A 142,925-nucleotide genomic window follows, 5' to 3' on the forward strand; every position below is an offset into this window, starting at 1 on the left:
TATGATTTACCTACCAAAAATTAAATATTGATAATGTATTTTCGTTTAATTACAATCAAAAATACTGTAGCAATACTAACACAAAATAACTATCATGGATGGATCGGATATTTGGATTTAAAATTGTATCTAGAAGCTATAGGATATCTGGATTAATGGATAGATATCCACCGCAACTATCAAGCTACCATAGTGTATATTACCTACATAATAATAAACATAAATTGAATAGGTATCCATTGTTAAGTATAAAGGAAAGTTAATTACTTTATAACTTCTCCGATATTAGTTAACTTGATTCAACTGTAAAATAGTCTTGAACAAAAACTATAATATTATAATGAGTTTATTGCTATAACTTTTTATGAAATCACTACTTGCATAGCTCATTTTCTTAGGCGCAAACCACGGGGCTGTTAATTGCTAAAACCTCGAATTTCTAGAACTTGCAGAGTGAACTCTATATTATGATAGTATACTGTATACACCTACCTAATCTACCATACTCAAGAGAGCTCGCAGAAATAAAGAACAAGGGGCCAACGTCAAAAATCTCTGATAACACAGCACATAGGTACTATTTTTTTTTGTTTTTACAAGTGATATAACAATTAATATTAACTAAAATACCGAAGGACAATGGCCTCTCCGGTACCCCACTACGGGCATTATTGGCTATTTTTAGACGTTAGGGATTTTCGTTTATCCCACAATATTGGTTTTTAGTTTTTCTCAATTATTTTGAGAAGCAAAGGGAGTTTCCTATTTTTAACCTTCTCCGAAGTAATAACTAAATTAATTTTACTACCAGAAATGTTGAAACATTTTTATTTCTCCAAAAGACAATGGCAGACATGAAAAAAATTAATTTTTTTAAAACGCACATTATCAAACCAATAGCAAGGTTAGAATATAGCTCCGCTAAAAATTTAATATGAACATTTTTATAACCTACCCTACTTTAAAATCGTCATAAACGTAAACACACAAATAATGTTGTTACCTTTAAGTTTATATTGATTATACAGGTTATTAGTACAGAATACTAACTACTCAATTGACTCTAACATCAAAGATCTGCAAGACACTACAAATTTGAAATGTAGTAGGTACGTTTGTAAGACGAATGATAATACACCATACACGAGTGTAGACGTGTGGTGAAACATTCAAAAACAGTATTTCGAAGTAAAATTAAAGCAGATAGGTATAACATTCAAAGTTCACCAATTACCAAGTGGAAGGTACTATTGGTATTTGGTTGTACAAAACAAATACAAATACCGGCTTATGCCTATCATTATTTTTTGAATAGTAAATAGTTGCGCAATAATATTAATATTATACCTAATATAAAAGTGAAAAAAAAATACAATTGGCATGTTTAATTGTGTCACTAAAATGAAACAAAAATCTAAACACTTAAAGTATTAACGACGAATGACGATTGTAAATTAGATACGAATATTGTTGAATCAGTTCGTTTTTCATCAGAAAATGAGTATTCGCATTTCACATTTTTTTAAATAATAACAATAACCGCACATCGGATGGTGAGCACTAGAGCGCACCACTGTGGCGTCTATTCGCTGTCTTGAACAATCGTGAACGATGCAACGGCCATCGATGCCGATAGATAGCGTTTATTGTCGATGGTATATCGACGGCTCTCGAGCGCGAAGCTTCAGCTTAAGTTCTGGAACTCTAATCGAAGCCATCCCCCTTACACTCACCACCGATACCACTTGGGATGTCTTGCCGATCCACCCAAGTCACCAGCCATCTTCTGTCAACCCGTTACGGCCATCAACGTGGCCACGACGTAAACGGAAGATTGGTGTGGACCTCTGGAATATTGTTGCTTAAGTGTCCTGGCGACGTTTTGTACAATCGCATCAGTAGTGGTTACAACTTAACCATTACATTTCATATGATGAAGTAACTTTATGATCTATAATGATTAATTATGTTACGCCCATGAGAGCTTCTCCAGAGGATCTCATGGGAATTCTGATGCCAAAACTACTGATGCCAGTTGTGTTTATTTATGCGACATTTTATTGAAAATATGAATATTAAAATTATAGTACCACCTTCCACTTTTTAGGATTATTATTTCCACCAAACTGGAACATTTCAGATATCGATAATATGTTCATATATTTGTTAAATACCTATGTTTAATATTTTCAAACGGATGCTCTAGAATTATTTAGTTTTGTGATTTCTACTAATTCAACTTAAAAAAAGGAAATAAAAAATATATACATCTATTTTATTATTACCAAGCACTAAATTGGGCAATTATTATAATCGACATGATATTTATTTGACAATTTAATTATACTAAAAATACCATTATAAGTATTCAAATGTTGTAACTTATAATAGTAATTTCAAGTAAACTATTGAGAACTTTTTTAAACTATTTATGAATTATAATTCCACCGAACATTGTCAGATGATGTATTTATTTGATGTCTGAGTTCTATAATATTGTGATCTAATATATAGACATGTAGTTCGTTTTTATGTAGGTACTTATTTTCAACTTTGTATGTTTCAAAATATTTGAATTTTTTACTTAAAAACAGTTTTTGAAAAATCGAGTATCTTATTTTGTTGTAATTCAAAAACTTAACTGTGAAATTTTCAAAACATTTATATTATTATTAATAGCTATTGCCTATCTACAATACGAACCTATCCACATCATTCTACTGTGAGTCACCATTGACTCAAAAGTTAAAAACAATAATATATTATGTAAATATAATTAAGTAGCTAACTTTACTATAATAATTAAATATTAATATTTGATACTAAAATAATTGAAAATGTTTTCGGGAAAAATAATTCAATATGCCTATCGTATTACTATACTAATTATTGTAAAATCAATTACTATATAATATACAAATACAAATATATCATTAAATATACTTCGATCGTTATATAGGCTGACACTAACATACCGCTTTCTCCGAGGATCGTGTTTCGTATCCGATAATCTATCATTGAATTTAAATTTAACATGGATACATTAGGTACCTACGGTGATTTACTCTAAGATGATGTACACTCGAGACCTATGTGTGAACACTCAGTTTATATTATACTGTACACTGTACAGCATAGCGGTTGTCTACCTCCCCTTTTTAATTTGTAAATGTCGAATATTGAACGAATAGGTAGTTTTTCATAAATAACTATTTAAATATATAATGAGTCTATGCTTTTTGTACATTATTCTGTTTGATGCTTCAGCTGCTCTCATAAATATTTTAAATAATAAGTATAGAGTATAGACGATTTATTCTCATACATAGTCATATATTCGTATGTTAATTTGGTGTATTAAAATAACAATCGATATTTTCATACATTTCATTTTAAAACCTAAAGTAATTAATTTATAAACCACAAATTAAAAAAACCATAATATATGTACATTTTTATTGGTGTTAATACTTGTATTTCTTATTAGTAATAATGTAATATACATTTTAGACGAATATGAATTGTGTTATTGGTCAATTGTGCACAGTTATAAATTAACTTTATATAGTTTTTAGTGACATTATATTTATCTAATAATAGTTATAAGATAGACAGTAGAGTTTTATCAAACTTGACCTATTATATACTTAAATGCAATACATAAATCATAAGATATCTTATCTGACTCTGCTAAACAAATGACTTTAGTACTTAATTTGCTCAAATTTTTAAATTTTAACAATATTAAGTTTATGATGACAGCTGTGTTTAATATGTACAAGTATTAAAGTATACAACATTCACTAAGACAGGGACGTATTTAGAAATAATAAATCGAGAAATGAGAATTTTTAAATCATTATATTTCACATACCTCCTCTGACACCAATATCTCAGTTAAAAATTTAAATACCGTAAAAAGTCGGCCATAAAAACAGATCATATTCTTACTTAAAAATTTGATGATAGGTCAATTATCCTAAGATTAGTTCTTCTGAACGCGTACATTTGCTGTACGTATGTAAGAATGAGACAATAATAACACATGTGGTCTGTTAGTGCAGTGTATAAATATAGCCAATCGGGGAGGATACGGGCCCCTTTTGCCCCCTTAAATACGCCCCTGCACTAAAACATAAATAACTTGTTTCCGTTGTCCATGTATTTACTAAGTGTTTTTAATTTCTTATAATTTATTACTCAGAAATAAATGTTAATATATGTTATACTGCATTACTTACTAGTTACTGGCCGAGCGTTAATATTTAATTCGGTTTAATAACAAAATCAATATTATAGTCTATGTGAAAAGTTGTAATACAAAAAAACTGTAATAAATATTAATAGCATTTTGGAAAAATCGAAGCAAAAAGGGCGTAGGTTGAGTTTCAATTCATTTTTTTTTCTTTAATCGCATAAGGCTTAAAAGGTACAATTAATGTTTATGTATTTGATAAACGTATATGATATATATTCATAGGGATTATATAATATTATAGTCTATAGATCATAGTCCCATCGTCAATGGGTAGGGGTACCTACTACATATATGATGTATATATATAGGTACGAGTATAAATATATAATTGTATTTTGTTAAGTTTATTGACAATGTGCATAGGTCTACACCGAACACATAGAATAAACATTTTAAGTTTCAACTCGTGCAAGTTATATATAGTTTAAAATAATTGAACTTGTTATAACTTTAAAGTATTTCAGACTTAAAAGTGAATTAAATGTTTGAAATAACTTTGTTAAGATAAATGTATTGCACATAATTTTACCTACTGGACAGCTGTGTCACTCAAGGTGACAAATTCTTCCAAAGTGTCAACACTAAACATTGTCAACATAAACAAGTACCACGGTCCACGATAGTTCGCTATTAAACTTAGCTGGAATTAAATTTAAAATCATTTTGTCTTGTATTAAAATTTAAAAGTTAATATATGTTCAATATTAACTCAAGTTAATAAAAGAACAAAAATAACTAGTAAGTAAAAAAATGTAATTAACTCGTTCATTCCCAGCCTGGGTACATTGTCAATTCTCGTGAAGGGCGTCGACCCATATATGCCACTTAATAATTGTGTAATAATATGTTCGCCGCATTAACAATGGCAATAATTCAAGTACAATAAAAATGTGTTTTTCAAACAAACATTTTATAAATTCCAAAATTGGAATTTAAATTGGGTGTAAAAAACGCAGGCTTAAAACATTTGAAGTTCATATACATACCTACCGACTTGTTCAAATTTTCGGTTCAAAAATATATTATATTATATACCAACTAGCTACCATACTATTATTATTATGAATTCACCTTGTACATAGTATTATTTTATTACTGCCATAACCATTCGTTTCCTTTCTGTTATATTAAACAATAAACATCCTAATCCCGAAAATCCTACCGGTATATAGATATTATACGCGTTTAATGTTTATATTATATAAATATTTAATACTCAGTAGTCAGTATACAATACTATAATACTACGCGTATATGCATGTACGATGTACCTATATATACATAATAATATAGTGCGGTGGCACTACGCCACTGCCGAGCATATAGGTTATATATATATATGGGTATGAAAATATATTATGAATATATGAAACAGCAACAAGCCAGTCTCCCATCAATGCAGCTATGTTGTGTAGGTATAACAGTATTATAATACATAATACGTATAATAATATAATAATTCCGATGATTATTCCACAACGTGCGCACACGCCGCAGCCGGTCACAGGCGTTTCACACTCCCTCGTCGTCATCCGCAGTTACAAAATAAGTAATAACGAAATACCATTATCATAACATTATATTGTTATAGCATGCATCGCACATCAAACATATAAATCGAATTTGGTTCTCTATTATTATGCATAAAAAATACGTTTTTTGTTCCACTTGTAGTAGGTGCCTCGTGCTACCTGGTGCCTACATCGTATATCGGTGTAGTAGCAGTGGTGGATCTGCGGGGTGAGGGGATATGAGGATCATCGTATAAAAAAATGGCACGCTCGTCAAGAAAATTAGGTTTTGATTTGTAAAAATAAACTAAAACCGTACACTCCTCTCCCTCTAAATGGGAAAATCCAAATCCATCACTGAGGTGTGTGATGTAACTATAATATTGCATACAATGAAACTTAAAAAATCCAGATAGCGGATATTTTCTTGAGAACCAATTACAAACTTTCTACAATCTGAACCCTCTAAAGAACGGACAAAATGTCCACGACCTAGAGTATGCGATATTTAGAGGTTATATATTATCATTTATAATATTATCTAATGTACAACCCCAAGACACACATTGTAAGTATTATTCGAGTATATGCAGTCATGCTATATTATTATTATTTATTATTGAAAAAAACGTCTCGCTAACTTGATTATCCGACTACTCAGTAGTCAGTATTCCGTACTCGTATTATAATAATATAGTGGGTATACAATTATATTATAATAATACACACACACACATCCGATCCGTATTCATGCAGTCTTGGGTAGTATTCCGAACATAGTATTTCCAAATACTTTAAAAATACTCTGTCTAAAAGTATTCTGAATAACTATTTAGAATATTTTTTCAGAGTAGGTATTTTATACCTATAAATTATAATAATACTTTTTATTCATAATAACAACTGTTTTTTGTTTTTCTAAAAATTGTAAAATATACCTAGACATTTTTACAAATTTAAATCAAGTACCTATCAACAACATAAATTATATTAAACTTAGAATCGTTAAATTATATATTATTGTGTTGGAGCTAATTTCACTTTTTTTCGTAAAAAAGTATCATACCATAAAATTGTGGTTAATATTTAAAAGAAAAACTAAGAAGTATTTTGAAAGTACATATTTGAATTTTGAAATACTTTATTTGAAACACTATTTTTACGAAGTATTCGATTAGGTACATAATATTCCAAATACTATTTTTCATAAGTATTCGAGTATTCAAGCATTTTACCAAAGTCTGGATCTATGAATGTCGAAGATGGTGCCGATGTGCATTCATTCATGAATATTATTATTGTTATTTGTTATTACCTACCGTCGCCGTCGTCTCAAGTCTTTGTCCGTTTGTCGTCGTTGACGACGGAAACCGTATGTGTGTGTGCGTGTGTGTGTGAGTGAGTGTGTGTAGAGTTCGGTTGTTACTTGTTATCCCCGACAATCCTGTCGCCGGTCGGTCAGGCAGTGAGGTGAGTCGAGTACTCGCTTTTCCCCACCCCCTTCCCATTCAACATGACGACGGCGACCCGCCCCTTATTAAAACACCGTCATCGCCGCCACTGTTCGGTCTTTCGGGATACGGGTAACGGTCAACGGACCGACGGCCGGGAAGCAAAACCCGACAAGGGACGGCGGCGGCGTCGTCGTTTTTGGAGTGGTGTGGTGCGGTGGTGATGCAACAGCAAAAGGCTTGGCGGCGGCGGCAGCGACGGTACGTAGGCGGTTGGACGTAGGCGGCGAGAGGAGAGAGGGTAGCGCTGCAGCCGACCGGCCGGGCCGCCGCCGCCCAAGATTAATAAAACGCTCACACTCGCGCTGGTTCGTGTGCGTGCGCCTGCTACCGCTGAGCCGCCGCCGCCGCCGCCGCCGCCGCTGTGTTGTTGATAACGCGAGAGTCGGTCCGTGTTTATTATGTGTGCGGCGTGATTAGCAGTTGGTCGCCCGTCGTTTCCTGCAGCCGTCCGGCACCACGCACAACAACAAATAATAATATCGTAGCTTTTCGTCTGTCGTTTGTTTTCGTCCACCTCTTTCGCGTCTGTCCTGTTCCGATATTTCGCTCTCGCAGTATTGGCGGCGTTTTTCCCATTCTCTTCGTCTGTTTTTCATTCAAAAACGTAGTCAGCGTTCCTCTTCTTTTCGTATTGTTTTGTTAACAATTTTTTCTACCTACCATCGCTGTCCATCCCCAGACCCTGATGTACCGCCACGACGTCTGCCGCCCGCTATAGGGAATCTCCTCGCACGTTTGCCGTGTTCATATGGTGCACCATACCGTCGTGTAGACAGCTACCAAGGACTGACATCCGACCAACAGTCGCTCAGACTTCTACCCATAGTTCGCCCTGACTATGGCCGAGAAATGTGTCAAGGCACCGGCTACCGGCCCTCGACCGGTACCGATGAAACTGTTTGCCACCTGGGAAGTTGATCGCACACCATCCAACTGTGTACCCAGGTAATAACACAAAACATTCTGTTTGAAATGCATTGTCCAGGTATATAATATATGTATGTGTATTTTTACATATTAATAATTTCATAGACCTACTTACACACTTTAAGGTTGTAAAAATGTCAGCTTTTTAACTATGAAATGTACAAATGTATTGTTTTACCTACTGTTTTTAAATTATTTTTGAGGTGACTTATTGTTTGTTATATTATGATGTGCTTTCTAAAATTAAATACAAGACAATATTATTGATTGCTAATTTATTGTTTGCACTATTAATGCAATCAAATTCTTTGATTCTATTTTACATAGCTCACTTTGTTAAAATTTCAATATTTTTAAGTATAATTTAAATAAATCATAAACATTTACTTATACTTACTTGTTTTTAGAAGAATACAAAATACCTCCTACATATTATAATACTAATTATGCACCTACCTAATACTTGTAAATTATTATTAGTGGGTTACTTAGTATTTATTTTTTGGATGTTAGTTAAATAACATATGATTTTTTTAATTTTAAGATCTCTTGTGGCTACCGGCTTGTGTATTATGGTAATTTAATAGGTATGAACAACTTGTTAATAGTTAGTTTGCTAACATTTTTAATTAATAATTTTCTGTGTTGGTCCATACTGATGCCAGTGGTTGCATAGACAATCAGTTTTCATTTAATGAAGCAATAGTGAGCAAATAGTCCATTAAACATGATTTAGTGGCTAATTATTAGTTCTTTAAATTTTAGTGGATCTATATGTGTATACATTTTTTTATAAGGGACGGCATATGTGATGGATTTAATTTTTACATTTATAAATAATGTAAATTATTAGCTGGCACCAAATTATTTAAAATAAATTCTGGGATAAATTCATTGCATAGGTATTATAGGAAGGTACTTTAGGTACTTAACAAGTATTAAATACCTAATGTGATACCTGTAATAAAAGAATCATTAAAATATTATGACACAATTGAGGTATTATGTGATTTAATTATATTAAGATTAAATTCCTGATTATTAATCATTATTTAATGATAATATTGTTTATTTTAATTTTAGCTTCATTCATTTCAAATTACTGTTAGACTTTAATGTTTAATCACAAAATTGTCTAGGTAGGTAGGTACTTAATAATATAAGATGAACTATTTAAGTACTTTATTTTTGACTGATTAATTAAGTTATTATTTTTAATAACAGATTAATAATTGTATAGGTAAACTGGCAATTTATTTTTAATGGGTACTAGTGTACTACCTACATTAAAAAAATGTATAATTCAAAATGATCCATAAAGTCTATATTTAAGTATTTATCTTAAATGGTTATGTTTTTTTCAATTTAAATTTTAAGAAATTAATCTCAAATATATCATAACATAGGTAGTATATTACATATGGGTAATAATTATTATTTATTTTGTCATGCTCAAAAATGTAAATACTTTCAAACAAATATACTACCTATTTTTGTTATTATCTACTTCATAGTTGTATTGATGCATTACTCAAAAAACTACAATATTTTACCGATTTGAACAGTATAAAAACAAAAATAAAATTTTGGAGATTTCAATTGAAGTGATAAAATTATCACATTCTATTTCATTTTATTGTAATTTAGATACCTAGTTAGGAATCTTTTTAATAAGTAACTTCTTAAAATTAATAGATTCAATTAATTTATAACAAAACTAATTGCTTTACAATTCTAAAAAAAATGAAAGAATCTATAGTCTCTGGAAGTAATAAGTAGTACCTACCTAATTACTAATAATGTTAGTATTATTGTTTTACTTAATTTTTGGCTTTAATTTTATAATTTAGTGCAATAGCCAATAATAAAATCAAATAAAGAGTTACTTACGTTATTGGTTTTACTCAATATTTAGTTTAGCTTAACTTTAAATTAATTAGGTACTTTATAAGTACTGTTATAACTTTTAATGATAAATTGTTATCTTAGTTAATAACATTTAAAAAATATGAATTACGATATTGGTAATTAATTGTGTGTTTAATAAAGTATTTTGTACACATTTTAATTAAAATATATTTCTTAATTTTTTAATTATAGTTGTACTAATAGATATGGTAAAGATATCTAAAACTATAAAAATAATAATTCCACTATCTATACCTATTAAAAATATGTTTTTTATTTATGTGAATTTATCATTGTTAGGGATGTGATAAATGATTATATTGTAAGTTATGCATATTATGTAGGTATGACCTTTTCAATGAATAATTATAGAAACTGCTATTGATATAAAATGATGTATGGTATTAAAAATAAAAGTTAATGCTATTATAGTATCATGACACATAACGAATTGCCTATAAACCAATAATAATTTATTGTAATGCTCTACTTTTATCAAATTCGACGTATATAAATAATATAAAAATATTATCACGAAACAGTTTAAATTGATATCTATAACTGGTACATATATATTTTATAGAATGATGTATGAATTGATTTTTAAGATTCTCAGACAATTACTCAGTATCTAAAAGCCATTTTTGATAAATATATTTAAAAAAAAATTATATACAGTTGTCAAAAATAAGTAAGAATTTTATGTTTTAAGAAAAGTGAAAAAATGTATTTATTGATTTTTAAATATTTTCAAATGTTAAAATATTCATTTTAGATATTATGTATGGACTTTTGAATCAAACTTGTATGTTAATAGAGCAGAAATATTTATTTAGTAGAATTAAAAAAAAAATTATTATTATTTTAATTTATAATTTTATTAGTTGGTATTATAAGGTGAGCAATGTGAGAAGTCCCTAACACTTGGTTACCAGTCTTACATTTTCCATGTGAACTTTCTTATGAAATTTGCATATTTGTTATTTTACAATTATAAACTATGATTAAAGTAATATTATTATTTTCTTTTTCTTGGTTAAATGAGTTAGTGAATATTATTGAAAAGTTAAAAAAATAACCTTGTTATACCGTTTTTCTTAGGATCATGATGTTATTATTAGATAACAATTAACCATTTGTTTCTCCGTTATTGTAGATCTGTGTTTATTGAAATGAGAAGAAATTATCTCATGTCTTAAGTTATACTTTTTAGTTGTTTTCTAAGCATTTGTGTTTATTGTATTGTATCTAAATTGAAAACTAAATTGACAAACTTATGAGTTGTCAGTACTTGTCACATGTTATAAGAATTGTATAAAATAGAATTAAAGGGGGTAATATAAAATAAATCTTGTTTATATAAAATATTATGTCGATGCCATACCATACATTTTACTGTAGGTAGAATATAATTGTAAATTTCTTTCAACCATGTAAAATCTTAAGCGAAGAAAAATGGCCGATTGCCAGAAGAGGCATGTTTTTGTTTTTGTTATTGTACATTTGTTTAATTTTGTTTTAATTTTATACACATTGTTTTTATTTTTAGCTTAGTAACTTTTGGCTAAGTTTTAGTAGAAAATCTAAAACTTTAATTTTTTTAAATAGTTATTGATATTATTCTAGCTTTTAACGATAATTTTAGAAATAATAAATATCAATTGTATGGTAGTAAAATGCATATTTTAAGGATTTATGAATTTATGATGCATATAAATCTTTTATAATTATATAAAAATAAAATAATTAAGTACCTAAAACCAAATTCCAATTCTATTGACACATTAAAGAATTAAGATATTTTTATATTGGACTAAAAATAATAGTTTTTTAATAGTTTGTATAAATAAACAGTACATTTTTGTTTATAACTGTATGTGCCTGTACAGTATACAAATCAATTTAAATATTTATTCATTTCTTCAAATATTTATAAAGGCATACATTTTATTCCTAAAATTTGAATAGCACTATAGTAGATGATGCTATCTCTTATTATTTCTCTTATTGCTACGGAAATCTGGACATTTTCCCCTTGTGATGAAAAAAAAAAATGGGTATGTTGCTGCAAGAGTAGATATTTTTAAGGTTAAAAGTAATTTACCATTTCCTACAAAAACCCATTCTAAATGGAGTTTGACTTAATCAAAAATTGTTAAGATATTATGTTGTTACAAATGATTATTTACATACTGTTATATTTTTATAAATAAATGTTTTTAAATATATAAATCTTTTAAATCCTAGAAAAAGGATTCATTTTTTGGTTTTATAATGATGTTTTGATTTTTAGTTACCGTTTTAAACTTTTAACTGAAAATATAGTTTTCTACAAGTTTCATCTTTCAAGTATTTAAGACAGCCTTAACTATAGAGTCTAATGGTACTTTTAAAATGTAATTTTTCGATAGTATCAGTATTTTCAAAGTGACAACTGTTTCAAGTAAATTAAGACATCTCAGAAATCATAGTTTAAACTTTAAATCAATTATTTCTGATGAAAATTGTATTTTTTACTTTAAATATGTATTATACTAATAATTACTAAACTGAGTTAGTAGTTACATGAAGTAAACTATATTGATTAAACCAGGTATCCTGTCTGGATATTTTTTGAATTTAATTTCTTAACTCCCAGTTGCGTTCTTATGAGTTTTTATAGGGGCAGCTGTATTTTAAAATGTATTGCAAAGTGAGGCTTGCAGAATACCTTCATAAATTGCAGATGATACATCTTCCTCCGTTAAACTATGTATGTTTTACATATTTCAAAACCTTTTATGTACATATGTACAGTTTCTTATCCCCTCCTTGCCCCACCCCGCGCCCCAAAGAATGTCCATGCTAACTCCTAAGTCTAGTATTAAAAACTAAGTATACAAAATTTTAAGCTACCGATAGAAATAATACTAAAAATGGATAATTTGACTTAACATATTGTTTGGTTACCTAACAGTTGTTTGAAAATCAACGTTTTCAAAAGGGGAATCTCAATTCAAGTGCCTAGTTTATTTTTCTTTTGTAATTAATGTAACTATTTAAACTTACATGTTATATATAAACTCGCATACCACCAATTGTCTCCTGATGTCAAAATGCTCGTTAATTTTTATACGAACTGCCTTGATATTAATTATATTAAATTTTAATATTTTGTTTACCTTGCAAAGTAGATACATATTCTTATACCTATACTTTTTTATATAAACTAATGTTTATTATTAAATATACATTAGTACATTACTGTACATAACCTTATTTTTTTATAATTATAAGTTTAGCAAAATATATTATGAATACATGTATTCATCTATTTACGTCGTATATGTTGTCAAGTTTATAAACCACTACCTACTTAATTCTAACTGGTGTATATTAATATTTTTATTTATTTTGGGAGGAACTACTTGTATAGTATACACCGTAAAATGTGTTGCCCATAAGTTTCAATTTATTCATAATCCATCATAGTTTTATGTTTACCGTATTTATCTACGTTAAAATTAAATCTAGTAATTAAAAAATTAAAAAATATTGTTTTTTATTTTTTACTTATCATTATAAACCTACTCATACACGAAATTATATATCATCATGTACCTACCTAACATTAATAAAATTAATATTCCTTACTAAGTAAATTATTACGTGATGTAATTTGTGTCAAATACAATGTTTCACAATTCGTTTTCCTTGTAACAAGCTTCCACAAAACAATTGAATTAGGAACGTGGTACTATAGGAGTCTGTTCGTGACATTTTCATAACATTTCCCGCGGGAAAACCATTTTAACTAAACAATTGTTTATATAATATGTAAGTACTTTAATAAATACAAACTAAGGGTTTAAGTTATAACCTCTATTGGTATAACCACTACGTATACCAATAATAATATGTTTTTAAAATTTGAAATTGTAACAAATAGTTGATACCAAAACGGGATGTACCAAATACAACACAAACGAAAATGTACTAAACAAATATTTACCTATAAGAAATATATCTTTTTTAACCATAAGCTAATAATTATATTTAAAGTTACTTTTTATTTTATGTTAGTTGAAAAATGATACTTTTCAACTTTTGTTTTTATATGGCTTAACATATTGTATGCATTAAATAAATTATTTTTAGGGTATCTCTTTATTATAAGTTTGATTCAAATGAATGAATTTTACGTATATTACGAACCCATAAAACGGCATTCTTGATCCGTAAATAAAACAAAAAATTGTACGGATTGATATCGCCGTAGTTATAGTCATTATACGTACCTACTAAAGTCTATAAATTCATCATAATATTGTCCTTGAACAATCAGTGTCGTCCAAGCTTTTTAATTTTATCACCTTGTATTATCATTAGTCAATGAATTAGCACCGTTAATAATAAAATTGTTTTATATTTGTATACTTTAAATTAACTGGCCTTGTATAAATTTACGATGATCTATCTTTATTAAACACGTATTTCAATATACATGTGGCATAGATACATATGCAGCGCATTTTTGTATCAAAATATTCTTAATTGTATATTAATCAAAATAATGATTTGATCCTAAACTTGAAATAATTTGGAACAAATTTTTGGTCATTGCTCAAATAGGCATATCAAATAATACAAATTAATCTTAAATTGACCTTATAATACAAATTCAATAGACGATTAATATAATATTTAGTACATTTTTAATTTAGTTGAATCAGCATAGCTTATGATTTAAAAATAGACTATTCGATTTATTTATATTTATATGTATATTAAACACCGTACTGCCGTAGTTAATAGGGTGCCACACCAGCATGTGTTTTCATTACCAAAGTACAACATAATATCAAATTTGCGTTCAGAAGATCTAATATTGTGTTGTTATTTTTTAATATTAGAGTGAATTAACTATTATCAACTTAAAGGTATGAACATTATCTGGTTTTTATATGGGTGCTATCGATATTTTAATGCAAGATATGATTATGTGAAATACTAATTTTTGCTTTATAATGAAGATATCTAATACTAAATTATACGATTTTTCTGCAGTATCAACACAGGTCGTGGTCATTGTACTGTTCCACTATCTGACTCTACGAGGAAAACATACCTATACCCTATTACCTTTACCTTAAGTTTGATAAACGGTCAACTCACTTTAATTAACAAAGCCTAACATCACAAAATCGGAACTACTGAACGTAAATTTGTTATGTTAATAAGACGTGTAGACAACACACGTGGTGTGACAAGAGGCGTCCGCTGAAAGCGGTACTAATAGGTATTTATTGAGTCTGTCTTATCAGTTATCATTGAACTCTTTGAATATTTTACTATAGTAAAAAGAATTAGGAATTAGTGTATAATAGTAATGTAAATGATAAAGTATAATGTATTACAAACCAAGTGCGGTAGTTGTTCTTTATATATAAAGGGTTAATATTAATGTAAATTTTTTACTTTCCCATAATATATTTAATTACTAATTTGAAATATCTATAAATAAACAAAATGTAGTTCGTTATGCTAGTCAAGTATTTTTTTTTAAGTAAATATTATATTAAATAAACGTTTTATGCGTTACAAAAATCAATATGCATTACAATTGTACGTGTTGAATTCTAAGTACCGACACACATATCGGTTTTTTAAACACAAAAAAATTTTAAATTTTCAAAAATTTCTCTCCAAGGAATTACTCTGGATTTTTCTAAAATATATTTTGTATGACCTTATCAAAAGACCGACCCCTGAAGTTCGATAAGTAAACTATTTTATTTTAACTAAAGGTAATTCTAACCTATATTATAAAAATGTTTTTTTTAATAAATCAACCATAAATTATAACTTATTAGTTTAAGTATACACAGTTTGTTATTAGATTTTAACTACCTACTAATTATTTTAAAATTAATAATTATAAGATATGTTTTATGTTTTATCATTCCATCATATTAATTATATTTAGTGTATATGTATCATAATATAATATACATGTTGTTTTTATATACCTACTCAGACATATACCTATACTATAATAATAATTATTATATTTTAATTTATATAGAGGGTAAGTCCCTAAAAGTTTAAATCATATACTATATCGCACTATCTATATTGATCACGCGTGTTACATTTACTACCGTAATTTATTGGAATTACTTTTTTTGAATATAGGTAATTAATAGCTTTTCAGTCTAATATGTTTTAACTGTTTGTTGGTATCCAACGTTTGTTCATTTTAATAATTTTGGGATTATTCCTTTTAATTGGCACTAGTGTACATTTAGTGTATCTGCACTAAAAGTAAATAAAGTGAGAAAAAAGGAAACATAACTTTTTTAGTTTATATTATAATACAGTGCAGTATGTTATATTATACTTCAGGTCTACCAATACATAATATATTTTTGTGTTTAATGTTTATATTTTAAACAGAACCTATATTATAATATTTATTACAAGTTACAAAAGTTTATACTTTTATTTATTTTTCTTACAGTTATTGAGTATTAATTTTTACTACTATAAAAATTTTTGGCGGCATACAATTATATTCCACCATTTTAACATGGAAATTATATACGAGCGCTTGTATTATAAGTGTATACCATATGTATATATATACTCCACACACACATATATATTATACATATATGTGTGTGTGTGGATTATATTTTATAAAAATAATAATATCGTTTATGGTTTTATCCTTCTATAATGTGATTAATTGTACATTTATATTTATACTTATTTTATAAAGGTTTTACATCCATCCATTTTGTCATAGGACGGTTTATCACTGTATTGTTAGTTTCTGACCACAATCTATCTCATATTAATCAATATCATCTGGTGGAAATTTGGCTACGAACGATTTGTCACAGTATCGTGATACGGTTTAACTTAATTTCCCAATAGAACACTTTCACTATATATTCAGTTTCTACCATTTCACACATAATATATATACATACTTCAACGACACTGTAATAGTATTGTATGGTTCCGGGTACGATTTTTACACGTTATTGAATGAAAGTGTGTTTAACTGTTTTTTTATTTTTTTTGTTGTGTCATTCAAATGGGTTCATATAAATTTAGAATTTCGGGAGTTCATTCAATGGTTACCATGGTACAATTTAATTCGTTTTAATAAATCTATGCATGCAACTATGTAATAGTTTTTAATTTATAAGATGCCTCATTTAAAAAGCTGGCCAATTTCTTTAATAAATGAACTAGTACTAGCGGTACTATAGTTACATTGAATACAAAAACGAGTGGTAAAAAATAATTATGTTGAGAAGTGTTAAACAATATTGAATAAAAACTTTTTATATTTTTTTAACGGATTTCCCAAATAAATAATTAGTTTGAAAAAATAATTTTATCCTTATTTAAATAAAGAAAAAAATACCATAAAAACTTGTATAAATGTTTATTATTGCTTAAATACAATTTTTACTACCTACTACGATTTAGTTGTACTTGGTTTTTAAAATATTCATCAAAGATAACACTTTATTATATTTTTTGAAGACGTATTACTAATGTATTGCATTAACTAATTTGAAAATAATGACAATATGTTTCTAGAAATAGCTTCTTTAAATAATTAGGTAAACAATGTATTCTCATTAGTCACTTGTCATTTGTCATGAAAAAAAACATAATCTGGTATTTAATTAAAGTTCTATTGAAGGATATGAAGATTGAGTAAAACTATCAGTTTGCTAAAAATCAATTTACAATCGGTTATTTTCATTAAAAACGAATATTAAAATTAAACCACTGTTCATTGTAGATACTACGGTAGGTACTAGGTTTCCCTACTAGCTGCTATTTTACCACTGGTATGCCTGTGTTAGACCTGGGTTTGTACCTAAACATTTGTCACATTAATGTAGTTTTTATTGACTCGCATAGCTTTTTGTGGCTATGGCAACCTTCTTGAAACACAGGACAACGGTTGATACATAACTTTACAAACACGTGTTTTTTTATTCTCGTCTTATTACGTAACCTCGCGTTATGAAAAAATAGGCAGACGACGTCAGTGTTAATCGATATTGATTTTAGGATCAACAGGCTAAATACGGACTAAATAGTAAACACGCACGTTCGGTGTTATGTGTGTACTGTACACACTACACGTAGTAAAATATATTTTTATTCCAGTTACTTTGTTCTCTATTATTGTGTCACACGATAAGTCCTTGGTTAGGCCGTGCACTCCTTAAATTATTACTCTGTCCATTTTAGTATACAGCAGCTGTATAATTGGAATCCACTAATGAACTTTTTGAACAATACATTTAAAAAACAACTATTGCTTCATATTAACTTATGATTAGTGATTACCGATCATTCACGGGTTTCAAATTGTAAGACTATTATAGTTTAGTTAGTAAGGCAATATTTCATTCTTGCGTATTAAAAAAAAAATGTTTATAATTTTAGTTTGAAGAGGTAACTAGCAGGGATGTAGTCCTAAAATTATTTGTGAGTATGCTTAATATGAGGCAGCTTTAGGGGGGCTTTTGTCATCAACCCCTACCCCCCCCCTCCTCAATCACCGTTCTATTACCTATATAAATTAATAATAATACATTTTATTAACTTCAACAGTGTAATAATTAATATTATTATAAAATTTATTTATTTACCAAATACATAATAACATAAACATAATATTAAAAACTTATAAATTAAGGTTATAGAATATTCCATAAATTTTACCTATACCAATAATACCAATAATATACCTACTACGATATAATTATTATTGATTGTTGACAAATCTTAAATACACTGTACAAACAAAATACGTCATAATATAATTTTATCATGTTATCGATAGCGCCGATAGCGGCTAATCTAAAAATAGACTGTTGTATACAAAAATCCATTTAAAATATTATATCATATTATCTATGAGCAATGGGCATTCCGTAACCCGCATTTCTCGACAGTTAGACATAATAATATTATGTTATAGAATTAAATGATTACTGCCTACTGACATAAGACAATTTTTGTGAAGTGACCAAGTGGCTAATGCTGGGTATACGCACGTTTTTCAGAGCATACTTGCGGTCTCTAGTTTTTTTCTTGAGTATGCTCTCTTTTTAAAATTTGGAAAGTGGGTATGCGGCGCATACCTGCGCATACCCTCCACTACATCCCTGGTAACTAGTAATTTTAATGGTGAAATTCGAACTTCTTAGTAAAATAAGTGTACTTCACCTACATGGCTACATTGGGTGTTTGTTAAAAACTTCTATATGAAATTTCTATTATAGCAATAATGATGGAACATTTGACATTTTACTGAATGACGATTGAACATTTAAAATTATTTTAATATTTCGTATTACAGGGACATTGTTCTTATAGGTACTTATTTTTGTATCAATAGTTGTAATGTAAAATATATTATAGAATTTTCTAATCAACAGTCTATTACAGTTAAGTTGGTTGGATCTTGGATGATATAAATTTATAGGTATAAGGTCATTGTTGAATATTTTTTGGATGAAAGCCAATGTTTTAACCTTAATGCTATAAGTATGACATCTTGTAATTCGGATATCAATAAACTAATAATTATACTTGAGGATAACTATCTTATTTTTCGTTTAAGAGCATTAATAAAGTATGCTCATAATTAGTTTAATTAGTAAAATATAATCAAAACTTATTCTGTAGAAAGATTCATATTCCAAGTAATTAAGTATCAATTGCTGTATCTTTCAAAATCTCAAAATAAATGTAGTTGGAACTATGAATCACTGTAAAATTTATAGAACTGAAAACCAAAAAGATAAAAAATTTAAAAAATAAATATCTAATTATAAATTAATCTATTTGTTAAATTAAATTTTGTTGTATATTAGGTATATGTAATAATACAATAGTATAATTACGGTATTTAAAACTGGTCCGTTTAGAATTTTTCATATGCAACGATTATTGTAATTATTGATTTATAATTGAAACCCATTTTCCTCGGATTACTATTCTTATACAACAACTACATTACATATTTTGAGCGGTTTTCTTATATTTTGATCGTAATTCACGTTTATAATATTGAAAGTACACTTATTGAATATCAACCAAACTATTTGTATTAAACATGTTGGCTATTCCTAAGTAAATTTAGGTGTATAAATTATAATAAATAAAAACATTTCACAACACTCCTACGTACCTACGTCGTACCTAAATTATTTAATGCACAAACAACTGACTCTGTTATCAAAACTACTTTTGTTGTTGTTTACTATTCTTGAGTAAGGTGTGGCTTGGAACCTGGTTTGGATATCGGATACTTACATCATCCACATTATCGTCAATACGTCGCTTGTAGACTTATAAACTTAATGAATAACAGAAAACTTACTAATCTTTTTTTTACAAGAGGGGAAAATAATTGTGTAATTTGATTATGATTATTTCCAAGATATTGACATACAATTATAAAATGATCCGTATAATTTTTTTTTCTTTTAGTATATATATTATATACATCGTCTTCTTATGAGATTGAAAATGGTATAGAATTATCCTATAATAAGGCGATAACTTAAGATTCTCTACAATGATAAAAATTAAATTTCCTGTATCTCAGTACCTACCTATCCTTATCTACATGTATTTCTTTTGTTGAATTTCTACTTGAATTAATTTCAGAAATAATTTACCATATTAATATAAATAATTTTCAGTCATTAGAATAAAAAGTTTCATTTGTATATCTTATTTTTATTTAATAATGTAATAATTAGTACCTATAATATTATACCTCCTCACTTAGAATAGATTATAACACTAATATATTTTTTCATTTTTTTATCAATATGATATTTTAAACATTTTCACTTACAAATTCCGATGTTTTTTAAAACAATATTTTACTAATGAATCTGGTTTTTACTGACTTAGGTACACAGCTTTCAAAATCAATTAGCTTACGTTACATTCGTTATATTTTTAATTATATAGGCATGCATTTTAAAATATTCATGGTAGTAAGGTTAACAAATTATAACGGATCATACAAATTGTCTATTGAACAAGAAACCTATACGGCTCTTGTTTTAAAGTTTTAATAATTATAACTATTCTAAATCGAGGTTTTAGTATTAAATAAATAATAAAATAATATTTTCAATAAATTTCTATCAGCTATGTGCTGTTAACAAAATGTACCGTTGCGCATATATACAGTACTAATATTATATTGACGTGTGAAATGGTTTCAAATTATTTCTGCTTGTCTACTAAAATTAAAATATTGTTGAATTATTTTTGTATTGTACACCATTCAACTATCAATATTAAAGGATACACTTTTATATCATATCATACTCTAAGAACTTTGTTATTTATTATATAATCACCATGATAAGTAATCCATTTGGTTAACTTAAAAAATGAAATATGGAAAAGTGTACTTATATATATTTTTTAAACATTATTTCAATTTATCCATAGTTATTTTTAGACATAGGTATAAACATTAATGTTGTAATCAACATATTGGGTCATGAAATAATATGCATACCATGATGTAATTCAATTAAGTGTATTTGTCTATCTGTTGTAATTATAGAAATTAAAATTTACCATTAGTCTTAATAATTGGTCTCCTGTACGAATTATACATTATAAATTTCCGAATATTTAAAATAGTTTTTACTTCAAAAATGTTCTATACATCTTAAAATTTACCTTGCCTTTGTATAATATGAATAATAATTATAAAGGTTATACCAACCTAAAAATGTACAGTTGGAAAAGGGTATCTAAATAAAATAAAAATTAGAATTCACGACTCAAGTGCTTCAAAATTTGATTTTTTGAAAAGTATATTTTAGTTTTCAGAAAAATTTTATCTTTACTATGGCATAAAAATTGAATATGTATGTCGTCATATAAAAAAGAAAAAGGTTTAAAAATGTATGATAATAAAAATAGTAAATATTTGATTTTAGATTCTGAGCAAAGTAATTTTGTGTTAGAAATTCAGAATTTTTTTTTTACACGAGACATTAATGCGACTGTTCAAGACCGGCTGTTGGCGTGGCGACGCGTCGGCACAAACACGCAATTCCTAAAGCGCCCCAATTGCAAGACATCTAATACGACTTTAAAACATTTTCTTAAAAAATCTGAATATTTTGTTTTTGATTATACCGTGTTAATTTTCTTTAATAAACCATCCTTTCAACTTCCATGCATATTTTCTATACAAAATCATTTTTTACGTCTGCCTGGCGTCCCGTGACAGCTCACTTAAATCTATGGTTTGAAAATGTAATAGAAGATTCAACATAAGTCATTCTCCCTTAAACAAAAAAAAGCTTACCAGAAGGTCAGATTATTTCAGTTCAAAGTTTTATGACATTTGATATTTGTCCAAGCTATTTCTCATCGAACTATTTTCTTATTTTGTTGCTGTAATTCAAAATTTTAAACCCTTAATTATAGATATTTACAATTTTTACCAAATGTTTATTTAATCACTTTATTTTCAATGTTTTTTATCTATATTTATCGATAAAAAATTTTTTAGCTTGGTCAAAAAACTTGAAAATTTAATATGTTTTAATAGCAAAAATATATTATTCATGATACATAGTTTTTTATAAGCATTCTAAGTTCAAATGTTGACAAAATTAAACATTTATAACATTTTTAATCTTTATAATTGAGGATTGGACATTTAAAACAAGAGTCTCTTAAGTATTTTATACTGTAACCTAAAATCTAAAAAATATTTAAACGAAGAATAATAATTTGAATTATTATGTTGGGATTTAAAAAATTAAATAATATTCATGGGTACTTCAAACTTAGTATATTATTATTAATCACAATGACTTTTTCGTATGAAATTTTTTAGTAAAAATTAATTCAACGTACTGTTTAACTAATGTCTAATTGTAAAATAAATTACTTTAATAGCAATAATATCATAAAATAAACTAAATATATAGGCTAACAGAGATCGTCTTTACTCAGAATCGTTTTTAGTATATAAACATTAATTTTATATCATTGAATTCAAATTTAACACATCATCCAGTTCAGTGACCCGCATGACCCCATGACAACTAATGAATGCCAGAGCGGTACCTATTTGCTTACCTTTTTTTGATAATTTGACTTAAATTTATGTAAAAAATATTTTAAAAAACGTTAATACTTTTCGAAAAATACTGTTTAACCTTAAAAGAATCCTAACTAATAATTTAAAAATTATAAATTTTTCTTGAAACAAATAATAATATTCATCATGAATGTTGAATTTCAAATCATACAGTTAAATAATACTGACTAACGCATTTTTAAAATGATAAATTTAGTTGATGCTGTACAGCCATTAAGAATTGCAGCTAATGTTGAATTTTAAAACATAATAATTACTATCAGTACGTAGTTAGTGAACAAAATATTAATGACTATCGATATGTATATGAGTAATTGATAAAAATGTTAAATGTTAAATAAATTGTACACGTGTTCAGCAATTGTTAATTTTATTTATTGAACTTTCATTGTAGGTACATTGCATTTTTATATTATTTTTTTGCTGTCTGTTGTTTCAATAGTTATTTTTTTCAATTTTTAATTCCAGACTTAAGAAATAAGTAATATTACTATTTGAATGGTTAGGGTTTAGCGCTCAAGTGTAAAAGTTTTGTTGAGGGTGGGATTTATCTCTACTTTAATTTTGATTCAATAATGTCGGGATTCGTGATCCAATTACTTGGTGGGGTTGAAATGTTTTTTTTTTCTCAACTTTTTAGCTATGATGATCGTTGACATTATTGCCCTACGTAAAAAATATCTTAGAGCTAAAAATACACTTTATATATTCAAGAATCCACTTTAATAGAATGCTCAATACGAGTACTATATCTAACACAGTCCATACGCTTAGTTAAGTTACTTAACAAATAACAATAACAAGCCTTAGATAATATTCAAAAAACAATTTATATACATCTAAAACAATAATAATTTTTTGAGCTTGTGATATTGAATGAACTTATTACCTAACTATCCTTATAATTGCTTTATTGTTTTGGTTTAAATGGGCTTTATTAGTTATGCTAACAGTTATGTTAATTTTATTTTTATTTTTACTCCTCACCATGTTAATATTATTATAATTACCATAAATTAAGATGATTAAAAATTATTTTGAATGTGCATAATAAATTTATTTATCATATTTTGAATCAAAATTACATTATTACAGTTAAAGAACATCTCGTTCCATTTCTGATCGTTTAATTAATTTGGTTGATGATACAACAAAATATGTTTATATTTAGTGTATTTATAGTTAGTATATTCACATAGTTAATGTTACAATCAAGAAAATATAATGGATTTTCGTGATGTTTAAAGATATTATTTTATGGCATTTACCCCCTCCCCTTACAGGAAAACCTGGCCTTCAATAATAATTAGTTCATTATTTTCTATTAAATCATTATTATTACCTACCTCTCACTTACTGGACAGACGCACTAATAATAATTGGTTTGGGAATAGTTTTATGTCTGCTTGAATTATACAAATTACTGACTACCTACTGTATGTCTGTGTAGGATCGCGGTTATGATCGGGTAAGAGAGACTGATTACAAAAGGTCAGCATACAATATATAATATTATCTATGTCTTCTCTTTCTTGCAAGTACTACCTAGCTATTACATAATACTTATACATCCACTTAATCCTCCTAATACGATAAGCTCAAATGGCCGATCCATTTATTTATTATCTATACAATAGCATAACATTCATACTGTGCACACTTCAAAAGATTACATTCGTATTTACTTATTAATTAACTTAAGAGGACGTCATACTCGCACGTGTTGTGTCCGTCTTATAAACACATAACATTGAACATGGCAATTTCCGATCAGAATTATCCATTTGTACTTTATTTGTAATATTAAAAACAACAGAGTTGAATAAATTATTCTAAACGTAAAATGTGATAAATTATGGGTAGAACACGATTGAGAACGGTCCTTATCGGCCGTACCTTTTATAATAGCACGATTGAGAACGTTCTTACCAGTTCACTTTTATACAACGTTGCCACATTAATTAAAAATAAAAATAATAAAAATACAATATACAATATATATATAAGATATCAATCACTATATTTTGGTTACAAAATAAACTTACATGGAATTTTGTTTTAAATTTTCAATCCTTAGCTATTAAAGTTAAACATTTAATTGTTAACAAAAAAAATCATATTTAAATTTTAAATTTGATAAAAAAACACACACACACACACATATCATTGTAAAATCAATACATTCTTCGCTTATTTTAAGCCATTTTTTTAAGATTAAAAGTGAAAAAATTATATTTTTATACAACATAATTGTCAGCTTAAGATTGAGACAGTGTGTCAAGTGTCTCTTGTTAATCTCATGAATTGTCGTACATTTTATAAACAAATTGTGAAAAATGCCCAAAAAATGGATTTTTTTTAAAAAAAATACAAAAAAAAAATCAGTTTACACATTTTATGCTTACAAAACATCGTTTCAAAACACCAAAAAAGATGCCTTTGCATCAAAATCCCAGCCCTAAAAATTATTACTAAAAGTTAAGATAAATGCCAACGTCGCTAGAAATATCGTTCTCAATCGTTTGATTTTAAGGTACAAAATATTGTTTCTTTGATCTGCCGACATCGTTCTCAATCGTGTTGCTAAAAAGATAAAACGTTCTCAATCGAACACACCGTAAATTATCACTGATAATAAAATAAATGTTTATTCGTTTAGGGTCCAAAGAGACAGGTATAGACGGCCGGATTTTGGATGTCTCTAAATGTTGTAAGTTTGTAACGGAGACAACCCATGCGAGTATCTCAAGTTAAAACTAATATTTTTAAAACAGTTAATTATTTAATGGACATACAATTTAATGTATAATGTGAGACTTATTTCAACCAATTATCATATGCAATTATATGAAACAATTTTTTTTTGTTAAAAATTAAAATAATATTATTTTTAAGAGTGAAACATTAAATTTCACTGATTTTTTTATCGATTTATTCTTACTAATAACACCCAATTCATTTTTTACGAAATTAGTCACTATTTCACATTTAGACGATATGATGTATTTCCATGTCTATAATTATTCATAATGACAGGTTGACTGGACTTCTATTTTAGTTTGTTTATTGACGATGAATGATGATTTTAATATTGCATAAATCCCAAGTATTTAATGCAATAAAACATTATTCACCTGTAATTTGAAGTATTGTTTTCTATTGTCTTGTGTTTTTTTACTACACTGTCAGATAACATTGTATTAATAATTTATTTATTTATTATAGACGCCTCTGGGGGTTATTGCGTAGTGTAGTATGACAATAATTGCACAGTATACTTTTACGGGAAAAAAATTCTAGTTTCAAAATTTATAACTTATAGCTAGGTATTGATAAAAAAATTTTAACTCTATATGTATTGATTATTGTGTTATAATCTAAATTATATGTCTTATTGCTCTTATTATGTTATATATTATCCACATCGAAATCTTATTCTAGTTTCTAATATTTCACATAAGTATCACATCGTCATTAGAAATAGATAATAATTGACTTTAAATTTGCTATTAAGAAATACAAGTAAGTATTTCGTTAGGTAATATGTAGTTAATTTTACAATTTATCAATAACAAATTCATGTGGTATTTATATATTATACTATGTATATAATAATACCTAATATATGGTATGTTAGCGAATGTGAATGACATATAAGACAGGTTATTTTAAAATTTTTTACAATATTATATAAGATAGTTATATGATTATATATTTTCAATTAACTCGTATTTTTGGAAGCAATTTATTATCTGTATAATGTATCTGATAGATTATTGTGTAGTACCTATCAGCTAATAAGTTAACCGCTGTAGTTTATATATTTCAATCCTACTCTAAAACTATTTATAAGCATAAATATTTGTTCAACCATTAATGTATAATAAATGTATTGAAATCGAAGGAAGTAATTCATATGTTAACGATTATTGTTTATATAATTATTTATTTATATCCAAATATAAATGCATTTCTCAGTAATGTGTATAATGTAATCACTAAACAACTTTTCGTTTTTGTTTAATTATTTATAGGTTACCTATAAATAATAAACTTATAGGTATTCAATGTATACAAAAATGTAAGGGTATACTAGAAACTATTCTGTATACAATTATTTTAATCAAACATTTACTCAACTATTTAATTATGTTTTAGGGTATGTTCAATGAATTTAACAAAACTGGTACTAACCAAACCCCTGGGATCAGATATGTCATCTTCGTTAACTATAGCTGTAAAAATGCAAGTGCGTATTATAAATTGAATCAACTATTTTAATTAAAGCAGCAAAACTCAATACATATTTGTTTATTGAATCTAATTGTATAAAATTAAGGGATCAAAGAGAACCTTACGAACAAATGAACTGCCCCTGACAGCAAACGGATCTCTCGAAATAGAATTGCAGTTAAACTTCTGTCTTCAGGTATGTAATTTAATTACTGTTCTAAAACAATAGGGAATCACTACGAGTCTTGAAATGTATTTGTTCCGCAGTATCCACACTTTTTGAAACGAGACGTTAACAAATTACACGTAATGCTTCAACGTCGAAAGAAGTACAAAAACCGTACTATACTTGGTTTCAAAACATTGGCCGAAGGAGTTATTAATATGTCACTTGTAATTATATCAACTAATAAAATATTAACTTTTATACATTTCAAACGTACTATTTTTATATAGGTACTACAAAGACCTCTTGATCTCGAACTAGAACTATTAAGTGATCCTAAAGACCCCAAGTCTCTTATCGGCCGTGTATATATCATGTGCTTAAATAGTCAACCTGTGGATCACGAAGAAGCTACAAAACCTGTTACTGGTAATTAATTTAAAAATAATTAACAAGCAAATTTATTCTGTTCCATAATATATTAAAATGTGTATGTATATTTAATGAATTATTTCAAATTGTGTAGGAAGGGGTCCAGATTATTCTGATGAAGATGAAGAGTTCAGCAGTGGGGAAGAAGCATCAGATTCTGAACCAACTTTGGAAGATAGACGGCGCAAGAAAAATATCGCAACTGGAAATGCAAGAGTAATTTAAACTATTATGTTATTTTTTTGAGATCATAATTTTAATAATAAATTATAGTATAACATTTTAATGCAAATTTGTTCTACTTTATTGACAGCAAAGAAATCTAAAACAAAAATTTATTGCACTTCTGAAAAGGTTCAGAGTTAATGAAGATTTGCATTCATTAGAAAATGATAGAGAGACCATAAGTCAAAAACTGTCAGGTATATTTGATAGATAAATTTAAAAAAATATTTATATTTTATTTGTGTTAGTTCAATGCATGTACATTACTGTTGTTATAGGCGGTGACATGGACCCAGCAGATATTGAAGATCTTTTTGAGGAGCTAGAAGATTTGAGTGACTCTGGGCCTGATTTGGATACATTATCTATTTTATCTACACCTAAACCATCACTACGTCCATTCTTTTCAAGCTCTCGTACAAATATGATACATGAAGGCATCTCAGGTTTGTAGTATAAATTATAACCAAGAGTATCTCAAAACACGGTGTATCCCTTGTTATATATATATATATTTCACAATAAAATATTTTTATTTTTAAAATAATAGTTAGCTAATTTATTTTTTAAATCAACAGTCATATTGTATTTTCAAGTATAAAAAAAGGATTTTATTTTTTTAATCAAGTCTTTTATTTTATTTGTCATATAAATCCATCAACTATTTATATGAGGATGGCCCAAAACAAATAATTGTAAAATTCAGAGTAGAGTGATTTATTTATTTACATAACATAATTTTATTTTGTATGTCTACATAATATAACTAAACTATTTAATATATACCACATTAAAGGTTTGTGTTTCTTGTTATAATATGTATAGACACTCAATGATATAAAATTTGTTATTTGAAGTTGTATGTAATAAAATAGTAAAACACAATTAAAAAGTAAATATTTTTGCAATTGATACAACACAAAAATATAAAACAGTTCAATTATCCTTATATGATAATATAAAGTATGTTTTTCAAATATTTAAATTATTATTTGATATTCATACATATTATCCAAATAACTTCCATTTCACTTCTAGTTTTTCTTACTTAAAGTCATATAACAACTTGCTTATAAAAAAAAAACATTAAATCTGCTGTTAAATAAAAACATTGAATACAAAATATCGAGTTTTGAGGTACTTAAGTCAAAAAGTGTTCCATCTAATATTTTCAACTAATGCCTTTTGGCTTCTTCTAAGATTTGAATAAAACATTATAAGATGACAGAATTCTAAGAATTAAACAATATTTTTAATGATACGGCTTGAAAATCGGTTTTTGTAGATAACCAATTTAATATTTTAACAAAACATGCCAATTTGGATCTGCCGAAATAACCATATGTTTATAATATTTAATTCTTACTCTGAAAAATTAGCATGTGAATGATTCTTCTATTTGTTCGCTATGAACTCGATGTATATTTGCATATATTACTAATGACAATGTGCTAATAAAGACAGCACTGTGTCATTGTATCTAATATTTTTATATATTGAATTAAGTGTGTTTATGTGTCGTATAATAAACCTATTCATTTAATTTATAATTAATAAAAATTTCATATGACCGCAACATTTTGACGAGAAGCTCTAGCGGTATGCTTTGCCAACAATTTGAATGATTTGCGCTTGTTTATCGTTAGCGACTACGAAAACAACTTATATTACAAATGTTGCCTTATATAACCAGCTTTCAGCTCTTTGTGCGCGCTAAGGTATAACAAAACACAAATTGTTGTAGTTTAGAAAAAACGTACTCTTTACACTATTTACGTTTTACACATTTTTAAACTTCACAAATTTAGGAAATACACTGGTATTACACTTTTTTTAAATCTTGATATTATATTTAGTATTTATAATATATATATATATTATATATATACATTTAATACTACGTAAAATACTTCATACTTGTATAGTTGTTGTTTTTGTTGTTATATTATTGATTGCTACTACTTGTATTTTTTTTATAAAATGTACATTAGACAGTGGCGGACGCAGGGAGGGTTTTGGGGGTTCAATCCCCTCCCCCCACCGAAATAAATGGATGGTTAATCTAAAACGTTATAGTTATTTTATCTTCCAATAAATAATTATTTCAAAATAATGGTAATTATTCTTATTTTTTCAACGACCCCCCCCCCTCCCCGAAATTTTTTCCTGTGTCCGCCCCTGACATTTGATTTAATATGTTAATACAGTTCCGTTGATGGGTTGATATTATATAATATATTATACTGTTTTTTATAAATATATAATAGTGGTGGACCAATCTTACTTTTCGTATTCATAGTTTTCTTTGAATTAGACATACATAGCTGGAATCATTTTGTAGCAGTAAAAATATATCTGACAATTTATTAGCTTGAGCGTGTTTTAATAACCCCAACATTTATACAAATATTTTTTATGAATATTAATTTTTATTACTGTGGAATTAATTGGAACATTTAAAACTAAAACAAATAACTTAGTTTAAAAATACAAAGTACCTGTAAACCCATAAAAATAAGTTAAAATAACACAAAATTATGCATTAGGTTGTGTCCATCACTAATAATTATTTTTATTTATTTATATTGTAACAATTGTAACATAATGCTTTTTATCCAAATATTGTTTAAAAAGTAATATTCACTTAAATTATTTTTATATTTTTTCACCCTGTCACTAGGACGGCATTCCCATAAGAAAAGTCACACCACAAGTTTTCCGCCTTACAACAGAACCAAAGGTTAGCACTATGAAAATTCCCGACCAAAATGCAGTTATAAGCACAAAGTATCTTCTTTTGTTGTATTTTCTTTATATCCAATGCACTTAATATTACTAACAATTTCTATATTCTCTTAAGACAACATTTTAACAATGAAATTCCCATTTTAAATACTTAGTAATTTACACATAACAATAATATTATTATATAATAAAATAAATATGTATTATTATTTTCATTTTTTAAACTTGTACATATTTATTATTAGTAGTAATTAGTATATTAAACTCTTTGCATGTGCATGATAAAGAAATGTATATTATAGTGATTATCAACATTCATAATCTCAGTCGATTATTGTGTTTTTTATGAAGTAAGTATATTTATGTTACTAGCCTAAATTTTTTTTTCTTGATGATTTTACCATTTTTTTCTAATCTATAACTCACTTTTAAAATCGAATATTTTTATCAATTTCTACTCTGGTAATATTAATTATGAATATACAATTTTGTTTATAAGTATTTCAAAGTTTTAATGATCATAATAATTGCCCATCAAAATGTTGTGAGATGTTTTCCCCTGTACTTTGCTTTGCTTATCAAACTTGAAATACTCATAAGTTATAAACTTATAAATAACTATTGGGTCATTAATAAATGACCATTCAAATATACTTATAGAAGAAAATGTTTGACTTCAAAAATGATTAAAAATCACAACAAAACAAATTGAAAACACGTATAATTTTCTTAAAAAACATAGTTTAATAATAATAATTTATTATTATTATTATTATTATTATTTATTATTTAGAATAATAAATTGTACATTAAAAAATTACATTATATTTTTAAATACTGTAGATAATACTATTTATAGCTTAACCATTTATTGTATTTTGTAAATATTAGTTTAACAGTTTTTAATTATTATTATTTCAATTTTCTTACAGTATAGATTTTGTGTCTGTGTTGTAATTTTTAATACGTTCATTTTTAATATCACTACAGTCCTTTCCACGAAAACTAGCCCCTAACACAGCCCGTTAGCCATGGGTTCTAAAACTAAACCGGTTATTGCAATCGGGCGCAACACGTATCAACAAACCGTACGTTAAGAAAACCACTGACTTGAAATGGTGGTTAGATTCGTGGCAAGGACTATTCATAATTCGTTTTCATTGTGAGTCCCACGGATAATATAAGAATGAATAGGCCATTCCTATACTAACTAAAACAGAAGTTGCATTCCAGTATGTGGATGAGAGACAAACTGATTTTGATATAGTGCTCTTACTCCAGCAAGGGATCTTATCATTAATTTGATTTGTTCTATAATTGATAAGATCCCTTGAAACCTTAAAATGTTCATTCTCACGTTGCAAATTCGGTGGCCCACCTATTCTTATATAATCTATGGTCCGGAGAGTCAGGCCGAGACCCATTATCCAATCTGGACTAATTTAAATTACAAGAACTACTTAATATATTTTTATTACATTTTCTTCATGAAATCCTGTTGCAAAAGAATATTTGGACCTTTATATTTATCAAACCATATTTTCATAAATCTTAAATATGATATTATATAAAAATATGTTTCTATGATATTTTACATTTGTAATAGTAAAATTGCACAAATTTATAAGTATATTAACATTAATTTTGTCAAAAATCAATAGTTTATCTTAAATCTACAAGAGAATCTACAATCTACAATATCTACTATAGTACATATTACATACATAAATCAACCAAGTCTGCAAGACTTCATACATCACTATTTTCCCTTAATGGCTATGCCCTTCCGGTCGGTCAACTTCTCTCGATGCTGAAATGCTAAATTTTCCCCCGTATGTACGCCCAAACCATCCCAATGATGTTTTTCTCTCTAATACTCCACTCAACATTCAGTTCCTTTTATCATTGCCACCTCACATGTTTGTAATAATGTATTTTATTCTTAAGATTATTTTCGTCACACAAATTCCTTAGCATTCTTCCTTTTTACCCGCCAAGACTTTACTCTACATTTCTACTCGTATCTTTCGATAATTTACTTACAACAGTGCCGGACTAATGACGCCATTTCTCAATCCAATTCACCACTTTTTGGCCAAGTCTACAGTCTACAGGCTGTTTCATTATTTGCGACACAGTCGGTTTGTGAAACTTGTCTTGTGGACGAGGGTATTTATAAGGTTTTTTCGCCACATGTTCATAATTTTAAAACTACCAATAAACTGTCATCTACCGTTAATAGTTTGTTTATTAATTTGATACGTTTAAAAAACATTAGAATCAGCATAGGCAGTATTAAATTGTTTAATCGATACCTACCTATAATTAATCCAAAACAGTTTTGAAACTTTTAATAGGTTCTTAAAACCATCGTCGTTGCACCTGTTAGTCGTTAGTGCCTTAATGTTATTTCGACTTTTCTGGGAACACAATTTTGATTTCACGACATTGAGAATCATAAACAAACGTGTTAATTTCATAATGAATGAATGCTATGTCGAACGCACACAAACAAAAACAATTACCCGGAGCTTGAAATGGCGCTGGATTCGGTCTATGGTGTTTTTTTCTTAGAACAGTTAGCCGGCGCGATAATAATAAATAATCATATAAGCTCTACGCACGAACAATAAATTCTAATTAAATCAAGCACATATAAATTGTAGTCGCGTAATAAGAGCGTTTATTTCACACTTCATCTGTATGGGTAAATTTGAATAGCACAATAAATTAACTCTACGTTATTGTGGAAACGAATTCCGATAATAAAAAATAAAAACATTTATTTTTAATTAACGCGGGAGTGTCGAACACACAATTGCGGCTGTTGCGGGAGACAAACTTTCGAGGCCATATAACAAAATCGCCCATAACTTAGAAGAGGGAAGGCATCAGAGCATCCCAGAGTTCAAAATTTAACACCCTCCGTAAATACGAGATTAGGTTTTTGAATTTTAACTGTCATACTGCAATTGGCCGTAATGTTTGTTGCTGAAGACATTTTTATTTCGTTTCGAAAATAATAATTGTATTGTTGTCTTGGAGTTGGCACAATAATATTTACATTATGTGTGCCTACATCATGTTTATTGTTAAAGCAAACAATTAACCTTTCTAAAAAAAAAAAAATAAAACCCATTTTCATATATTAAAAATTTAATTCGATAACATTGCTCACAATTTCGCCGTTCTTTTTATTTAAAACCGTGTACACTTATTTCGTATTTTTTAATTTTACTAAAATTAAATCTGAAAATGTTTATAGCAATTCAGTTGTCAATTTTTTAACACGATTTCATGTGATAGAACGTTACCGTTCTATATAGCACTATATAGGTATGTATTTGTGTTTGTTTTATTATACTTTTATATTTATTCAATAGTAAAAGTGTAAAATGACCGTTTACTGTGATAAAATTATCAAATGTATAACATGCAGAGCCGCAATTACCAGTGCTAGACGTGTGAGATGGGTTGAAAAATATGGTGAGGCCCTGCCAAACTAACATAACACATTATATTTAGCCATTTAGGAACTCAATTTGAAGCTTACTTGCCTTTCAGACTACAGTCTTAATTTATGAAATTCAGCCTGAGACAGCCCAGCAATTCTAGGTGACACTATTAACATGACCATCTGTTAAAATGTTACCATTTATCATAATTCTATACTGATACTGTAATATATCCAAATTCATTACGTTATATGTTTTATTCTTGTAATTAAAATACAACCCGGGGATTTTTACCTAAAGAACGATACCTATTCCTAGTCTTAAAAACTACTTAGTAATAAGAATTAAAATTAGATTTTAGTATTATTTAACTTAACATAGTTTTTAACAAACCCCATATTTTAATGTTATTGTTATAATAAATATTATTTGAAAATCTTTAACTGCTATAATTATTTTCAGTTAGCATGTTCAATATTTTCTTCACGCTTAATTAATTTGTATCATGATTTTGCTAACAATTTGCCAAATTAATAAAACAAATATTGGCTGGGGAAGATATATTGTATGCTTACAAAACCCAACAGATTCTCAAAAAAAATATATGTATATTATACTCATCAATATGTGTATATATTTATTTAATGACATAGGTGTGCCAACCGTAGAACGTAACATTGAAAGATTTAGTGACGAAAGTTCAAAAAAGGCTGATTCTGATTCGTATTTGGACACATGGACGGACAGTGACCCTACTCCGATGAATTCATCACCTCCGAAAATGGGCAACAATGACGATAAAAAGGTTTTATATATTGTATATTTTAGAACTGGCAATTGGTGCATTTTAATGCTAATGATGTACATTGTGTTATAAAGGAAACTCCTGGCACGGTAGAAAAGGAAAAAGAAAAAAAATCAAGAATTTTCACAAGGGACCGTACTTCATCGTCGAATAAGTATAAGAAGTCTCCAATGCCGAAGCAGATAAATGACAATGATCGTACAAATGCAGGGACTGGTACTGGAGGTTCAGGAGAAAATGTAGTCTCCATGGTTGAGGTATATCACTACCTAAATATATTTAATCAAATAGTTCAAGTTTAAATTTTAATAAAAATGTACCATTTGTCTAGACATTTAACTAAACAACCTAATTAGTCGTTTTAGTGGCTTACTAAATGTGAATTACCTTTACGAGTTCCAACTTCCAATCTTCTAACTATATGACAATAATAAATAACTAATTAGTATGTCTCAGAAAATATCTACTACATATAAAATTGTAATTATTATGTTTCAATTGAAAAAGAAAATTGCAGTTATAATATTACACTAGGTTCTAATCTTTATCAAACATTGGATACTTGAAAACAAAATTAGATATACTTAAACATTTATTTAAAATAATAGTTTAGAAAATACCATTATTGAATAAAATATATACATATTCAATTGTCAAGGTTCAATAAAACCTCAATATCAGGTAGGATATAATGTCATGGATGTTATAAAAAAAAAAAAAATGTTTATAAAAAAATGTCACCAACAATAACTTCCAGCAATAGCTGGAATACATAAATTAATTAATTATTACACATTTTATTCTCAGATTAAAATCTCTTATAATCCCAACCAAACATAATTATAGTAGTTATAGTTGATTCAAAATTAATATTAAATGAAACCTTTCTGTAATTTATATTGTATGTATGCTTAACTTACTAAATTTATGTTTTTATACATGCAGCCTAGAAAAGCATTGATGGAACAACTGTCCAAAGTGTTACCTCCCGAAGATAAAATGCCTGAAGTATTATGTTTAATACACTATGCAGATCCATTGGGTTGTCAGCTTGCATCCAAACTGCAGAATTACCAATTCAAAGTTATCACACCAGCTGGATTAGCCGACGTGCGTGCTACTTTTGTGTGCATTATTAATAAGATACAGAAATAGTAAGTCTAATACTCAAATATACAAAAATTAATTCCTAAGAACTGTAGCTAACAATTTGTTATGTATTACATATTTTGTGACACCTTGTTCAACTTCGTGTCTACCAAAAATAATAATAATAATATATATATTATTTTTTTTATTATTATTATTATTTTAGCTGTAATTCTAACCCCAAACCCCCGAGTCAAATGAAGATATTGCTTGCTGGTTCTGATAGCTTTGTAAACTATGTATTACGACAGTATGTAGAACAGTTATCATTCAAGCCACCTGACTGGATGAATTATATTAAATTTTATATTATACCATTAGGTAATACACATAAATAATAAAGTTTGTGTATGTATAAGTAATGTCAATACAATTATAATATGCAGGAATTAACACTCTCTCAAGATACTTGGGTACAGTCGACAGTTATTATGGTACAACATTTCTGTTCAAAGAAGATTACTGGAAAGAACAATTGGAATGTGGGGATGGAACAGATATAATAGTCAAAATCCAAAATTACATCATGGAAGCCTCTAATACAATCCAATTGCAGATTGCTGAAGCAATGCTATCATATAAAGAAAAAAGGTATATTAATTATATTATGAAAATTCGACACAAACTATACCTGTATGTTATATATATTTAATTTACTTTTACAGTTCTGATGATGAAGCCTTACAAACATTCATACCATTTGTCAATGTAAGTTAACATTAAATTTGTTTTTGAAAATTGGAGAGAAATCTAGAAGTTCTAGACTTAAAGTTGACGAATAATTTTTAAATAATATTTGAAGTACTTCATATAAATAAAAATAATAACTTAATTGTTTTTATTGTAATTAAAAAAAAAATTGTTATTATTAAACATATACTTACACTCTGTTCAATGAGAGAATGCGCTACTGGCCGACTAAAATCGGTTCTTCTGTGCATCCCCACAAGATACTCTGTTATAGGGAAACCGGTCTTGATAGTAGAGGACTCACAGATATGGTGCGTTCTCTCGTTGAGTAGAGTATATTTATTTATATATTTATATATTTTCTCTTAAATAAAAATAATTTTTGATTTTAACTTACTAAATTTGTATTTACCTTGTAAACTTATTACAACCGTATCATTTGATAGGATGTGAGAATTTGCTCTGGGGATGCGGCATCAGGTTCAAATGATACTGATGATCAATGTTCAATCATCATTGATCGTAAGTCCATTTTAGACAAGACTACACCGCCCAATTCACCCAATATTGGAATGCAATACTTGCCTCCACCCACAAAGCAAGTTAATTGGTAAAATACTTAAAATAATTATTAAAATACTTGATAACCTTAAATACTTTTGTTATCTAACAATTTTGTTACCAACAGGGAGTTATGTGAGCCCTTAGAATTACAACTCGACTATTGGTTGGTGCCAAATACTAACAAGGAAGTTACTACTAGAGGCAATGAACCAAGCAGTAAGAGAGTGGATACCAAATTCACATTAAAGACTGGTTTTAAGAGTTTACATATCTCAAGACTGTTTCTGACCAATGAAGAACCACTAGCATTTTTTACTGTGAGCTATATTAAGGAAAAAAAACAAAAAAGTAAGCAAATTATCTATACACACAGCTATAATAATTTGTATTCAATACTAATATTATTGACAAAATTATGTAGCTGTACCATTTAAGTCTTGAGGATTCATTAATTGTTTGATTTAGTAACTTTCTTTGTATCACACATTTTAAAATTTCACAGTTGTTTGGGCTGTCAGAAATTATTTTGGTCAACTAGACTTATATTCTTTATATTTTACTTCATCCATGATAAATAAAATGTTAAATCTTATATTATGTTTGCTGTACCTTTTCTACAACTGTTGTTTATGTAAATTTAGTTATGCGATTGGGAAAAAAGAAAGAAAAAGAAAAAGACTTAGATCCCAAGAATCAAGTAATTGACAGTGTTTTAAGATTAATCTGCTCACCGAAAACTCAACATTTCCCACTCACAAGTAACTCACTCTTACAAGTTGTATACTTGTTTGTGATATTTATCTTATGTTTAAACTTCTAGTAACTATTGATGGATATGAATGGAGTGGTGTGAAGTTTTTCCAATTATCATCACAGTGGCAAACACACATCAAACATTTTCCAGTTGCAGTTTACTCATTAGATTATCAACCGGCAAGTCTACCGCACTTAAACCATGGACTTTAAATTGCCGCAATGATCTAAAACTCCGGTAATTACATTACTGTTACACTCAATATCCAAACTTGTATGGCTTCACCAGTTGAGCCAGTTAAGGTTTGAGCGAAACAGCAGAAAATTAGCAAATAGTCTCTCCCCTAGTTTGCAATACCACATACACACACACTAAATAAAGAGTATAAGCTGTATTATTTATAGCAAGGTACTTAATAAATAATACAATAGCTCGTTGTAACTTGTAAATAATTGTTTTAACAATAAAAATATAAATTATTTACTTAAATTCCATTAATCAAATTGTAATTGATATTGCATGTATTGATTTAGTTAGCTCTTTTTAGTTATTTTAATTTTATAAAATTAGATTCTACTTTTTAATTTTTATCATAAAATATGATTTGAAACTCATATAAACCTTTTATAAACAATTTTGTACAGGCAACTATAAAATTCCTGAATGTGGATCATAGTACTGTGTAAATACTGCGTAGTGAAAGATCATTACTTATTAGTTATTACTTATGTACTGACTGGTGTCAGTAAATGTGTGGCTGTAAGAAGGGGATTTGTTCTTCACAAAAACACATGTTTACAACTTGATGTGTCCCATATTATTTCACTGCTCAATTTTCATTTCATCATACCAATCCCCTCCAATGATTTGATTTTTAGATAAAAAAACAGATTTGGACATTTATATGTTTATTTGGATCCTACGAATAATTTTTTCCATTTAATTAACTGAAGAAGCTGTTTAATGTGCAAAACTCCTCTTTAGGTAAAAAATTTTGTACATTTTGTACATTTTTAAATTTAATGTCATATATTGATAGGTTGAATGTCCAAATTTGATCAAAAGTTTTTAGTAAGGTCTTAAGAAGATAAAACAAGGAATTCAAACTTGTGTTCATGTTAAATATATATTTACCGTAATAAAATGGATACATCAATGAATCAATGTTTAGAACCGTTGTGCCTTTGATCAATGAATTTCACTATTAAACTAGTCCATGTATACAATACACTTGAAGAGAAAATGTATTCATTTTTATAATCATGTTTTACCTAATAAAACTGAGCTTGTATAATTTACTCTGAAAATGTAATTAATTTTGAATTATTAAATTATTTTGTATACATCTTAAGCATGCCGTGATCAAATGCTCTTTTACCAAACAATAATATTATATACTCTACTTGCAGACTTAATAAAATACTGCTTTAATATTTGTTTACTAAATAATTTTTTGAAAAAACCAAAAGCAAGTTAAAAGAAATTAACCTTACGAATTGTTATATGTAGTAGATACTACAAATCAGTACATTTACAATTAATTTAATAAAAAATATGTATTTTTTTTGTTTCAGTTTTCTTAAACCTAACTTTTAAATTAAATAAAAACAGACCAACCTTACATAAAATGCAGTGGTTAAATATTATTATCTAATAGGAATTTCCATTTATTTTATAAACTGATTTATATATTATTCGTAAATATATAAAGAAACCATTGAACCCTCGTAATTATTGTAAACCCTTATATCCAATGTTTTTATTATTGTAACCAAAGACTACACGTTTTATTATTCTAATTATTGTACCTAATTATCTTACTACTATTTATGTGTGATTTTTATTTAATTGTGATTTTATAAGTTTAACTACCAAGACTTTTTTTTATGAAAACAATTTTTATAATGTAATACTACTATTAAAATCATTTGGAACATTTGAAGTAATGCTTAATAATTCAAGTCAATATTATTATTATTGAAATATCAATATCAATAGACTTAAGGAATATTACTATAATTATTTTATTCTTATTATATTGCTATAGCTATTATAATTATTATCATACTACTACTACTATTATTATCATTATTATTATTAGCATTTTATTATTATTATTACCTACCTAGTAGATATCAATACATCACAATAACCAATGCCAAATTATATGACCAATGGTTAGGAGACACTACGCATCGACATTGTTTTAGAGTCCCAACCACTGCAATTTGGATGTGACGGATAGCAGAATTGTAATGAACAATGTAATCGAATCGAATCTCATGAACATATTAACTGCCTTATTTAACCTGCAAGGCTTTATTTTATTTCTTTTTTCTTAGCTCGTAATCAATAATACACTACCATTTAAGGGTTAAAAATCAAACTACAAAATAAATGTTATTATTGACTATTGTAATAAAAAAAATAAATGTGTGTGATACTGTTCAATTAGTGTCAATATTTTCTTCAGAAGCACAATAACTGGTGTATTGTGTTTATTTTTAAGATATGAGTCCTAAATCAGTAGTAGTGTAATAATGTCATGTATATTACAGGTGTATTAACAATATATTAGGGTAGTCGATCTTTAAAAAGTGTTGTAATTTATCATTGTACTTTTTTGTAATACTTTAAACCATAACAGTGGTCTGTAAACTGTAATTGACTTAATTAATATGATCTACCAAAGAGTAAACACATTTGTTGGCTGCCCTTAACAGACTTTTTTGTACTTTACTCCATAAAAATGTGTTTGATATTTCAATTTGAAATTTGCTTACATAATTCTTATTGTTGCTATATATATATAATGTAGGCAGTGTGGTTACACATTTGGACCCATGAATCTGGCACAGTCCAAAAAAATACTTTTACGTTGTCTCTCCCTTGCTTTTATTCCATAAAAAATGGAGAAAGAGAGCAATCTCCATTTTTCATGCTTCATTTTTTTTTGAGAGGATATAACTAGTAACTAGTATATATTGGGTATATGGCAAACCCTAACAGTATATTCAAGCACAAAATAAATAAGTCATTTTTTGATACTAAAAAAAATTAGAACTTGCGAAGTCTATGTTATAAATAAAATAAACTTAAATTAATTAATCTGAAAATTATTAGTAAAAGCCATAGTCTTATATCTTGACTTGGAATTAAATTTAATTAGATATACGTAAATGATAATGTTGACAAGCTTTTTAGAGTTTAATAATATAAAAAAAACTACAATATTGTACACACACTGTTCTATAAATCTGTAAATGGGATTAGAATACAGGAGAATGGACACTAGTAGGATTTCTCAATGATTTTATAATACTAAATAATATAATAATAATAAACAAGAAATGGATGTAATAATATTATTTGCGCACATTCTTTTAATGCGAACAATTGTTAAATTTATCACTGCTACACTACTTATGCTTTGCAATCTGTGTTAGCAACAAAAAATACATTTTTTTTTTTAATTTGAATTTTGAGATCTATATTATCTAATTTTGTAAGTTTAATACAATGAGAGCCAGGGTTTCCTAAAATTGTACTATTACTGGAAAATGATAATATTATGAAATACAGAAATGTAATAGTACGTTTGGATCACTGGAAGGGTTAAATATATCCAAAAATAAATGTTGAAGTTTTATTATTAGTGAGGGCGCAAAATTATACTTTTGTCTCCTGAATACTATTTGTGTTAGTTTTTCTCCTCTTCTTCACTATACTTTATACAAATATGAAAATATATTATGTGTTTAATATTAATATACAAAATTTTTTATTTATTTATTATTTAGCTTATTATTCTATTTTTATCTTATACATGGTCATTGGTATTCCCAAAAATGTTGTTATTCATGTCTTAAACTAAAAAAACAATATTATACATTTAAATGTAAAACAACAAAAAATGTGAATAGATAGATGTGTCTATAGATGTTATTTTATGACTATGCCTAATTAATTAAATAAATTTAAGTTTGAAATACAGTAAATATATTAATATTTGATATGTGAATGATTATCAGAAATCAGACATAATATATTAGGCCTTTTGTAAAAAAAACAATGCGCAACTACTCTTGTTTCAGATAATAGACCGCCAGCTTGAAGTTTAATGTAATAATGTCCAATAAGATAATTTTATGGCTATAACTTTTTTAATAATTAGCCCAATTTTCATAATTTCTATGATAAAAAATCAATTTCATTATTAACGATTATTATAAAGGACATTGAAACAAATTTAATATATTACGCATAACATGGTTTAAAGTATTTGCAATTGATTGAGTATAAGTAAAAACTTACACTAATACTTTAAAATTAAATGTCATACAATTATTTTAATAAAATTATGATTAAGACTACTACTGACAATTGAAAATTATAAATACAACCCGGTTACATTCATTCCTCTGATTAAATTAAAAACATCTCAATTTATGAAAGCTCAAACAGACATGTCAGTATTCTCAGTTTGATTTAACAATAATAATAAATACATTTTAAGTTGCATGAGTTATACATCATTAATGTACCATGGCTTAAAGAAGAAGATAATTTTAACTATAACTATATAAATATGAATCACTAAGTATGAGAACAATGTTATAACACATTTCAACCAGTAAATAAGGGCATTTTAGTCATTTTCAACACAATATCTTAGTTAAATAGTTTCATATATATTACAAATATTTTGTTTTAACAAGAAAAAAAGTACAGAATACCTACTCTTTAGTTTCAATATTGTTGATTATTACCAATTTATTAATTTTCTGAATTTCTTGATTTCATGTAGTCAAGTATAATGTTTTCCTTGATTGTTTTGAAATGACTCTCGTACACTTTAATAGTGGATTCATCAAAGTATGTATTGTATTTTTTCCATAACTTTCTTTTAGTTGTATCCTTTTTGCTATTTGCTGGAGCTAAATTACACATTAAACCTACAAACATTTTGAATAATATTTAAACATTAGGCATATTATTGTCAGACTAAAAATAATTACAATATTTAACAATATAAGTTCATTTCAGTTATCGCATATATAGTTTAAAACAGACTATAATACATATTATATTAGAACTAAATTTAATTAAGTTATTTCCTGGATTTAACTAGTAGCAGTGTTTGAAAATAATGCGTTTACATTCATATTTAGTGAATGTCACTCATTTCTCATAAATATAGTGTTATGAGAACTTGAACCTTTTAAGATAGTTCAAACTAAATTAATTTTAAATTTGTATACATAAAGTGAATTAATCTATAAAAAAAATAAAAAAAATTTAATAATTGGTGATCAACCACTATTTATTTAAGTTTTTCTTTTTTATTGTTAGATGCAATATAATAACAAATTGTACAATAATATTCTTCTTTTATTATTTTCTTATCAGAAAATTCAATGATTTTTTTCAGTAAAGCCTAAAAGTGTGGTATTCATGTAGTATGCGTGACCTACCGAACCGATAATTAATTTAAAAACAGTCGAATTAGGTTATTTTATTATTACAGATTACATTTCAAATTAGTCAATAAAATATCAGTAAAAAAAAAAATTATAAACAAAAAAGCATAAAATTATTTTATCATAAATTATGTTTGGCAATAAAAATTTTGTACGTCACTTGTAAATTTTAAAAAAATTGTATATTTCGGATTAACGACAGAACACGTACTGACAGTATTATCAATTTATAATGTTAGAATGACAAAATATCTATTGGTAAAAACCAGTGAATATAATATTTATATAATACAATCATAAAGATACGCAAGCATAGGTTGTCTATACTTAAAATATAGATAATCGTCTTGGTAGGTCACATACTAAACCTGTTAATACAGATAGGTTACATACTAAAATCGACTTTTCATCAGTAGATCACATACTTAACTAATACCAAGTGTGTTTAAGATAAATCACGTGATCAGCCGATATTTATATTACTAATTTTTAATTTTAATAGGATCGACCTATATTCCTCAAAAGACCTCAGCTAAAATAGTACATCATACAAAATTCCAGCGCTCAGATTTATAAGTATAACACCTGAATAGGATACTCGTCTAATGTGCTACCTACTGCTACTTCGGTGGTGTAGTATGCTACCTACCGTAAAATAATACCTACCAAAATTGTTTACTGATTATTAACAAATTAACAACAATATTAATAAATAATTACTACTATAATTATTACTAAATAATTTATTAATTTACCGCTGTCAAGTACTTTATAATATTTCAATACGTCATTATAAAATATTATACATTATATACTATTCTTACATCATTCCAGAAAACTTCTAATAAATCGTTTTATGTATTAATGGACCATATTATCTAACAGTAAGTTATCATGGGTCTTGGTGGATCAGATATCATAATGGCTATTAAGATATAATTTTGTACAACTGCTATAATATGTTATTTATCTTAATGACTCAAATGTACTCTCCTGTAATAAAATGAAATAAAATAAAAATAACTACGGTAGGTAGCATACTACACGCATACAGTTTTTGGTAGATACCATTTTATGGTAGGTAGCATATTAGACAAGTACACTGAATAGTACCCACCTTAAGACAATTTCTATAGTAGTTATAAATAAATCTAATAATAAAGAAATTATGCTGAGAAACATGTAGGTTGTAATGCAAATGCCAGTTACCTCCAAGTTTTTCACTAAGACTGCATATATTCATATATTACATAATTACACATTATACCCCACTGATACTTAGATTCTAAATGGAAATGCACTTAATAACTAAAACTTCAAAAAAGGGCTAAGTTCAATTTTGAAATGTTAACCATTTTTGCTTGAATTATTTAGAACATTTACTTTTTTGTTTTTATGTGTCTAATTTCTATTTGAAAAGAACTAAAAATAGAAATTATTTTTCTAAATTTTAAATACATAATTAAATGAACAGGTATATTTTTTAGTTGATTTAAATATGAATGAGTTCCTTTTAAAACATAAAAAATATAAATTCCGTTTTGAAATGAACTTATCAAACACTAGGCAAGACTTAATATTAGGAAGAAAAAAAATAATAAGCAGAAATGGTACTTGTTTAGGTCAATAAAAATAAATAGTATAGTATTTAATATAAAATTTTAATATTTATTGAATCAAGATTTTAGTAACCTGCATTTAAAACATTTATATAATTTTCTAGCTTAAATTTCTCAGGCTATGATTCAAATAATTACTACCAACTTTAATTACATGCAAGTAGTACTATCTATACTTGGTTTAGTATATAAAAATAATTGAGAAGTATTCATCAACATAACTAGACAGAAATTACCTGCTTTATGCGCCATAGACACCAATTTAGACATTCTTTTCTGCTGGGTTTTACAGAGGCCAGTAATTCGTTGAGGCATCATACAACCGTCAGGTCGTACAAATTGACTAAGAATCAATACATCCTACAACAAAATAATGAGTTGAAATTGACTTGAACACATCATTCATACAATAGTATACCGTGTGTTTGACGTTCAAGCCGAGATTGCACAACGAACAGCATTCGCTGTTATTCGGAATGAGGTGGTCTTTTCTAGGAGATGGCACGAAAGCTCCTTCAATAATCAACTTGCCACCAACCTTGTTCGTGTGGACTAGACGTTTCAACAAGAACAGCACATTAAATACACTAACATCAATGGTGCGTAGCACAAAACGCAGTTGTACTACTTACTTTCCTTTAGTTTCATTGGCGCCGATGCATGCAAACCGATGCTGGGCACGAAGAACTTCAGGGACACTTTGCTCGTGCCCAATAGAATGCCCGACACTGGTATTTTGAACATTTTGTTAGTTATAAAATGTATTTAAAACGTGAAGAGTTTTTAATCGAAGCAACAATGAAACTTGCTATTTCTTCACGGGGCCGGGCTGAGATAAAATGCGAAACGCGATTCGAGTTTTGATTACAAACTGATAATAGAGTGATTAAAACATTTAAAACTGATACCACAGAGTATTTTATTTATTTTTATTTATTTTATTTTATTTATTATATATTCTGTGCTGATACCACAGTTCTATATTGATTGCCTTTCCCTGTCGGTCACGGTTTCGTTGATAACATCATATCGTATTATCGTACGTCCGTGTTCGTATATCAATTTTTGCCTTTTGGTTTCCACATTCATAACGCTTCTAATTTCTGAATACGATTGACGGCTACATACCAAACAGATTACATTTATTTGCTACAGCAATTTAGTCAGGTAGACATCAGCGGAGAGGACGAAGTCCGTTCGTCTGTACCATTTTTGTGACTAGTGACTAATTTTAGTTTGATTCGACAAAGTACATCGTAATTAATATTCATTTTAGTCTACGATAGTCCTGAGATAAAGCATCATGAAGTTGGTCAAGTAAGTAAAATAGTTTTGAATAGGATATTACTTATCATTTTATTTTTCTCTATCAGGCACGTTAAAACTAACTAGTTGTTGTTTATGCTATACTCAGCTAATTAAGTGTTATGTTAAGTATTTTCACATTGTTTATTACTTAATCATAGTTCTTAGTGATTTGTGAACAAACAAACTGGAAAGGTAAGCCTAAGTGAAAAGCTATAATCTTTGAAAAAAAATTTCCGTTGCCTTTATACATTTGCTTAAACCTTGGCGTTGAGAAATATAAAATTTGGCACAATTATAAATATCTAAATGAGTGGCTGGGTTTGATTTTCCCTATTTATTTTATGTACACATTATTAAAATGAGAAAATATGCTCTTACAAATTAAAAATAAATGTATTTTTTATCCATAATGCAGTCCATAATAATACATTTCTGTTAATTCAACTATTCAAAATACTAGGTATTTAAAATGTACTTTTCCCAACTATAAAGTGGATAATCAGTAAACAACAATGTCTAAAACATAAATATTGTTTGTATACTAATTACTAATATTTGGTTATTTTTTAATGTTATTTAACTTGTTTAGTTATTCATTTATAGTTATTTATGGTGAAATAGTGTGGTAGATTCTTAAATATTAGAAGGTTTAATAACTTAATTAAAATTTTAACAATGGTTGGCTATTTCGGTTATATACTCTATTTGTAATGAGATCGTACCTCGGCGGCCGACTTCTGTGCATGGGCGTGGCTTCATTCCACAGTGATAGTCTCACAAGCTTTCTAGGTGGGAGAAGCGTCTAACGAATGCAGATGAAAACTGGTCACCGCCAAAGTAAGATCTCATTCCAAAAGAGTGTAGTAGTCTATACTCTGTTCAGCAAGACAACACAACAACACAACAAATTTGTGTATCCCCACACGGCACTCTGCCATTGATACTGGTTCTTCTATACTCTATAGCAAGGTGACATTCAGGGATGTGAAGAACAGATTTTTTTGTAGATTATAATAGATCAAATGTATGAATATAACATTTTTTTGCAAACTGCTATACAGGAGACTGTATAGTTTAAAAATTCCAATGTACATAAAATAAATAAAAATAAAAGTTAGATTCATATGTATATACCATACATGGTAATTTATTAAGTATTCTAGAAGTTTTTTAGTTATGTAATTTTTTGTTTTAAGGACTAGGTCTATGGTAATGGGTTACGTAGATAGGGCCCTTAGAAGATTTGAAAAAGTTAGCTATTACTATTGACTTATCAATATAAATAAATTGTAAAAATGATCCAAGTACAATAAATACTGCACCTAACATTGTATATAGATTTTATTTTTGTAAAAGCATTTTTGAGGATTGTTATCCTAAGTATAAACATTTTAATAATTTAGAAACTACTCATTACAATTTTTTGATTTAGGTACATTAAAATGTTTAAATAAATAATTTTCAGTTAACAATGGGGTTCTCATTTGAATAAATGTACTGTTAAAGGGAAAAATGGGTTGAGCATGCTTTAAAAACCACCCTGTATATATTTTATAAATGCCAAAAATTGTATTAATAATTATTTTTCTTTTATCTATATCAACAGGTTTTTGATGAAACTAAGTCATGAAACGGTGACATTAGAACTGAAAAATGGAACTAGTGTTCATGGGACCATTACAGGTAAACAATAAATATTAAAAAAATTCAAGAAATTTTATTTTACATTTTATTTAATTGCTATAGTTAGAAAAAATTTGAACTTTTATGAATTTTTGTCTATGCCAAAAGAGAATTCACCAGATGGCAACCAAAAATACATAGATTGCTGAGCATCCATTTTCTGATTAGCTGATTTAAGTATTACTATTCATAATTAATATGTATGACAAAGTATGAGTATAATATAATAAATCTTAACCAATAAATAAGGTGTTCTGTGGAAATTAATTTTAGTCATTTTTAGACACAATGTCATACTTAAATAGTATAAGTAATACGATAAAATATGTATTATAAATGTTTTATTTTAATAATAAGAAAAAAAAACAACATCCTAGCTACTAGAAAGGAAACTTCAGTTACAAGTCTTATGATAAAAAATTTCAAAAATTGAATTATTTTTTAATTAACATCTAAAAATTAAATCTAAACATGTAAATTTTTGGTATAGAAATATTATGAATTGAAAATATACCTTAAAGAATGATTTTTCTAACAGTTAAAAAGCTCTTACTAACGCCACTAGAGGCCTACAACCTGATGCCATTCACATTTCACACTATGCATAACTAGTGTCTACCTTATTGAAATAGAGTTATAAAAAACATAATTCACGAAATTATTATATACTATTATTATTAATTTATTAAATAATTTATGATATATTTATTAACTGAATAACATGGTAATATAGTTTTTACACTTTATAAGAATAATTAGTTTGAAACAAAATAACAACCATATAACCTTAATGTTTCTCAAAAACTATTTAACTATTGTATATTTTAGGAGTTGATGTAGCGATGAACACTCACTTGAAAACTGTTAAAATGACCATGAAAAATAATCAGCCAATACATTACGAAACACTTAGCGTCCGTGGTAACAATATACGGTACTTCATTTTACCAGATTCACTAACCCTTGAAACACTGCTAGTTGACGATGCACCTAAATCAAGGGTAAATCGTAATGGGCGAGGAACTCGTGGAGGTTTGTGATATTATGTTTTTCTATTAATAAAAGGGGGCAATAATAGCCATTTATATAACTACATGAAAAAATGTTTATTTAATAATAAATAACATCTAATATTTTCAATTACTCACTTCATAGGTTTTAAAATAAAATTTTGAAGTATATGTAAGATTATTTATTTAATGTCTTGTTGTTTTAGCACCTGGAAGAGGAGGTCGTGGACGTGGAGGTCCAAGAGGACGAGGAGGTCGTGGAGGACCTCGCGGTGGTGGAGGTCGTGGACGTAGTGGTGGACCATCTCGGCGTTAAAAATATAATTCATGTTCCTAACATATTTGAAAAATATATTATTTTACATATTTGAAATTCTTAGTACATATTTACGCATTTTTAATGCATATTTAGTTGGTTTTTAGTGCATATAAATCCATTTTCCTTTTTTTCAACTTAAAGAGGTTTGATCACAGATGGGTTTTCTACCAAAGTAAGCCTATCTTGTGCTTATTTTATCAAATGTCCTAGTAGTTGGATACTTTTTCTGAAAACATATTTTAATTCATCAAGAAGTTTAATTGAAAACACTTTTCTACTTTAAAAATGTATTAACATTCAATTTGAAATAATCAGTAAAAAAATGTAAGGAAGCCCATTATAAAGTAAACTTGATAAATTCAATTATGTTATTTTCAGACATTTTATTAATTTAATAGATAAGCAAATACAATAATTTAAAAAATATTGATACTTTTAGCAGGGCCGGCGAAAGCTCTGGGCGACTGCCCAGGGCGCCAGCACGGAAGGGGCGCCAAACTGTAAATTATTTTTATATAAATTATCTTTTAATAGGCATTAACAATCTGTACAATTTGAAATATTAATTATCTAATGTCGTTTTAATTGAAGGTGCATCTGCAATTATTCCATATTTGTATAATGTATAAGAATAAAACAGTGTATCGATATTCGATACCTATGGTTTTGATGTAAAAATAATGCATGGAACTATGGATCATGGAAGCATACCACCGCATTTGTGTGGGTCAATAAAATATATAGATGGTCGTAATAATTATTTTCATATTATATTCAGCGATTTATAAATAAATTCATAAAACTAGATGATTACATCTAGATTTGTTAGAAAAACTGCAGCGGTAAAACTCATTCGGACCTTACGGCGAAAATAACGCAGTCTTGCGTAAATCAAAAAGACACAATTGTCTGACACACACAATTATTTATTGTTTTCGAATTTATTGTTCTTAAAGTTATGATACATACTAATTTTATTTAACTTAGATATTATTAAAAAACTTAATTTTACTACTACTCAAACTATGTGAGAGGGGGGGGGGGCTTGTTAAGGGCTCCAATACTTCTTGCGCCGGCCCTGACTTAGAAAAGAAACATTAATATTCGTGTAGTGCAATATTGACACATGCATGCATGTGAGGGAGCTTATATATTACTTACTAATCACATTTACACACATTAATGATCACTTAATACAGTATGCACATGAATATGTACACAACATGTACTTATAAAAAAAATGAATTGTATTAAACTCTTGTATACCTATTGGTATTGAATCCCTTTTAGCTAATAATACTAATTCAACAATTACTTTTATATATATTTTTTTCTAACTTCAAAAATAGTCCAAATTTACAATACTTAATGTCAACTTAAAAAAAAATGCAATTAGTTAAAATTATAATTCCAAAGAATTTACTTACTATTTTGCATTATATTTCTGTAAAATATAGTTTTTTAAATGTGATTAAATACCTACAAATTAAAATACATCTATTTAGATTTAAGTATCTTAAAAACATTTCAAATAGTCTTAAGAAGTTTAAAGAGCTAATACAAATATTTGGCATGTATTTAAATACTCTTAACTGTACAAGTAGGTAAGAAAATTGATTTTGTACATCAAATTTAATTATATCATAGAATGTCTAGATAGTAGTACATGATTTGTTTTGTCTTAAGCATTTAAGTAACTAATCTCAGTAAAATCTGAATATTATCTGTCATATCTAATCATAATATTCCATGTAGCTAATAAGTGATATGATTGCGTTTGAAGGAACTTAAGAGAGTAGCACTTAACTATTTATGTAACATTTAAACCTGATCATAAAAAAGTTTAACTATAAAGTATAATTTGTAGCCTAACAGTCTTCTCTGAAACATATTGTCCCTCAGGAAAATTGATTATTTTTGTTATTCAATATACCCACCTACTGTAATGGTACACATACAAATGCTTTAGTTATGAACATTTTTCAAATTAAGAATATTTGTTGTATCTATAATTATATTAGATATAAATAAATTATGGTCTGTAGTTCTGAATATAAAATAATTAATAATAATATTAGTACAAAATGATATACAATTAATTAAAATACTGAAAAGAAATAATACAAATTAAGTCTAAATGATAAGATTTAAGAAAATAAGCCTAAATTACATATACAATAAAAATGATAAATAATAATAAAAACCATTTCTAATTACCACAATACTACTAAGAATACTGAAGCCTGAAGGTGTCTATAATTTTCTGTACCTACTTGTATTATTGTTATAAATAGAAGGTACATATATTTTATATGTTTGCAGCTCCATCTTGATACATTTTAGATCCTGTGTGACTGTGTGGAGAGATGAATATGTATGGATTTTTCAAAAATGGTGGTTTATTTATTTTTTTTTTTTTGTATTTGTAATCACTTTTTTGCGCAATATAAATGTTTAATGCTTAGATTATCAACTACAATAGCTTTTCTGGAAGGAAAGTGAATCTAGTTAGTACTTTAAGGAGTTCGAAAAATTCCCAATAGTTTTCAAAAGTCCCGAAAAAAAACAAAATAAATTAAGGAAAAATGGGATATTTTACTCAAAACCAGTTTTTGACAAAATAGTTCTCCCTTACATACATGCATGTGTCAATATTGGACTACATAAATATTAATGTTTTTCAGAAAATCATAGAAAATCAAATCATTTTTACTATCCCATATATATAACTGATAACAGACACAAATAAAACATTTTTTTAAAAACCTATTGATCCGCTCAGAATCTAAAATTAAGGAAAAAGTGAGTTTTTTACAAAAAAATGTAAATGGTACAGTAGTAGACAGTAGACTGCGTAGACAAATAATAATTCACGACTCACGAGTGAGGATAAGTTTGTATAGTCAGAAAAAATCATTAAAAAAAACTTTGTAGGTAATACAAATATTACATCCGACCTGATTGGATACAATGTGAAGTATGTTACTCGATAGATACTATAACAATTATACTTATAAGCGCCAGGGCACTTCCCAATAACACTAAGTGAACAGGTTGAACGTAATCCACCAGATTTAAATGTTGACAAAAAACCAACGCACGGAGACGAAAAATTTCCAAGACTGGCGAGGACGCCAGTGAAGGAAAAGGACTCGTAGCGAACATTCCACGCCGAATGCGAGACTTGGACGGCTTTTGGAGAATTATCGATTCGGTGGTAATTCAAGCCATGTTCGAACAACCAAAATGTATTATAATAATTGTGAGGCAAAATGTATAAAAATAACAAAGGTCATTGGAACATAACTACCTATCGATTTAGTAGCAACCAATTATTTATTTTTTCAATTGGTATTGAAATAGGTAATAAGTTTTATAAAATTAACTTTGCGTAGTATACAACATCATGTTATTACAAAACTGAAAACCAACTGTATATTTTAATAAACATAATATATTTTTTACCTATTAAAAACGGTAATTTATTACAAAAAAACTGTTTATACTGACTCACGTTGGTTAAAATAAGAAGGTCATGTATTTTTATACTTATAAAATACCTGGTAAAAATAAGTCTTGAAATATAGGTAAAAACTAATAATATAATACATTTTTCTAATAATTTCCCATTTTATAGAGATAAAAATAATATGTAGAATTTTGTTAGTTATTTTGTTGTGGTATTTTAATAATAACTATTTACAAAATACGAATGAGTTATAATTTATAACACGGCGTCTTGAGTAGGCCATTTCGGTACAGTGATGTGCGAGTCCATTTTCGGATTTTCACAATATCTTATCGGTATGGCGCATTTAAATACATCAACGTAAATAAATTCGACAACTAATTACAACTTTAGATGAAAACTGACTTAAAGAGTTGATGTCATTTGCCATTTGGTATTTTATATCATAATTTGCAGGTAGAAACTTGCAACCATCTTTATCACTTATCACAATACAAACTAGATATTAAAATAGGTAATCGCTCATTAAATGTTTTTTTGTTAGATGCAAATAAAAAGTAAAAAATTGATAAGATTTTTTGAAATTCTTGAACATTTAATAAAAAGTTCCTCGAAAGTAAGTAAGTTGTTATAATAGCAGTTGAAAATTAATATTAAACATCCATAGGCACGATTTTTTTCATAAGCATTTCAACTTAAGAGTTTAAAAGTTCAATGTTGACAACATTTATAAAAATCTTGAAAATTTGAAAAATTATTTTTTAATCAATATATTATATAAGATTGAAGATTTAAAACAAGGATCCTCAAATATAAAAAATATATAATATAACACAGTTCTTTTTTATAGACATTTTAAGATCAAATTCGGAAGAAATTACATATTTGAATCTATTTACCAGTAAGTTTATTTATCATTATCACCGACTATTTTTACATATAAAATATAAAATATAAATATATATAAAAAATATATATGTATATAAAGCATATAAAATATTATGAAGCTGAAATAAAAAAAAATCCATTACATTATTTAAGTGAAACTTAGCAACCTCTGTTATTCAGCTATTAAATTAGTTTTTAGATTATCATGAACGATGATTAAATTTTTCTAAATTTATTAATTTTATTATACGGCATATTCATAAAATACCAAAAATATGGATCTAACCCATGATTTGAAAACCCCCTTTTCTTTTTTCTTTTTCCGTTTCAAAAGATGTTTTTATTGCGAAAAAACTAATTTCTTAAAATCAGTCTATACGTGCATAGACTGTTCTGAAACTTGTCACCGGAAGTGTCACAAACAATATATAAAAATGGAGGAGATTCGTAGACGTAATGATTTGCACCTTAGCAATCCAGTTCTCGAACATTCTGAAAGTGAAATCGTCGCACCAAGAGACATAAATGGAAAAGCTGAAAATAAAAGAGATGAATCACAAAAGACAGAGAAAGAACAATATAAGTTGTTCATGACGAGGCCAAACTCCAACTTAATTTTTGACATCCTGCAGGTACACCGTTGTACACCCATAAGCCATATAATTTGATATATTGTATCTACTAATAATATAATACAAGTATAATTGTATTAAAAATTACAATTAGAATAATAATTAGATTTGGATGCCTATATATTGTCCATTGAGACATTGTCCATTGTGTACATGACTTGGACACTTGGGGTTTTGTACATTACAATGTGTAGGAAAATGATTGTCTAGTTAGTCTGCAAATGTATGGTTACAGTTTTTTACGATACTATAACAACACTTGACATGTATAAGGTATAAAGTAATAGACAATATCTATGATTGTTTAGTATGGTTATAATAATGTTGTATAAAAATAATATAATATATTAAATATCTTTGGTGTAACACTAACAGAAATGGATACATTTCATAGAAAATACCCTCCCCACCAACATAAAAAAATTAATTAATCCTGGTTATGCCAGTAGAAAATAGGTATAGCTTCTTGGCATAGCTAGGGGTGGTGGTGCGGGACTAAGCCTCTTAACTTTTATTTTAGCCCTCCTCTCAGTGGCGTATATAGGGGAAGCCCCCCTAGGCCAGAGCCCATAGTGAAATTTCAGGTTCAATTAAAGCATTGCATGTATATTAATTTAACATAATAATTATAAAATTGAATTGCGCAATTTTTATTTATACTGTATAATATATTAATATGTCATAATTATTAATTATATAACCACGCAGCTGCTCCCTTAAAAATGTATAATCATGGCTATGCTGCTTGACTAGTGATAATTGATAAATTGGCCCATAGTGAAAATAATTCGTGTATACTCCACTGCCTCCTCTCATAATTCCTATACTCCCACCAACAACGGTAGCTACATTAATACATTTTAATTTAAAATATCGTTTTATTTTTTTTATCCAAACTATATGTATTATGCATAATATCATTTGTATGTGTAGTTGTCAATAAAGTATCTAAACACAAAAATAGTCTTCACGATCTTTTTATTTTTATTTTTTGTGTGTCTGTCATCACGTTTTGTTACAATAAAATACTTAAATTTTCTTCAACAGCATCTTATCTGGTAGGAAAGGGAATCTAGTTGGTACTTTAAGGGGTTCAATAGAAAAAATTCCCAATAGTTTTCAATAGCCCCAAGAAAAACAAACAAGAAATTAAGGAAAAACAGGAATTTATACGGAAACCCAATTTTAGACAAAATCGATTTTGGTTTTTAATATAACTCTAAAAATATATAGTATGGGTAATGGGTATATGAAATTTTCACTGAATGTTCAATTTGAGTTTTGTATACATCATAACATTTTCAAAATATTTGTATACGTGTTAAACTATTTATAGGCATATGACATTTCGATTAAAATTTGTTTCTTTTAAAGTAATATCGATAATAAAATTTTCGCTCGATCAAAAAACTTGAAAATGTAATACAAGGTTCCTCATAAATGGTTGTTAGTGGAAATTAAAAATAAATCAGAGTAAGTAAACAATATTTTTTTATGAGCGTTTGAATTTAGAATTTTGATAGAATTCGTAAAAATCACCAAAATGTTCAAATTATTTTAAGTTTTTTATCTAAGACATTAAAATGTAATGTAAGATTCTTTATACGTTTGTCTAAATTTATCAAAAAAAAATGTCTACTGGAAAGTCAAATTAAATTTTTACAACATTGGATTTTCACATTTTTACTTGATACAATTTTAAAAATATTTAAACTCTTTTTGAACTGTTGGCGGACATTTTTAATTTTCAATTTTTTTAGTTTCTTTTCTATAACTGTCAATAAAATCTTATTTTTTGGGTCAAAAAGTTTGAAAATTTAGTACAAGCCTTCTAATAAATATTTACAATATCAGTTGAAAATATTCAAAATACGGTTTTTTTAAGTATGTAAATTTAAAATTTTGACAAAATTCAAATTATTCAAAATTTATAAATAATTTTAAGGTTTAAAATTTTTAAAATGTTCAACTTTTATAGCTAAGGATTGACAATTTGAAAAATGTTTCATGCAAGTAGGTATTATTCTGTAACCAAAAACTCTAAAAACTGTATGAACACAGTTTTTTTTTATAGTTATTTTATGTTTAAATTTGGACGTAATTACATATAATTAAATAACCAATAATAATAATTTTTTTAGTTATTTTGTTGCTCAACACACAATGACTTTTTAAATGTTTTTTTTTTGGCAAAAATGAATTTAACTTACTATGGTATACTCTTTTTTTGTTATTTACGTCTGCAATGATCGCCAAACGCGGTTAGATTAGAAAAAAACTTTTAACATTTGGTAAGCAAGGAAGAACTTACTAGTAAAATAAATTACCCTAATCACAATATCATACAATTTACTAAATTAATCAAAATTACTAAGTAATATTATAGACTGACAGACCATCTTCGCTCAGAATCGTGTTTGGTATACAACTACTTTATATCAGTGAGACAGCGAATTCAAATTTAACACCATCTATTACAGTGACTCACTTGTAACCTACTATACAGCAGAGCGACATCCACTTACCCGCTTTTGTTTTTACATGTTTTCAGGCTTTAAAAAATATAAAATAAATTAAACCAAATTGAAATCAGAAATATTGGTTAGATAATCAATTGTTAATCATTCAATTTTATTATTCTTTACCTATCATCGGGGAAATTTAAAGAGGCTAAAGAGTATTGTTCAAAAATCTATTTTTCAAATTTATAGACAAATCTACATTCATCACTTCCTGTTCCAAGTAGTTCCGCATTTAGCAAAAGAACAGAAAATGGTTTAAGCTATGCAAAGAATAAATACCTATATAAATTTAACTTATGTTACCAAATCGATTCTCTAAGTTGCCTGTTATAGCTATTGAAAGAGATTTATTAAATGTTCGAAATACGGAACATTAAATAATTTGAAAAAAAAATGACAATGCATGGATGGAGGCTTAAACTGTTATGACTAATGCATTGTAATAACAATAATAATAACCTATGTTACCCATATCAATTATTTAACTTTCACTTATATTATAAGAAAATTAAAATCTTGAATTTGTAACTAAAATAATATTTTAATTTATATTTAGTAACAATTAATAGAACGTATTTGGGTGGTGCTGGGAGAAGAGTCCAACTCTTATTTTACTCATTATAATAATTCTAGGACTGAAGTCCCGCTAATTAAGGTCTAGTTACGCCTATGGTATAACCATATAGGTGCGTAACTATAAAAATAACCTGATCAAAATATTACTTAGGAACAAGCTATGGATCAAAGAATTTCCAAATCAGATTCAATCACAGAAGCGTCGGGAGCTGGTGTAGTAATACCGACTCAGAATGATGACGTGGTGCCGGAACTTAGTGAAGATATTTCGATACCAAATGCAGATATTCAATAGTGACAAGATTTAATTCTAATGTGACCGAAATGAAAAGATAACAAATGCAACGAAATCGAATGAAGCCGTCCTGGGGATGGATAATTCCACCGAACCAAACCTAGAGTTAGGCCAACTACGAAAAAGTAAGCAGCACAGGTTCCAGTTTATGCTTCAAACACCATACATCATAATTTCATTAAAAGTAATATTGTAATACACATTTTTATTATACTTCAATAAAAATAATTTTCATAATTTCAATATTTTATAATGAATACCTACTAATATACCTTAACGTAATAGTGTAAACTTTAAATTAAACGAACATATAACTAGTAACTGACAGCCCTACGCTGTCATAGTGAGTATAACTAAGTGGGGTACCTAACAGATGCGTTACCCCAGCACCCGTACTTACGAAATCATAAATTGCAATCAAGCAGTATTATGTATTTTATTTTGTACAATTTTGTACAACCAAAATAACATTTTGCACCACCCTCAGCCCCCCCCCCTCACCAAATCCAATAACATCTGACGGGTGCTGCGGGCCCTGCTCCCGGATAAGTTATTTTTCACAAATTACGATGTACCTGGTGTCATTGTCAAATATTATTTATATTTTATAATCAGCGCTAGTATTATAACTTATAAGTATTATCGTTTCATCAAAAATCGGATTGTACAAGACTACTTTTAGACATGCAATGTTATATTTTTATTCATAACCATAAGATAACAATAATAAATTACAAAACGTAGCGTGAAGTCAAGAACACGGTTAACGACGCTAAAAACAACAGTATTACAATTTACAATAATATATAAACGTATAGTGTATACAGTATACCTACACTCTACAGCATGACAAATATAACGCAATGTTTATTTTTGTAATTCTTATCAGAAAATAAATCATCAGTTAACAAATGTGAAAAATGTAATATGAATGATTCATTTGACTAATGCTAAAATAATATACCTTCGTATAATATAATTGACATTATTTTAAAACTTGATATCTGAGTACCTAATATTTCCAGTTGATTATTCTTTTTGAATTTGTAATAAATCAACAACATCTATTTCTACCAACCAGTTAAAGATGATAGGTATGCATGGACGGATAGGCTCATAGGAAAATCAGGATTTTCCCAGTAGCCTCCCATCAAAATTAAGCTCGGAGGTCGTCCCAATCCCCAAAAAAAATTTAATTAATAAAAATAAGAAATTAAAAATTAATTTTCGTAATAGTGTTATACTGTAATATACTACCGTCTGGTGGCTGCACATTATTATTACACATTCATTTTTTACTAAAACTAAATAATATACATACAAAATATAAATGTAGATAAATGAGTTCGAATGACAAAAATAATAAACAGCCATAATAATAATTAATAAATATTATAGTACATGAAGTCATGAAACATCATTTTATTACATTATTTTAAAATTAATTGTGTGTTTATTTATTATATTGTGTAGGCGCGAATCGCCATTTTTATTATTATTATATTTTGTGTGTGCGAAAATTATTTGCTTTAGGCACAGGTAGCAAGCTGGCCAGCCTTGCACCGACTACATATTGTGAGTTATTTTATATATTTCGTTTATATTATTATTATACATCATACATTATATATTATACCTTTTTAGTTTTTCCTGTTGGGCCAGAAGGGCCATTTATCTATTATTGTGGGGCTTAAATTGTATATTGCTGCGACTTCTTTCTATATATTGTGTATTATTCCAAATGTATTCTATTATACAGCAACTCAAACTTACCTAAGGCATTGTTTTAGTTTTCAAGCAAACACACACACATAAACACACTTACACGCCCATCGCACACTAGCACTCTCTAGTCTTCCTCTGCGACCCAGTCCACTTCTTTAGAGTAGCTATACTTAATATATACACACAATTCACACAGGTCGGCGTGTGAGTGTCAGCGCTACGTAGTATTTGGTGACTGTGCATCGCGGCCTATTATTGTTCGTGCATTTTATGACCTTTGCAATGTTCAATTTATTAGATTACATATATTTCTATTAATTCATTTCAGGATTAATGAACTCTTATTATTTTCCGTCGTATGAAATTGATCTAGTGTATATATTTTTATTTTGCAATTAGTATCTGAAATCGTCAGCTTATACTTTTCATGCGTGGACAAAAATCAAACTGATTATTAATATTATCATCTGTATTATTATTTATGTTTCAATTTATTATTTATTCCATAATTCAGATTTGAATTTTTAGTGTCTTCCCTTAGTCTTAAATCATTTTCTTTGTTGTATCTTCTATATTCATAGACGATTTTTCATTTGTTGGTTCGGTGTTTATATATTCATATATCAGGCAATACGATGCATAGCGAAGAGGAATTTAACATTTTAATAGAGTTAAAAAGGAAAGGAAGCTAGGTGTTGTCAAAGTGGCTCTCACCCGTGCAAAAACTTTTGTGCAAAAATTTGTTATCAGTGAACAACCCATCTTTCGGGCTACGGTCCACGAAGATGATTCTTCTTCAACTGCTCAGAAATTTTACTAATTGTGTTCTTCGAAGAGAGTTAGGCTCCGGTTAAGAGCAATACAGGTGTATGATTAGAAGCTGGGTCATTTAGGTTTACAATTTCAGTGGAAAACTGATGGAAGATTGGTGATAAAGAAGTGAAGGGTGTCAGGATGACGGTTGATTTGTGATGGCCAATAGGTTGGAGAGTAGGACTCTACTATTATCTCTATTATCTTGAGATGATTGATGGAATTTTCTAGGGCTCGACCCCCCTGGATGTACGTGGAACGACTCCAAGTTTGGTATTTAGCATTGATGTCAGCGAAGATAATATGGGTGAAGCTAAGGGTAACTAAAAGTCTTCCTGGAGGAAAATATCATGGAAAGATGAATGGAGATATTTAAGGAGTTTATTTTTATCGATTTGCTTGCTGCTTGAATATTTGTACCAAGTTATGGTGAAAGAGTTTAATGATCAATTTTATTGAGATGAAGAGTGCAGCACCTGTGTGCTGTACCATCTGGATGGTCAGCTTTCATAATATTGAATTCCAATATCTTGAGTGTAGAGGTTTTAGTTAGGCGTGTTTCCGAAATAAGTGTTATTAAAACTTTTTTTTTGAACTACTTGAAGTTCATTTAAGCTTGGGCATACATCCAATGCTGTCGAAATTCCCTCGGGTGTTCGGTAAAGAGACCATATGCCCACTATCATTTTTTCACTATTTATACATGGTCTAAAAAAGGTGATACTATACACCAAACTCCTTATGTTATCAGATGACCTTAAGATCTTAGGTCTTGTTGACACTTTAAGTGACTGCCATTCTTTACAAAGAGCGCTTAATTTCATGGTTTCCTGGTTCAATTCTATTAGATTGCAGTTTAATACTGATAATTGCTACACTATTTCATTCTTAAGAAATAACTCAATCATTGAATCGATGAAACCACGAAAAAAGATTTAGGTGTCATACTCGGCTCTAAGCTCAGCTTTCATCAACATATTGCAGCAATGTGTTGTAAAACTCCAAATACACTTGGTTTTATGCTACACTTAGCTAAAGAGTTCAAATTGTATGCTTCACTCATGCGTATATTTAATGTTCTCTTGTTAGATCCCTTCTTTCTAGAGTTAGTACTATGTAACCCCTGTACGAAAATGGATTCTTCTCTTATAGAACGTATCCAGAGAAGATTTTTAAGTTCATCAGCATTTATTCTGAAAATTAATCAGTCTTACTACAATTTCGGTCTCGTGTCTTTAGCCAATAGAAGAGTTGAGGCTAACTTACTGTTTGTACACATATTAATTCATGGATATATTGATGCTCATACCCTACTCGCTCAAGTTCGTTTTAAAGTTCCATCCCGTCAAACTAGGTCGTACGCTCCCTTGGCCATCACTTCACACAATACTAATTACCGCAAAACCAACCTATTGATAGGATGATGAGCCTTGGCAATAAGCACCCTCACTTGTTTAATAGATATTAATAAATATTGTTTTTATTGTTATTATGTACTTACCTAATTACTTAAGTATATATCTTAATATCTAATACCATATTAACATGTACTTTTGTATTTGTATTATCTTTACTATTACTTATTGTATCATTTGTATCACACATGCTACTGCATGTCATTTTCACTATCATTGCTACTTGTAAAGTTGGGTAAGTGTAACACCGACTTAGGCTAACTATATATATTTTTGAGAATTATATTGGGCCTGTAATTAATTAAATAGATAAAATAAAAATAAATGTTGTTGGATGCCGTTAGAGTTCCATAAGAATACGGACAGTGATTCATGTTATTTGTTGGCGTTATTTAAGAGTTTGTCGATGGCCATAGTGAGAAGTGATCTAAGTGAGTTTATTAATGCTTTAAATTAATTTATAAATGAGGAGAGTAGTGCAGTGATATTTGGTTTTTGTTTAAGCTGATGTCTTGAGTGTGAGAAGATGAATCTTGATTTAATGGTCGAACATTTTGTGCGTAAGATTGGTGCGTAGGTTGAAATCCACGTGGATGACATGGAAGGGAACTTTTATTCAAGATATTTTTAGAAGGGTTCGATACTAATCATTTTTTAAGATCCAGGTGAGATTGAGAACCTCTACAGTTGGCCGGGTGATTTCCACTACATAGAGCAGATGTTGCCGGGAAGCTGCGATCCTTGGTACAAGTTGTTGACTCATGCATCACCACAGCAAAAGGGGAGTGATTACAATAGCCACAAGTGGCACATACAGTGGTCATACATCTGACAGCCGTAGCATTGCGGAATTTCTTCTTTAGGATGGGAAATTTCAACTTAATTTTAATGTAACACAATAAACTTAGTTTGAAAATATCGGAATTTGATGGACTTGGATCGATATCAATAAAAAAGAGCATTAGGGAGTATTGGTTATTTGTGAGTTACAGTCATTATGTTTTTTGTGACAAATCTTTTATTTGAGATTTCCTGTTTAATAAAAGAGGTATTAGTGGAATGATGCATGTTTCAAATTTTAAATTTTCCTCTTTTGATTGATATGAGTAACATGAGACATTTTAACTTTGGGGAAATAGTATCTTCTATTCTATTTTATTCTGCTATCTGGTAGATTAACGGAAGAGCAAACATCCGACAAATGAGAGACGTGGGTGCGGCGTGTAGGGCTGATTTTTTACGTTATTTTCCCGGAAGAACTTAACACATATAATATTAATTTAAATCACGCATGATCATACTAAGAGAGTAAAGTACTCGTGATACTAAAAATAAATGCTGTAGTATTCCAGTAAGAGTGGCACCCGCTGCAGACTCCAAAGTTCAAATAAACAAACATAATTAGTAAACTATATGATATTATATTTTTATAGTAACAATTTACAGAAAAATCGTAGTAAGCCGATCTTTGAGGGATTAGTTTAAATAAAAGTACCTATCAAGAACACTAACACATTTCTTAGAATATTAAAAATACTGGACATTGAATCTGAAACATTATAAAATGAGTGAGTCAGAAATGTAAAACTTGAAGAAAGGATAATAATATTAAATGTGCACTGATATAGGTAATAGTTTTTAAAAGTTAGAAATAAAAATGCCTGGGTCTCAGACCTTTTACTAAGATGGTAAAATATGATTAGTTTATCTTAAATATTAACATAAAAGTTACACTTGTTATACCTATAACCTCGTAAACGTTTTGCTCCACTAGACATCACTGAAGAACTAAACTTAACTTGTGGAAGGGCAATGAGTCATATATACAGTGCAACAGTGACACTTGTTTTTTAAACTATACTCTAACAAACTGAATTTTAAATTTCTATTAAGGTAAGCTCATTTTTAGTTAAATAATTTTTGGTAAAGTATATAATTACATAATATACCTATCAATTTATTAAAAAATGTCTGTCGATTGATTTTGTGTACAAGACGTTTCCTCCCACAATTTGTCCACAACAATTTATGCATTCGATTCCGTGTACTTCACCGGAGTGCAGCAGAGTCCCCTCAGTGGTCTTATCGGTAGCCCGGTGGCATTAACTTCGGGAATACGGTCTAGGGTCACACTAGCTGGTACCATAATATCCAAAATGAATATCGTTTTGTTCCCGTCCATATCTTCTTCAGCGCTAACGACAATAGCACGGCGCAGAAAATCTATCAATCCACCGTGTTCAGCAAAGTGTTCTGTGTAAGGCCATGAACTCACTTTGGATTTCATTTTCCATACCATATCCAAAATGTCTATCATTAAGCAAACAATATTTGCCACAAATTGGTCCACTGGCGGAAGTGGCGATTCACCGCTAGCAACTGACCACCGCGATGGTCCGACTGGCGTTCTGGTAAAGTCAACCGGTGGCAAAGCCAACTCGGCTAATCGTTCCATGTCACTCTCCGTCAAGGGAGAGTACGCAGGAAAGAAGTTGGGTGGTCCGCACCTGTAACAATTAATCCAATTCTCCAGATGTAAATCGAATAAAGGGACCTCATGAATATAGGATTTCTAGTCAATACTACCCATTATAATAGTAATACCACTCATCATAATTTTTATTTGGAAAAAATATTCCAACTCTATCATACGTCTGCTGAATATGATAATTTATGGCTTATGCCATCCGTACATGACCCAAACCATATTTTTTATTTTCAGCCTTAAAAGTTTAAATATTGTAATCCATTTAGTTTAAAAATTACAAAAATTCCAATCCCTTAACATGACTAGTTTTAATTCACATACGTCATTTAGCAATAATTTCGGCCATACTTGAGGTGACTCTTTTTACGGCTCCGTTTCAAATTATTATTTATGTTAGAGTATATCAGCGGTTCTCATACTTAGCGGAGCCCCTAGATTACTCTCGCGGAATCCCAGGGCTCCGCAGAACACAGTTTGAGAACCGCTAGAGTATATCATTACGGCCTACCTGTTTCGAAACTCAGCAGGTGACTTAATCCAATCGATAGCAACCTCGTATTGCATCAGTTCATCTTTGTATAAGAGTTCAGATTTTATCCGAAGTCCGTTCACATTTTTGATACGGTCGGCTACTGTTTTCAGTTTTGTTTTACACGGGATGAGGTCTTGCTGTTCAAGCTCTTCCAGGTTGTTGAGTAAAAGATTCAATTGATCTAACGTTGACAACCGCTCAAATTTCACTGGCACTGAGGGCTGTTTTGATGACAGACCATCAGAATCATCTTGTTTTTTCAATAACAAAATTACCCAAAAAAATATTACCACTACAAATGCGATTGGTAAGAATTCAGCAAAAATCATATTAAATTGAATATAAAAAAACTGAAATTAATTAATATACTAAAAATGTTTAAAAAATAAGCCTATAACAAAATAAACATAGCATTGGATGTGATGGATACTCGTTGATTTATAATAACAAAATAAATTGACGGCATATTCAAAATAAATAGGGCCCAGACATGAATACTACTTTTTTTAGAACTTCTTAGACGCTGCTTTCCTCGCCAAATATTAGTCTTCTAATAGCTTAGTTGAACTCGTCTTAAATGGTCCGACTTAAAATGACCATTTTCCAGAGTCTCTTGATAATATATTTCCCAAGTCATATATGATTTATCACTGAATAGGACGGTACAATCATACCTATTGACACCATCTTACAAGTGCGTAACTTACCTAATTTTCGCACTGCCATAATTATAGTTTAGCTTTGTTAGTTTAAAAATTAAAATAATTTGACCTACTATGCAACTTAAGGATTTGAACTTAATTTGTGTTTGTATGTGGGTTTTTACGAAAATTCAACTTTTAAATGAGTAATTATTATTTTTTAATTGCGCTATATTATGTACGCAAAACTTGCTAAAAAATTATACTATCATTAAAAACCCACATACAAACATAGAAAAGTCCTTAAAATTAATTTCATAATAGGGCAATACCAATATTATGGACTTACGCTCAACTTTCTTTTTACATTAATAATTACACAAATAACAACTCATGAGAAACCTTGTATTAACTTTAATTTATTAAACTTTCAAGGTTTTAAAAATAACAAGAGCATAAAATTATTGACCGTCAAAAATTTTAAAAAAGTTTTAAATATTCAAGGTTGCTCATACTTCTAAATACCTTAAAAAGATTCGATATAATATTATTTTTATTTTCGAAAATTGTAACATGCATGGTTAGGTTCATGTTCAACATTTGGTGAAACTTTAATGGTATATACAGTGATTAGATTTGAGTTCCACCATAAAAACAAAATCGAATTTGTTGAAAACTTTAAAAGCCCATTTACGAACCCAAAATAAAATATGATTTACTTCCTATTAAAAAATTATGCCAAATATTTAGATGTATATTGTGACATTTAAACAATATATTTTTATTATATGATTCGTAATATACAGCAATAAATAGATATAAAGTCAAAGAATCAAATCTGACATATTGGCAAGTAATAAATAAGAATCAAGATAAATAGTTATGTCAGGTGTTTAGTCAAGTCCTTAACAAAAATAAACTTGCTTTAACATTAAAATATTGTACATAAATCAACGGAACAACACAAATTTAGTTCTTATATTTAAATTTGATAACAGTTCAATCTATTGTAAAAGTGTAAGCACAAAATTGGTTCTTCTGAATAGAAATTTGCTGAATGTTGTACATTTGAAAAATGGAGACAGCATAATGCGTGTGTTGCATACTTGCATTGCATTTTAATGAATATTAAAATTTGCAAACTGTTCTACATTGCAAAGAATTTTTCATTAATTAAATTTTAAAAAAAATGAATTTCTTATGTCTATAGTTGAAAAAGAGCCAAAATATTTTGTTAAATTGTACCGTATATCTAGAAAATTCTAATACAAACATTCGGTGAAAATGTATGTATTTTCATTGAATTTTTGTTTTTAAAGACAAATTATAATGTTCAATTTTACTATTTGTTAAGCACAAAAAAAAATGTTAATATAGATTATAAGCATTATGAAAAATGTTAAGTCAAAATTTAAACTTTGGATACCTACTTATAAAACAAATTGTAACCATGTTTTTTTGGAAATTCCCTATTTTTTGAAATAAAACTTATGTGGAATTAAGTATTAAATGTCAAACACTTTTACTCACAAACAAAATTAAAATAGTACATTAATCAACAAAAACGTTGGGGAAATAGCATCTTAAGTCTATGCTATAGGGCAGCTCACTGAAAAAGCAAATGCCCAGCAAGTGAGAGATGTGGGTTCGATTTTCGGTCCGGTGCGGAGGGCTAATTGTATATAATTTAATTTGAAAGCACACTGTGCCTCCCAAAATCAAAAAGTAAGTAAAATGTTGTACAAATTGACTACCAACTATGTACAAGTTGCCTACACTGAATTGTACAGTAAACAAAAAGGTTCTAGCATACTAGTTGCCTCCCAATAGACAAATAATAAATATGGAAGTGATTCCAATCATATTTGCTAAAAAATATAAGCCCAAGCAATTTTATAAATAATTTTTTTACCATTATATTACCACACTTTTGTTTTATTATTATAGGTACTACTTTATATTTTTTTTTGACTTATTGACTTATTGATTTATTATTTGTACAGTTTTATGTATTTATTTGTGTATACATGTCATATATAATACCTAAGATTGATGTTTTTTAACTGAACAATACATTTTTAACAACCTATGTATACAGAACACATGTTATATATGTTATATTGTAGTAGAGTGAATGAACCACAATACCACATATTATTTCACATGTAAATCTCAAAATCACTGTATGAGCACCTTCCCAGGTGGGATCTATATCTATCTAAACACACACAAAATATTTCATTAAAATCGGTCCAACCGTTGAGACTGGCATAAAGGAACAGACAGACATTCATTTTTACAAATACCAATTACAATAGCAACAGCTTAGATCATTTTCTGAATAAAAGTTTATAAATAAAAGTACATAAGAACTTCAACAAATCGAGAAAAACCAAAAAATTGAGCAATGATATCAATTGAACATGAATAGCAGACAAATTGGACTTGATATTGACATATTTGTTGATCTCTACAATACCTAACAGGATATGTTAATGTATTATATAATGTATTACAAAAATATACAACAAATTAATGAAAATATAAATATTTAAAATGGTTAGGTTAGGTACTAGGAAAAATACTTTAATTATGTTTACATTTTTTTGGGAGAGGTAACGAGAGTGTAATTGCCTTAGAGTGGAAAACATCACATATTCTATAGAGCTTGTTAAGAGTTATGCTCTGGGCCTTGCAAATAAATGTAGACGATCCTGCATTCACTTAATAGTAGATTATTTACATTCCTTGATTTCTTCCATTTGTAGCTATACTAAGGTAGACTAACATAGATGCTTGTAAGGTATTTAGTTAAACCAGAATTATCGAACCAAAATTGAACATTTATGACACACCAAGATGAATGATTATAGTATAATGAGCCAACACTGTGAAGTAAGATGCAATATAGAACTACAACAGCTAAACAAAGATCTAGACATAGTAGCAGTATTGCAATATAGAAGAATTGCGTGGGCTAGTCACATATGGAGACGGTTAAATGAAAGCTGTCCAAAATAGAGGACTTATTGAAAAAGACAACTAAGAAGATCACAACAAAAATGGATAAAAAAAAGGTGAAAGCGATTGCCAGATTGGAATACAAGAAAATCACAAAATAGGGATAAATGGAAGCAGGTTTAAGTCGCTGTAATGGACATCAACAGCCTTTGAAAACCTAACACCATGAAAAATCTTATTCATGATATTAATTATTACAATAAATCAGAAAAACAAAATCATCTGTGAAGATATAAGAATACCTGAAAATATATGAATACTTGCTTAAACTCTCATCATCTACGCACGTTATCATAAAACCCAAATGTGGTTACTCCAGTATCCTGGTCTTGAGCGATTATTTTATGGGTGCTAACCTGTTCACATATAGAATTCTTAACCTGTCTTTGTCACTGGGAATACATGACAACAACTACAAGGACAAACTAAGTACTACTAATCTTAAAAGTTCCCCGTCATGAAGGGTAGGCATGTTGGTGATTGTGATATACAACAAAATATCAAATCATTAATATAGTGAATGCATAACATGTAACAATATAAAATAACAAAATGTATACCTTTCCGGAAATCAGAAAAATTAAAACTCTGTATCCGACCACTTGGTTACATGGCACAAGTTACAGAATTACATGCCACCTATGATGAAAATACTTCCTGAAATTCCAGGTTTGAAATAAGGTTTCTAAAGTTCATTCAATTTCAATTTACTATATACCATAATTATTTCATCAAATTATTGTGTTTTGTAAGAAGTAAAGCTGGTAAACGGTGAATCAGCCTATGTATTGTAAGTAGCCACTTAAGGATCAGGAACTGTTTGTTAATAACCACATCTTAGTTATAGTTAATATAACATAAATTATGTAAATCTTTTTTTAAATTTATTTAAAAACAGTAGCATTGAAGCAAATAGATAGAGCTTCTGATGACTTTTCTAGTATGTGTAAATAAATACTGACCACCAATATTTACTTTTGTAATTTTTTTCTTTCAAAATGTTATACTATTTTAATAAAATCTTATGCTTTCTAAAGAGGACACCACAACCAAGTGTTGTATCCATCTGAAAGAAGTATAACAAACAAATTCATAATTTTTGAGTTTTTCAAATTTGAATAACTTTTTTCAGATGTTAAATCATAAAAACAATGAAGTTGTTGCATAGTATATGTTCACCTCTTTATCCTTCGAAAATTTAGTTGCTTAGCTAGAATTACGGCTCAAGTGATTATATCCTGTGCAAAACAGATTTTGCTATGAATATGTCGCATCCACTTAGTGTAATCGTATTTTTCATGAAATGGATATCCATTTCATGAACAACGATCATATCGTGTAAGTCAAATTTTAGTTCATGAAATGGACATATATTTTATCCATTTCATGAAATGGAAACTCTTATTTTACACTTTGTGTAATATTTTTAATTAATTACATCAATAGGTAACTTTTTGTGAAATCGAAATAATAACATTGATACGAGTACACGAATCTAGTATCTTTAAATTGTAAGCATTAAGATACTAAATAGGTATTGTAGAACTTACTGTACTATACTAATAAGTAATATGTTATCGACACCTGTTATCGATAAATAATCGCATCAATTGTATGAGTGTAATAGCACTCTGGAAAGTTTTTATTTTTATTTTTATATAGTACGTTCTCTGACTTGATGCGAGCCGTATATTAACGTTCATTACAAGGAATACAATTTATAAAATGGAATTTGATTCATTTGCTGAATATTATGAAAAATTAAATGCCTACTATGTAGGCAAACCCGGGAAAAAACCACCCACCAAAAATGAGGTTCAATTAATAATTGAAGAAATATTAGCGGCCAAAATAAAAATGTAAGTAATTGTTAAAATATACAAAATATTTAAACTTCAAATAAAATTATAACAATCAGCCATCAGGGCTTGTATTTCAAAAAACTATTTTGTTTTATGTTATTTGGAATTAAGAGGTCTCTGTCTTACTAACGTACATTATAACAAATTTTCATTCAGTAGAATACATTTTGTGATGTTAGCTTTAATATTAGAGTACATTTACCTATGATCAAATTTAAAGGTAAGAATATTATCTAGACAAAGACATATGCTTTTAATGATATTATTATTTTAAAGTGAGTTATGAACATTTTAAAGTTGTAATATTTCACATAGCTGTAACTCACTTTAAAATAATAATATCATTAAAAGCATAACTATAAAGCAACTATAAAAATAATTTTAATAATAATTAAAAATATATTTTATTGTTAATTGTATATATAAAAATAATTAATAACAGCATCTGTTTTATAAAGTTGTGTGTTTAACCATTAATATTTAAACAATATTTCTTTATAATTTGGAATTTACATTATTTTATAGTGGTAAAAAAGAGAGGCGAGATTATTATCTTATCAAAACATATGATGTCCTGTGCGTTACAGATCAAAAGTTTTTGATTTATAAAAAAACTGATGAAGATGAAGACATAAGGTAATTTTTGATTTGTTTTTTTATAATTTGTATTCTGTATTGTTAATTTAATTATTTTAACAGGTACGTTGTACCATACGAAGAGTTGTACGATCGTATTAAGGATTTTCACATTAAAACGGGACATGGTGGAATTGTTAAATTACGTATGTCAATGGGTCATAAATACAAAATTCCAAGACCAGCAATAGAAAAGTTTTTGTCTGTATGTGCAATATGTAATTCCAAGCAAGGAGCAAATCGGAAACTAGTTATCAAACCAATTGTAACTAAAGATTTCAATGAAAGAGGCCAAGTCGATTTAGTCGATTTCCAGTCAACACCTGATGGTAAATATAAATGGATCATGAATTATCAGGACCACAATACAAAATTTTTATTATTGCATCCTCTTGAAAGCAAACGAGCTATAGAAGTGGCAAACAAATTACTCACTATTTTTCTTACATTTGGAGCCCCTAAAATACTTCAGAGTGATAATGGACGAGAATTTGTTAACTCCATTATTAAGGAATTAAAGGATCTGTGGCCACAATGTACGATAGTCCACGGCCGACCACGTCATCCCCAAAGTCAGGGAAGTGTTGAAAGAAGTAATCAAGACATTGAGAATATGATTCGTGCTTGGATGAAGGATAACCAATCTAAAAAATGGTCGGTTGGATTACAATTTGTACAGTTTCAAAAAAATTCGTCTTTCCATCGAATAATAGGACGATCGCCGTATAAAGCATTATTTGGATGTGACCCGAAAATTGGATTGTCATCATCAAATATTCCATCAGAAATAATAAAAAAACTAACCACTGAAGAACATCTTGAAGAAATTTTAAATAATATTCAACCAGAACATGAAAAAGAACAGATTACATCATATTGTAGTATTTGTAATACAGAAATGTTAACTGAGGTCGAATTTGCCGGAACTATTATTTGTGATTTATGTAAAACTAGTGAAAAAATAAACAAACAACGTCAACTTGGATATCAAGGACAAGAAAAAGCAGCTGAAATCATGTTAAAGGTATCTTTTTAAATCATTGTACCTATTTAATCTATTTTTTATTTAAAATCATTGTAATATCATTGTCTTTAGGTCAGCCAAACAAGGGTTCCTGATTTACAAATTGGTGATTGCGTCTTAATAACAGTACCTAAAGTAGATCGAGGACCGTCAGATCCTGCCAATGTAATTGCAGTTATTGTCAATCAGAACGAACATAAACTGCACCAACTCGGAACTCAGTATGGCTTAGTAAAAGGGTGGTACAATTCAGCAAGTTTAAAACCCGCGACATCTAATTTTTTAAAAATTACCGAAGTTAATAATGATAAAGAACTTACATTACGGGAAACCGTTTCTCATATTTCTGGGGGACAAGGTTTTTTAAGTTGCATTTGTAAACGCCAATGTGAATCAAAACGTTGTGCTTGTTTTAAAGCTTCGGTAAAATGTAACAGTCGTTGCCATAGCTCTAGTATTTGTAAAAATAAGTAATAATTTATTATTTATATAAATAATAAATTATTAATAAAAATAAAAATTATAATATAATAAATAAAAATGATAATAAAATTATCAATATTATTATTTCGATTTCACAACGATAATGATTATATAACTATTTATATTTATATAATTTATTATTATTATAAAATATAATTATAATACAATATTACATAATTATAATAATCATGAATAAATGTAATAAAATGTACTCGTATCAATGTTATTATTTCGATTTCACAAAAAGTTACCTATTGATGTAATTAATTAAAAATATTACACAAAGTGTAAAATAAGAGTTTCCATTTCATGAAATGGATAAAATATATGTCCATTTCATGAACTAAAATTTGACTTACACGATATGATCGTTGTTCATGAAATGGATATCCATTTCATGAAAAATACGATTACACTAAGTGGATGCGACAAATACATTTGTAAGACTGAGAAAACACATGCACTGGTAGTGTCCTCATAACTACTTTTACACACTATTTTAATGATAATTGATACAATTTCAGATAGGTAATCTCGTAAACTAAGTTGATTCAATTATTTTAATTACTTTTAAAAAATATGATACATCAAGTTTTAAACCAGTACAAAATAAATTGTATACAAGAAAAAAACAACATTTTATGAAATGAGCTTATAAAATGTATTAATAAATAAATGGTCAAACTAAATTAGTAAGAATAATATCCGAAATGTGAAGAAAGTGTAACAAGAGCCAGTCAATTAAATTTCAAGTTATATATGTATACTTGTTATAATTTGCTGTACACAAAAAAAATTAAGTTGTTTTGAACATTCCCACATGACGCCCAAGGTTCCATAATGTAACCATCTTAAATAGGGATGAAAAGAATCAACCACGTTCTCTCCGAGTACTAGACTAAGTATGTATTAAAAATCAACTTAAGGAAGACATTTGATCTGGCATATGAACACCAGTTCCGCGATTTGCCCTGTTTACCAGTGATCCAAGAAACATAGAATCCTTTACAAACATGAACCTGAAGTTATACTTTTGTATTCCAAAACTATACCAGAATACCCATATAATGCCACTGTATTCAAAGGTACTGTATTGTCTTAAGCCAATAGTGTAACTACGTGTAACTATTCGGGCAGTGTACTTATGACCAGTGTTACCAAGAATAAGAATATCTATGTTTTATACTTTATAGATACATCCAGTAATAAAGGTTTCTCTGTATTATAATTAGCAACTCCTATAATTTAAGCTAGACATAAAGGGTGAAACCGTAATTGGAAATTTGTAGTACAGAAATTGAGACGGTTTAATGTCATTACTCATTACATTAAGAGGACGTGATACCCGCATGTGTTGTCTCCGTTTTACAAGTGTGTAACATAGCAAATTGTACATCAGCAGAACACGTGTAGCAGCTCCGTTAAATTAAAAATTAAAGTGAATTGACCTCTAATAAAATCTTAATGCAAGATTATTATCTAGGCAACCTCATAGGTCTTTTTATTATATTTTTATTTTTAAGCGAGTTTTAAGTATTTTAAGATGTATAAAAAATTTACAAATTTAAAATACTCACAACTCTCGTTAATATTAAAATATAATAAAAAACCTATGAGATTGCCTAGATAATAATCTTACCATAAGATTTTAGAAGAGGTCAATTCACACTAATTTTTAAACTAACGTAGCTACACGTGTTCTGCTGAACTTAAAATTTGTTATTTTACGCACTTGTAAAAAAGAGACAACACATGCAGATATCACATCCTCTTAATACTGAAGTGTTTAATTTCACCAAACTTTCAGGAACACTAAAAAGGAAAAAAACCATAAATTCAATTGGAAATTTTCAAACCATTACTTTATTCAATAATGAAAAAATAACAATTGTAATTATTAAAACTATTTTAGGAAGTGAAAATGAAATTGTCAAATGTTAAAGTTAATAATTAAGAAGTGATATGACAAAACAAGTAATTAAACTAAAAATAAAAGGCTATTCTATCATTAAACACTATCAAAAGATCAATAAAATAAAAATATTTAAATATTACTTCATAAAAAGTAGTTAATAAAATTAGTAATGTGAAAGGCCATATCACAATATACAATTATAAAAAGTATAATAACTCATCCAATCCTGTATGTGGAGAACGTCTGAGGGTCTGACCAGTGAGGAATGCCAACTTGTGTGCCAACTGACATGGAGCAGGAACCCGCACAGTACCCTAAGCGTGATGTCAAAAACATTAAATGGGTAAAATAAAAAATTATTCACAAAAGTATACTAACCGACCAATTGTAGTACATATGGGTCAACTTGAATGTAAGTCTTTGCATAATATCGGGAGGAAGTCTAAGTGTGTCTTCAATCACTTGATAATGTGTAGGAGTTACAGTACCCTGTCTTACATGTTGAGAAACTAAAAAGAAATCATACCTGAAATTCACAATTAAGAGCATTACACTTTGTTTACCTACACTGCCATACAAATATCAAGTAATACATCACAAACTAACAATTAACCATACAAATTACAACAGAATTTAGTTATATTGATCACAATATATAGAATTCATAATAAAATAACCGATATAACACTAGCTTACTTGGTCGGGTCTGTAACCACAGTATCAATAATTGTACCAGGTCGAGGATTTTCAGGGCCTCTATTAGTAGGAGCAAAAAATCTTGCACTAATACGTTTGGTAACTATAACAAAAGCAAATGGAACAGACTTTGGACCGTAAACTTGTTCACAAGCAGTCTGTAAAGAAAAAACATATACAAATATGAAATAACAACTTATTAAAATATAACATACCTGTAAAAGTCTAACTTCTGTCTTATGAACATGTGATATTTGGCCTTCTCCAACACCATCTCTGTATACAATAATGGAAGTAGGTAATGACCCATTTTTAGCTCTGTACTTGGCCAAGGCCTCTGAAAAATAACAACATCAATTTTTAGTAAGTATATTGTTTAAAAATCTGGAGACATATATAATTATTTTCACACCCAAGAATTTTTCTTAAATTTTGAATTCTGCAGGAAGGAATACAAGTTGAATCATAACAGATTTATAAAATAAACCTCACTTCTATTAAATGTAAGTATTTTGTAAATTGTAATTTAATAAATTATTAGGCAACACATCACTCTTTGTTTTAAAAAACAAAGGCTGAATTCATCCTTACACTACTCAGGAGAAGTTGGTTGGCTTATTTCAACACCAAACACACATCCTAAGTGATCACTTTAAATAAAGTTATAATTTAATATCAAAGTAACTTCATGACTAACAATCACCAATATGAAATACAAAATACAACCATTAGTTCAACAATTAAAATAATAACAATGTATTTAACAGCAGAGGAACATTATTCTTGAAGTTCACGGGTATATTCTTGTTTGTCAATAGGATTTGACAAATAATGATCCAGGACCTATCTAGTTAAAGTTTTCTATTCCTATATTTGTTTTAAATATACACTTTCATTACATACATAGCAAGTTCCTAAATTATACTTGTTTTCCTAAAGCAAATTTTCAGAGAATTTAAATTAAAAGGTCAGTAATCGGTTAATTGTCACAGTAGTCAACTTTCAACAACCAATTAATTATACAATTAATAGTTTGAAGCGTTTAAAAACATGTTCATTGTTGGTGTTTATCATTTGTCGAACAAAATACAATAAAAGTTTGTAAGTACTTACTAGTTATGCCGGTTGCAAAATGAACAGAAAGTTCCTCTCCACTTTCGTGAGGTTCCACACAACTGAAGTAACTTGTATGAGAGTCATTCATGGTTGACACTAAAGCTCCAAATGATATATTTTTCCGTTGACTATCATGACATACATCAAAACCAACAATCATCATCCCCTTAAAAAATAATTCATTTAAAGAATAATAAATAATAAATAATTTGAATGAAACTTGATATAATCAAACAATTACTTTTTTAGGAATGGTAACTAGCCAAGGGGCACCTCCAAGTTTACAGTTAATTTGAATGGCGATTTTTGTGCACACAGATAAATTGTTTTTTTGCACATTTTTCAATAGTACTACTTGCGATGGTACTGAAAATAAAGTTGAATACACGTAAAATACAAATGAAAAATTCACAAAATATAAAAAAAAATATTAAAATAATAAATATACCTGCTCTATCAATACATAATTTCCTTTTAATCAAACTATAAATATCACCACGTGCCGATGGAATAACACATAATATCAAAGCTGGATTCGATTCATTGATTACTTGTTCCAAATGGTTTAAAAATGTATTTGATCTTCCATCAGCCATCGGTACTCTGAAAATTATACTCGTGAGTTTGAGTAAACAATATGGCAGAAACCCTACATAGGGAATTATAAAGGAAACTTTACTTACATAGCAGGCTTAGGTAGTGTAAATGTCATCCCTTGTGCAGCCTTTGCCAGAGTCTGAGCAAATGCATCAACTTCTCGAAGACAGTCCTTAGGAGCTAAAATAACCCAATGCTTCACAATCGCAGAGGTGAACATTGGTAAAGCACGTAAATGTTTTGTCCAGTCTGCTTCTTCACCACCATTATATCCTTTAGAACGACTCTGAATTGGTTCCGGTTGTAAAGTACGAGCAGTTAGTTCAACAAGCTTATTACTCAATGTCAGGTTCCACCTTTTCAATTCAACTACAGACTACATAAAATTACATCAGTAGTAATAATTTAAAAAAAAATCTCCAAGACCCTTTATAAACTACATAAAAATGAAAATTATTTACGTCTGGTGTTCTAAGAAGACGATTTGCAAAATTTGTTAGTCGTTCTATGCGTTCTTTGGGATTCACACGGGTATGTATGGCCATATCTTTCATAAGCGTAAAATTATTTCTATAAATTAAAACAAAAATGTCCGCATTAATTAAAAAGTAAAACAAATGGAGTTAATTTTAATAGAATTACCTCATGGCATCAGTTAAACCAGTCATCACACATAATTCTGGAACAAGATACACCAATGTATCTTCTTCTCCAAATCGTCGTATGGATCTTTTATTTTTTGAAATTAACATTGGTTGCCTGGCAGTACGAATGGTTAAATTCCATTTCTAATACAGTAATCAATATATTAAATAAGATCTACAATAATGAAAATTAACACAAGTTACGTACTTCTTTGTAATATTGGATATACGTCATTTTAGATCCATCTTTTTTAGTAAATTCGGAGGTAGGGTCAGAATTTTCATCTATGTCATCAATTCTGTATGTTTCATTGTTATATTTAGTCATCACTGTAGTACCGACGACCCCACTTTTAAAGTTTATCTAAATAATACAATACATTAGTCATTATTTATTATAGGTATTTTATAGGTATTTATTAAATTTATTTAAGGTTCATTTTGCTGAAATCCAACAAAATCATAATAAAATTACCATCCAATCTTTATTTCGGTTTCTGTCATTAGCACACTGATTTAAAAAATCCAATACAGTTTCTTGACGCATGACTTTTGTTGAAATTTCAGCACATAGTAAAATGTTGTCTTCATACCTGCCAATTGTCGTTTCATAGCCTGGCCAAAGTTGAAGCTTATATTGAGCCATATCAATCTACAACCAATATTAAGGAGTTCTCAGAAAAATTACAAATAAAATTATTATAAAATTGCAAATTTACTTTAGCATCTGGATCATAAAAGTTTCTTCCAACCATTGTTAGTTTCAGATGACGAAGACAATTGCGCAAAAGTAAATTGAAGACTTGAATGTTGGCATAATCACCAGTCTCAATAACATTTGTGAATTTTACTGAAATTACTACAATTTGATCATCTGAGCGCCGGGTAGAAGTAAGTTCAAAATTCTAAATCAAAATATTAAAATTGATTAATTAACATTATAATACCGGGTTGCATAGACAATCACAAAACATCTAATGTTTATAAAAAAATATCTACTTTTTCACAATTCACATTTAAAAAATCATACAACTTACTGGTGGATCAAATCGGCTACCAGAAAATAACATTGACCCATCAAATAAATATCCTCCCAAACGTTCTCGGTGCTGACCTAATAATCCTTTTTTAGTACTTATTTTATCTTCTTCGGGATTGAAGTCAACTCTGTATTGGTACAAACACCAATTTGTGTATGATGTTATGGGAAAGTAATTTGCTAACAATTTTACAGGCTGACCCGAAGTTCCTGAGGAAAATTTTAACACATAGTATAACACTTAGTAAACAAAAATGACAATATACATGCATAGATGGTTTCAAATTACACTAAAACACGGTTAATTAAATGTAGGCAACACAATCTATATTTCCCATATTATAATATTTTATAAAATAGTACAAGTAAATTTAGTTAATCTATTAAATCTCACTTCCCAAATTGATGTCATTGACATTTATAGTATATCTGATTATAGACAATAAGTATTTTTTTGCAGTGTGTTATAATAACCTTAATACATGCCCTGGTGTTTTAAAATTATTTGTTTTTTATACAGATAATAAGATATTATATATTTCAAAAATAAAGAAAAATATATAATATTTAAATTATTCTTTACCCTGTTTTCCAACTGTTCCCAATGAAGATTGAGGTCTTGGTGTCCTAAAATGTTCAAGATCAAGTTGTCTTCGACCTCTGACAGCTCCACGCCCTATTTGTGTTGCTGGAACATCTGCTCCTAAGGAAGTTGTAACAAATATAAAGTAAAATAAATACAATTTAAAATTAATATGAGTTACAATAGGAGCAACATAGAGTCTTAGGTGTTCCGCCAAGTTTAACACATACTTAAATTTATTTGATTTTATAAAGACAAGTCAGTTGTATCATTTAGAATAAAATATTATACATTTGAGATAAATTATATATACCTGTACCCAAAGTTTTAAATCCTTCTGTAACTTGTTGCACCTTGAAAGGAAAAAACATAGCATCATATAAATACTTAATACATGTAAGTTTAGTATGAATTATCAAAAAATGCTTACTCCCGCCATTGGGTTTTGTTTAGGAACTGCAGGTTTCTCACTAGAAACCACAGGTCTTGGTCCATGTGGCCTAGGAGCCCTTTGCTGTTGGGCACCAGGACCTCGTGGTGGCATTTGACGAGGTGGACGTTGCATGTTTACACTTGTAATTGGCGTCTGTAGTGGTTATGTAGAAGTTATTGGCTGTGTTGTGGTTGGTCTTGGTCCTGTAATCGGTGTTTGCAGTGCTTGTGTAGAATTTATTGGTCTAGATCCTCTGCCTTGAGAAAGTCCTAATGGTACCTGAGAAAATCCAGATGGACCTGTTAAACCTGGTTGATATGTTTATACTTGAGGACGTCCCCAAGATTTTCCCCTTGAAGGTCTAATTGGATCCATTTAAAATCGTTTCACTATAATTATATTTTAAATTTCTAAAAGTCCAATAAGAATATCATAGTAGCCAAATAAATGAGCGAATACAGAATTGTTTTATATGCACATAGTGATAACCGGAGGCGTATTTTAAGAAGGACATAATGGGCACTTGCCTCTGGCTACAAAATGTAAAAGTATTTTACTGGTAGCATTCGTAGACAAATATTGGGGTCCCAAACTGTGCACCTTGGTGCCCTCGAATGCATTCTGAGAGCATAGTGACTCATAATAAATTATATATGATATACCTATGTAATTTATGTTAATTTCAAATTAAATCTGGTAAAAAAATGTATTCCTTGTATTCCAATTCAGACTGATTGAAGCGTAACTGATTATCAACGAAAATCAACCACTGAGCAGGGAAATTTGATAACATCTAGTAATATTCAAATCACACATAAATACCGGCCCATGTTTAGTACATGATCACATGACTATATGAATTTAATTTAAATAAATAAACTTATAGTTGGATCTAATTTTGTCTCCTATTTTAAAATAACTTATACTTAGTTTACACTTTAAAAAAATAGGTAGGTAACAGTCTTAGCTTACAAACTGAAAACTTAATGTTATAACATCATTCATTTTGTGATTAACTCTCTTCTATCAACTCAACTTAACAAAAATTGTAATAGAATGTCTGTCTAATGAGACAAAATGGAAATCGTAATCAAAAACTAATAAATACATTTTTTTTAAATGGGTATTTGTATTTTTTTCGAATACAATAAAATAAAATATAATAATTTTATGAACGTCCATCCCAGAGGTACGCAGGAGAGAAAAGAAAAAGTACCAACGCCTTCGATTTAAAAGAAAAGAAATACAAAACCACGTTTACGTTTCTATTCCAGCAATAGACACGTTCACGGCGGGTTCCCGCCAAGCTGTGTGTACACGAAAAAAGTTCAGCCATGTCCATCAACAACACAGTAACGTAATAACAGCGTGGTAACCTAATGCCTTACCATTCAACACGGGAAACCCCACTGAACACGTGCGAGCGTACAAATCCTTTACCGCGAATGGTTAGGTTAAGTTACCACACGATTGACCACGTTTCCACGTTCTCGGGCATAGCTGAACATTTTTCGTGGACACGGCATACGCGTATAGTGGAAACCCGCCTTAAGAACTTAAGGGGATTCGATACCGTCATTTTCTGTTTTTATCTAACACACGCATGACATAGTAATTTAGACGTGTTTTTTGCCAAACATACTAATTGATCTAATGAAGTGATAATAAATCTGAAAACAGATTTGAATTTGTCTTTAAGTCTACTTAAAATCGACTTTCCCACATTTTTGATATTATCCCCCAAATTCCTAAAAAATGTCGTATTAAAAAAGAGCATTTAAAAATTTTTGTATTTCAATTTTCGGAGAAGTTAAAATCAAAAAATCATAAATGTGAGAAAGTCGAATTCAAGTAGACTTGACGACAAATTCAAATATGTTTTTAGAATTCTTATCACTTTATTAGATCAATTGGTATATTTGGCAAAAAACACGTCTACATTACTATGTCACGCGTGTGTTAGACAAAAACAGAAAATGACGGTATCGAATCCCCTTAAGATAACGTGTATGGGGGAACCCGCCTTTAGAAAATGAGAAATAAAGCAAATGAACATACCTTCGGCTGGTGGTGAAGAGTCAGCAGACAGAACGAACACGGACGACAAGCGCCGGTACGTGCGGCACAAAAACGACTGAAGGGCATGGCGGCGCGACGTGGAGCTAGTGCTCACGACAGAACCTACAAAACTATGGTTGTGGGGTGGAGGGTGGAGCGGTCTGCTGGAATTTGGAGTGGGCCGATCAGCTAACGCGGCGCTCGACGCGCGCAGCACTGCAGCAGTAACAACTAACAAGTAACAACAACACAGAGACCCGCGTCCGTCGACGTATGTTTGACGACGGACGATCACACCAAATACTAAATCTAAATGATTTACTGGTTGACTCTTCACAGAATTTCACCATACGCAGCTAATTACATTCATATTTCAAAATAATGATATAATTAAGAGGATGTCAGCTCCAATTTTTTGTTTATCTCTCAAGATCCACGTGCCATATTATGTTTAAGACACTTTCACGTAAAATCGTTTTATATGACTTGAGTAATCCCGGAATAAAATCACCATTTACAAAATGTATAGAGGATAATATATTTGAGGGTTTCGTGTAACCTTTTTAAATGGTATTAATTTGTAATAGACTTTAAAATTAAAATAAGTATTTGTAAATTGTTTTGAGACAATATACTTCGACAAATCGTTGTGCCATACTGTAATACCCTCAACAATATTATCCTCTGTAGTATTTTTATGGATGAATTTTTCTCTAAGATTATTCAAGGACAAAACAATTTATTTTGTGTAATTGTATAAATTCGTTTTGTCCATTTCGCAGGTGAACCAGAGATATAAATCAAACGGGCGAGACCGTTTTCGACCAAAAACGTACCCTTCCCTTTTCGGCCGATTCACTTTTCGACCAAATTTAAAAAAAACGGCAATTCCCTTTTCGACTAAAATCGTACCCTTCCCTTTTCGGCCGATTCACTTTTCGACCAAATTTTAAAAAAACGCCAATTCTCTTTTCGACCAAAACAAAAAGTTTTGTAATATGATATGTAAAATAAAGAAAATAATTGATATATAATTTTTGTAAAATTATGGCAATCATAATTTTAAAATATAAGTTGCATAAAAAGAATAACATAATAATATACAATTTTTGTCAATAATTATTAAGTATAATATAATATTAAGAAATAAACTAATATACGAGTAGTTGTTGTTATATAATAGCAAATATTAATAATAATAATTACTATAATAATATACTTTAGAGTTTAGTTTATACTTAAAATAACTATAATTGTTGTAAAATAATGGCAAATATTATTAAAAATATAAGATATATTATATAAAAAAAAATGATATAAGGTCAATATAATATTGTGTTCTGTCGTCGTCTGAGTTTTGTTAGCGCTTTTCATGACATTTGTTTGAAATAATTGTTTGAAACCAACTTAACAAAATCATACCTAAAAATATTTTAGTGATATATTTACTATTAAGAAATAAAAACGCATAGCTATTTTAATAAATTATATACTGTAGGTACCTGTCAAGTTGTCCGTTTTGATAATCTGATATATATTTTTCATTTTTGGATTTTCTCTCTCTGATTGATCGATCTTGAGTACGGTTTGGCAAGTGAACACTTCTAAGTTTTATATAAATTTCAGTTTGTACCTCATCAATTAAAACCGCAAGCAAATTAAATATGGATGGAGATTCTTTATAAAAGCTTCGATTGAAATTTGCATGGAAGGATTCACAGTTATTAGTCGTGCGTTGTAAACTAGAACTTGCTGATGCCCATATTTCTGGAGGATAGTCACAATCGTCTGTTAAATAGTTGTCAATGAGATAGTCTGCATATTTGATAACTTTATCATCTATAGGACGATCAGCCATAAAGTTTTGAAGAAAACAATCTAAAACATTATTTGGTTCTAGAAAAAGCAATCCAAAAGTGTGGCGCAACCATAATCCAATTTCTGAAGATCGGTCTTGATATTCAGTAGCCAGTCCTACTTTTTGGATTTGGCGATACCAAGCTTGGGTTAAGTGGAACCTACACCCAATAATTTGAGTTTGTGGCCAAATTTCATGGACTGCGTTAATTATTGCTTTTTCATAATCTGTCGTTACATACTGAGGCAATAATGTTACACCTAAAGAAGTGCATTTCTGTAATATCAAGTGAAATGCATGAATGTAAGTTTCGGTAGTCTTGTTTGGAAGTAAACAAAATATTAATGGAATATAGTTTCCGTTTTTAAGACCATGGATAGTGAACATTTGTGTAAAAAAACGAGCCGAATATTTAAATGTCCCGTCCATATATAATGTCTCGATTTCTTTTAAGAATAAAATGTTCGAGGTACACGAAAATATAATTATGTTTTTCTCTGTATCGTTCACTAGTAAAAAAGGCTCACCTTGTTTAGTTTTTATGTCCATTTTTTCCAACGATGAATGAACTTCTTCTAAACTTGTGGGACACGATGGCAATACTTTGCGCCGAGCGTCGTATACATTTTTCCTTATTCTTTTAATGTCCGTTGTAGTAAATTGTGAAGACTCAATATTTTCACCAACTTCTTTCAAGATAATTGTTTTCGGTCTAACTGAGGGTGCGTCGACTGCTTTCCGCTTGCACGCTGAGCTAACAATTTGCCTCGATATTGTATTCCGATCATATGGCTTATGTCTGTGTGATAAATTTTCACGATGGTCTTGTACGACAATTTTATTTACTGTAAACACTTTAGCATCACAATCTCTTCGAATACATCGCCAACGTGTTGAATTAGTTTTTTTGTTCACTGATCCGATACTAAATTTATAACAATCTAAAACTAATAACGGTTTACCACGATTACTTTCGATAAATTCAGCCATATTAAGTAAAATATAATAATTTTGAACGTTGAAAACTATAAAACCGATGCAACGAGTATGATACACGCACAGACACTAAAGTATTATTGCACGAGCATCGGTTTTACAAAAATTAAACAAGTAACGAGAGAATTTAATCAGTTATTGATATTTTATCTTGGCTATAAAAGATAGTGACTCTCTACAATACGTACAATGATCAGTCTATCAGGTACATACTACATAATATACTGATATAACTATATATTATGGTAGTAACCATCACAGTCGACGATCACCGATCAAATGATTAATGACAACAATTATATATATATAGGTTTTAATAATTTTCAATATGTACCTATAACATAAAATATAACACCTATATTAAACTTTTTGTATTGTATAATTTTGTTGTTGTATTTTTTATAAAATATTATACGCATTATGACATATTAATGTCGAAAAGGGAATCGATGTTTTTTAAATTTGGTCGAAAAGTGAATCGGCCGAAAAGGGAAGGGTACGATTTTAGTCGAAAAGGGAATTGCCGTTTTTTTTAAATTTGGTCGAAAAGTGAATCGGCCGAAAAGGGAAGGGTACGTTTTTGGTCGAAAACGGCTATGCCCAATCAAACCATGCGCTTACATCCACCTGATAGGGCCCGGATTTAAATTATTAGTACAATATTGTACACCACCTTATGTGAATCTCACGATCCACCACGGCTTAAAAGCGATCGGAAATGCCCTTAAAAAATAACAAACTTTTTTTTAATAGGCATTCAATTACACAACCGCTAGGACATTTTCCTTACGTTTAACTTTCGGAATTTTTAACACTTTTTAACAATCCTAAACTTACTATAATACAAAAAATAAATACTTAACCTAGGCATGCACAAATAAATGCGTTCACCATGTATCACCAACTGACCAATTAATTGTCCCGGTAAAGTAAGCAACCACAACATCAGTTAATCATTAGAGATAGATGTTAATGCTTTAGAATACATATTATAACAATAACGATTTTAGTTATTTTAATACTCGTAATTAAAAAATATTATCCATAGAAGCTTGAAACATTCCAATGTTGGACTTCTATTGTCATTTTCTATACACAATTAAAATGTCAGCCTAATTACTTTAAACTATTTTTAAGCAATTTAAATTTTTGAGTGTTTTTTAGTTTTTATTCAACAACTGATTTTCTAGCTAAAAATATTAAAACTGATACAAGATTTAAACATGAGAAAGTACTTTTTGAAAGTATTTGTAATAAGTACTTGAATGCGTATAAATAATAATATGCCAAATATGTATTCGAATATTCTATAAAAATAATATTTCGAATAAAGAACCTAATTACCATTCATTACCCACCAGTTGCTAGAAAAATCGATTAATTACTTTTTTTTTAATGGTTATTTGTTAAAATATTTTGAAATATAAATTATGAATGTTCACAATTTTTGATATCAAGATTGTTTTTTTTGTAAAATTGTAAATTTAAAAACAATAAACTCAACCGTAAACATAAATACTGTACTGATTACATATGATTTTTGAGGGATATATTTGTACGAAGAAAATAAGTAAATACTTTTAAATAAACAGTTCAAAATTTCCAAATACAAAAGATTTATATCATAAAGTATAGACTACCTTTTTAGGTCTTATTTCATTTCTTTTAGAGTTAATATTTAGTTAATATTTTTAGTTAATAATTTTAGAGAAATAAGTTTAAAATGTTAATTTATAACTTTAATATTTATGAATTGTGTAATTAACAAATAAAAATATAGTATTCTATAGTCGTATCGATGGATATTCAGCTATTCATCGTGTGGTTGTAAATACAACCTCAAGTGATCATCAAGTATTAGAAAAACCATAAAAAAAAATTACCTGTGGGTGGAGATCTGTATATTATATTTTTAACAGCAAAAGTTGTATAACTAAGGTAAGGTTAGGGACTAAAAGGAGTTCGACGGCTGAACTCGTCCGTCCGTCGACAAGAAAAAAAGTGTTGCCGTGCAAAAATATTAATCCATGACCTGTGGACTGTGGTTTACAGTGTAAGTATGAATAGATGATTTTATTTAACAGGTATACTACGTAGTAGCAAAGTAAACAAATATAAAAACAACTGAACTTCATCAAATTGGAAATTATATGAAAAATATTAAGAAATAACGAAGTGTAAAACTAGTATTCAGAACAGTGAGGAAAACCAAACGAAACTAATCTAACTTAATGTATAAGTAACCAAAATTAAATTATTTTTATGTGAATTTTTGTTTACGTCGTTTAGCTAAGTAGAAGTGATAGAATGAAAAATAATATTTTAGCCGCCATGCATTAATTGATGTGTTTAAATAGCGGGTGGATTATTATTTTTTTAGACAAGTATACAAGGGGACAACAATTATTAAACGGATACGATAATGTTTCTATAAATACGAACATGTCCTCAACTCCAATTTGGAAATAGTAACAAATATAATTATTAATTTTATTTTGGATTCTGGTTTCATAATATGATTTCTTTATTTACTTTACTTTTTAATACTTTTTATTTCATTGTAATTATTTATTTATACATTTTTTAATATTGTATTCTATAGAATTGTATCTTGTTAGGTCGTTCAAATAATTGTTGAGCTGTAATAGTTAAATAAAAAGCTAATAAAAAAAAAAAAATACGAACATGCTGCCGTATCGAATATTATGTGACCAATTAAATTTTATATTTTATTTATTGCAGTTTAGTGGAAAAACCTTATGTGGCCGTCGGTCTGGCAGAGTAGCATTGAAATTTAATTTTATCATAGTACGACTAGTACGAGAATATGATGAATTATTTTGTGCCGTCCTATGCGGGTTAATGGCAGAAGGAAGAAACTTTATTATCAATAATGTTTATTCAATACAGTATATTTATTAAATAATATGAAAATTTTATCGCGATTGACAATCTTTCAAACAAATATAATATTAATACTAATACTTGTAACATCACTGTTCAACAACATGAACACTCATTAACTTTTCCGAGTAGGTATAATAATTTGTCCGTATAATGTATTAATAATATTGGTATTTATTATTACGTACGGAGCATAGTTTTATTTATTATTTCTAGCATCACAAATAATTTAAAATTGAGTATGATATAAAACTACAACATTGCATTTCCGCAAAAAGTGTAAGCCGTGTTTGGGCGGTATAATAATTGGAAGGCTGTATTATATCATATTATTTTTAAAGTCAATTCAATATTTTAATAATTATCTGAAATTTAATAGCCAACTTGACGTGTGTAAGAAAGAATGAAAATATTTTATAATTGGTTGAGTGATAAACACAATATTAAGTGTAGCCGTGTAGGTAAACAATATTATGTGAGTCTACCTGAAATCCTGAAACCACTAGCTATATATGTAAATTGCAATATGTATAATACTATAATATTTATACCCGAATTGTAACGGACTTTGGTCTTTACCATAGTTATTAACTGATATAGAAAAAGTAATCATAATACGCTGGCCGTGCTATCCGAATAATATTATCATTATTTATTATATATGTACTCGTGAAGCCACAATAGTCTAGCAACATTAACAACCAACACAATAGTTCTATCCTAATAATAACAAGAAGAAACTTGGTCTTTGCAATATTATTATTATTCATTATATTACACAGTCGTTACACTCACACATATAATACAGCGGGCCACTATAATTTAAATAACTTTGAGATAAGCCACTGGCGACAATCGTGATTTACTATAAATAAAGTATCTTTTTTTTTGCATCAACTATCGGCTATCGAGTGTCAGACGGCTCGCGACAATATATTATAATGTTACGGAGATTATACGAGACTTGTATTATAATAATATTATTCAGAAATATTCGTAATTTGATCGTAAATAAATCACTGCACGACAATCAATCGCAATACTACTACATTTACTGACGGTCAATATTGTTCACAAATTCTCAATGACCAAATTATAGAAAAAATATTGATCTTAAGTCGCTCATTACAAGTCTCATCTGAATTGGTCGCTATCAATCTTGTATTCTTGTTCATAATAATATGGATGCAGGATTTGTATCATTCCTGAACCATAGTTACACCTTTACTAAAATTATTTTGGGTACTGCAACAGCGCACTGGAACACGTGAACCACCCGAAAAATTGAATAAAAAAATTGTTAGATATTATAAGATTTTCTTATTGAGGCGTGTGTTCGCGGAGTACAAATTCGCTGTGCTTCGGGCGGCCGCAAAATATAAGCTACATGCACGTCGTTCGAAAATTTAACATGGCCTTTTGAAGCACAATTATTATATATTAATGTGTACACCGAACCCTCGTATTTTTATTATGACGTGCTCTCACATCGAATTTCGAAAAAAAAATGGTACATGCATTGGACGTTAACTTACCGTTTACTAATCTTCAGTTCGAACGATTTTATTTTCATTTTCATTTTATAGTGTTTTTGATCCAGTAATTTAATAGCTTGCTAAAAATGTTAATGATTTATGGCGGGTTGCACTAAACATTTAATGAATCAATAGTGTGTTGATGGTCCCTTAGACAAGATTAAGTGGTCCATTAAATTTAGTGAACCATTATATTTAATCAATTTGTCATGCAACATGGTTATAAAGACTTACACAATTCAACTTGACTCTTGAGTAAAGGCCACCACACATTGCAGCGGTAGCGATCACTTACCAAGACCAACAATTTGTTGCTTACATATTAACAACTATTACTTACATATTATACGGAACACGATGTAGTGTGAACCCGTCAACCCGACTTAATACTTTAGCCCATAAACGACGCAAATCCGGCATATACTTAAATAAGGTACATGGCCACATGGGAAAATCGCCATACAGAATATTTCATATTTAAATATTATAATATATAACGAAATGTGTTTTTCATGTCAACGGGGGATTATTAATATATTACGTAGTATATTTACGTACTGACGTTTGGTTGTAATACGTTTTCCGAATAATTACAATCGAATGTAATCTAAATAAATCATTTAATCATCAATCATTAACTAGTGTTGTGTGCGTAAGGTTAGGCTAGCCGTAAGCTTTTGAGACAAATCAAATAAGTACCAAATTGAACTGAAGAATAACGTTTATTTAGTAGAAAATATGGTAAGTATATAATAGCGTGTGCGTGTGTGACGATAAGTTGCTCTGGTCTCCCGGTCTCCGTGTCTATGATACATCTACCGGGTAGATTCTAACCAGGCTGCACCACGGGCTCCCTTATAGGTGGTGGCGGTTCCTCTGATGTAGTGGCTCGTGCGGCTTGTATGTGTGGTGTGGTTTTCGGTTGTTGTTGCTGATTTCTAGAAAAGCGGTTCTTCATGAGTTGTTCATGATTTCTAATCGTGTACCTGTCCAGTGATTTATTACATCGGTAGATGCTAATCCGTTTATTAAATGTTAAACTAGTCTTGTACAACATAGGATTTGGTCTTAAACTGAGTTTAAGAAAAATCTAATTTAAACTCAGTTTAAACTAGACTGGTACGACTGGCCCTTAGTACATTAGTTGTTGTTTTGCGCTGACGGTATTTTATGTTGGGACAGGTTAATATTATATTCGTGCGCTATTTCATAAGGACTGTGGTTTCGGTAATACTTTATACATTGTGAAAGGTCATTGTGTTCTATACTATATTATTATAATATGACATGTAACATGTTAATTAGATATGCGGAGATTCCAAGGCCCGCAACACTTGAAATAAATGTTTTACTTTTGTAGTGTAATTTCATATTTACAGTATAATTAACTGGTGATACCTAGTAGCCGCCCGTTCGTTTGCTGTATAAAAGTTTTTTTTTAAATTAACAACCGCGTATTTATAACGTGGGCCATTGATAGCGGGAGGAGACCCAAATAAAAAATCAAAAAAAAAATCGCGATGATATAGTTATAACTTATAAGTTATAACAAAACAAAATAATATTAGCCAGGTTCGTGTATTCACTGAACTGTCCTGCCCTGCCCTGCTCTGCCCCGCTTCAATTAACGCTATGTTCTACTTGAACGCGGGCGACGCGGCAAAAAATTAAACAGCTTGTATTTCGTCGCTCGCTCGCGCGACGAACAGCGTGGCCAGAATAGAATTCGCTCGCGTTCACCGCGTTCACCGCGTTCACCGCCTTCACGTAGGACACATAGCGTTACGCTCTACAATTCAAACCTATGAGCCGGATTTAATCATTGTGCCGCTTTAAGCACTACATTATTTGCCGCCTTTTAATATAAATATTTTTCTAGACTAAAAATGTTATTAAAGCATACAATTATAGTTTTTTATTTTTAACTTAAAATTTTAATAATGAAAAATAAAAACATACAACTCTACGATTATGAAATTGGAAAACATAAAATATAAATATTACCACAATCCCGTTGGCCTAAAAACATTTTATAATTAGTTTCATTTTATTTTAGTTCTAGTTACATATTATAGTAAAAATGTAATATTAAAAATTATTTGCCGCCCTAAGCACTAGCTTATAGTGTTTACTGGGAAATACGGTACTGGAAGAAATCAGTTTACGGTGCGTAATTCCCACCCAACGTTACAATAATATAATGTTAACCATATTGTCATGCACACACACGCACACACTTGTATATATTGTAATGTGTGATTTATGTGTCGTATGCTCGCACAGTGTGCACGTTCGCAGAAGTGTCGATAAAAACACACAAAATTATTTATAGCCTTTAAGAGCTATCTAATGTACCAGTGAAAATATCATTAGAAGCAAAATAATAATATAGTGAAATGAAATGCAAGGGGGAAGTACACTGAAAAACATCGTGTCCAACGAGAACGTGGCGAGTACAGCCGAATTCTATTCTGAACATGCTGTTCTTTGCGATGCGGCATAATACAACCTGTTTTGTTTGTCCCCGTATTCAAGTTGGACACGGAGTAATAATAAATATTTATGTACACGCGAGAGCACATTCGACACTGTTATTCGAAAGAAATTTGTTTATCTTTATTCATTTATTTATCCTTACTCCCATTATTTTTGTTTGAGCATTACCAACAACACCCAACCTCTCCATACGACGATCGGATCACCATTCGGGTGTAAACACTCTAAACTATAATAGATTCCTATATAAATAAAAATAATAAAGCCCTATTCAACCTTATTGAAACATTTTCACCGAATCTTGACAATTAATGTTCGTAAAATCGCCACATCAAGAACACAGTCTACACTCACCACGGTCACAATGGATCTATAGAACTAAATAGACAACCACGCACAGGCATGCTCACCCCGTGACTCGTGAGATGCACAAATAATACGCTTTTGTGCATTGTCAATGTGGAGGGTGAGGTGTGGACCCGTAATAATTATAATATTACTCGTAATATTATGTTGCATTCCAATTTGTAGCACGGAAATAAGTCACCAAACAGTCACACACTCAAATACGGTGTCCGCAAATGTGCATTTTATTAATCAGTAACCAGTAATCACACACACACACACACACACACACACAAGTTGCATTATTAGTAAAATATAGTTATTATTTGTATTAATAATTGTCACGAATTATATGTCCCTTAAATGTAGTGTCTTGATGTAAGCTGCTTACGCTTTTGTAGGTGTGGAGTTCTTGCCAAATTTTAAGAGAAAAACTAATTTTAATAATTTCTAAATACTGATAAGCCCTTGGGCTTTCATAATTATTCCCGTCTATACATAATGAAAGGTCAACTACTATTCATATGCATTTTATACAATTATATTCGTAAGGACCGCGGTTTCGAGTCAACAGCTTATACATTGTGAGAGGTTGATGTATTTTTTATATTATATTCGTAGAATTTTGGCCCCCAATAATACTCATAATTTTTGTCGATGACTTCCAAAAATCCAAAACCTATCAACAAGGACAGGAAAATGTGAACAACGCGATGCCCAAAACGATTGTGTGTATTCCTACGTTTTAAAATATAGTACATTATCAACTACAGTGGTGGCTCGTGAGCTCCGCCTTCACAAGATGCGAGACACAAGTATTTTACGAATCGCAGAAAAAAAGACCACGGAAGAAAACCCGAAAAAAATAAATATTAATGTGAGCACAGTATACTCTTATAATATCGTTTAATATAACTCATTTCCTACAAAATATTAATAAAAACAAAATTGACTTATATGTATAACATTATGAATGAAAATAAAATAGTGTTCGAATAGTATTATGTACGAATAGTATATTGTTTTATTGTTTTCGTATTCGAACATATTATTATTATTAATAACATGGACAAATAGAAACATAAGTAAGATAAGACTGAGACGGCCGATTATATTCCCAAATAAAAATAGAACTAAAACTCGCCAAACTCGATAACACCGTGTAATTCGTGCCGACGAGTGGGACCTGCGGACGATTTTATACACAGGATTCGTGCCCGCCACGAATAAACGTATATTAAAATAAATATTTTTTTTCGATAATTTATCGTCAGTTAATACTGACTACAATAATTATTAGATATGTCGGATGTTAATAGATGTTATAATTAAAATTCTTTCTTTTTATTCGAAATGTTGCGTGTAGCGCGTCGCTGTGTGCCCCATAGCACGAGCCGCCAGCCCGCCACGGATCAATTATAATATATTTAATTAAAATATTACCTTTACGATTATCGTACATGTTTCATTGATACTCTTGTAGGCGTTTTTTAGCTAACTATATGCGACAATGCCGTCTATATTACCAAAGTTGTTATTATTGTTAATTTTTTCCTTGGATCAGATTAGACTGTTATAAATGTAGAAATAAAAAATTAAGGGAAAAAACACTCCGATTTTCAGACACGTTCTCGAGTCAAAAACCTCACCACATCCAACAGTTTTTAAAATGAAACTAATAATAGTTTGTACAATTTTCTAATAGATATGAATGAATACTATATAATACAAGTCTTTTTAATTTACCAATTTGGCACTAAACATAGACAAACTGATTGTCGTTGGATCGTTAAAAATTACAATTGTATAATATCATATATTGTATAATTTCAATGCATTCCTAACAATCGTGTGATTTCTAGATAAGAAATCTTCGGATCGTCAGACGTCAGCTGAACTGTATAATATTATAATATATTTTCTCTCATCTTAATATCTTATGAATAAATTGTGTTTAGATATGGTCATTATTAATATTGGTCATTCAATTACTTAAAAATTTTGAAAAACAAATTGTTTTAATAAAAACTCGGAGAGTTGACCATAATTCACATAATATAATGTTATATTGAATGTTCATAAGTGTCATCGGTGGGTGGCTTCTTAGCTCATAATTTCATGTTTTTTTATTGTGTCTCAGCTCATACTCTTATTGTGCCGATTGTGTACAGATTGTGTATTACTAATAAAGAAAAAAAAAAAAAAATATTGAATGTCATACATTGTGTTTCAAGAAAAAATAAGTTTCTTATAAAATTTGCTTTTATAAATGTTATGAAGTTAGAAATCATATTTATGTATATTATTTATAATTTTCATCATCAGATGATACTCATAAGTCATAATATAATATAATAATTTGATCGCATGATCTATAGACTATAGTATAACGTTAATTATTATACTATATTATAACATTTATTACTATATATTATTATACATATAACAACATGTGATAAAATTATATTTTTTCACATAAAATAGCGCAACTCAGCTGTTCGTGTTGTTTATGCAGGCAAGTATAGATGACACGCACGCATCATTTCAGTTTTTACTTACAATATTATTACTATTATTAGTTAGTATGATTATAACATATTGACATCAGCAAGACCCAGGCGGCAGAGTGCAGACGCAGCTATTTGTTTGTAGGTGTATATTTGTATTTGATACACTGCAGTACAGCACTATATTATTATGCTATAAGCTATTAATATTATCAGTGATTTTAGATAGTAGTATTTATAATCAATGATATTATTACGTGTATTTTGGATATAAATATCTAATAATATAATAATATTATGCTGGTTAAAGATTCGCCGCCGTGGCCAACAACTTAATATCTAAAATTAAACATTTTACATTTCTATATACTAGGTATATAGACATTTATTTTTATAAAATATTCTATTTAACCATAGTTGTCACCCGTCGGTCACTAAAATGCACTTTTATACGGGTATTATTAACTATTCATAGAACAAGTCAATTAACATGGTGTGGTTTTCAAAACGTCACGTCATCTGATGACTGATAGGTTACCAAGTCTGAAAACTCGTGTTTGGCGAACATGTGAACATGCAAACATGCGTATACAAAATTCGAATAATCATCAAATTACGCGTTCAAAGATCGTCACCGGTTACATAATAGATGGTTATAATATTTTACCTATATCGACTCAATTCAAATATTTGAATATAATAAACTGGACTCAATTCAAACACATAAAAGTTGCATGGACTCAATTTAATATCGCCGTATTTCACAAATATAATTTAATATAGATGTATAGTTTATTTCCTTGACTCATGTCACTTTACAGCGGGAAGGTGAATAACGAATACCAAATATTTGTACCAACTCGGCTACTCTGTTTCCAGTACATGGAATAACAATACAAATAATACAATAGCGAATATTCGTAAAATAGTTTACCCGACTTAATAACTTTAAGAGGACGTTATACCCGCATGTGTTGTCTCCGTCCTACAAGAGCGTAACATACCTATCAAATTTTACGATTTATTTATCGATTTTTCGATCTAAAAAGTAGAGCGAATTGACCTCTTATTAAAATTAAAGGTAAAATTATTATGGAGGGCTTCTCATAAACGTTTTATTATATTTTAATTTTAAAGAGAGTTATGAGTATTTTAAGTTGCACTAACAATTTACAATTTTAAAATACTCATAACTCTCTTTACTCCAACTTTAAGATATACTGTTTTGGCTGGGACGTATCGTCGTTTTTCGCTTATTTTAGGCATTTTAATGTTCACAGAAAAAACTGTTTCTTGTTTTATTATTAATTATTATAATTTATACTTTAAATATTATGTACAGTATTTAAGATAATATAATGTTGTTAAATACCTATTTACTTCAGATAACGTTTTGTATTAAGTGAGTTATTTGTAATTTCTAATTAAAAGTATAAACTTTAACTATTTCTAGAGATGGTAAACAAGATGCATAGTTCTAGCTCCTGGGCCACGTAAGAGGGGGTTGTTGAAGGTGTGACTTTGCATGTACAAACAGTCGATTTGGTTTGTAAATTCATTAAATTAATTTTTTTAAATATCATTAAAGTGTATGGTGATCAGTGATCACGTTCTTATTAGTGCACACTAATTAAAATATTCATCCTAATCATACTCAAATATATGTGAAGATACGTATACACTATACGCGTATACCCATACATGCATGATGTATTGATAATACATCAATGGTTACAAGTTGCAACATGAATTAATAGTTATTTAGTTATGGGTTACGATAAGGTTATGACTTATGACATATTATAGACAGGAAAAATCTGTAAATAATAAATAATAATCGTGATGCGATACAATTTAATTATAATATCTGATTTATTAAAATGTATAAATATAGTAACATAAGTACTCGATAAGAACAATATTGAATGGGAATCCAATGTATAATAATTGTGTTTTACATTCTATGTGTTTAATTTCATATTATTACTTATTAAAATATTATATCAATGTTATTACTATTTTATAGTTTATAATCAATGATTTTGTTTTTATATTATATTTTTCTTCGACGCACAAAATACGATAATTACACATTAGAACATAACTTTAAATTATTTTTTATTTCAGTAAAGTTAATAGATTAAAATATAAATACAAACTAACTTGAAATGAAACAATACTTAATTATTATAATTGGAAGTCATAGCCGACTGATTAACATAGGCATCATTAATCGAGCAGATAACGAAATAATGACACCACGATTACAATAATAATAACAATATTAACCCCGAACTCGGGCTGAACCATGTGTAAAGCATTAAGCAATATTATTTTAAACTAATATACACTATACCAATAAAAACTCGTGATACAGAGGACGATTTTAAAATTATTTTGTTTGTAGAAAGTCAAATTTTGTTTTAACTCATATTAACCATAGGCTGAAATTTTCAACCCAAAATATTGTACTCATCTAAATTAATTTTATTTTTTTACACTCGAAGTTCTAATTATTTTATTCTGTTTTTATAGACCATATTATTAATAGTAATATTACTATATTAGTAGTACATTTTGATATTTTGACAGTTAATGTACAATGCATTGTAAATCGGTATGACAGCACGCCACAATAAAAATTGGTGCGTTGCACACGTAACTCAGTAATTGTAACCAAATTGTACTCCTGAAAACTTGTCGGCAACATGTCGATGCATGAAAAAAATATTTGTGTGGCCATCCGCACGGCGCACACACACTCGTCAACACATAAAGTGGCACACTTTTTTCTTTTTTAACAAACAATTTTCGTATTGACAATGTGTATAATAATCAATTATAAAGTACCTACTATAGAAATCTATTAATATTTCATGCAATTTGTTGGGTATTTAATATGCTTCTGTACACCACTAAATTTGTTATAGCTAAATAGTCTAAATGTACTGCAACGTTGTTGTGTTAGCATAACTGCATAAGGCGCAGCAATACAGAGAAAAAAACACATTGTTGTGCATTCGGCCTAAAGGTTACGTTTTTCCATCTGGCGACTGGAGTCTGGACGCATCTGTTGTCAACAGTTAACACTGGTCCAGCACATGATTGTCATTATTATTAGTTTAGACCTTTGAAAAGAAAAAAATAATGTCACCCCAAACGGCCCAAACCTAATAAATAATAAGCCAACTCTATGTTCGAGTAAAATGTAAATAATCGACTTTAAATTGTAATACACGTCATATGTATAACACGACCAGATTAAAATCAAAGTTGCTTATATTATGTTATTATGAACCTAAATTCCAGACAAGAAAAATACTGATCATCTTTATCTCATATAGGCATAATATCCATTATAAGGTGGCAAACCGCAACAAGATTTTCTGAAGGCCAATTATCCTTGTACGAACTTAATTGGTATTGGGGTATGATTAGAAATCTGAATATCTGATACTCGTAAAATGTTCACGCTCCATCGTGAGATGGTATTACGAGCCAATTTTATTTTAATTAATTCAGGGCACCAACAGGTACATTTAAGTACTTATGTAATTTGTTACAAAATATAAAAGTATAACATGTATTTTGTGCCACATCTAAAAATTAATGTTGGTAATTCGTGCCACGACAGAAAACGAAATGGACTATGTCAGTGGAGGCCAACTACGGCCCGCCATCATTTAATATCTGGCCCGCGAAAGGACTATAATATTTTATATTTACGTAGAAAAAAAAATTTTAATTTAGGTAAAAAAAAAAAATACAGTATACATTCTTCATATTTAACCCTGTATCGCCATACCGTAACGTTTTCATTGTTACAATGTCATTTAATAATATAAATAGCATTATCGTATCTTATCTTATTTTCGTACGATCACGATGGCTGTGGAATCACAGATTGTGATAGATTATATTGGTTGCGCAACGAGCACAGTAATTATTCGTCTGCCGCCACATAATTTTTTGAAATGTAGGCCGATATAATTTTTTTTTCATTTGTAGTAATTATTAAGTTAAAGAAGTATTAAAGAAAGTCATTAAAACTATTGAGTACAATAAAAACGTCGTTAAATATGAAATATACCTATGCCTAAAATTCTGATGACCAAAGTAAAATTTTTTTGTATGGCCCGTGGTAAAAAAAGGTTTTTTTATGGCCCGAGGTAAAAAAAGTTTGGCCACCACTGGACTATGTAATCTGCACCATACATTTAACTTCAATTGAATTGTTGGAATTTACTATAATATTTTTAACTATAATATTTTATCTGATGATATTTTATTTATGTACATTTTAATAGTTTTCTAGAAATGTAAAAATTAAAAGGAACTTGACTGATCAATGATTAAAAATACAATATATTAAAAAATATTGGTTAGGCTTTAAAATGGCACTAATTACTATTTGAATAAGGTGAATAATGGCTTAAATTACAACATTTGTAAATACAAGATGGCCAGATTACATAATGCCATTTTATTTAGTTTTATGTGGCGGATACTACAACCTTTAAGAGTGCCGAAAATTACATATATTTTTTTGTTTTTGGTTGGTTTTGGTGCAAATTACATACGCCCAGTGTATAGGCAGACGATCACCAAAATAGTTACCACAAATAAATATTATTGTAAAGTATTAAACAAAATATAAATTTCAAATTATTATTAATATTTAATCATAATTCATAATATCACATCACTTTTTCAACAATATCGGTTTTTAGAACGTCTTATCTTTTAGTTTTGAATTATTTGATTAAATTACTTCATTCTAAAGGCTATAGGAAATGTACATTGTATATAAAATAATAGTATCTACGATAACTTAGTATTTACTATTTGTTGACTACTGTTGTAATGTTGTGGCACATCTTAACGTAATGAAGATAATTTTAAGAATATAAAGGAGGACATCTAGTATATCAGATATCTCCTTAAAAAGAATCCATTTTACTCAATTATTTGAATGTTATTATTATTATTATTATAAGTTATTCTTATTACCTATTATCAAATTAAAAGGTAATCTGTGTGTGCATGTTGGTTTTTAAAGATATTTTAGTATTTAACTGAGCAACCGAAACGTCCAAAACTTACTGAAAGAATTGGAACATCCTAAAAAACAATATACAAATGCAGATAATGCTCATTATTCACACCTTTAAGTTTTGTAATAGGTAAATTTACTTTAATAATATTAAAGCCAGAACAAAATCGGTTCTACCAAACAAATATTTGCAATGTTGACATTTATTGTAATATTATGTTTTGGAAGACAGGAGTCAATACAATATGCCAGTCTGATGACCTGACGATGACGTGCTGAAATATAAATAATCACAACAAAAACATTTCGTCAAACTACGTGTGAAAAACTGCTAAGTAAAAAAACAGATCTTTAAGCACTATTAAGATGTGATATCATAAATAAATGCTAAATAAATTGAATTAAAGCACACTTATTGTTATTTTGTTTCAATAATTCATTTACTTGGCAATAAATTATATAATGTCGCACACAAAATAACGTGAATAAAATAAACAAAAGACATTAGAAATTCATTATAATTAAAAATATTTGAATAAACATTTCTATTGAAAATAATTTTTCTCCGTGTAAATAAATTATTGAAACAAAATAAGTGTACTTTAATTCAATTTACTTAGCATTTATTTATTTACAATTTTTTTGCAGAATTTATTTTATCAGTAACTTAATTACAGTTTAGATATCATAAATGTAGAAATAAGAGTAGGTATATTTTTAATTTGTACACTTTATATTTTTCACATTTACATTAAATATTAATGGTGATTCCAATGTCTCACAACATAATATATGCGCAGTGTTTTGCAAGTTCCTTATAAAAAGAAATTCGTTCCGTTCCGTTCCGTTCCTGGTTCCTTAAAAAAAGTATTCTTTCCTTTATCGTTCCTTTGAAAAATGAACGAGTTTCTTTTTTGGTTCCAAATAAAATAAAAATTCTTATTTAATCATCATTTTTTTTTTCATATTTATACTCGGGTGCTTAACTTTTTAATTATACTTAAACTTATCTAAAAGTAAATTTATAATTTACTATTTAAATTTAAGAATATAATATTGGGTATATATATTTTTTTTTTTATTCATCTATACTTATTATTTTATATACAGTATAAATTAATATAAATTATTATAATATTATGCGAATAACTTTGATACTTGAAAACGATCACTAATTGACAATATATACTTGCCCTAAAAAAAAAAAAATTGAATTTGAATTGCTTACATATCAGTGTGGATAAGAACTCGAAAGGAAAGAACAAATTCGTTATTTTTCCTTGAAAAGAAAGAACTCGTTCCTTTTCTAGTTCTTTTTTATAAAAAAGAATTCGTTCCAGGATCCTTTCGGAACTTGTTCCTTTCAAATACTGCGTTGGCCGGTATGGTCACGCTAAGTATAAAAAGAAAAAAGTGCCTTAAAATGCACACATAGGCAATACAACAAGCGAAAACTAGCCGGACATAATTACAGGAAGCAATACGATTCACAAAAAACATTTCTTGAGAAGGCATTGGAAATTTGATGTTAAATGATGAAGTTTGAAAATATAATCGTCTAATTGGAAGTTTCTCGTAGATGTGCATGCTGTACTTTTCAAATCATATTGAACAATATCAGCAGAGTTATAACCAATTTAACTAGAAAGTATTGTAGTCTATTTTCAACATTTTACTGGATAATTTTCCCCGCTGCATTACGATGATATATTTTTTGATGGAATATAGTTTACAGTATTTCAATGTTACAATAATATCAATGTAATTTATTTGATTATTTACTTTTTTTAGTATACCTATAGCCTATAGGTTAAGTATACCTATAGTTAAAAATTACTAGGTATACATTTTTTCTTAGTACAATACAATATTGCGTAAGTAATAATTTCAAAAATGTTATAACAAATATTTTTTTTGTTTCAATTACATAATTAAATTATGTTTTGATAGTATTTCCGATATAATGATCTAATATATATTTTTGTGTTAATGATATAGGTACTAGGTAGTAATGTTATGTATAATAATTTATCTTTGATTAATATAATTCTTATAATGCAGTAATAAAGTAATGTTTTTTTATATACCTACTAAATATATAATATAATATTTTTTTCATTTTCTCAATGAATTTTCTAAATACTTTAAATCCTTAGTGACCTAGTATATATATATATATATATATATACATATATATGTGTATATATTTAAATTAAATAATATAAATCATATTTGAAAATAATGATAATTTATAATTACCTGCGGATCGTTAAACTATTATTATATAAGTAAAAACTATCTTTAATCTAAAAAGTTTTCGATATGGACAACATTGTTTGAACTGATTATATTTATTTCAAACTGTGTTGTGTTACTATCCAATTAAATATAAACTTAATGTGCAGACCACTATTTAAATAAAGTTGTCGAATTCAAAATTATATTTATTCTCTATTGTCTTTATTTTCCTATTTGGAATGTAAGAAACTTTCATAACTTTTCTAAAAAAGTTTCCGAATGATCTTGCTATTCTCTCACACTCCATCTGGTATTGAATCTATCATCCACGATTGCAGTTGTTGTCTATTACAATGTATAAAAAATAAAATTACAAACAGAAACTCCTCTGAAATTGGTCATGAGTTGCTGCATGTATTTTTAATATCTACACGTTAGTTCGAACATACTTAGTTATCTTAGTTGTCTTAGTAGTTTTACTTTAGTTGTCTTATCTATACTGCAATACAACTAAGCATGTTCGAATTAACGTATAAAAAATCGTTACCCGATTAACTCTCTCATCTCACCTGACCACGGAACAGGCGAGACAAGGGCGGCAAAGGCCTCTAACTCCGTTTATGGTTCTATCCGACGACACACATTTTAGCCGTTACGTATATCCGTTTACATTTTGCTCTTATAATTCAAATATGTTCTTTAAACTCTAAAATGTCAAAATATGCAAAAATATGCACCAAAAACTTTAAGTAATTTTTTGTATTAAAAATTATTTCACCAAGCTTTTTCCATAAATAATAATATGTTATACCTAAATTCCACAGATTAAGTATAATATCTATTATTTAAGTATGCCTACTTTATACCGACATAAAATAAAGTTCACCCCCCATATAAATTGCCAAAGTTACGCCTATGTAATCACTAATTAGACAGTGGCAAATGCCCACCTTGATCGCCTCATATGACGCTAGGTACTTCATTCATTAAGCATACATCATAACAATTATTTATAAAATTCTCTAATATTGTATACTTATCAAACAAGTATAGCAGGGTTTGTACGATGTATGAATACGTTGTATTTATTAGTAAAATATTATGTATTTTGAAATACAATTTGATATTACCTACGTCTTTCAAACAAGAATAATAGAGTTTAATCATGAAAAGTGTTTACTGGTAATACATGATTAAATAATATATATATATTTATATAATGATAGATATGAATCTTAGAGTAATAGTAATTCTGGTAACTCTATGGTAGGTATGAACTTTTATCGTCAATCATAATAATACATAACAATAACAAAAATAGAATTTATTAAATATATTGTGGATATAAAAACAATAAGTAAATCTTTATTACCATAATATTATAACAATAACACATTGGTGTTTGGTAAATACATTTATATGACGTGTTCAAAGTCAAACTTTGGTACTTGGTAATCATTGTTAATCAGATATTTAATAATTAATTATAAATTATAATCTTATTCATCGCGCAGGGCGATCCATTACGGTTGACAGTAGTACACTTACTATCAAATTTTTGTTCTTAGTAATTCGACAAAATAAATAGATTGTTTTATAAACTTTTTTTTTCAAAATGATTGTAAATAACATACATTTATCTAAAAAAATGGTTGTAGAAAATAACCATACTTTTGTATTAGAATAATTGCCTATTTATCAAAACATTTTGAAGTGTTGTTTTAATAAGATTTTCCTACCAAAAATATTCAAGTTGAAAACATTAAAAGACAAGTTGGTATGTTTAAATTTTTTTTATTAAATTTGTAATTTTTTACAAAATAAGTTATGTAAATCCTGAAGTATAAAATTAATATACTTATAATATATATTAATGTATTAATAATTAATATAGTTTTCGCAGTATTCAATTTTGTATTTTTGTATTATCTTGATTCTTAATAATAATAACAAAATTCACTTAAATCTAATATAAAAATTAAAGTGTAGATATTATAAATTAAGATTTTTTTAAAAAAAAACGTATACGATTTTGGATTCATTATTATTTTTAAAAAATGTGTATAACTACTTTACAGTTATTAAAAAAATAAATAATTTTATTTCCTCGTTTATTGTTATTATTTTTCAATTAAAAAATGTTATCCATATTGTACTAAATTTTTATTCCATATTATGCATGTGCGACGTAGTAAAATAAAAATTAAATATGATTTGTATATTGGGCCAGAGTCTCAGACCTTTGATAAATAACAGGTCGTCCTGCACACTATGGCAGGCCCTGAATCTAAAGTAGGTAGGTAGGTAGGTAGGTACCCATCTGTTTGCAGTACTATGCGATATGCTTTTGCTTTGTATTTAATTATTTTCTTGAAATAAAATGGTTGACGGCGGTCGTCCCTACGTAGCCTGTCGTTACAATGACGGCCTTGACTCGACTTGACTCATGTCTCGTGGTAATAATCAGTAATCACCGATTATAAAATTTATTTACTGTAATCGGGGAATAATTGGATTTGGAAAACTCTGTTGTTCGTTCCTGTCATTATTTCTTTATCGACATTTTAGCACGTAGAATTGTAGACGTGAGACTATACATTCAGTGGCTATTGACGAGCAATAAAGCAACAAACATTATTATGTCGACAGATAAATGATAATGGAAGAATTTCTACTGAAGGCTGAATAGCGATTAACAATCATACATGTCGCTCGTACTGGTGCGTATTTATCTTGTTATCAGTTGAGTTTGTTCGTTATCTAGAGTACCCGAGTACCGGCCGTGCTGAACATAACCATTTTAATTTTTATGAAACAACCGAAATATTGTTGTGTTAGATCAACAACCAAACCACCGGCTATATTACTATTATTATACTATGCTATATTCTAGTATTCCGTAGATCGAGTTTAACGGTTGAAGGTAACTATCGTCTAATGTCTATGTTATTGCTACCCAGTTTTTTGTTCCAACCACTTTTTTGTGAAGTATATTGCTTCAATTAATCGATTGTTTGTGAACACAATATACTGTCAGAAACCTTAGAGAAACTTACTGGTAACACTTTACCTACCTACCTATTAATTATAATTTAAAGCAATTATTCAACTTCTGACCTAGTTTTTTGTTTGATCATATCTTAATCAAGCTTTTATGTTAAATTGTTGACCATTTGGTCTTGCTATACAGATAACGTTAAGTATCATAACATGATTTAACAAATTAATTCATCGACATATTGTGTAAGGTTAGGTAGGTGGATTTTTTATTTTAGTTATATTATGGCTTTAAACATTCAAGATTTTCAAGGAAGAATTTGGAGTGTATCGATACGTATCGAGGCAATTTTGAGCGTTCAAGAAGTTACACTTGCAGTATACAAGCGAAACGTACCGACCCGTATCGGACTCGGACTTCGATACGAGGTGGTACGTATCGATACGTATCAAATTTTTCTTTTTGAAAATCTTGATTGTATTATAGATATTTTTAATTTCATTGTTATAGTCTTTGCTATGATACTCATCCTATGGTATTCAAACTGCATTACGGCTCCACAGGCCATTGTGAGTGTTGGTTAAGGTAGCTGAGGTACAGAAAAAGAAATCTTATTAACATAATAATGATGATGGCGGCCAATTATGCGTAGCGATATTGAAAATAAGAATTAAAAAAAAATGTGTTATTGCACCTTTGGATAATTGATGAGTAATGTACATTATAAATACACCTTACATACTTCACATTTATTAACATAAACTTTTTTTATCATTAATGATTTGTGAGCTGAAGGTTTTTTCAATGGGGGGAGAGGAGTTGTAAATTACAATTTTTGTTTTATTTTGTCCAGTCAAATAATTTTCTCAATAATTTCAGATGTTTAGGCGAGCGAGGTATTTGGAAATTGTTCTATTAGAAAAAAATTTTCTGATAATCAACTTTGACGGAGGTTTTTAAGAGCATATTGAATCTAGTTAGTACTTTTTCAAATAATCAGGAAATACAAAAATAAATAAATGAAAATTAGTCAAAACTTAAAAACGAAGTAATTAACAGGTTTTTACCTATATAAGCTGTAACAAAAATACCTGATATTAAAATTTTTTGGTTCAAATCGATATTAAAATTTTTTTAGTATTTATAATTATACATATAGTATAATTATTATATAATTTTACTAAATTTTTTTTGAATAATTCAAAATTGGCGATTTGTAAATGTAACTTTTAGAAAAATGATGATGGTAAAAGAGTTAATTTTTTAAAATATCAATAATTTTTTGGAGTAAATTAATTTGAAACGTAATTCCTAACTTTTTCCAAAATATTATTTTTCTGAAATTCCTGACTAAGTTTATTTCTAAAATTATTTATTATCGATATAATTTTCATAATTTTTGGCATACGTTTAACTATTATCAATTTTTTGTTTCTATTTGTCAGGTCTTTCTGTTCTTACATCATACATGCTGGCAATATTATAGCTTACAATCAACATTATAACTAGGTAAAATACGTGCAACTAAAATCATTATTAGTAGGTAGGTACTTCTAAGTAGTAATAACTAATTTCTAGGTAACATTTAAAAGTTATACATGTTGTGATTTGTAAAGTTTAAATATATTTATATTTTGCTCATTTGCAAGAACTTAAAAAGTAAATTAGTGTAAAAAAAAGAAGAACTTAAATCACAAGATACTTATGTCTATTTGAACTCAACATAAAATTCAATATTATTAGTGTCAAATTTGCTGATAATCATAATTTATGATTAAAGGAAATAATAAATAGTTACTGCTCGAATCAACATTATTTCTTACAATTAATTATTTATAAAAAGTAGAATTTAACTAGGAAATTATTTCAAAAATAATAATATTATTTAACCTGTTCAAAAAACCTTTCTTTAGTCTTATTTGAAAACTTTGAAACGGCTTATTAGTTTTATTTTCAAAAAATCCTGAGGAATAAACATGTATTTATCATCAGAATACTGGTTAATTTTTTGCCATTTTTCCATTTAATGTGCATTATTCAAATTCTGATTTTTAGAATTTTTAAGTAGACCTAAAGACCATATTTTGAAATTCTTGATATTTTTTGTACTACTTAAGGAATATCCAGTGGTGACACAAACTTCTATTTTTCAAATGACCCCCTTTTTACTGAAAATTATTTAGCGGATGATTTTTTTGAAAATGTTTATGTATCTAAATCAAAATTCAAATTAGTAGTTTCTGAGTTATTAAAATGTTTACACTAAGGATGTAATATTTATTATATTTCGATCATTTTTATTAATTATTTATATTGATAAATCTATAGTAATTGCTAACTTTATCAATTTGTCTAAGTCCCTAAGGAATTTAACCCATTACCATAGACATATTATCCTTAAAACACAAAGTAACATAACTCAAAAACTTCTATCTTGAATTTTGATTTAGATACATCAAAATTCTAAAAAAAATATCTGATTAATAATTAAAAACGAAAAGGGAGGTTCCTATTTGAAAAACTGAAATTTGTATTATCACAGGATCAGCCTTAAGTGGCACAAAAAATTTCAATGATTTGAAAAATGGTCTTTAAAAATTCCAAAACTCTGAATTTAGATGAGCATGCTTAAAAAACCACCATGTACTTAGGGTACACAACACTGAGATGGATAATTTTGTGCAATAGGAGTAGATTTGTAACCAAAATAATTAAGAGGATACACCTGCATGTGTTGTGTCTGGTGCAGAGCCTCTTGGTTTCCAAGTATTATATTTAGTGGTACAGGACACTTAGACATCTAAGTCTATTGACACAATTAGGGAAGCTTAGCCCCCCCCCATTATTTTTGCTTTAAATCTAAAAGATGTTGGATTATTCAATTGCTGTTTTAGATTTAATCGTAGTTTATTATTTTAATCATGAAATACATTTTATGCAACATGTACATATTAAAAATTATTCAAAAGTGCCTATTATAATTTATAGTTTATTCAAGTAAAAATAATAATTTTAGGTTTTATGTAATAATTAATTTTGTGGGCCGACATCCAGCTTTTTCAGGGTGGTTGAGGTCCCCTCATACGTATAATTAATTATAATTTATGTGTATTTGGCGAATAAACTATACGGGACTGAGTGGCAGTATTGTGCTAAACAGTTTCCACCCATTTCCAGTTTTTGAAAAAAAAAAGGTTTTATGTAATGAATATAATGTGGACATTGGGACAGTTCACCAACCAGTTTTTTAACTCTCGAGTTCCTGGTTTCTGAATAAATAAATATGGTCGATCAGAAATTGTGTTTTCAAAAGAGATTTGTGAAAAAAGTTTGTGGTAAATAGTATTGGTAGCTTCTTGATGTCCAACTATTCAAAAAGTCTTATATCTGTAAACCATTATAAAGGAGGTTAATTATTTTAAATAAAACATTGATGAATAGAACTATTTTTTATTTTTATAAAGAATGTATTAAATATTGATGTGGAAAGTTTGAAAGCAAGAATTATGGTTGCAAAAATTCTTAAAAAACCAATTTACTGAGTACTGATAGTCAAACATTAAGACCTCTAGAAATGCCAAAAATTGTATCCTCTAATGTCTAACACATTTCCAAATTTATATACATTTTTATTTGAAGTAATTATTTTGTGGTGGTCGTGGGGTAGGAGCAATTCAAACCCTCCCATGCCTCATATTTTGATTAAATTTATTCGAAAGGCTTCGGCCCCCCTTCTATTTTAGACAACCTAGTTGCACTAATGCCTAAGTCCTACTTAACCTATTCCATCCTATCAGCAGAATTTTCGACAAAAATAGCTATTAACTGATAACTGAATGAATTTCAATCATGATTGTCATTGGTTACTTTGCTAAATATTAAATTTATAAATTGCAGTCAGCAAATCAAACATTTTTTACCCAACTGCCCCTGTTTCTGTGTTATAAACGGAAAACGTCTCAAATTTTAAGTTCATCAATTCCAGTATTGTATTGTTAGTTTTAATGTTAGATGAATTGACTTAAAATAACTTAAAGGTAAAAACATGACTTGTGTTTTTCATTACATTTTTAAATATTTTAATTTTTAAACAAGTTTTGAGCCTTTTTAAATTTTAATGTTTTACATACTCATAGTTCGCTTACAATTTAAATTATCAAACCACTTGGGTATAACAAGTTAATATTTTTCTGATTTTCATTACTTTCATTTATTTAATTTGAATCCAAAATAAGTTAAATACTTTTTAATTCCATTTATAGCATTGTTATGAAGATTTGATAGTCTGAAAATTAATTTTCTTTTTACTTGAGGTAGGATTATAAGAATACAGGATGGCAGTATTGTGTTAAACAGTTCCCACCTGTTCCCGGTTTTTTGAACGAAAAAAAAAAGGAATTATAAGAATATTATAAAAGGTAACTTATTTAATTTTCGTGAAATTATGTTGTTCTTTGTTTATTATCTTATATTTTATTCAATATCCAAAATGTTAATTTGTTTTTGTTAAGCTATTAGTTATTTGTATTATCCATGAGGGCTTAAGGCTTAACTAATTATATAAGTTGTTATTTAAGATTTATAAGCAAATGTTTAATTTTTGTTTTAGGTTTAAACAGTGGTTATTGTAGAAGAAAAATATTTTGATTATCATTTTTAGTGTGATGGAAAAAAGGGAGTGGCCACTATTTGTGTATGGTGGTCTATCATCCTGTATTGCTGAATTTAGTAAGCCATTATGTATATGTAATAAGCCTAGACTAATAGTCATGAATATCTATATATAAATATTCACGATACAAAAATATATATTTAATATATATTATTATACTTGTTTTATTGAAAGAATTTAGTATGTTAATGTACATAACTGCTTATATCTGACTGTTTGAATTATTTTGTAAGGTACTTTTCCTATTGATACAACCAAGACTAGACTACAAGTTCAGGGGCAATTGGATGGACAATTCAATAAAATTAAATACCGTGGAATGGTAGATGCTTTTTGTCAGATTTATAAGCAAGAAGGTTTCTTGTCTCTTTATTCTGGGTATTTATTTATTGTTATTCTTATAGTTTATAAATCTAAAAGAACTTATTATGTTACAGAATTAGCCCTGCATTAATACGCCAATGTACATATGGTTCACTTAAGTTTGGAACATATTATACATTAAAACAAGCAACTAATGAATATCTTCAAGTGACCGAAGATGTAGCTGTTAATTTTGGATGTGCAATATGTGCTGGAATAATATCTGCATCTATTGCTAATCCAACAGATGTGCTTAAAGTCAGACTTCAGGCTTTGGGTCGAGATAAAACCGGAATTTTTTTAGATAATAACGTTTTTAAATGTTTTCGTTATATTTATGTACACGAAGGACTCAGAGGTTTGTGGAAGGTTTGTATTTAATTTTTCACTTATGTAGGTAAGTGCCAAATATTAAGTACACATGTGCTCGAGAGGTGCTACACCCTATTCTTTTTTATTTAATCAAACAACAACATATACTACTAATATAAATTACTTTATAAGTTTGATTATATAAATGGTTTACTTTTATATTTTTGCTTTCTTGATTTTTAATCAAGATATCGTGCCCAAGTAGGATAATGATTTGAATGCAGAAAAAGGTTTGCATGTTCAGCCCTTAAAACTATTTTTTTTTTAAATTTTACTCTGAACTACAAGAGTTAGGAAGTTGGTTGATAGCTCATTTAAATAAATTAACTTTTTAACTGTAAAAATAATGGTAATTTGAAGCTAGATTTTTCAGAATCCTCAAAATCCTTTAAACTTAAATATTTTGAAAATGTTATTTAAACTGGTAAAACTTTAAAATATTCTTCTGCTGAAGCAATAATCTTAGAAGATTTCGTCATAAAATTGTTTTACTCTTTGGTTTCTATTTTCTTAAAATTTTCAATGTATATCTTATCTTTTTGTGATTTTTAATGCTACGGAAGTCGCTTAATATACTGGGACTAGAACATTTGAGTCCACTCACCAAATGAGTCAATAAGGTGAAAGGCATTAAAAAAATTAAAAATAAATACTAATTTACTTAAAAAAATTGATATTGATATTTCAGCCATTATGTAATTAAGTGTATAATAATAAAAATAATGTATAAGTATTTAATTGAAAAAATGTTGTTTAAATAAAAATAAAGTAGTAAAATATTGTAATAAGCTAGGTACCTAATTATTTTTTGAGTTGATTGTATTTTCTCTTCTTTGGTTCGAAATGTCCCCATTAATCGGAGTGTGAGTCTAATAGACTAATTTTTTTGCTGTGTGTTAGTATACCTGTAATTCGAGACTGGTTGTTTTGAGGATAATAGAATAACCTTGAAGAAAGCTTTTACTTTTGTTAATGAATTCATTGTATCGTTTAGAACTAACTTCAAACTATTTGAGGTACAATGGATGTATGTTTCTAATTATTGTTTAAATTTCAAGACTGGATGGCTAAATATACACCACTCATGTTGGAAGACCCATTTTATCCTTGACTGCAAGGTTTTAACAAATTAATATTATCAGTTGGCCCGTGTGTAATACTACGTAAAATTATGAAAATTTATTTAAAGAAGGGATTATTTTCTACGTCCTGTAGTTTTTTTTTTGGTTGTTTTATTAGCAAAAATGTATTGATTAGATGCCAATGGATTAGACAAGCTTGCCATGATGTTTGATGTTTGTGAGTTGCATTTGTTGCATTAGAGACTTTGGCTAATGGTGAATTTTTGTTTCATTCAAATGTAATTTCTTACAAATTAGGGCATTTGAGTGATTGATGTCAGTAGCGGAAGTAATAACTTATTGTTTGGTGTGTGGATTATTGAATAATATGGTGCAATATTCGTTGATATCAGAAATAATATAGATGATTTTTTGTAGTACAACTAAACTAAACTAGACTTCACTAAACAATATGTATGATATATATACAACCATATAAATAATTTGAACAATCTTTACAGTTTTTGGTATATAATTGTATTAATTAAATTTGTTTTCTCGAACATTGGGTAATAATGGGCTGCCCCAAGCCAAGAGCCTTTGATATTTGTACACATGCTCACATATATGACACACCACTGAGTTCATTCACTACAGATTTTTAATGTTGTAAACCATAAAAACACATACTAATGTGTAGATAACAGTAGTCAGTAAGTACCAAAGGCAAAAATTAATTAAATATTTTAAGAGAACTAAAAAGTATCAGGTGAATTCCGTAAGAATAATACAACTAAAGTTTTATAATAAGGTAAACATTTTTGAAACGTATCACTAAAATTGTATATACTAAAAAAAATCCGCTGCACTTTAGAAAATTTTCCATTTTGAGTACTAGCCACAGTATTGTTTAGTTCAATCCTCATGTAATAAAATCTATAAATATTCTTAATAATTTATTATCCAATAATTAAAAATCAAGAAAGTGTACATGCTGACCCCAAATTGGCAAGTGTTTGTTTATTACAAAATGAATGCTTTACTTAATTGTTTGATTGCCTTATTTAAAGTGCACATGTATACAAAATATATTGCCCTATTTGAGATATTTTATTTTTAGAATTTTATTCATGTTTTGAAAATAGAAGAGTAAAATACAAATATTTAATGCCAACATTATAATTTATTTTTGATTAGCTTCCATAGCAGTTAAAAAATTGATGTCTATTTAAAATATTTTTAAGTGTATAAAAATATAATTAATATATATAATTAATGGAAATCTATTTATTTTATCAGGGAGTCGGACCAACATCGCAGCGAGCTGCAATCATTGCAGCCGTTGAGTTGCCAGTTTATGATTATTGTAAACACAAGTTGATGGACATTTTCGGAAATCATATTTTTAATCACTTAATGTAAGTTTATTTTATATATAACATTTTTTAATGTCCATTGTACAAAAATAAATTTAGGTTTACATTAATTAGTCACTATGTACTTCTAGCGGTTCCTAACTAGGGGTACACAAAAATATTGGGTAATGGCCGAAAAATGTTAAATTTGTTTTATTTAAAAGAATTTGCTCCGGAAATATGTAATATATGTTATTAAAATTGAAAACTTTACCATTAACTTATAGAGATGGAATTTATAATGTAGATTATAGAATACTATATGTGTATAATAATATAATATAGTAGGTTGAGGTGATGTATATATTGATTCTGTCCGACTTAAGTGTATATTTAGACTATTAGTAATAATAATATTGTTATAGCACATTCTTATACCCGAGTTAAACTTTATAATGAGGTCCTGATTGAGGGGAACATCTAGCAAAATATTAAGCTTAAGCATATGGAAGAAAAAAAGGTTGGGAACCTCTGTTGCACCAAAATATAATCGACAGGGGAAAAAAAATTGTCATTTTAAAATCAAGTGAAATTAAAAATTAACAATTATAAAAAATATTTTTTTATTATTTATTAGTCTTATAGTTCATTTATCTTATAAATAATGTGTATTAGAATTGTTCTCTAAGAAATTTAAAATTGTTTTAAAATTTTTCAGCTCGAGTTTAATAGCTAGTTTTGGAAGTGCTGTTGCCTCTAATCCTATTGATGTAATCAGGGTAATTATTTATCAATTTTTTTGATTGGAATAGTTTAAATAAGTAATCTAGATACATTTAAGTTAATTTAGTAAACAATTTTAATATTGTGAATAATAATAATAAATATAATGATACAACACACTAATGTACAGTAGAAATGGATTGCGTATCTCGAACGCCTTAAGAACTATATCCATATTAACACTATAACATATAATATAATATGAACTGCTGTACCTGAGATTGTAATGTGTCATCTAAGAATTTTAGCTTCCCTTATGAACGTATAACTATATAGATAATCTTCAGTATGTGAATACTACTTATCGATTACAATCTGCAGGTAATAACTAAATTAAAGTTTTAACAAATTTAATTTAATTGATATTGATTTATGAAATATATTTTAATATTAAAATTGTATTATATTGTGTGATTTGGTTGTATACATAGACCTTATACTCAGACTGGCCCCATGAAAAAATATAAGATCCATGTTAGAGGGCACTGGTGGTGTTCTGATACCGTTGCACAGTATAAACATTATTGTAATTTAATATAGCGCATAGTATATTTTTACTTTATGGTACATCATAATCATGCACTATAAAAGGTATGATAATTGATAGTGTACCATTATCAGACATCAACTAATTTTGATTGAGCTTTGATTTTCCTAGTTTTGATTTTTCAATGTTTATGAGTTTTAATTTTACTATACGTTTAACTTTTTATTTTAATTATTATTCAAAGTGGCTAACAAATGTCTCATACCATTTTTACAAGTTTCTATATTATGATTTATTAAAAAGGCAATATTGACTCCCCTGACAAATTTATGATTGGGTTTGACGTTAGTAATCACTGCTTAAAGAAAAATAATTTATTGTATGTTTCACTTTGTTATAATAAGTAATAACTCAAGTTTCAACTCTTTTTCCTTGAGTTCTCTCATTAGCTAACCATATATCTATTTATGTTGAATTTTCCTAATGGCACTTTATGTTTTTAAACAGAATATATTTTTAGCATTAATTTCATATTTGATTGTACTGAAATTTCTGTTTTTAATTAACCCTTACATTTATATGTCCACTTTGTTTTACCTACACTATACTTTGTTATTCCTAGTTATTTCATGTTCTTAATATTATAAGTTAAACCAGATAAGAAGATAAATTATGGATGATTCATTGTAAAATAGGGGTTTTACCCATTATGATAATTATAAATAAGTAAATAATAAAACACAATTATTGAAAAAAGCGATGAAGTAGTATTGTGGTAATATGACTTGCAGTAGTTGCAGACAGATTGGAATTTCGTACCAGTAGGTTAAATAACTTTTTAGCAGTCATGTATTTATTGGGGGGAAAATATACCATACTGAAGATAGGTTTTAGTTATTTAAAGAAGCGATAAATATTTATTGACATTTTATGGTGTAATTATTCTTCCTAGAAAAATGATTATAGTATAATATACATACTATTAAGGTTTAACGTTTTTAATTTTTATAGACAGATATTAAAAGATACCTAGTTATTAGATGTAATTTTTAGCCAAAATTCACTTGATCTTCTTTAATTATATAATAATACTAGCTGATCCCATGCACTTTGTTGCCCGTTAAAAATGCCATCTCTATATAAGAGACTCGATGGTGATAATCCGTGCAGTATATTATCAGGTGCCACCTAAGGTGGATTACAGATCCCGCTAGGTGTATTCTATATTACTATGTATATGATTATATGAATAATATGTTTTATTTTTATTTTATATTTTATTTTGATTGTGTACACTCCGATGAGCAGTCATAAGTGCAACTCAGCCTCCTTGGTAGGCAATGTGCGAAGATTCGATTTGATGCATGCTTAAACTTGTCCTGTCCAATATATTGCTTATTATGCTAGGTTATTTTTATCGATATTGAATTTTTAAAAAACTAACAATAATCGAAAATGTCTTATGCCCATAAATAGCTCAACTTGAAACAAAATAATTTTAAAATGTAATGATATAGGTATAGAAAATGCTAATATAAACATTCATTGCAAATTTTATGTATCTTCTGTCAGTTGTATTAGAGTTACACCAAAAATCAACATCGATTACGTCAAAAACCAGTTTTGTGTAAACATTCACTACAGGGAATTTTATTTTTGATCTCACCAATGATTTACTTTACCATCAAACAAGATACTGAAGTTGAAATTCGAAGCATTATTTCGACTTCTTTTGCATTGTGCCATTTTTAGTATGAGAAAAATAACGAAATACCAATAAGATAAAAATTGTCTATATGTAATTTTTGTTAGTTTTTAAAAGGCTACATTTGTTGAGTTTGGTAGCGCACACACCGGTAAATTAGTTAGTGGTCTGAAGTTTCCCAATTTCACAATGTTCTAATCCGTCCCTGATGATTTGTCATCGTAGTATTATTATTCTTAAAAAAAAATATTAATAAATTGGAGCTGAGATCTTAATTTCATCGATGAAGAATTAGGTTTATGACCATGACTAGATGAATATGTTTTACAAAGTATATTTTATTGAAAATGCTTAAATACAACACTATACATTTCAGAATTTGTGGCTAAAACGGTTTCTCGTAAATTGATTGTTTGTTTTTTAAACAAGTTTTAAATATTTATGGTTTCTCGTAAATTGATTGTTTGTTTTTTAAACAAGTTTTAAATATTTATCAGATCACTAACTTATTAATAACACTTAAAGATATAATTAATTCTCTGATCAATCCAAGTAAGGATGTGGAATATATTTATACAGTTTCAGAAAAATGGATAAGATTTATAAATTGTAGTGATATTTAAGTCAAACATATTATACATACAAATAAATTTAGAAGTATGCATGCAGTCAAGGTATAGATGCTCGCATACATGGTCAAAGGCTATTCGCTAATCACCGTGATCAGATATTAATATTAATTATCACAACATATTTATGACTAAAACACCTAGCAAAAGAGCCACAAAAACTAACAGTTGGAGTCTGAGAAAAATGTAAGAAGTAACTTCATTTTAGAAATGAATACATACTTATGAACTTAAGATTATAAAACATGGCGATTAAATAATTTTAAACCACCTAAATATCTTCAATAATACTTTATTTTAAATTAAGGAATTCTACTTTTTATTATGAGTTTAAAATATCTTAAAACTGCTCTTGTGAACATTAAATTTATTATTTTAAAATATAGGGCGATTTCTTAAGCACGCACATCCTATTTGTACCCTTAAATTATTCATACATTAAAATTCAGATTCTTGGAATTTTTAAATACCTTTCAAGATCATTTTTCAAATCATTAAAATTGTTTGTATCCTGCGATAAATCAAACTTCAGTCAAATTAGAAACTCCTTTTTTATTATTAAGCAGATATTTTTTTTTTTGAGAATCTTGATGTATCTCAATAAAAATTCAAGCTAGTAGTTCTTTAGTTATGTAACTTTATTTATGTTGAATATTTTTATTGGTTTATAATCATTGTACCTACATACAATAATATGATTAAAAATACAATTTTAATGACATATTTGAATTTTTAAATTTGATTCAATAAATTAAAATACATTTTCAGACTAGACTAATGAACCAGAAGCACAATAGAAATACTGAAGTTATTCAACAACATATCTATAAAGGAAGTATTGACTGCCTAATAAAAGTATGTTCCCTATATTTAGTATATAGAAACAAAATTTGATAGTTTAGTTCTAATTTGTCTATTTATTTTATGTTTTAGACTGTCAAGTATGAAGGAGTTGTGGCACTGTACAAAGGTTTCATTCCCACTTTTGTTCGAATGGGACCCTGGAACATAATATTTTTTATAATTTACGAAAGACTGAAAACGATCTAAGTTTTAAGCCTATGTTATTGGAATAAAATAGAGTATCCAGCAAGTTAAACTTAATATTGTTATCATCTATTTTACAATTAAGTATTATATTTATAATGGAAATATAAGACATTATTGTGAGAAATTAACACATTTTGATTCATTATGATATTTTATGTATTTTACAATTAATTAATCTTGCTTATCATACAATTATAAACATTCATACAAAACCACTTATAATTAAAATAAGAACATAATCTGTTTGCTTATTTTATTTAAAATTTCAGTTATATTTTAAGTATGAAATTAATTTGTCTTAAACTATATCTTAATTATTCACAATCTAATTGAAGTAAATTGTAATTGAAGAAAGTAACAGCAAATAAATTTAAAATAAGTGAATGTAGTGTTGTTGAATAAAATTCTGAACACAACATAATAAATAAATACCAAAGTAAAAAAAAAAACATTCCAGGTCCTGAAAATAAGACATTCCCACCTTCTTGGATTTTTTCACCAATTAATTAAAACTTATTAGAGAACAGAGTTTTACCTCTGTGATTAAATATATAAAATGCAGGTGTGTTGTGTAATGTCTCCCATGTCTTGCATTCCAATTCTTCAATAGCTCTCACTTCTTTGAAATCGCCTGCCAAGTACAATATGCCATACATTGACATAAAAAGACTAACTACACCTTGTACAAATATCTAAAAATAAATAATTATGATATAATAAAGGTGCAGAAATTATAGCAATTACTATTACATAATTAAATATTTAATGGATTCCCAATGCTTACATCAAATGGTAATCCATCAAATTCTTGTTCAGTTATTCGTAAATATGATCGATCTGTAAAATTAAAAAATATTTGTTATCTGATATGCAAAAGCAATTTTTCTACAGTATTAAAATTCAAAACTTTTGGTTAATTAGAGACTTATATTATAATCATAAAAATTTGATCTAATATTGTACTTTAAATCCAATTACAACATTAAAACTATTTTAAGAAGCCTTAGATCAGGGATAGCAAATCATTCTAACTTTAAGTGTAAAAAATTATAGATAGTTGTTTGTAGGTTCTTGAAAGACTTGACAAAAACCAGTGTTATCTGTATTTTAATTTTAAATTGTACCTAATGTTCCTTTTTAAAATAAATAAAGCATTATAACTACAACGTTAGTATTTCTTTAAGCCATAAACAAAATTAAGTGAAATTTTGGGTATTTTTTACCTCAGTAATACAATACATTTTCAAAGCTTTGAAGTGCAATAACTTCTGAGCCCTACTAGTTACGTATAAAAAATTGATATTCAATCTGTGTTTTCTTTTAACATTTGGAATATTGAATAAAAACAATTGAAATGATCACTAATCATTGCTCATAGCAATTTTATAAAACTGAATTAAGATAATTATTTTTAATTGTAACATATATTAATTTATATCTACACATTTAATAAAAACCATAAAAAAGTATATGTAATTTTTATGTACACATACAGGTATATTTTCAAGATTATTATATATTAGTTGCATGAATATAATATTATTCAGTTAATTATCGGTGATAATAAAATAAAAAATACAAAGTAAGATTTATCTTGGAATTATTTTATGAAGAATATTAATTAACACTTCAGTTAACACTGCAAGTAACTTCTCGCAATGATATTTTTTAAAGTTTTCTTTATTAATAGGGTATTATATAATAAATCGACATATTTATTATATATTAGCCCACAGGATAAGATTCTACTCGTGGCAAGATCAAAATTGAAAGGCTTAATCAGTCTATTTGGTTGGTTTTTTTTTGGTATAGCTTGTTATCACACAGTTATCATTATATCAATACAGCAATACATTTGAATATGAGAATATCATTTGAATATAAGACACATGTCTAATTTTAATTACCAACTATTTAATTTGAACTAATTGAAATTGTCTAGATTAATTAAATTATTCTATTCTAATTTTACTGACCTACAAAGCAATGACACAAAAAAAACAACAATGTAAAATCAAGAAATTCTTTTAATTTGCTTAAAATTTAATACAACTCAATATCTGGATCGGTGGCAGAGCAGTAAGCAACAACTTAAGGAGGACGTTACACCCACATAGTATACCTTAAGTAGGTTTTTTTATTCTAATATAGTATAGTATAGACATCAAAATTAAACATTTTTTATTCCAAAAATATTTCTATAGCTATATGATATCCCATAATATCTATGATATTAAATAAAATATAGTTTAAAAAAATGATGGGCAATAGAGTATTTGTAACATTTCTAGTGGGAAAGTGAAACTAGTTGGTTTTTTTGGGAAGTCAAAATTTCAGATTTTCAGTAATGCAGGGGAAAAAAATTAAGGTAACACAAGTATTTTTACGTAAAATCAGTATTCGATAAAATTGATTTTGGTTTTTGGGGTAACTCTAAAAAAAATTACTGTAGATACATAGAATTTCCCCTGAATGTTTATAATACTATTATTTTTTATACTCCATTGTTTTTAAGTATTTTAACTCATGTTGAACTATTTAGACTTTAGAGGCATATTACATTTTTCGATTATTATAAGTATTTTTTGAGATTAAGGTCGATAAAAAATTTTTTGCTGTCAAAAAACTTGAAAATGTAATACAACAGTTGAGCGTAAATTTATAATAAATTTTTTTGATTTGTTTTCTAAGCTATTAAATGATAGATATTAATGTTATCAAATCCGCCTTTAATACTTTTGTACACTACAAAAATAAGCCAAATATTGCAATCAAACAAGATTAATTTGGATACACAATTTGGAAATGAATAAACATGCTTTTTAATTTTAAAATAATAGGAATATATTTTTGAATGATTAGGAATTGCTTTTGCCTGGTCATCTTAAATAAATTGCTGTCAAAAGAAATTTATCCAATATAGGCACTACTGACATTTGAATGATTCAGAATGAACGACAATAAACTACAGGAAAACTATTAAACAAATCTATGTAAATAAATATATTTGTAATTGTCAACCTTTATTTTTTTGTACAAATTTATTTAATTTAAGGTTTTGTTAAGATTAAAGAGATGAATTATGGACAGATAATCATAATTGCATTGTTTAGAAAGTTACTTGTTTCTCACTTGATTGAATAATGTATGTACAATTCACACAATAATAGTTATTTTACTAAAATATAATATCTTTATGTTATCATGTACTTACGCTGAGCAGCTGAATACGCTGCATGCAGTAACGATAGTATACCTAGAGCGAATATTTGTCGGTACAAGTTAAACATGTCAGTGACGTTTGGAGTGCTGTGAATGTAAAAATGTCGGTTTGAAATAAGTCCAAACCCTAATGCAAGTAATGTCGACTGTAAACCACAAAAGTTCTGAGTTGCTCACATTCGACGGAATCAATATCTTGATAAACATTAAATGCTCTTATCTGTTATCTGTTAGTGAACTGCCGAATTCGGGCGGAACCACGATTGGTTTCCAAAGTGCGAACTACCACAGAACAACTGTTCTGTGGAACTACGTCCAATAAGATAGTACTATCTTAAATCGTGTTTATCACTAATAACATTTTAACATTTTGTATACAAACTGATAACACTAAACGTAGTCGTAATGAAAGTTTGATATTTTTTTTATTATTATTTATACTAGTTTTAGTTTAGTTGACGTGTTTAATATTTATAAATACAAATTAAGTCGTTGTTTATTATAGGTACATACATAATTGATTATAAGTATAGACAATTAGGCTTTAGTTAAAAAAAATGTCTTCGAAGAAAGGTTTTTTTTGTATGAATACATTAAAACAATTTGATGCATTTGCTAAACCATTAGAAGAAGTTCAAATAAAAACTGTATGGGGTGGAATCGGTAAAAAATAATTATAATTATATATATTCATGACAATGCTACTGTATAGTAGTGTAGTCATACACCATACAATATTGCTATATAATGCTATATATTCATGATACAGCTCTCATCTGTTATATTTTATGCTTTAGCTTTAGTCGAATTAAAATGTGTTTATTGTTTCATGAATATGATAAGTATCTGCATATTAGTTTTTTTTTATATATAATTGTAAATAGTGCAAAATATTCATAGATTTTTTGGTTAAACAATCAAAAGAGACCGCCTAACAGATTATAATATGTTTAAAATAATTATATTCAAAGTAGTTCCATAATTGTATATGTCTTAATAGTCCTGCATAGTTACTGTAATATTATAATCTTTATAAGTTCCAAGTTATTGTTCATGTTATATTAAAGAAACATAATTTTAAGAATATAACTTTTTTTAGTTTAAATTATTTGAATAAAAGCTAAATTAATTAAGTAATTAAATTTGTTGATCGATATGTAATTAATTAATTGATACTAAATTTGTTGAGTTATGATTTCATTATTATTAAAATTTTTTTTTGTTCAAGTGTTTATAAATGAAATGTTATTTATTGATTGTACAACTGATTAAAACCTATACAATGTTTATATGTATTATGTACCTATTTCAAGTGTGTATTCTTGTATTATTTATAACTTATAACTTATAAGCATAACATATACTAGGAATAAACGTTAATATTAAATATTATAGGGTTAAGTATAATTGTATAAATTATAAAATGTTAATCTAACATTATAAACTTAATTTCATCTGTTTGACATTTTTAAAGTACTTACAGTAGTCTTATTAAAGTTCAAAGTATAAAATATATGCATTAAAAAATACTAATTTATTTAAAATTCAAAATAACTTTTGTGATTTTAATTATGTTAAACATATTAAGTACATACTACTAGTCAAAGAATAATGTAATAAGATTATTAATAATTATATTTTCTTTATTTTCTTTTAGTTTCTTTGGTTTGTTTTCTAACCATTGTTTTTTTGATGGTGTCAAATTTAGTTGAATATCTTGACAACACTCCCACTGAAGAACTTTTTGTTGATACATCGAGAAATAAAAAGTTACAAATAAATTTTGATATTGTTGTTCCAAAGATATCTTGTGATTGTATGTAATAACTTCATTCTTTGATTAACATTACTTGCATATTTAAATCATTTTTTTTTTTAGTTCTAGTTTTAGATGCAGTTGATAATTCAGGTGAAACACATCTGCAGGTTGATCATAATATTTATAAACGGAGATTAAATTTAGAAGGACAACCAATTAGCGATCCTGAAAAATCTGATGGTAAGATTAGGTTTAAATAATTGATGGTAATATCTATTGGGTTAGGTGAACATTTTTAATATTTACTAAGTAGTAGTAAAATTTTATATATTTTTGGTTTAGATGTTGGCAGTAAAAAAACATTAAATGTAAGTTATTTATTTAAAATATTACAATCTTTAAATTATTTAAATATCATACAAAATCATTTAATTTATCTATTACCACGTTTATATATATGGTGATTAAAATATTTTAAAATAATTTTATATTGATCTTGAAGTACATTTTAATCGGATTAAGAGGACGTTATACCCACAAGTGTTGTTATAGTGTTATCTTAGATACTATAGAAAATTTAAAGTTAAAGAGATTCCATTGTGCACTGCTCTTTTTAAATGGTACAGTGAATTGAACTACTTTCAAAATTAAAGGTCAGAATATTATAAAGGGCAATTTGTAAAGTTTTTTATAATATTTTGATTTTGACTCAAGTTATGAGCATTTTAAAATGTACAAACAATTTGATATTTTGTACTTCAATTAGATATAAGCAGCACATACATGTATAATAGCCTCTTAAGGTATTTCATATAAAATATTTAATATGCAACAATTAAAATAAAATCTCTGTTTATGATTATTTTTAGTTGTAATATAAAAATTAAAATTAAATTTAACCAAGTAGAGCAATTAAAAAATGTTCTTAATTAAAACTGAATTTAATCCAGATTTTTATTTCAAGTAATTACCATAAGCAATGTGTTTTTTAGCCTGCATCTATGTTAAAATCAAATGAAACAGATAGTGCTGATAATACTGAAGCACTTTGTGGAAGCTGTTATGGAGCTGAAAGTTCAACTATTCCGTAAGTAGTATTAAAATTGTTTATCAACTCTTTGTTGACTTAGTTCAATTTAATATTTATACTGTATTTATTTTGTCTACCTTGTTAAAATTGGTAATAGTAAGATCATGCTAATAAGATTTCAACATTTCATATTATGCAAGATTTAATGTATTTAATTAATTAATATATTAATTTAAAAATATTTATTATTTAGGTGTTGTAATACATGTGATGATGTTAAAAGAGCTTATAAAATGAAAAATTGGGATTTCCGTCCTTTAAGTATAGAACAATGCAAGAATCAATCATCTCAAAATGAAATGTATGACAAAGCATTTAAAGAAGGTTGTCAACTGTATGGTACACTACTGGTAAATAGGGTAAGTAATGAAAAATAAAAAAATATTAATTTTATTCTTAATTATGAATAAGAATAATCTAACAATTATAGAATTATGTACAACTTTCTTTAATTCAAAAATATAACTTGGTCGTGTAAATAATTGTTGATAAATTTGTCTTATACAATTATTTGAAATGTAATAGTGGAGTAGAGATAAATTGTTGAGGAAAATTGATTATTATATTAATAACTACCTTTTAGGTTAGTGGAAGTTTTCATATTGCTCCAGGGATGAGTTTTTCGTTCAACCATATGCATGGTAAGTATAAAAGTTAATTATAATAGTTTCATAGTACTTAAATTGTTTTCTTTTTAATTAATATGTTGGCTATTAAGAGTGTAGTTATTAAAATACTAGATGTATTCAGTGTGAGCCTGGCCATTGTCTATGGTCGTGTTTACGTCAGGAATCCACAGGGCCCAAGACTTATAAAATATTGTCATGTAACTACTGATTGTCTTTTGTGCACAATTTACTCATAGGTAGATGAAATAACATACATAATATTGTTTGAATATTACTGACTGCTGTAAAATAATAAAATATTATATTATAATCATTTGTTTTCTTTTTTTTGTGCAGAGTAATTCATTTTTGCATAGAATATTGAAATGTTGATATTTATAATAAATTCATCATAACTTAGTTGTTGCTGCTGTGAATATGACAGATACTTGTAGGAATACACAAATCTCTGATTTGTTCCATATACCTAAATTTAATTAAAATTATGGCAAGAACTCATTTTTCATAAGAGCCCTTTTTAATGCCAATAAAATCTCCACAGTCTTTGATTTTATAAAGCCAACTTTTTAAAGCTATAACACTGTTATTTTTAAAACATATTTAATAATAAATTTTATAATTTTGTTTTATTGATATATTTATTTTTATTACTTTTTGTTCTTTTTCTGTCTTTTCTAGTCAATTGTATTTATATTTATCACTTTATTATTTTTATTGTGCCAAGTATTATGTAATGTTTTTATTCTCTTGTTAAAGGGCTTATGCCCATTGTTTATAAATAAATATACCCATATCGCTGCAAAATCCGGTATACTTTTTAAAAACATTTTCAACCAGTGTCATACTGACATAAATAAGGATCTAATAGGGACCTACAGGTAGTTATAAAAGATAATACAACTGAGAACAGAAAGTATGCCATATCATGGAAATTTTTGATGGCGGTTATTTGTGGATTCTAATTTCTAATTTGATTATATTGATGATTAGTAAGAATAACATTTTTTTCATACTCATGTAAATTTTATGTACCTATACTATTTTATTTTATTTTATTATTTTCATATTAAGATGATGTCAGTGTTCAATGGTCTCTTAAACCAACGTACCAAATTTACATTTAGCAGAACCAATCACACTCGGTTACTATTAATAGAAGAGCAAATTATTCTATAATCAAACTTTAAGTTAAAAACTTTATTTGTGTCGCTACATTGGCTTTTTTAAGATATTTAAATTTGTATGCGATATACAAGCGTTTATAATTTGTAATAATTTACATTCTTAACTTACATTAAAATAAAAATATAAAATAGCCAACCTAGCAACATGGGTAATGTTCTCAACTTATACTTTGATGATGGGTGAATTCACAATAGCCTATAATACTCAATGTAACAACAGGGTACAATGATTAGTTTTGCTGAATGTAAATTTGGTATGTTTCACATTAGCTGAGAGAAAACAAATTGTGCAATGACATTCTATTAATAATAAAAAAATGATAGTTAATTTACCCATGATAATTTAATGAATAGATTATATTCTATTAGTGTTTCAAGGCTTTTGTATTTTTTAAGCATGGGTCTATATATTTTTATATTATTTTATTAAATTTGGATTTATATTTTAGTTCATGATGTACATCCATTTTCATCTTCATCGTTTAACACAACTCACATAATAAGACATTTATCATTTGGTCAAAAATTGGAATCAATTGCTACAACTCATGGAGGTAATCCATTGGACTCAACTGAATCTATTGCTGGAGAAGGTAAATAATATATATTTTTATATTTAAGAAAAGTAAGAATAATGTATTGGTTCAAATATTTTTTTTAAATTTAAATACAAGTGTTTTAATAATTCCAAAAATAATTTTTCTTCAAATAGATTATTTTTCTTTTGATTTTTGATTTTTGTAGTCATAAAATACATAATCGAGGATAGATATTTAATATGTCTGTACAGTAGTTTTGTGTAGCTATTTCTTTAGAAAATTGAGATGCTTTTACTTTTGGTGGAGATGCAATTTATGAAATTTATGAGTATTCTACTGCTTTATTCTGAATGTGTGAATTGGAAAATTATATTTCAATTGATATGTTCAATGACCCTTACTTTATAATTTTAATTTCATTTCATTATTTTGAAAACTTATTTCACATACAAAGTTTATTAATGGTTTTGAAATGAAAATATAATTTAAAATTTGAATACACTTAATTTAATTGTAAAATATGTTAGAGTTAGTGAGATGTTCTTATATGTATAGACGTGTAGTATGTTACATTAGTCAATATAAATATTACAGTACATTTTTATATTTTATTTAATTCTTTAGTAATTATTTTTTATATTAAAAATATATTGCAAACTTTGTGTTATATTAAAATTGATTATTGATACTGTTTCAATGAAACATAATTTGTTTTTAAATTTGAATGTGTAATCCTCTTTTAGTGGAAAAATAGGTTTTGAAATAACTTTACTCTGTTTCAAAAGAAACATATCATGCAGCCACCAGCAGGACTGATTCGGTATACACCTGGTGCCAAAAATCACAGCTACATATTGCCTCTTCTGCTAACTGTTCTATAGTTTATGACATTGGAAAACCATTAAATTGACCCTCCATGTAAATAATATCAATTAAAATGTTTACAAATTGAGCACTGATTATTAGGCTGCCTACAGCCACCAGTCAAACAGTGCAAATAGTTGTAAACAATTTGAAATCGGTGTATAGCTTTCACCGGTGACTATCGTTACAAGCTTAATTCCACATTTTGACTTAAGTGGGGGAAATTGGCTTTGAGACTGCCATCAGGTACCAATCGTCATGTGCCAAAGTGGTATATTCACTTTTGAATCAGTGTATAAGTATGACATCTAATAAATATAATTTGAACATAAACTAATAAAATTGGTTTTACTAAAATTATAAATCAAATATATTACACATGTATACTGGTAGTTATTGTTATCAATTTTTTGAATACGAAGCAAATGAGTTTATAATAAATTCAAGTTCAATGCAATTAAATCTACTAAAACATGAAAAACGACATATATTTAGTTATCTTGAGGTATAGGTGTATATTAGTATGATTTGTGGTTTTAGACTTGACTGTTTCCTTATAAGTAATCTTATACTATCAAAATATTAAAATCAATTTTGATATTTTAAAATGTCCATCAAATTTCATCACCCACTCACAAGTTGATTGTTCTCTACTTCAATTTTACACAAACGCTTCTCAGTCTGTAGATCTAATAAATATAGATAAGTGTAAGTGTATTAAAAATTACACTGTAGTATTATTCATAAATTCTTTCAATTCATTATTCTTGATGGAATATAATATAATTTTTTTTTTTTTATTAGAAAAGAATGAAATATTTCAAAATACATTTTTCAACATATTTAAAAATGATTATTACATAAATTTAAGGGTACATCATTTTATTTCACGAAATGTATTTAGGACAAACTCTTGAAGTTTAAAACCTTTCCTTACTTTCCAATTTTAATTATTCCAAGTATATATTTGGCTCAACTGCAATAATGCCCCTTTTATGTTTTTGTACATAATTTAATAATTGTAATGGTTAACTAATTTACGAACAAAAATAAAATAGAATACTCGAAAATAATGTATATTTGCTATTAAATTTAAAAAAAAATATTATCGGTACAACTTAGTTTTTGACCTGTCTAATTTACCATTGGACATTAGTGAGTCATTAATTATGACAGTTTAGTATACCTTCAAATTTCAGTGGTATGATTTTTGGAAGAATAGGGATCAAAGAGCAATTACCTTAAAGCCTTGACCTAATTTTAAAAAATCCTGTTGATTGCTAGGATTCATTGATGTGAATATCTCCGTGAGAAAAAAGTGAATTAAAAATATATTATTTTTAAAAATTTTTTTACCTTATATTATTCTGTAATTTCTATTATAATTTTTGCCTATTGTAAGTTATTGTGTATTTAAATTTTGGTTTATAGACAGATTTTTAACTTTATTAATATTTAATATGGACCGATACGGGCAAGAAACTCAAAAACTATTAAACATGTCCCATGAAATAGGCATGGTGGTGGTTAGGAAATTATCCATACATATTGTAAAAAAAGAACTGTAAGAGGAACAAAATATTAATTTTTTGTAAAATGGTAATTTAAAACTGAAATGACGCACTTCAAAAATACTACACTTCTTATTTATTTAAAATGTAGTATTATCTGAATTTCAACATTTAAATTTTAAATAGGACAGTGATAAATAGTTTCATTATAATTCAATGGTAAATATAATTCATGAATATTCAATTTAACTAAATGTAAATTATTATATCAATTACAGAATAATTTGTATACTATAAACACTAATATACTAAAGAAAAATGTATCATTTATTGTAGTTTGTATCAGAAATTAAGTTTTACACAAATAAAGTTTTAAAAAGTATCTAATAATAAATAAACAGTTATTAATTAACATCTAAGGGCAGCGCCAACACCCATAAACGTGCCAAATGTTCCGCCACTCTGCAGCATCGTTTTTCCCATACTGCCAACGAGCTCTCGACCCCTGTACCCTGACCTATAGTGAATAATAATTGCATTTAGAAATGTACTTTATAATTCTATTGTAAATATATGTCGAAAATACCTCAAGCCTCCTAAACCACCAAATAGAATTCCAATAGTTATTCCGATTGTGGCACCCATCATAAATGAAGTGGATACTCTGTCGTAACACGATGGTTTACCTTGACCTCCGTACAAACTTCCACTCGGCACTGGCATTTTTTCGTTTTTCGATTTGGAAGTTTAAGAAATATCAGAATTAAAGAAATGAAATTGACTCGTTTAGTCGTAATGTTGAAATGTCCATGCAGTTTTTTTCACTGTTAATGTTATCACTTATCATACATGAATGCTTCGTTATCAGTTATTATAATGTGGGTTATGCGTTAACTTGATTATTGGACGTAATGTCGCGACGAACAATATGTTAATTTTGCAATAATATATTTAAATGGATTCCTTTTACTACGGGTTTTACAATTTATTTACTTCTTAAAGAAAATTAAGAAAACATTAAACAATAAAACATATTATGCACTATATGTGATAACTATAGGCGGATATAGAGTTTGAGATTCGCGGGGAGGGCTGAAACCCCACTATAATAATATTGAATCCGCTTAAAAGTGTTTTAGGAAATGTTTGACAGGGCTTAGTCTCTTAATACACCTATAGGAGGTACCTAATTGGAAGTGCCTTCTATTTGCACCTAGGCTTGTAAGTTAAAACTAAAAGAAACCCAATTACTTTGTAAAGAATGTATTGAATTGCCTATTATTTATTATAAAAAAATCATCATTCCTTGTTTACGTAATTACCTATTGTGTTTTTCAATTCATAAGTTCCTGTGGTGTATTTAGCTTTTTTTTTAGGGGGAGTTGACAAAAATTTCAGTTTACATAGTTCTGCAAGTCCGAATAAAATTATATTTTTCAGTTTTTACTTACTATGTTTATAGAATTTGTAAATTTTTTGTAAATTATTCAAGTATGATATTAGTTAGCTGGTATATTTGGCCACTAGCTTTACCTAGTGATCGGTAGTATTTAGGGAAGTTAATTTTTTGGTAATTAAATTATATTATTATATTATTTTATTACCTTTTAAAATGTTAATTAAGTTATTCTTAAGTTACTTCTTTTTGTCTGGTCAATTAATATAGCCTTTGAGTTAGAAAAGTAACTTCACTTCAATGAAAGTTTGATTTAATTTTTAATTTTCAAAATATCACGAGCATAATAATTAGGTATGTTGTTAACATTTAATTGACCAAATCAATGAGTAATGACAATCAAAAAATATAAATTTTATAACATTTTTATTTAAAAACAATAATTATTAAACGTGTTTATTCTTTATATTTTAAATTTATTGTAATTAGCAATGCATTTTCCTAATTTATACTTTTGTCAAATAGCTATTATAAAAAAAGTCTTTATCAGAAAATTATTCAATATTTGATACGACATATTCACATATTATACTATCATTTGGTTCTTATGTTTAAAACAAAAAGTAATTTAGTAATTTTACTACAAAAAAGTATCTTATATTATGTATAAGTTACTTACAATAAAATTTAATTAATTTACCATTCAATTATTTTGTTACACTAACTTGTAACTTAAATGAAGTTATTTCCCTATACTGGTATCGGCCTTAGGAACACATAATTTTTTAATACAATTTTTTTGAAATTAACAAAATTGTTTGAATATGATAATTTAATTTATAATTCAAAATTATCAATTAATATCCTTACATTATTATTGATTTTATAATATTCAATAAAATATGTATACAAAGATCTATGGTTGTGGATTTTTCCCTGTCATCCGCTTCCATAAATATACCACTGCTAAGTTCAAGATTTTGGAATGTTCAGTCACATCGTTCACAGTTAAAGAAATATTATTTTAATGTATAACCTATATTTGAAATAGCTGATTAGTTGTTAATTTTAAGGTTTAATTAATTACAATAATTGCTGTGTCTATACTCTATTTATTGTTTTTCTAATGATTTTGTCTTTATTTTTTACATTTTAAATAAATTCTATATTACCGAATACTTATATATTCTAATGTTACATGATTGATATAATAGTTTTCAATAATTGTATGGATCACTCATGAAATTACTTCTATAGACTATAAAAAATTCTCTGAGCTAAGTTCAAGCCAATTCAATTGTGTTTACCTAAAAATATATATTTCGCTTGTAAACAAATGAACTGTTATTGTAACATTTTAATTTTAATCTAATTATTAATTTTTCCTATCAAAAGAAACTGACAGTTGTATAATTTAAAAATTATATGAATGCTCCAAAATTTTTGATTGTTTTACTACTGAAAATAAAAATTAAAAAAAATAATTATAGGTAACTTGTGCCACATCTACATACAGTTAGTTACCCCCTTTATTGGGTTTAAGTTACAAATAACAACAATAAAAGACAAATATAACTATATAATATTTTCCAATTCACTTAAATCTTTTATTAATGCTTTAATTGTGTAAACAAATATGACTACACTTTTAAACTTATTTCTAAATTATTACAATAATACCTAAAATAGTTTGTTGGTTGTTTCTCTTAATTAGTTTTGAATAAATTCTATTTTATTAAAAATATTAAATTAAATTATCTAATTCTAATTTTAACTGTCTACTCTATTTATAGGAGCAACAATGTTTCAGTATTATATAAAAATTGTTCCAACTCTCTATCAAAGAAGAGACTTATCAATATTTTCTACCAACCAGTTCTCAGTGACCAAACACAAGGTAAATTTTTTGCTTCACTTTATTAAGTATTGTATTGTGTTTTTATCGACTTAACATATTATGATTACACTATAATTTAAATCTCAATGGATGGATATTATATTTAAAAAAAATGTGTGTTTGATTTTGCTATTGTTATTTTTATTCACTGATTATTTTATATTATAACATTAATATTTGTCTAATTTAATAGGTCCAAGCATTCGATAAAGGTCCATCAGGCGCCCCTGGAATATTCTTTAGCTATGAATTTTCACCTATTATGATCAAGTTGACTGAAAAGCCAAGGTATGTACTTCAATTTTTGAAATGTGTACAGTGTACATCAAATATACTTTTTTGATTTTATACGCATATTGTTATTGGATATTGTATTAATTTTTTGTCTTGTTTAATTTAGGTTATTAGGGCATCTGTTCACTCAGTTTTTATGCAATATTAGTGGAGTTTTTATTTGTTTTTGGATCATTGATATATTTATGTACAAAGTATCTAAGGTGTACAATATACGCAAGAAACAACTACCTAATTCTAATAATTAAAACTTATTATTTTCTGTAATATCAGTGGCATGTTTTAGGATACTTAGGTGAGTGGCTTATTAAGAGTTGATCCTTTAGTTTTTTTGTTGCAATATAATTCAATTATTATATGGAATATATATAGTGGAAATGTGAAAGTATTTGTCTAGGATAGTGGTCTCAAACATGTTGCTCATGAACCCTTCTGGTGTGGCCCCCAATCAACATTTATTTCATCAAAAGTTTTGGAATTTGTTTTTGAATAAAAATAAATAATTACTAAACAAAAAATCATTATTTACACCTTTGTAATACTTAGGTATTACACTATTACTAGTATTGAATGCAGTTATATTATAATAATAAATTATAATTAATTGAAGAAATACATTTTGTTTTAATTTATTTTTGATTTAATATTATGATAAGGAAACAACAGGTTAAGAGGATATTAGCACCTTTTTTCTTTTTCTGATTCCCACGCTTCATAGACAAAACACATTTATGCTGAATCACCTAAAATTGTTTTTATATATTTTTTGAGTAATCTTAGTAAATCACCCATTACAAAAATAATACTGAATAATATTTTTGAAAGTATGAAATGTAATATATTGATTTGTATCTATAGTCAGTCATAGGCTTGCTAGACGTGCAAAGACGTGTTTTGCTCCAAAACCTTTGACATATATTTACTGTATGACCGGTAATTTAAGTTCGAGACTACTGTTGTAGAGGATAAAATATTTTTTACAAATTTCATAATTATATTTAACAATTGAAGAATTGCCACAAACTGTTACAATATGACTCAAACAAATTGAGGTTCAATAACAAACCATAGTGTCACCTACATAAATGTGGAGAGGACACGTGATCTTTGAAACCGGCTCTTTAATTGTCTCTGTTTCATGCGACAGATTTTATTTAAATAGCTTTTTTTATTTTTAAGGCCTCAAATTTACCAAAATAAAGCCCTTTCCTCCCAAAATGTCTCCTTAATAAAATAACTTTTAATTATATACTTCAAACGAGTTTTAAATTGTAACTGTATGAAATGTACACTTGTTCTTTTTGTTTATGTCATTATTACAATTATTATTTTAGTTTTATATTGTTTAAAGTTGAGATACTACAATATTATTGATCTTTGAATCTCATTAAATAATAATAATAATAAAAACTGAGGAATTGTTTTTATTAACAAATAATGTTTAAAGTACAAAAATTGACACCTAACCAAAATATGCCACTGATAAAAATAATAAAATAAATTATTGTATCGAAGAATATTTATTAAAAAATTCAAAAACATGATGTTTATTTATTTAGTTAGTTTATTTATCATAAAAATAAAATTATTTTCTTTTTTTATTAAAAGTTTTACTTTTAGGTCCAGCATAAAACTTAGGTTTACGTAAGTTCTTAGGACCCTTTCTGATTACACTTTGTCTTTCTTTTTTGTGTTTTTCTGCTTCTATGTCAGCTTTTTTATATTTCTTTTCCTACAATAGTAAAATATGTCAATACACAATGAAGTTTAACAATTAGTACTCATTTTGTATATACCTTTTGTGTAGAAAATGTGAACTGCCGATTACCACTAGATAGCATTTTGACTGAATTGAAATGTTCTGAATTCATTCTTTCACCCAATGTTGCACTAATATATAACAATTTTATAAGTATAATTACATACTATAAATTATGAATTGGTAATAATTATTTTAATTTATAAGATGGGTTACCTAGAGTTTTGAATAGAATTTAATCTATTACTATTGGACCCCACAAATTCTTCTCCTTCTTTAATTTCATAGAATTTTGGTGGTTTAATTGCACGTTCACCTTGTACACTTAAATTGTTATCATCACTATCATCGTCATCATTACTATCTTTTTCTGATTTATTACGTTCCTCACGCTCAGTTGCTATTCTTCTTCTCTTAGCTGATCTATACTCAGACTTTAATTCTTTAGCCCATTTTTGGTCATCATCTGAACTATACTCATCACTACTTTCTTCTGAACTAGGCTTTCCTTCAAGTTCATCCTAAAAAATTGTTTAATTTTTTTTATGTTATGTGTGACGGAACGTTAACATATATACTTTAAGGAATCTTTTATTAAAATTAAAAATATTTACTTCAACTGGATCAAATTGTTTTTGGATTTGTGATTCAAGTTCCTTTTGCTTAGATTTATCTAATCGTTTCAAAACCGGATTTAATAACCTATAGATCGTATAAAATGTAATTAGTATAAAATACAAAGCATAATCTAAATTCATGAGATACTGAAGTTAACTGAGTTAAATGTAATATAAACAATTTAATGATATTGAAAATATATATTACTTGTATTCTTCAGCATTTGTATCAACTTGGAAAGATGGGTTTTCAAACAATGCTTTAAACCGATCATCTTTCAATAAACTAATGGCATCTTTGGATTTATTATTTTTCTTTCCTTCTTTTTCATCATTAATTAATTTCAAAGCAAGTTCTTTATTAACAGGAGGTAATTTCTGAAAATATTTAAATAATATCAGTAAGTATAGTTACATTATTACCAAGTTAATATTTTTTTATACTTGAACTTGGACACGATTAGTTCTTTCTGATTCAATTTTTTCTCTTATCTTTTTCCTACGATATTCTTCATAAGCAAATGGTTCTGCGACAGATTTAGCTTTCCTGTACAGTCTGATGTCCACAAAATATCCATGCATATATGCTTTTAACAAATTTGTTCCTAAAAAACACATTTTTAATGTTTTTATTTCATGAAATGTATATCTTAATAAATTAAAAATGTATTGTACCTATTAAATGTGATAAACCAAGTTCTTCTAGTTCATTCCGAGTTACAAATTTATAATCATCATAGACAGTTTCTTTTTTAGTTTCCTCCAACTCCTCAACTAAAGCATCTAAAAATCCACACCATCTTGGAGCTGGCCCTAAGCTCTAAACATTCATAGATACATATCAGATTTTTATGTTAAGTTATTGTCTATAAAATAAAACAAGGTTTATAAAAAACAAACCGGTATGTAGTGTGTTTGAATTTTTGTGTTTTCATTAGCAATGAACATCATTCCGGTTTGTGGAATAACACAGAGGTTATTAAATTGAGTATCATTACCAGATTCAAGAGCAGCAAATAACTTACCCTGTAAAACCGGATATTTAATATATATATGTACAATTCTTAAAATAAATATAGTAAAAGTTAAATTATTAGTAAACAATACTTACAGTATCCTTATTCCATATTTTTACTGATGATGAGTCCATGGATAATACATTTTCATCTTGGAATGCAATATCTCTAATAGGTAACCCAAATAAATGATCTTTAACCCTAAATGGTTTATTAGAACGCAAGTCATATAGAAGTATTTGGCCTGTGGCAGTACCAACACCTAATGTTAAAGCATTTTCAAATGCCAGAGCAGTAATGGATGGAAATCCGTCAGCACTAAAATAAAAGAGTTAACAGTAATTCAATCGAACTATAAAAGTTATTATTCAACTTACGCAATATTTGTGTCATTTGTAACTGAGCTTAGAGCACAATCTAGAACTCCGATACTGACATGAGCTCTAGGATCCCATGCTTCAACCTTTCCTTCCTTAGTACCAGATAAAAGCATATTATGTACAGGATTTATAGCTAATTTGTTAATTTCATCGCCAGCACTGGATACAAATGGGTTCAAAAACTGCCCTCTATCTAAATTTAATCTATAAATATCGGGACTGAAAAAATATCAAACATAATATTATTTGAAAAGTTAGGATGATGGAAACTCGCATTTATCATGAGTATTATTTAATTTATTATAAGTTTTTCATACAAGTTATTATTTTTATAATTATAGTTTACTATTTACCTATTTCCTCCAATATATAAGTCACATGTTGGATAATGATATTTCATATCTTGGCCAAATTTTGGAATACGTAATCTATAGTAGCGTCCTTCTTGAGAGTGGAATTCAACATAACGGTCACATTGTAAGATCACAAACTTAAAATAAGACATAAAACAAAAAGATATACAAATATTTACATTATTGTTAAAATTATCATAATGTAAATACTTTGCTATAATCATTAGAGAGTATTTCAAAAGTAACAGCTTCAGAATCAAAACATCTTTCAAATTTCATAGCTAAATTGTTGACATCATAACATTTAATCCTGGGCTTATAAATACCAGTAGCCAAGATGTATTGCCCATCTGGTGTTACTTTTACTGTTGTACTTAGACCAGGCATATCAAAGTCTTGCAATAATTCAATTCGCCTTTTCAATTCTAAAAAAATTAAAAATTAAATATATATTTAGACAAAAAAAAAAAAAATAACAAGAATTTTTAAAACATAACATTATGACAATAATTACTAAGGGTCTTTTTTTTTATGTGAATAATAACATATGTAAAAGATACCTTGAATACATGAATGTATCAAAATAAAACATGTATGTTTGGTAAACATGAATTGATAAATGCCAGAACACGAATTGGTGTCATATTCTTGAAAATAATTTTAATTGGTATCAAAAAAACATTTTTACTATTAATTGTTCCTATCAAAAATAGTGACTAAGTGTACAAAAAATAATAATTGTTAGCTAATGATTTCTAGAAGATGGTCAGATATTCTGTTACCTAACCTCACTAGTTATACTTTGTGTTATTGATTATTAAATTAATTTCTCTATTTATGATATGAGTAAAATCATCTTTAACCTATGAATAAAAATAAAAACCAAGTAAGTGAAAACGTGAATGTAATAATTCACGGACACACGAGAATAATATTATAAATTTATGGCTTGGTGTGGCACAGTGTTTGTTGAGCTACAAGCCTTCAATCACAAACATGTTCTAAGTGCCAGCTCGGTTTGGTGTCACTAGTTCTCAAATGGATGACCACCTGAGTTCTTAGCGACAAATTCTTGCCATATATATAACCATATATAGTTTTAATCAAACAACTATAAGAAAATGTTACTTTTAATGATTATAAAATCTAAATTTTGAATTTTGCTTTTGAAAGACCAAAAAATTGTTTGAGTCATTCGTTCTGCTATAATTGTTTTGAAACTGGAATATCATTAAATTATTTATTTATAATTAGTTGAGCAGTTTCACAGTCATTTGAAAGGGTGGGTGGGTTAAAAAATTATTTAAACCAGTGAGACAATATATTTTTAACTATTTAAAAAAAAAAAAACATTATATAACAATTTATAAATAATGTATATTAAAGAAGTATTTCATTCTATTGTATAAAAAAAATTAAATAAAAATTAATTCATAATAAAAATAAACTTTATTTATTATACATAATAAATATTTAATATTTATACATCATCCTTGCACTGATTAAGTTACCAAAAACAAAATATTTGGGGAAAATGCACTACAGCAGGATTATGTCTCGGGTAGGTATTTTGGAAGGTTATTCTGAAACGAGTGAATTTGACCTCGTTAGTTGTACCTCAGTTGAAAGTTAATTAAAATCAAAAAAATCTGAATACGAATAAAACTCACTTAAGTCTGTTGATGATTTCGAGTATTTACTTAGAATTAAGAGGTACAATAATGATATTATTTTTTGGTTTTTAGAGAAACGTTATTGCCATTGATTAAAATCTAAACATAAAGTTATAAAATAATTGAAAATGCTATTGGTATCGATGTACTGAAATAATGTTTAGGACAATCAGTAATAATATTTATACATTTTTTTTCCTGGGAAACTTCTGGAAAGTCTACACTTCCTTTGACATTTTCTCTGTTATAGTAGTCTAGACTATACCTAGTAGTTCACATATTTGAAATAATCTTTTTTTTCACAAGCTTAAGTCAAGGTATAATATAATATTTGACTCACCAGGATTTTTTTTTAATAATGTTCTTCTTTTTCTTTCGGAAAGCCACTATAACAAAATTTGTAAAATTCATACTGTTATATTAGATAAAAATGTTTGTTTTAATTTTAAAATTACATTTGATTTTTAATATTACTTAGTATATATACATTTTTTAGTATGATAACCATTTTACAATAAATGTGCGTATAAAATAAAAAAATTCTAAAGGCAGCATTTTGAAAAACATCGTTTTTTGAACATGGTCGTCACAAGGATAAAGATTGAAGTCGGGGAAAATATATAAAGAATAATAAATTAAAATTAAATAATTCAGTTACAACAGTTTGATTTTGTTAAATTTGTTTATAATTTGAAGTATACAAAACTACACAGATGAACCTTTCAATAATACAATATTGATGATCATATTTGTTAATGTCTCAAGTTATAAAGTTATACAGTGACATAGTTTTTATTCATAATCGACATGAACAAATGTGTATAATGTAAATAGGTACAATACCGAAATACAAAACGTGCATTTACAAATAAATATATTTCGTTATGAACAACTCACTTCTGGCAATGATTTTCCACAGCTTAGATTGTAAATTAATGGGCTGTCCATCGTTTGAGGATATTACTATTTGTACGGTTTAGTTGAAAACACTAAATTTCGAATGAGCACCAACACATTTTTATCATCACACAAGACAGTTGTAGTTGTAGACACAAATTAACAAGTAACAAGTAACAACAAACACATGGCCAACGAGTGTTATCAGATTATATCGATTACTAATCACAAATCAGCGTTTGATAATAAAATAGTATTATGTTATTATCCACTATGGCACTATCTAGTATCAGCTACTGCGCGATCTTCGAAGATAAAAGATTTTATAGTCAAGACCCGGAGACGTCCGCACTCCGTGCTCTACTGTGAATCTATTATGAGTCGCGAGGTAAGCAATTAATATTATTATTAATTATTCAAATAATTATTTTTCCTTTGGATCGCGAAGTTAAGATTTTTAGAAAATAAAGAATTATGATTATTATTTTAAAATTGTTTTTGAAAGTTTGAAGTCGAAAACAATAGTGTTATGACCAGTCGATATCTGTTTTCATCATTGTACAATACGTAAATGCCGATAGGACCAAATAGACGAGAATGACTACAATACACTATTGACCGATGTGAAATCCGATCCCTACATTTTAATGAATTTTTTCATTATCGTCGTTTTGGAGCTGGTACTGTAAACAGAGACCGTATCCATCATTTTTATTCCCGAGTACGTTCTTCCAGGTTAAATGTTAATATTATGAAATATCATAATATTGTATTTAATCCGTTATAATTTTATAAATATTTAATTTCGCACAATACGTAGTTCTTCAAAATGTGTGGCGGTGCAAACAACGACGTCCCCACTACGGACGATAACAATATTGTGGTTATCATCATTGGTCTATTAAGCGTTCGTGTCAATAAAGAACTGATAGCTACTCACTGGAATACTGTAAATTTCTTATTGTTGTCAATATTTTCGTCGTTGTGTGTTATGAGTGTTATGACTGTATACAATTAGTAAAAACCCACTTATTAGTTATTACTGTTATTATTTTATCTCTAAACTCGCTTAGACGCTTAGAGTATAGTGTCAAATTAATTGTTTAAATAGGGTTGACGTGTTTAAAATATTGCGCTTAAGTCTTGTTCACTTTTTTTTTTTAAATTTTATTAATCAAGACACTGTTGGGGTTTGGGCAAAAAAAAAATTGGAAATCACCTCGTATTGATTAGTGGCTACCTAGTACATATTTTCAAATTGTGAGTAGTTTTGATATCATATATATTAATATATAGGTCGATATTTTTCTATTCTTATAATTTATAATGATGTGTTGCATGAAAAACAATTGTTGGTTTCTATGCTCAGAAAATGAGCTCTATTGTAGTACCCAAATAAGATATGGTTTGTTATATAATTTAACTTTCAAAAATAGTATTCGTACAATGTAAAACAGTTTTTCTGTGACCTGAGTGGTATTAAAACCAACTTCCGAATTATAACAAGTCTCATGTGTTGTTACAATTATTTCCAAAGTGTCTTGGCTTTTCCGAGCTACAAAACTTTTAAACTATTTGAAACTGTCTGAAGATTAATCTGTTGACATTTTTTGTGTATTATCTTGCAGAGGGAACTGTAGGTATGAAAAAGGGGTACTTTCCTTTGACATGAGACTGGCTATAAATCTACTGCTGTAGTATAGCCGAGCAATATCCATAAGCTGCAATCATATTTATTATGTATATTATAGAATGTTTGATGCTTCGTAACCAAAATCTAAATTTAATATATTTGCTCATTTGTTTGGATATTATGACAATTAATTTTTTTCAGTGACAACTATAAGGGAAGGGTGACATGAGTGGTAAATCGACCCCTCCCCCCAGACCATTTTTTATTATTATCTTAATTATTGTTAGTTTATCAAATACTTAACTATTTTTAAACTACACAATTAGTATTAAATCGTTATTAAGTTTTGCCCATTGGAGATTGATTGGATTTTGGTATCAGCTGAGTTGAAAGCAAGTTAGATAAAATGTCATTAAATAAATTGAACTTTTATACAGTATGATAGATGTCCTTTCAATCAACTACAAAGATTTATGTCCAATTTTAAAATTTCTTATTAAAATATTGTGTAGGTATCCAGGTACTTTCTGTATCGACAGATACACCTGAACATACATTTTCTATGAATTAAACTCAATTTAATTGTTTACAAGAAATGAATTATTTTTTTTTATGCTAGACATCTAGAATTAATGAATTATCTGCTATGTTCACAAATAGATGTATTGTGTTTTATATTGATGCAATTATTGACAAACTAGCAAAGACACTGGTAAACGGAAAAAGGTATCATAAAAAGTTACCTATTAAAAATACATATAAAATATAATGTAAATTATAGTCAATTACTTAGTTAATAAATAATGTGAATAGTAAAAAAATATAAATATTTATAATATACAATAATTTTACAAATATTTTGAGCTTGATTACCTGAATAAAAATTCATATAATTTAAAAATCTATTTACTCAAATATAAAAGATCATGTTCTTATATCTTGACCTATTTTCTTTAAGAATGAGGAATATCTGATTTATCTTCAGCAAAACGTTGACATACAATGTTCAATCGATTATCCACTGTTTGTTTTTCTTTCTTTCCTGAATGTATGTCCAATAACATTTTCATCAAATTATCGATGTAGACTTTTGTTCCAAGAGTTATCCAAGAAAATTTTCCTTAATATCCAAAAAACGAATGAAACTTGAAATTTTGATATAAACTATTAAACTTTTTATTGAAATATGATAAAAATATGTTTTTCTTGCTATCATTGACAAAGATCCATATGCCTTCCCCCCAAAAGAGTCCTAGTTATGTTTTTATTAACATATTTAATTAAATCCTATTAATAAATAACTAAATAAGCTTAGGTATTAACCATAAACTTCTTATTTACATCATATAATTTAATTAGTTTTTAGTTACAATAATATACCTAGTAATAACATTTTTTTTTCAGTTTGGACAATCTGTAAAATGAGACACGTAAATCCACATTCCATGTCAAATAATTCACCGTGAGTAATTAGTTGGCTATTAAATAATATTTTATATTCATTTCTTGTTATTCTTAATATTTTTATGTATTAATGACCAACATAAATATTTTACTATTTAGATGATTTATAACTATCTTTTATTTATGTTTGACTTCTTTAAAAAAAAAAAATAACAATTTAGGATGTATTGACTTTTGTTACCTTTTTAGAAAATATTGTTATTAGAATACCAAATACATAGATAAAAGAGTATAACAGTAAAAAATACTTGAAATTTGCTTGTGAAAAGAAAATGCTCCGGGATGTTTGCACCATCATTGACATGGTTTATCATCATAGTGCATGATTATATAAGGATAATTTTGCACCTATTCGGATATGCAAATTTCCAGATACTGACAAATATAATTAACTAAGTACCTATGGAATAAATTTTAATTTTTGTGATTATTAATAATTATTTACAAAACGTTAAAAAAATATTGATTGGTTCAAAAGTTATTACATATTTACTTAATTCAATCTGTTATTTCTGCCTGTGACTCTATGTATGTATATTAATTGTTACTAAGGTATTATCAACATTTCATATTGTTTATTTGGTTTTGCGACTGCACTATTATTATATTATAATTATTTAAAATAATGAAACTAGTTACCAAACCATAGTGTTTTTTTCTATAACTTAATTGCCAGCATGTTTGATTTCAGGAGCAAAAGTCAAAATATGAGTTCACAGCCAGTTGAAACAGAATCTGATGTTACTGAAACTAATGATAGTGATACTGCTGATTCATATCAAGTTGTTTCAAGTACTACTGATGATCTATTGTTAAAAAGTAAAGGTACTATTATTAATTTATAATATCTTTATTCTCAACTTTTACTTTTAAGATCAATTTTTTTTTGTAATCTGTTGAAATTTTAATGTAAAATTTTAAAATTATTTTTTTTTTAAAACTTTTTTCAACTTACACTTAGCAAATTAATATGGAATTAATAGATGTTAATTTTAAGAGAAAATACAATAATTTGTTTCTAACAATCAATGGGAAGTTAAATAAGTATATTGATTACATGAGTTGAGTTTAGTCTACAATGGTGCCTACAGCAAGGAAAACATTATGAATTAATTATTTCATAACTAGTGCTTGAAATGGGCAGGAATGGTGTTCCAGTTCATAATACTAATCTTGCCGTTCCTGTTGGTCATATTTATAATTTAAGAGAACGTTACTCACGCTTGTGAAGTCTCTGTATTATGAGGAGTAGTAGTGTTCAAACAGATCCTTCTCTGCTGTCGGTTTAAACGGGGGAAAAAAAATA

At 28.0% G+C, this 142,925-nt stretch overlaps 15 protein-coding genes across 26 annotated transcripts in view; 8 read left to right on the forward strand and 7 right to left on the reverse strand.

Moving 5' to 3' along the window:
* Nucleotides 1-7,641: 7,641 nt before the first annotated feature.
* Nucleotides 7,642-40,964, forward strand: LOC111030937 (phosphofurin acidic cluster sorting protein 1). 2 transcript variants are annotated; one of them, XM_022310675.1, is made up of 20 exons: nt 7,642-8,228; nt 27,454-27,544; nt 27,635-27,724; nt 27,796-27,921; nt 27,985-28,123; nt 28,221-28,342; nt 28,440-28,548; nt 28,630-28,797; nt 31,032-31,091; nt 35,205-35,356; nt 35,431-35,613; nt 36,302-36,510; nt 36,672-36,826; nt 36,892-37,096; nt 37,171-37,213; nt 37,642-37,805; nt 37,884-38,107; nt 38,401-38,517; nt 38,580-38,750; nt 40,088-40,964. In XM_022310675.1, exons 1-19 carry the CDS (start codon nt 8,122-8,124, stop codon nt 38,723-38,725), a joined length of 2,610 nt encoding a protein of 869 aa, XP_022166367.1. In that variant the 5' UTR covers nt 7,642-8,121; the 3' UTR covers nt 38,726-38,750; nt 40,088-40,964. The 2 variants fall into 2 exon arrangements, with proteins under 2 accessions (XP_022166367.1, XP_022166368.1); XM_022310676.1 differs by lacking the exon at nt 31,032-31,091 and having other exon boundaries at nt 7,644-8,228.
* A 2,218-nt stretch (nt 40,965-43,182) lies between these two features.
* LOC111030938 (28S ribosomal protein S18a, mitochondrial) lies at nt 43,183-46,470 on the reverse strand. The gene is made up of 4 exons (XM_022310677.1): nt 46,245-46,470; nt 46,031-46,164; nt 45,849-45,972; nt 43,183-43,468 (listed from the first exon to the last, which is right to left on the reverse strand). The coding sequence occupies exons 1-4, from the start codon at nt 46,354-46,356 to the stop codon at nt 43,290-43,292; spliced, it is 549 nt and encodes a 182-aa protein (XP_022166369.1). The 5' UTR covers nt 46,357-46,470; the 3' UTR covers nt 43,183-43,289.
* A 180-nt stretch (nt 46,471-46,650) lies between these two features.
* Nucleotides 46,651-49,986, forward strand: LOC111030940 (probable small nuclear ribonucleoprotein Sm D1). 2 transcript variants are annotated; one of them, XM_022310678.1, is made up of 4 exons: nt 46,651-46,929; nt 48,527-48,603; nt 49,432-49,635; nt 49,820-49,986. In XM_022310678.1, the coding sequence occupies exons 1-4, from the start codon at nt 46,916-46,918 to the stop codon at nt 49,927-49,929; spliced, it is 405 nt and encodes a 134-aa protein (XP_022166370.1). In that variant the 5' UTR covers nt 46,651-46,915; the 3' UTR covers nt 49,930-49,986. The 2 variants fall into 2 exon arrangements, with proteins under 2 accessions (XP_022166370.1, XP_022166371.1); XM_022310679.1 differs by lacking the exon at nt 46,651-46,929 and adding an exon at nt 47,003-47,112.
* A 4,604-nt stretch (nt 49,987-54,590) lies between these two features.
* Nucleotides 54,591-58,557, forward strand: LOC111030926. The gene is made up of 2 exons (XM_022310660.1): nt 54,591-54,921; nt 58,171-58,557. Exons 1-2 carry the CDS (start codon nt 54,724-54,726, stop codon nt 58,312-58,314), a joined length of 342 nt encoding a protein of 113 aa, XP_022166352.1. The 5' UTR covers nt 54,591-54,723; the 3' UTR covers nt 58,315-58,557.
* Nucleotides 58,558-64,293: 5,736 nt separating this feature from the next.
* Nucleotides 64,294-65,616, reverse strand: LOC111030925. The gene is made up of 2 exons (XM_022310659.1): nt 65,264-65,616; nt 64,294-64,774 (listed from the first exon to the last, which is right to left on the reverse strand). Exons 1-2 carry the CDS (start codon nt 65,614-65,616, stop codon nt 64,294-64,296), a joined length of 834 nt encoding a protein of 277 aa, XP_022166351.1.
* A 4,608-nt stretch (nt 65,617-70,224) lies between these two features.
* Nucleotides 70,225-72,969, forward strand: LOC111030929 (KRAB-A domain-containing protein 2-like). The gene is made up of 4 exons (XM_022310663.1): nt 70,225-70,808; nt 71,337-71,447; nt 71,511-72,471; nt 72,544-72,969. The coding sequence occupies exons 1-4, from the start codon at nt 70,675-70,677 to the stop codon at nt 72,943-72,945; spliced, it is 1,608 nt and encodes a 535-aa protein (XP_022166355.1). The 5' UTR covers nt 70,225-70,674; the 3' UTR covers nt 72,946-72,969.
* A 1,825-nt stretch (nt 72,970-74,794) lies between these two features.
* On the reverse strand, nt 74,795-82,154 carry LOC111030933 (piwi-like protein Siwi). Of its 3 annotated transcripts, none has more exons than XM_022310670.1 (18): nt 82,036-82,154; nt 79,975-80,256; nt 79,858-79,897; nt 79,545-79,658; nt 78,960-79,171; nt 78,642-78,827; nt 78,398-78,574; nt 78,131-78,286; nt 77,921-78,066; nt 77,740-77,848; nt 77,365-77,654; nt 77,130-77,284; nt 76,923-77,047; nt 76,679-76,847; nt 75,781-75,902; nt 75,566-75,723; nt 75,248-75,395; nt 75,067-75,183 (listed from the first exon to the last, which is right to left on the reverse strand). In XM_022310670.1, the coding sequence occupies exons 2-18, from the start codon at nt 80,107-80,109 to the stop codon at nt 75,067-75,069; spliced, it is 2,559 nt and encodes an 852-aa protein (XP_022166362.1). In that variant the 5' UTR covers nt 80,110-80,256; nt 82,036-82,154. The 3 variants fall into 3 exon arrangements, with proteins under 3 accessions (XP_022166361.1, XP_022166362.1, XP_022166360.1); XM_022310668.1 differs by having other exon boundaries at nt 79,545-79,664; XM_022310669.1 differs by lacking the exon at nt 82,036-82,154 and having other exon boundaries at nt 74,795-75,183; nt 79,545-79,664; nt 79,975-80,109.
* A 1,230-nt stretch (nt 82,155-83,384) lies between these two features.
* On the reverse strand, nt 83,385-85,473 carry LOC111030932. The gene is made up of 2 exons (XM_022310667.1): nt 83,538-85,473; nt 83,385-83,457 (listed from the first exon to the last, which is right to left on the reverse strand). The coding sequence occupies exons 1-2, from the start codon at nt 84,881-84,883 to the stop codon at nt 83,406-83,408; spliced, it is 1,398 nt and encodes a 465-aa protein (XP_022166359.1). The 5' UTR covers nt 84,884-85,473; the 3' UTR covers nt 83,385-83,405.
* A 19,041-nt stretch (nt 85,474-104,514) lies between these two features.
* On the forward strand, nt 104,515-117,570 carry LOC111030909 (mitochondrial uncoupling protein Bmcp). 5 transcript variants are annotated; one of them, XM_022310635.1, is made up of 9 exons: nt 104,697-104,890; nt 109,279-109,383; nt 109,575-109,693; nt 109,871-110,015; nt 110,075-110,369; nt 112,733-112,851; nt 113,507-113,567; nt 117,161-117,247; nt 117,326-117,570. In XM_022310635.1, the coding sequence occupies exons 3-9, from the start codon at nt 109,630-109,632 to the stop codon at nt 117,440-117,442; spliced, it is 888 nt and encodes a 295-aa protein (XP_022166327.1). In that variant the 5' UTR covers nt 104,697-104,890; nt 109,279-109,383; nt 109,575-109,629; the 3' UTR covers nt 117,443-117,570. The 5 variants fall into 5 exon arrangements, with proteins under 5 accessions (XP_022166329.1, XP_022166327.1, XP_022166326.1 ...); XM_022310634.1 differs by having other exon boundaries at nt 109,283-109,383; XM_022310637.1 differs by lacking the exons at nt 104,697-104,890; nt 109,279-109,383 and adding an exon at nt 104,515-104,687.
* Nucleotides 105,032-106,546, forward strand: LOC111030910. Its single transcript, XM_022310639.1, has 2 exons — nt 105,032-105,534; nt 106,411-106,546. Exons 1-2 carry the CDS (start codon nt 105,250-105,252, stop codon nt 106,468-106,470), a joined length of 345 nt encoding a protein of 114 aa, XP_022166331.1. The 5' UTR covers nt 105,032-105,249; the 3' UTR covers nt 106,471-106,546.
* Nucleotides 117,571-117,580: 10 nt separating the features above from the next.
* LOC111030911 (membrane magnesium transporter 1) lies at nt 117,581-120,923 on the reverse strand. The gene is made up of 3 exons (XM_022310640.1): nt 120,657-120,923; nt 118,227-118,279; nt 117,581-118,134 (listed from the first exon to the last, which is right to left on the reverse strand). Exons 1-3 carry the CDS (start codon nt 120,730-120,732, stop codon nt 117,949-117,951), a joined length of 315 nt encoding a protein of 104 aa, XP_022166332.1. The 5' UTR covers nt 120,733-120,923; the 3' UTR covers nt 117,581-117,948.
* Nucleotides 119,547-132,302, forward strand: LOC111030908 (endoplasmic reticulum-Golgi intermediate compartment protein 3). 2 transcript variants are annotated; one of them, XM_022310632.1, is made up of 11 exons: nt 119,547-119,569; nt 122,322-122,480; nt 122,544-122,663; nt 122,766-122,791; nt 123,416-123,510; nt 123,707-123,872; nt 124,097-124,154; nt 125,776-125,919; nt 131,430-131,533; nt 131,727-131,821; nt 131,934-132,302. In XM_022310632.1, exons 2-11 carry the CDS (start codon nt 122,357-122,359, stop codon nt 132,073-132,075), a joined length of 1,074 nt encoding a protein of 357 aa, XP_022166324.1. In that variant the 5' UTR covers nt 119,547-119,569; nt 122,322-122,356; the 3' UTR covers nt 132,076-132,302. The 2 variants fall into 2 exon arrangements, with proteins under 2 accessions (XP_022166324.1, XP_022166323.1); XM_022310631.1 differs by lacking the exon at nt 119,547-119,569 and adding an exon at nt 121,081-121,327.
* Nucleotides 128,545-129,090, reverse strand: LOC111030912 (reactive oxygen species modulator 1). The gene is made up of 2 exons (XM_022310641.1): nt 128,827-129,090; nt 128,545-128,757 (listed from the first exon to the last, which is right to left on the reverse strand). The coding sequence occupies exons 1-2, from the start codon at nt 128,961-128,963 to the stop codon at nt 128,649-128,651; spliced, it is 246 nt and encodes an 81-aa protein (XP_022166333.1). The 5' UTR covers nt 128,964-129,090; the 3' UTR covers nt 128,545-128,648.
* Nucleotides 132,303-132,473: 171 nt separating the features above from the next.
* On the reverse strand, nt 132,474-138,702 carry LOC111030906 (nucleolar protein 10). Its single transcript, XM_022310627.1, has 14 exons — nt 138,523-138,702; nt 137,966-138,011; nt 136,163-136,377; nt 135,953-136,089; nt 135,597-135,818; nt 135,315-135,537; nt 135,104-135,229; nt 134,879-135,023; nt 134,648-134,808; nt 134,412-134,581; nt 134,201-134,288; nt 133,803-134,107; nt 133,624-133,717; nt 132,474-133,559 (listed from the first exon to the last, which is right to left on the reverse strand). The coding sequence occupies exons 1-14, from the start codon at nt 138,571-138,573 to the stop codon at nt 133,413-133,415; spliced, it is 2,130 nt and encodes a 709-aa protein (XP_022166319.1). The 5' UTR covers nt 138,574-138,702; the 3' UTR covers nt 132,474-133,412.
* A 94-nt stretch (nt 138,703-138,796) lies between these two features.
* LOC111030907 (protein IWS1 homolog A) overlaps nt 138,797-142,925 on the forward strand; it is an 8,876-nt gene continuing 4,747 nt past the window's right edge. Inside the window, exons 1-3 of one of the 3 annotated variants that reach the window (XM_022310629.1) lie at nt 138,797-138,910; nt 141,560-141,617; nt 142,311-142,444. In XM_022310629.1, coding sequence (XP_022166321.1) covers nt 141,577-141,617; nt 142,311-142,444 — 175 coding nt within the window. In that variant the 5' untranslated portion in view covers nt 138,797-138,910; nt 141,560-141,576. Of the gene's footprint in view, nt 138,911-139,446; nt 139,783-141,559; nt 141,618-142,310; nt 142,445-142,925 lie in introns of those variants that run through there. The other 2 variants (XM_022310630.1, XM_022310628.1) reach the window with 2 other exon arrangements.

This window comes from Myzus persicae, unplaced genomic scaffold (assembly GCF_001856785.1).
Source record: "Myzus persicae strain clone G006 unplaced genomic scaffold, MPER_G0061.0, whole genome shotgun sequence".
In the NCBI taxonomy this organism is placed as follows: domain Eukaryota; kingdom Metazoa; phylum Arthropoda; class Insecta; order Hemiptera; family Aphididae; genus Myzus; species Myzus persicae.

What these genes read in the sequence shown, in the direction of transcription:
- LOC111030937 (XM_022310675.1), top strand. Translation starts at nt 8,122, where the DNA reads ATGGCCGAGAAATGTGTCAAGGCACCGGCTACCGGCCCTCGACCGGTA. An exon ending in CCATCCAACTGTGTACCCAG is followed by an intron (nt 8,229 to 27,453) that starts GTAATAACACAA and finishes ATTATGTTTTAG; the next exon opens with GGTATGTTCAATGAATTTAA. An exon ending in ATTAATAAGATACAGAAATA is followed by an intron (nt 36,511 to 36,671) that starts GTAAGTCTAATA and finishes TTATTATTTTAG; the next exon opens with CTGTAATTCTAACCCCAAAC.
- LOC111030910 (XM_022310639.1), top strand. Translation starts at nt 105,250, where the DNA reads ATGGCTTTAAACATTCAAGATTTTCAAGGAAGAATTTGGAGTGTATCG. An exon ending in TTACGGCTCCACAGGCCATT is followed by an intron (nt 105,535 to 106,410) that starts GTGAGTGTTGGT and finishes TCTATTTGTCAG; the next exon opens with GTCTTTCTGTTCTTACATCA.
- LOC111030926 (XM_022310660.1), top strand. Translation starts at nt 54,724, where the DNA reads ATGGAGGAGATTCGTAGACGTAATGATTTGCACCTTAGCAATCCAGTT. An exon ending in TAATTTTTGACATCCTGCAG is followed by an intron (nt 54,922 to 58,170) that starts GTACACCGTTGT and finishes AATATTACTTAG; the next exon opens with GAACAAGCTATGGATCAAAG.
- LOC111030909 (XM_022310637.1), top strand. Translation starts at nt 109,630, where the DNA reads ATGGAAAAAAGGGAGTGGCCACTATTTGTGTATGGTGGTCTATCATCC. An exon ending in CATATTTTTAATCACTTAAT is followed by an intron (nt 112,852 to 113,506) that starts GTAAGTTTATTT and finishes AAAATTTTTCAG; the next exon opens with CTCGAGTTTAATAGCTAGTT. An exon ending in GTATTGACTGCCTAATAAAA is followed by an intron (nt 117,248 to 117,325) that starts GTATGTTCCCTA and finishes TTTATGTTTTAG; the next exon opens with ACTGTCAAGTATGAAGGAGT.
- LOC111030932 (XM_022310667.1), bottom strand. Translation starts at nt 84,883, where the DNA reads ATGGCTGAATTTATCGAAAGTAATCGTGGTAAACCGTTATTAGTTTTA. An exon ending in CAAAACGGACAACTTGACAG is followed by an intron (nt 83,458 to 83,537) that starts GTACCTACAGTA and finishes AAATATTTTTAG; the next exon opens with GTATGATTTTGTTAAGTTGG.
- LOC111030940 (XM_022310678.1), top strand. An exon ending in TGTTCATGGGACCATTACAG is followed by an intron (nt 48,604 to 49,431) that starts GTAAACAATAAA and finishes TGTATATTTTAG; the next exon opens with GAGTTGATGTAGCGATGAAC. An exon ending in TGGGCGAGGAACTCGTGGAG is followed by an intron (nt 49,636 to 49,819) that starts GTTTGTGATATT and finishes TTGTTGTTTTAG; the next exon opens with CACCTGGAAGAGGAGGTCGT.
- LOC111030908 (XM_022310631.1), top strand. Translation starts at nt 121,222, where the DNA reads ATGTCTTCGAAGAAAGGTTTTTTTTGTATGAATACATTAAAACAATTT. An exon ending in GCTGAAAGTTCAACTATTCC is followed by an intron (nt 123,511 to 123,706) that starts GTAAGTAGTATT and finishes TTTATTATTTAG; the next exon opens with GTGTTGTAATACATGTGATG. An exon ending in TGAATCTATTGCTGGAGAAG is followed by an intron (nt 125,920 to 131,429) that starts GTAAATAATATA and finishes CTCTATTTATAG; the next exon opens with GAGCAACAATGTTTCAGTAT.
- LOC111030929 (XM_022310663.1), top strand. Translation starts at nt 70,675, where the DNA reads ATGGAATTTGATTCATTTGCTGAATATTATGAAAAATTAAATGCCTAC. An exon ending in TTAGCGGCCAAAATAAAAAT is followed by an intron (nt 70,809 to 71,336) that starts GTAAGTAATTGT and finishes ATTATTTTATAG; the next exon opens with TGGTAAAAAAGAGAGGCGAG. An exon ending in CAGCTGAAATCATGTTAAAG is followed by an intron (nt 72,472 to 72,543) that starts GTATCTTTTTAA and finishes CATTGTCTTTAG; the next exon opens with GTCAGCCAAACAAGGGTTCC.
- LOC111030911 (XM_022310640.1), bottom strand. Translation starts at nt 120,732, where the DNA reads ATGTTTAACTTGTACCGACAAATATTCGCTCTAGGTATACTATCGTTA. An exon ending in AGCGTATTCAGCTGCTCAGC is followed by an intron (nt 118,280 to 120,656) that starts GTAAGTACATGA and finishes TTAATTTTACAG; the next exon opens with ATCGATCATATTTACGAATA. An exon ending in TTGATGGATTACCATTTGAT is followed by an intron (nt 118,135 to 118,226) that starts GTAAGCATTGGG and finishes ATTTATTTTTAG; the next exon opens with ATATTTGTACAAGGTGTAGT.
- LOC111030933 (XM_022310669.1), bottom strand. Translation starts at nt 80,109, where the DNA reads ATGCAACGTCCACCTCGTCAAATGCCACCACGAGGTCCTGGTGCCCAA. An exon ending in ATTTAAAACTTTGGGTACAG is followed by an intron (nt 79,665 to 79,857) that starts GTATATATAATT and finishes CAACTTCCTTAG; the next exon opens with GAGCAGATGTTCCAGCAACA. An exon ending in ACCGAAATAAAGATTGGATG is followed by an intron (nt 78,287 to 78,397) that starts GTAATTTTATTA and finishes TGTATTATTTAG; the next exon opens with ATAAACTTTAAAAGTGGGGT.
- LOC111030938 (XM_022310677.1), bottom strand. Translation starts at nt 46,356, where the DNA reads ATGTTCAAAATACCAGTGTCGGGCATTCTATTGGGCACGAGCAAAGTG. An exon ending in GCCAATGAAACTAAAGGAAA is followed by an intron (nt 46,165 to 46,244) that starts GTAAGTAGTACA and finishes TGAAACGTCTAG; the next exon opens with TCCACACGAACAAGGTTGGT. An exon ending in GCTTGAACGTCAAACACACG is followed by an intron (nt 45,973 to 46,030) that starts GTATACTATTGT and finishes ATTTTGTTGTAG; the next exon opens with GATGTATTGATTCTTAGTCA.
- LOC111030906 (XM_022310627.1), bottom strand. Translation starts at nt 138,573, where the DNA reads ATGGACAGCCCATTAATTTACAATCTAAGCTGTGGAAAATCATTGCCA. An exon ending in GTGGAAAATCATTGCCAGAA is followed by an intron (nt 138,012 to 138,522) that starts GTGAGTTGTTCA and finishes ATTTTGTTATAG; the next exon opens with TGGCTTTCCGAAAGAAAAAG. An exon ending in AACAATTTGATCCAGTTGAA is followed by an intron (nt 134,108 to 134,200) that starts GTAAATATTTTT and finishes ACAATTTTTTAG; the next exon opens with GATGAACTTGAAGGAAAGCC.
- LOC111030912 (XM_022310641.1), bottom strand. Translation starts at nt 128,963, where the DNA reads ATGCCAGTGCCGAGTGGAAGTTTGTACGGAGGTCAAGGTAAACCATCG. An exon ending in GGTGGTTTAGGAGGCTTGAG is followed by an intron (nt 128,758 to 128,826) that starts GTATTTTCGACA and finishes TATTCACTATAG; the next exon opens with GTCAGGGTACAGGGGTCGAG.
- LOC111030925 (XM_022310659.1), bottom strand. Translation starts at nt 65,616, where the DNA reads ATGATTTTTGCTGAATTCTTACCAATCGCATTTGTAGTGGTAATATTT. An exon ending in CCTGCTGAGTTTCGAAACAG is followed by an intron (nt 64,775 to 65,263) that starts GTAGGCCGTAAT and finishes TAATTGTTACAG; the next exon opens with GTGCGGACCACCCAACTTCT.